Here is a 128,046-nt window from a genome sequence, read left to right on the forward strand (position 1 = left end):
TTTTTAATTGGGTTAATTAGCATTTTAAAGTCTAGTTTCTTGAGTTCTTTATATATTTTGGAGATCAGACCTTTGTCTGTTGTGGGTTTGTGAAGATCTCCCAGTCAGTGGGTTACCTTTTTGTCTTAGTAACAGTGTCCTTTGCTTTACAGAAGCTTCTCAGTTTCAGGAGGTCCCATTTATTCAATTTTGCCCTTAATGTCTGTGCTGCTGGGGTTGTATGTAAGAAGTGGTCTCCTGTGCCCATATGTTGTCGAGTACTTCCCACTTTCTCTTCTATCAGGTTCAGTGTGTTCAGACTGATTTGCAAAGAAGTTCCTGTTAAAAAAAATGATGGTATTTATCCTGAGATGCTGTTTAGGGAAGAAGGAAGAAGTTACATCCACTCTTCCTGGGAACACGTGGAGATGTGAACTCTTACATACATCAAGTGCAAAGACAAGAATGAGACGAAAAAGCTGATTTCTGATCATTTGATATAGTTTTTTTATTAATTTATTTAATTATTAAAGATTTCTGCCTCTTCCCCGCCACCACCTCCCATTCCCTCCCCCTCCCCCAATCAAGTCTTCCTTCCTCCTCAGCCCAAAGAGCAAGCAGGTTTCTCTGCCATGCATCTTAGACCATCACTCAGTAACTTTGACATTGTTTCTAGTGAAACCATGATAATTTCAAAAAGCAGTTCAAAAATGTTTAGCTAAAGCATGGTGTCATGCTGCTCTGTAATTTAGCACAATGAAACAAGAGCTGAGAAGCCCATCATTTGCACCATGGAAAGAGGAGGAAAAATAGTTTCAGTTTATTTTGCATGCAAATAGAAGGTTTCTTGCTTTAGGGTGATAAGTATGTCATGTCTATATTTAAATTTTGGCCCCAGAAGCAGTCTTACTGCTTATATGAATGTGCATAAATTTCCATTCAAAAGGGAAAAGATAATTTAAAAATACCCACCTCAGTGGAATGGCAATACAAATTAAGAACATTCATCCTTGTCAAAAGAAATTTATTAATTAAAAACTGACACTAAGTTTATTTTACAGGAGGCAATTATTTAATGTAACTGCGACTGAAATAAAATATTTGTATAATCTATTGTGGAATTCTAAAATGTTTAAACAGAATGTAAAATATCCTAACCCGTGAGTCAAAAGTGTTCAACCTAAGTTTAATTGTGAGGAAACAATTAGATGAACCCAAACAGAAGGGATGCAACAACCAAGACTAGAGACAATGTAGACACTCAATGATATAGTTGATTCTATAGTAGCCATGCTTTCTACACTCAAGGATTCGGCCTATTTCAGATTGTTTATTAGAAAAGAATTGCACCTGCATAGGATGAGGAACTTTCTTTTCTTGTTCTTATTTCTTAAGCAACACAGTGTAGTATTATTATTATGTTGTATTATTATGAAGCATTCATATTGCATTATCTATAGTACTGAAGTCTAAAACACATTGGAGCGTGTTACATGCTTCCTTCTATGTAAGGCACAAGAGTGTCCTTGACTGTGGTATCCACAGGCTTCTGGGAATAACCTCCCCACAGATATTAAAGATATACCACACATAAAGTAGTGATCCTTGATTGACACCTGGATTGAAAATGAAATGCAATGACTTCTCTGGACCAGAAAGGACATTGTTAAGACAGGGAAATTTGAATTGTATAGGTTTCTTAAAAGAATATATATTTTTAAACAAATATATAATTTAGACAATGAGTGGATTATTATTATTAATCTGAAATCCCTTCCCACTGGCAAAACTCCAGGAAAATGGTTGGAAGGTCTAAATTCAAGAACACATTTTTCTTTATGTGTTTGAGTGTTTTGTCATCAAGTATGTAAGTACCATGTGTGTGCCTGATACCCTTGAAGTGAGACCAGGAAAGGGCATGGACTCTCTGGAATTAGAGCTACAGACAGTTGTGAGCTACCACCTGTGTGCTGGGAACTGAACTTGGGTCCTCTGCAAGAGTGACAAGCGCTTTTAACTGTTGAGTCACCTCTCCAGCCCCATGTGCACATTTTCAAAGCAATTAAAAACCTGCTGGGTACGCATGCAAACGGTTAGAGCAAGCTTTTCAGCACAGCCCCGAGCATTCAGTTCCAGGGACCAGTGATTTCTCACAGCTTGGCACTCATGTCTTCCTTCCAGGGAGATGAAACTGTGCAGCTAATTCTCTGGGAGAGGCTCCTGGCCATTCCACATTCACCAACTTAAGTCCTTTGTTGTGTGTTCTCAGGTTGATATGCAGGATTTCAGCTCATAGGTAGCTGAAACTCTAATGACATCCTTTTTTGTTCTTTCTTGTATAGATCATCATCAGCAGCAGACCTGGATTGAGACAATCGCTTCACACATTTTTGGTATGTAATCAACAGCTCTCCAAATCTAGTTCTTTGAGTGATGTTTGTGACCTGAAAATCCCACTCTCCACTCTGTTATTCTGATTTATGAGCCAAGTCAGAATAAGCCAAGTATGCTTGTCCCCAAGCTAATATTATGAAAAGGAAAGATATTAGTATTGGTAAATTACCAACTGTTTACCTTTAATTTCCCTTGAAAATAGATTCTGGGTGGTGATTATTTTACAAGGAAAGAATTGTTTATATATTTATGGTTTAATTTGTTTTTATTTTCATTTCAGTCTGAGCAAAGCTTACTGTAGCAGACTAAGCACCACAGAATCATATTATGACAAGATTCTGCTTTGTAAACAACTGTGGGTTTAGATGTCCAGATATAAGTTAGATGTTCTACAAATGGGTATTGATTATTATAAGCTTATAATGAATTATAATATAAAGACATAACAGCCTTAAGATATTCCTATATTTAAAATTCAACTCTAATGACCTATCCAAGATTCTGTGATTTTAGATATAAATGTTTTTGCTATTCCTTTGATATGTGATTTATAAAATGACTTAAGAAAGATTATATATTTTGCTCGCAACTGTGTCATACAATTCCTTATTTGAAGATGAATGCTTAAGAGAAATCCCATACTAGCTCAGAATTGAGTGTAATAGAGGGTTATTTATTTAGGGACAGACTCACAGATTACAGTTCTCTGCTCAAACAGGTAACAGCAACTGAATCTCACAGCCAGAAGAGAGACCAGACATGCCCTTTACATTAGCACACAGTATAAGAGGCCACACTCAAGTGGGTAGGTAACTTAAAGGCTCCAGGCTGTAGGAATTCCTACAGCATCTCCCCCTTTTGTTTAAATAAGAAAGTTCTAAGCTGAATACAAAATTATATGCAATAAGAACATATATCAGGTATAAAAATTAGAATTACAGCCAGCATAAATAATATCAAGCAAGAAATGTGATAAATGTTTCAATAATTATCCTATCTTAATGAGTTTAAGTCTTGTATAATAAATAACTGGACCAAGTCATGAGATGAAAGTAACTACAACTATCTAGTCTTCAACCCAAATGAAGACCCAAGAAGGGAAATAATATTACTTGAATAAGCAGGAAGTGCAATCAAGCAACTTCCAAAATGTGCAAAAAATGGCAGAGACAACTGGCTACCTGAGCAATCACTCAAAGTCTCATTTGCAACATTGGAGCAACCAACTTTGGCTAAGGCCTAGAGTAACGGACAGACTATTTTCAGAGGCAGGAAAATTTTCAAAACTGTATTACAAGTCTTGGCAAGATTTGACAGTCTTTTTTCTTGTATCCTGCTTGTCCTGTCTGGACATCGTGAATTTTGTCAGTGCTTGATGTATGGGGAGTTCCTTGTTCAAAGGCCAGTTTTGCCAAGAAGAAAACAAGCTCCAAGTGGAGTGTTTTTGGTGCTCAACATTCTCTTGAGAATAGACTGGTGCTGCCAGGAGCAATTGTGTCTTACATCAAATTATTTAAAGGCCATATTCTATAGCTCTTTGGAGTGGTTGAAGATTCCCTATCTATGCAGAATATAATCTGTATGTATCTAAAAAACCTGATTAGTCTAACTATAAGTATGATAAAACATGGATGACTATTGACCTATAATTCTTAATAGTTATATAACATAAAGACTAAGATTTCATATTAAAATATTAAACAATCATTAAACAACTGTGCAACAAATGAAGACAGTGACCTCAAAATGTAAACAATGTATAAGTATCTTGATTAGAAGTAGAAATGTATACTGCAATATGCTAAAAATATCCTAAAATTGTATCAACATACAAAATGTCTTAAGCAGAGGTAGAAGCATGTTGGGTGTAGACTGCTTGTTTGTCCCGGCCACCCAGAACTAAAATAATCACACAGAAACTGTATTATTTAAGACACTGCTTGGCCTATTAGCTCTAGCTTCTTATTGGCTAAGTCTTACATCTTAATTTAACCCATTTCTATTAATCTGTGCACTGCCACATGGCTGTGGCTTACTGAGTAATGTTCCAGGCGTCTTTCTCTGGCAGGGCCACATGGCTTCTCCCTAACTCCACCTCCTTTCTCCCAGCATTCAGTTTAGTTTTCCCCATCTAGCTCTGTTCCCCTATAGCTCTGCTTTAGGCCCAAAGCAGTTTCTTTATAAAACCAATGTTATTCACAGCATACAGAGGGGAATACCACATCAGAAGCATGCATGCATACAATATGACAAAATAACTTTGCCTAGATATACAAATATTGTAGACTAAAATTGGAACATATTCAATATAATTTAAGTTTGTATCAATATACAAGAATCTACACCAATGTAAATAATAGCTCACAAGTATTCACCCTATTACTCACTTGTATTATTAGTTTGAGTAAGCTCACACTAATCTATTATCCCATCCAATTTCTCCCTTTTTTTTCCAAAGAGATCCCTGAGCTTACATAATTTCTCCCCAACCCTATAACAATTATAACCAATCCCTAAATTATGAGGATAAACTTTGTTGGGAGAGGGGATTTCGTCTTCTAGAATTACTTCCAGCTGTAATGGGTGCGATGTTCTTTCTATTGGAGCCTGTGAAAGTAAAATGTTGGTTAAGTTCCAAGATTAGGGTTTGGTATAATTGCAAATAGTCTCTGAGTATTTGTTAGGGTTTTTCTGAGGTTTCTATTTAGAGTTCTGGCCAGAACATTGTAAAAAAAATGCACCATTTCAGCTAACCAAGTTGGAACCATCTTGAGCAGTTGGTACCCAAAACAGGTCATACAGTAGCACTATCAGCATCATAATATCGTATAAACCAGGTGGAGTTGTTGTTGTGGGGCCCCATCTTCTTCCTGAAAACTTCAAAGATTACTGCAGGAAAATTCATTGTTCATTGTGGAAAACTTAAACATTATTTATATAGACATATATTCAATGAAAGGTACAATAGAGACAAAAATTATAAAGAAAAGAAAAATATTTTCTAAATTCTTCTTTCTATCCCATACCATGGCTCCTGACATGAGACAGAAACTCTGAATATTTTTTTTTATGTTACATATGGGATTTTTTTTATTAATTAATTTATTTAATTATTAAAGATTTCTGCCTCTTCCCCGCCACCACCTCCCATTCCCTCTCCCTCCCCCAATCAAGTCTTCCTTCCTCCTCAGCCCAAAGAGCAAGCAGGTTTCTCTGCCCTGTGGGAGGTCCAAGGACCACCCACCTCCATCCAGGTCTATTAAGGTGAGCATCCAAACTACCTGGGCTCCCACAAAGCCATTACGTGCAATAGGATCAAGAACCCATTGCCATTGTTCTTCAGTTCTCAGTAGTCCTCATTGTCCATGTTCAGCAAGACCGGTTTTGTCCCATGCTTTTTCAGACCCCGGCCAGCTGGCCTTGGTGAGTTCCCGATAGAACATCCCCATTGCCTCAGTGTGTGGGTGCACCCCTCGCAGTCCTGAGTTCCTTGCTCGTGCTCTCTCTCCTTCTGCTCCTCCTTTGGATCGTGAGACTTCAGTCCAGTGCTCCAATGTTGGTCTCTGTCTCTGTCTTCTTTCATCGCCTGATGAAGGTTAATATTCAGGAGGCTGCTTATATGTTTTTCTTTGGGTTCACCTTCTTATTTAGCTTCTCTAGAATCACGAATTATAGTCTCAATGTCGGAAACTCTGAATATTTATTTTAACAACATTCTCGGATTTAGAGAAGGATAGAGGCAGTGTCCAACTTCAAAGCCAGCTTTTATTTTTAAGTGAGTCATGATTATTATTTTATTTAGTATTCAGAGATTCTTACTCTCAGATGACAGGTCCTTAGAGTGATAATTCTCTTTGCTTGGTGACCCTTTTTGGATAATTAGTTTTTCCTCTTTAGGCATCTAGATGTCCAGAGTCTCTTGACTTTTTGAAGATAAGTATTTTCCTGCAAAGACAAGAACAGAACCCTGCCCCAACCCTTATGAGGTTTACTTACCACCCGATTGGTTGTCACCTCTGTGAATGAGCCATCATTTCTCTTTCTCAAGAGATTTTTCTTTTTCAAACCAAATCTTTATTAATTTTGATGGTATCCATAACTTTTCTTCTCCTGTTGAAACAAGAGCAAAACCCCTTCCCCAATGTAGCCCATCTCCTGGCTTCCATTGTGAGTTCAATACATCCTTGAAATACATTGGCTGATTTAATTCAGAAGACTTTTCTATTATCCAATGTCTCTCTGCTCCTGTTGTCCCTTTTTCATTAACGTTAAAAAAATTCAAGGTTAATAAAGCATTATGTAATCGATTTCTGGGGGTATTTTCCATCCCTTTCTGTTTGTTTAGAATATTATTTATAGTTCAATTTGATCTTTCTATAACTGCCTGACCTGTAGGATTATTTTGTATACCTGTAATATGCTTTATATTATAATAATCAAAAAACTGTTTAATTTTCTTAGAGACATATGCTGGCCCATTAACTGTCTTTATTTGTGCAGGTATACCCATGATGGCCATAACATCTAATAAATGTGTGATTACTGAATCAGCCTTAGCTGAGCTCAAAGAAGTTGCCCATTAAAAACTTGAATAAGTGTCAATGGTGCAGTGTACATATTACAATTTTCCAAATTCTGAAAAGTGGAACATATCCATCTGCCAGATTTCATTCCTTTGAGTACCCTTTGGGTTGGTCTCTACAGGTTGCAGTGTTTGGTTATAGAAAGAACAAGTAGGACATCTCTTTATAATTTCCTTATCTTGTTGCCATGTAATAGAAAACTTTTTCTTTAAGCCTTTGCTATTTCTATGATGTTTCTTATGGAATTCTGAGGCCTTACAACACACTTCCAATCAGTAATTGATCAATTTCTGCATTACCTTATGCTAGAGGACCTGGCAGACCTATATGGGATTGAGTGTGTTATGTATATGGGACAAAGCCTATTCCTGATAATATCTTGAACCTGTATGAATAATGAAGTCAATTTTGTATCGTCGGGTATAAATCCAGTGTTTTCAATATGCAAGACAACTCTTTATGCATATTGTTAATCAGTAACTGTTTTAAAAGGTTCTTTAAAATCCCCTAGCACCATGAGGATAGCATATAATTCTGCCTTTTGGACAGAATTATAAGGGCTTTTTTCAACCATATTTAATTTTCTCATTTGTAACCTGTATATCCTGATTTATTTGCATCAGCATAGAATGTATGGGCTCCAGTTATTGGTGTGTCCCATACAATGCGGTGAAGGATCCAAATAGTTCTCTTTATAAGGTTAATTCTATTACTTTTGGGATAATTGCTATTAATCTCTCCAAAAAATTAGCACAATCTCTTTGCCAAGGTTCAATATTTTCCTATATTTTTTAAATTTCATCAGTAGTGAAAGGCACTATAATCTCTGCTGGGTCTATACTGGCTAGTTGATGAAATCTCAATTTTTCTTTTATAATTAATTCGGAGACTTTTTCCACATAAGTTTTTATTTTTTTCTTGGTTTATGTGGTAAAATATCCATTCTAAGATACTATCTTCCCTATGCATTAAAATTCCTGTAGTGGAAATTCTGGAAGGCAATATGACAAAAATGCAATTCACCTTATCCACATGTGCCTCCTGTAATTTTTCTTCAACAACAATCAATTCCTTTTCCACTTCAACTGTTAATTCTCTGGGACTATTTAAGTCTTTGTTATCATCTAAGGTTCTGTTTAAATGAACTATTAGATCAGGTGTTATCCCAACAGCTGGTCATAGACTGGAACTGTCTCCTAACAATCTTTGAAAGTCATTCAGAGTCCGCAATCAGTCTCTCCTAATTTGTGCCTTTTGTGTTCTAATTTTTCTGTAAACTTACTGTATAACCTAGGTAATTGACAGAATCTCCTTTCTGTAATTTTTCAGGAGCAAGTTGTAGTCCCAGTTTTGGCAACAATTTTTATTTCTTCAAACTTCTTTCTAAAGTATCTATGTTTGAATCAGATAGCAAAATGTCATCCATGTAATGGTAAATTATAGATTTAAGATTTTTTTTATGTATTATTTCCAATGGCTGACTTACAATGCATTGGCATAGGGTGGAACTATTGAGCATTCTCTGTGAAAGGACAGTCTACTGGTATCTCCTAGTAGGTTGAGAATTATTATAAGTAGGCACTGTGAAAGCAAATTTTTTCTGTCCTTTTCTTGTAAAGGTATGATGAAGAAAGAATATTTCAAATCAATAACTATAAGAGGCCATCCTTTTGGTAATAGAGAAGGCAGAAAAATTATAGATGTGGAGGGCCCATAGGTTGAATTACTTTATTGACAGCTCTTAGATCTGTCACCATTCTCCATTTACCAAATTCTTTAAACAACAAATACAGGAGAATTCCAAGGGCTAGTTGATCCTTCAATATGGTGAGCATCTAGCTGCTCTTGTACCAGCTGTTATTAAGCCTGCAGTTTATCTTTTGTTAATGGCCATTGTTTAACCCATATTGGTTTCTCAGTTAACCATTTTAAAGGTAGGGCTGTTGGTACCTCTAAAGGTTTGCTAATTGCTTTGTGTTCTTCTATAGCCTGAATGGCTGGCGACCTTTATACATAGTATTTTATAATATCCTTCCCAAAACTATGAGTTTCTGGGACTGCAGTAATCTTAATCTGGGTATTCCATTGCTGTAGCTGGTCATGACCTCATAAATTCACTGCAATATTAGCCACAGATGGCCTCAAACTTCCTCCCTGTCCTTCTAGCCCTATGCATTCAACTCATCTCACACTTTGTTTCACTTGAGATAGGGTTCCAATTTCTAGTAAGTGAACATCTCCCTCTTGAAGAGGCCAATTTGGATGCCAAGATTCTGGGGTAATGATACTCATGTCCACACCCATGTTTATCAAACCCACAATTACAATGCCATTAATATGCACTCTTAGCTTTGGTCTTTGGCCATTTATAGAAGTCTGCCAGAATATACGTTTCCTATTTCCTATTGGAATTTTTGATGCATTCTCTATGTTTATTTCATCATCCAGAACAGTATAGTCTTTTACAGAAGGCTCTGGATTTTTTTTTTAAATTTTCCTAGTGAGACATGTTCTCCACAGTGACTGGGAACTACTGTACCATTTTTGACTTGGGGGCATACAAGAGACCCCCCAAGGAGTTTCCCAATGGTATTGGGTTGCCTTGTCTGTATTTTGTTGATCTGCATTCATTGGTCCAATATCAGCCTTTACCACACCTTGTACATATTCCTGAAAGTTGAATCCTCCTATTCTTGCCTTTCCCAGAGGAGATATTTTTCCTAGGAATTCATTGTCTACAGTCCCTTCTCAGATGTCCTATTCTACCACAATTAAAACATTTGTCATTTTGATGTCTCTCCATTCCTTTGGAAATAGTTTTTCCTACTCAAGACTCAGTATTATAGTCAAATGTCTCAATGTTCATTGTATGCAGGATCCATTCATCCATTGGTGCTGATCTAACCTTTAAAGGCCCAAGTATCTTTTTGCATTCTGAGTTGGCATTTTCAAAAGCTAGAGATTCAATAAGTACTCATCTAGCATCTGGGTCTGTTACTTCTATTTGTACAGCCTTAGTTAATCTTTATAAAAAGTCACTCAAGTGTTCTCTCTGGCCCTTTTTAACTCTGGTAAATAATTCAATTTATTTTCCTAATTATTGAATCCTATCCCAAACATTTAAGGCTGCTTTGTGGCATAGGGACAAGATGTGTTCATCATAAAGAGCTTGAGCCTATGGGTCAGTCAGCATTAAGTGCCCTCACCAAAATTTGATCTTGGGAAGTCTCAAGTCCTTTTGCTTTTCCCTGTTGTTCTAAACTTCTAAACCACTTAGGTAAAAGCAAGGCAAGTGGACAGGGGTGGGAGACTTTCTGGGCTGTGGACTGATTAGGCCTTTAAGCCAGTCTACCCTGTAGGTATGGAGTCCAGATCCATTGGGTGCCAGATGAAGACAGATGCATAAAAGAAATCCCATACTGGCTCAGAGCTGAGTATATTAGAGGGTTATTTATTTAGGGGTAGACTCACAGATTACAGTCCTCAGTTTGAACAGGAAACAGCAACTGAATCCCACAGCTGGAAGAGAGACCAAATGTGTGCTTTACATTGGCATATATAGTATGAGGCCACGCCCAAGTGGGTGGGTAACTTAAAGGCTACTGGTTGTAGGAATTCCTACAGCACTTATTGGTTTAGTTATTCTCTTAAAAAGATGGACATATTCTAAGTTTCAGGGGAATACATGGGGTATATTACTTTTAGAATTATCTATGAAAGGCAGCTCATTTTGTGACTCTTTGTGGATAATTATTCAGAAAGTATTACTGTATTAATGGAATTCTCTTTTCTCTAGGCCAGGAAATGATAATATTCATGAGTCTCTCTAGTATTCAGTTTCTACCAGTTCCAATTATTTGACTACTATCTTTGAAGCCTTGCTACACATGATTTTTTTTTTTTGTGGAAAGAGTCATTCCCTTTTTATTCTGTAGTAACCAAACCCCATGGTGCTAGGTGTCCAACTCAATGATGTGAAAGTCAATTTTGATGTGTACCTCAGGTGTTCATATGTCTTCAAACATATATTCTTATCATTCTGACAAGTGCATAGGAGGCATTTTAAAACCATTTATTTTATATGTATATGAGTATATGAAAGTTTGTATGGGAGTCATATACATGCAGGTAATTGTGAAGCCAGAAGAAGGTACCAGACCCCTAGGGACTGAAGTAGTTGTATGTTGCCTAATATGGATACTAAGAACCAAACCTAGGTCCTTTGCAAGAGAGTCAAGTATTCTTAACTATTGAGCTACCCCTTCAGCCCATCAGGTATTATTTTTGATGACATAGTTAATATGATTTAGATTTTGACTTCTTTGGTAAAGAATGCTTTATTATAAAGTTGAATGCTGTATTAAATAATTTAGAGGATACCTTTCATATTTATACTTTCCCTGAGGGTTTAAAAAAATTAGCTTCCTGAGGTATTGATGAAAATGAGAGTTCAATCATTTTCAAAAGTACTTTTGAAGGCGTAAGTCACAAAACAATCCCACACCAGTTTGGAATTATGATTAATAAAAGGGTTATTTATTTAAAGGAAAAACTTACAGATCACCGTCCCAGAGAACAGCCCTCTGCACGACCAGGAAAGGAGTCTAGTAGCTAGAAGTGGAGTCCAATACAGCAGAGACCACGCCCAAGTGGGCTGGTATCTTCAAGGCTATTAGCTGAAGGAGTGGAAAGAACTCCTGCAGCATACTTTTTGTAGTAAAACCTTGAGGCGAGAGACCTCTTCAGCATGAAAAACATCTAGTTAGAGCCTGACTCATCAGAGAAAGGCATCAGAGAAGGGCATCCAGAAAGCTGGATTAGAGGCGTCTAAAATCTCTTGGTAAAACCTTGTGTTGATGTAAAATAATGACTGACTCTCCCGTCAATGACCAGACTGGATGATTTAATTTTTAAAAGTATTATAAAAATGTTTATCTCAAAGAACAATCAGAAATGTTAGAAGGGTGAAGAGAGCAGGCTCCAGACACTGATGGCTGGGACTGAAGTTTGGCTCAGACGCATTGTTAGTTATGCAATCTTCGCCTTGACCCTTAACCTTTGCATGACTGATTTTCTTCTTTTTAGTTATTATTATTGTTGTGGGGGAGGGGAACATGCCCAGCTAAGTTCATGGAGGTCAGACACTTCTTTTCTTTTTAATGGAGGGCAGGGCTAGTGACTCTTAAGGCTGGAGCAGGTATCAATGAATTAGCGTGAACACAGTGTTTAGAAAAATGCCTGGTACTTAGCAGAGAGCTTAGAATGCTAATAGTGTTGGCTTCTGCATCAGCAGGGGGATGAGTGTCTCTTCCAGGCTGTTGTGCATTTGATGCTGATCCCTCAGGTTTAGGACTTTTCAGAGTAGAGTGAACCTTGTGATGATTTTCACGTTCCTAAAAGTTCTATCCTCGGGCATCATTATGGGCTGTCCTGGTTCCACCTGAAGCCAACAGGAACGCGACAAGCAGTGTATCCTCTGCTTCTTGCCTAAGCCGGCAGGAGCCTATCTTGGCTCTAGCTCTTACTATAACTTCCACCTCCCATCTTCCTCTCATGGCCTCCCCAGGATGTTCTGCATACATTGAAATACCTCTGGGACTCAGCTTAGGAAGAAGAGGTTTGAGTGATTTTTTTTTTAAACCAGTTGTTTCTAAGAGAAGGACTTGAGGCAGCCACTAAGCTTATGAAATGTCCTTCAGCCATTGCAAAAGTATTTTAGCAATTTTCATCCTTCGGGTGGTCATTGGGCAGTGGTGAAGGACGCTTTCTGTCACAAGCTTGGTTCCTAGTCTATGCCTGTGCAGTAGGAACCAGCAAGTCATACTCAGTTCTCACTCCCATGTATCTAAGTTTCTCAACCCATGGACATTTTCAGCCCTTCCCAGGTTTCCTAAGCATAAAATGCCTGTCTAATTATTTTGACATATTCCTGCTGGGCGGTGAATATTGTGAGTTTTGTGAGAATGCAATTACGAACACAGGGTTATGTTTTTCTTACTCTGTCTTTCTTGTTGTGTCTATCAGTGCTATGTTCTAATACCTACTTAATTTGATTTATGTTACCAAGTGATTCAGGGCGCCAGTGGATTTTTTTCCAGCACAGAATGTGTAAAGCCAAGTCTCATTCAAAAGTTTCTGATCTACTTTAAAATATTTTTTTTTTTTTGGTAAAAATCTTATGTGGTAAAAGGATAGATGACCACATATGTTTGTTTTTCTTGAAGATGCCTTTTTTTTTCCACAAAATGTGCCATTATGAACAGGAATGAGGACAATTGGGTTATAAGGCAAGACTTGGCAAACTGAACACATAGACTATCATGAAAAAACAGAATCTGCAAGCTGTTTTGGTTATCTAGAGTGCAGATTAACATTTGAGAAGTTTTTTTTTTCTAGTGAACAAATTTTTTTCCTTACTATATTTCAGTTCAAAAATATGGAAATAGCTTTCTAAGGGGCGGGATCCAGTTCTAAGAATGATGAGGTGTTAGTTGGAAATCTCAGATCTTTTGAAGTTAGTTCTGCAAATGAATAGAACATTTAAAATTTTTTTTTAATGTGAAAAAATTCTGCGCTACTTTGTACCAGAGAGAAATCAGTGAAGGAGGTAAAGGTTTCTTCTTCTCTAACATTTCCATTGTTGTTAAGCCTGTTGCCCTCTGTGGAGACATCACCATCGTTCTGGATAAAATCGCAAAAAGGGAACTAACTCTCCTGGGTGTCAGCTTACACAGGAAACATGCAAACAGCTCTCAGAGAAATCTCAGGGCCTTTGTTAATAATTGATAAACCACAAGGAGCTAGCTCTTGAGGTGCTATCGAGATTAACCCCTAGATCGCAGAAGCTCAACACGGCAGACCTTTATTTCGTATCCATACCGAATGAATAAGAAATCTGTGCGGTGTGCCAGTTGCTGAGGAGGGGAGGGATCCCGTCTATGGAGTCCATTAGAGATGCGGGTAAATGCAAACTCTGCCCCCTTGTGGCACCATCTTGTTAGTAAGTGACCTCCAGGGGTTGCCACCAAGTAGGAAGACAGCATGGCGCATGGTGTCTTTTTTTTTTTTTTTTTTTTTTTTGGTTTTTCGAGACAGGCTTTCTCTGTGGTTTTGGAGCGTGTCCTGGAACTAGCTCTTGTAGACCAGGCTGGCCTCGAACTCCCAGAGATTCGCCTGCCTCTGCCTCCCGAGTGCTGGGATTAAAGGTGTGCGCCACCACCGCCCGGCGAGCATGGTGTCTTTAAACTGTAAGAGACACCTATCACCTCTGCCCAGACTGTTGGCTGTAATTACTCACCCTGTCTCTCCCATTACACAGTGCATTCATGGAGGAAAGAACTAGTAGAGGCTTCAGGAGTCACCTATACTTTGGTGACATTTACTATAAAATTTTTGCATCTATATGCAGTATCTTTCTCTCCCAAATCCTTCACAATATCAGTTCTCATGCTTTACTAGGTAGATGAGCTATCTGAATATTTTAATAATAATTTCACATTAAATGGATATTTATTTGTATTACTTATGCCTACGGATGTGAGCACACATGAGTCTATGTGCACCACACGCGTGTGGGAGCCCGGGGAGGGTGGAAGAGGGCAGCAGATCATCTGGATGTAGAGTTGCAAGTAGTTGTGAACCCATGCTCTCTGCAAGAGCAACTAGTTCCAGCCCCTAATTTCACATTTTAAACTTACCAGCTTTAATAGGAACAGATTGAAAATAAAGATTATGGAGAAGGAAATTTTTTGTTTACTTCCACAAAATGTAAAAGTAAGAGGCTTTGCCTGTTGTGCCTTGTATGGCATCCTTCAGCCCCAAACATTGTGCTTGGCACATGGTTCATCATATTCTATGAATGAACGAATGAGGGATGAGTTCCAACCTAAGCCCCACGCTCATTCTTGTGTCAGATTGACTTATGATTGACAGCATCATGGAGATGGAAAGAGACACTTCTTGAAGTAAATGGAGCCGGTCTGAAAGGAAACTGGGTGTCCAAAACCAAGGCACTTCTGATGAGCATTAAGAGAGACAGGTTTGGGATTGGTAGTGGAAGAAGGCTGCAGGCTCTGAAACCTGATTGATTTTCCTATTTGCTTGATGCTGAGTTTTAAACATACAATTGCCTTTATGTGCTATCATAGTTTTAAGTGCTACACAATTATCCCTGGGAAGGTTACAGGGTCAAACATTTCTTTTGAAATACACACAGACACACACACACACGTTTCAGAATAGATTCTCAGATGGTAAACTTGTCGTCAGTGTGTCTATAGTAGGTTAAACAGTACACCTATTATTAGGTTTATCTTTACTTTTTTTTTCAAGACAAGGTTTCTCTGTGGCTTTGGAGCCTGTCCTGGAACTAGCTCTTGTAGACCAGGCTGGCCTCTAACTCACAGAGATCCACTTGCCTCTGCATTCCGAGTACTGGGATTAAAGGCATGTGCTACCACCACCTGGTGCTTTATCTTTACATTTATCCCACATCCAAATACACTTTTTGAAATTATGATTCTAGGTTGGATAATTGTATGAGTTGCAACTGGAAAATTTTTGTTTATATTTAATGTTCCCCTTTTAGTTTTGCTTGAGTTTTATTTTATTATTTTTCCTCAGAACAACAGCTTTTGTTGTTATTATTTTTTCTCCATAGCATTCTTTATTGATTTCTGTCTTTATTATAGACATTTTTTTGACTTGGGTTTGATGTTTTGCTATTAGTTTAATCTAATATACTGAATCATATTTGCCTTATTCTTTCTAGAGTTTTCATTAGATACTTAAAAAGCATAAACTGTCTACTAAAATATATTAATCATGTCTCAAATTTTTACATTTATTTCAGTGACGATAAGTTCTAAATATTTCCCATTTCAGTTACTTTTCAGTCCCAATGTTTATAGTATGTGAGATTGCTTCCAGGGACACAGGCACTCATACTATGGGGGCTCAAGGAGTTGGTTCAGTTTGTGAGGTGTCTGCTATGCAAACATGAGCACCCAAGTTCTATTTCCATATCTCATGTACAGGCATGGTGACATCCTGTAAACCCAGCACTAGGGATGGAGATGGTGCCGAGACAGGACAGTCATGGGGCTTTTCAGCCAGTCTAGCCAGATCAGAGCCCCAGGTCCAATGAGACATTCTATCTCAGAAAAGGAGGCAAGGACAAGCACATGCACAGGTGTATGTCCTGGCATACATATATGTACACACATGCATATACTCCATATAACATACAAATTAAGATGTATAAAACTAAGCTTTCATTATTACTTTATTATAATTAATGGATGTTAGAGAAAATATTCTGAGGTCAATGTGTTTAAAAACATACTCCTATGCTAGACAGGAGTATGTATTCTGCTTTATAACTGTGAAATTCTATCTTAAGGGTCTGAATTCACTAATTGCCATACACATCACTGGTCTTTATTTTCCTCTTTAGCTATTCATTTTTTAAAAATTTATTTATTATGTATACAATATTCTGTCTGCGTGTATGTCTGTAGGCCAGAAGAGGGCACCAGATCTTATTACAGATGGTTGTGAGCCACCATGTGATTGCCGGGAATTGAACTCAGGACCTTTGGAAGAGCAGGCAATGCTCTTAACCACTGAGCCATTTGAACAGTAGTTATGCTGTCATTATTGAGTTCTTTGAAGCACAATCAATAAAAACTTAGAGAGAGAAATTTGGCTTCAACCTAAAGATCCAAAAAGCAAAGTAGCCAGCTCTTACATTGACCTCAGTCTGAAATGGCGATCCTGCCTCCATGAATCTCAGAATGAGACTGAGTCTAAGAGATGTCTCCTCCCATTTTATAATCCTCTCTCGGCCTGGGAATAAAGGCATGCACCGTCCGGTTTCCATGGCAACTAGTCTGGCTACTGGATTAAAGGTGTGTGTTACCATTGTTTGGTCTGTAAGGCTGATCAGTGGGGCTGTTTTAATCTCTGATCTTCAGAAAAGCTTTATTTATTAAAATAAAAATGAAATGCCACTACAATTCTTTATATCTGTCTACAGTTCTGAGTCATGACTGCTTAACAGACTTTATTTTTGTGTGTGTGCATGTGTGGGGGAGGTGGAGGGCAGGATCTCACTGTGTAGCCCTGGCTTACGTTGGGTAGGTTGCAACATATCAATCTATAAATGATATTGGGATAATTATTACTAACTTCAAACATGAAGTTTGACTTTTATTTGAAACTAAGTTTGTAAATCAAGTGCTTTTTGATCATAGATATAAATATGGAAGGGTAAACAAAAAGGGTTCTAGAAGACAAGATAGACATCCTGGTGACATCAGGGTAAAGGATGTTTGCAGTAGTTATTGTTAATAGTCTCAGTTAATAGGTAGCCCTTTCATTTAGTTATGTATTCTTTAGTTGTTCCCAATGATGGTAGATAGAACAATAGATTTCGTTATAGAAATCTAATATATTTTCTCAGATATGTGTTTTCTTAGGCATTTTATTTTAATATTCCTTACATGAGGAACTGTTACTCAATTTAATATAATGGTCATGTATTTGGTAACTTTCTATGTTTGCATGTTAATTTTAATACTTCATGTATAAATTCTACATGTTAAATTCTATACTCTGAAAATATTTGAAGTCTTAATTTCTTTTTTAACCACCATATCTTTACTAACTCTTTTACCAGTGTCTCTGAAACTATGCCGTTGGACGGTAGTAATCAACACCTTTGGCTTATCCCTAATATCAAAGGAAAAGGTCCTGATGCTGCTCCATCATCTGTGACAAAGGGGAAATAGGAACCCCCTTCCTGAAAATGGCCCGTGTTAAGAATCCTGGGAAGGCCTGCTTGACAGTTAACTTCTGATCTCTCTCTGTGGTGAAGTTTGGCTAGGTGCCTGAATCTGGGAGGTTGACCAGAGATCATGACTTGAGATCACGTTTGCAGTTGTGTACCTGGAGCCCGGTGTCCCTGGGCTTCCTCCCTGCAGGGTGTTCCCACTTCCCAGATCCGTACTGAAGCTTGGGTCTGTCTGCAGAGCACTCCTAGAATGTGTGGACTTGGAAGGGAAGCTCAGCTTTCATTAGTGGACATGGTCTCTTTCAGATGTGAAATCTTATGAGTGTCACGAGGAAGGGAGCTTAGTGGTAGTTTTGAACCCAAGAATCGTACACACAAGCAAAGGGAGGAAGAAAACAAGGAAGTGAGAAGGAAAAACAGAAAAAAAAGTGAGCAAGAAATTAAGTCTTATGAGCCTAAAGGAAGTTCCATTACCTAAGCTGGGTGCAGTGGCCTTTACCTAAAGCCCAAAATACTGGAAAAGCTGACTTAGGAGAATTCCTTGAGGCTATGAGTTCGAGACCAGCCTGAACAATATACAGAGACTCTCAAATACATAAAGTCGGTAAAATAAAAATCCCACGACTTTGAACCTACAAGGTCACACAGCTATTTCATTTCAATCAATTAGTAATGTAAACTTTTGACAAAATCATACTTCAATATTATGGTCATAGAGTAAAAAAATTAATTTTTTAAAAAATACCTTATTATGGTAGACTTTTAATTTTGAGATTAAATGAAATTAAGGAGGGCACGGAAAAAGAGCGAGTTGTTATGTTAAAGGCTGGGGGTGGGCACAGCGAGAAAGTGAGGGTGGGGGCCAGTAAGTGATGGAGCAGAGACAGTGGGTGGACCACAGGAAGCTGCAGGGACCACAGGAAGCCAGGTGGAAAATAAGACCAGTCTTGGCTTTATCTAATTTTAAACCAGAATACAGCAACCCATAGACAAATGGAAAATCTCACACACCAAGTCTGTGAAGAGGTAAAAACAAAAATCAGCACGCACGCATACAGGAACGGGAGGGGAAGGCAGGCGTCCAGTTATTATCTGCTCTGAACTATCTGCACTGCAATGTCTCCATGACTCTGAGACTTGATTCAATAAGGTAGTCAAACTCAGAAGATAAAGGAACATACACTTTCTTCAGAAATAGACACAAAATGCACTTTTGTAAGACACATATTTTTGATCTATGGTTCTAATAGCTTGGAAGGTGCTGAACCCAAACGCATGTGGACTCACAGAACTCACCGGGAACTTCTCTTAGTTCAGTAATAAATTTAGTACTTACAAGTGTTTCCACTAGGTGTCTCTTTTCATACACCACACGACCGCAGAGAGAGCTGTTCCTGAAGGCTTAGCTTATGTACACCGTAGTTTTTTTAAGTATGAATTTTGAATGATGTGAAGAATGTCTTTAGTTTATTGGACTAGTTCATCTGGAAGAACAAAAACGGTCTCTAAACTCGTATTTTAGCACCTAGAAGGCACTAGCACACACTTGACAGCAAATACAAAAGTCGGGTCCCTGCACTCGTGATGGCGACGGAGTAGGGAAAGGGAAACATTAGACTTTGTAGCCCAGCTTAGGACTTCAGCTAGGACTTAAGGCCCACTGCTCTTAAATGAAGCCCCTGAAAGGATATGTGATATCAAAATAATCCATGTTCTCTTGACCAAATCCCCCATTCTCCCCTGTGATCCCACCTGTAGCCCTCTGGATGTCTACGTGATAACTGTGGGTCATGTTGGGTACCTTATCAATCAATTGCCTGTCCGCTTTTACATATTCCAAATTTGAGGTAAGGCCTATGTAAATCAACACATATTTATTCTCCTCCTGCTGTGTCTGGGCTGGCCCCGTGGTGGAGTCGCCTATTTTGAAGAGTCTAAGATTTACTGTTCTCAGAGAACTCAAGCGGGCTGTAAAGGAGAAAGAGCAGAGGCATCACAGCTGACAACTGATGGGCTCTGGGCCTGGAGTCGGGAGTCCTGAGTGTGAATTCTGGCTTTCTAACCTGTTAACTCTGAGAACTAGTTAGTGTACCATGTCCTCACTTCCATGGCATAGGGAATAACGCCATCCAGACTTGCTGTGAACTCTGGGAAAAGACTGTGAGAGCATGGTTGTCTATCACCCTAAGGACCTCCCAGACAAGTGGCCCCATTCTTGGCAAAGGCAACCATTTCCCTCACTGCGCACAGGTGTAGCTCTTCATGGGCTCCTCCTTTCCCACTAACAGGCCTTGGGCGCTGGCTTTGCATATCCACAGAACTCATTAAAGTGAGAAAAGAGCCAGACAAAGGAGGAATTTTGGTTCCAACTCCAGACCAATGTGTGCAAGATACTAGTAGATTTTATGTTGGTTTTCCTTCCGTTGTGCGGCGAACTCCCTGACCAGCAGGTGGAAGCAAGCCCCCCCCCCCCCCCCCCCCCCCCCCCCCCCCCCCCCCGCGCGCGCCAAGCGGCTGCTTATATAGGGGGTAAGGGAACGAGTCGTGCCTGGATTGGCTGATGCGCGCCTTCCGATGTTCCTGGCCACGGGATTGGCCCTAAGCACATGTGAGAGGCACGGTTCCACTGCATTGCCTAATATGGAGCTGTTCACCAAGCGAGGCCGGGGCCAAGTGCCATCTTGTAATGGCAGCCACTTGAATCGGCTCCCAGCACCGTTGCAGATGCCCCAGCTACACAGGAAATACCTATTCATGTGGTGAAAGACTGTAGAGTCAAATGATAGTAAGCGAGACTGAGCTAAAGTGATTGCTACCTCACACACTGTCCAGATTTCATCACAAAGAAAAATGAACTCCTCTATGGAGAGAAAATAGGACGATTATTCCTGTGGGGAGAGTGGGGAAGGGCTGTCAAGAGGTACAAAGAGAAGGGTCATTAAGCGCCATGCTTGGCTCACCTTATGGTCTGTCATGGGTTCTTGTCCCCAAGGCCTCAGTGAATGGGAGTCTGTCTTGGGCCTAAGAACTGGTCACTTGTCTGTGGACTAGCAATGCCTTCTGTGGACTCTGAACTTTATTTCTTATGTGATTCTGAGTATAGGCACAGTACAAACCTTTGAAGATACTCCTTGGGTTTCCAGCCCTTCATATTGGACTTAGGCAAACAGCAAGTTTGGATCTTAGTTCTGAGTCCCTTGAATTTGGAACCAGAGTAAGAGAGAGAACGAAGTTACCTACGGGGTGTATGCCTTGGTGAACAAGGGCTCCCCGTAGGGTATGTTTGTGTGCACTGGAGTGTGTATGATGGAGGAGGGTAATATATTTATGTATTAATTTCATTGGTTAATAAAGAAACTGCCTTGGCCCATTTGATAGGCCAACCCTTAGGTGGGCGGAGTAGACAGAACAGAATGCTGGGAGAAAGAAGTCGAGTCAGGCAGTCACCATGATTCTCCCACTCCAGACAGATGCAGGTTAAGATCCTCCCTGGTAAGCCACCAGCTCGTGGTGCTACCCAGATTATTAGAAATGGGTTAATCAAAGATGTGAGAATTAGCCAATAAGAGGCTAGAACTAATGGGCCAAGCAGTATTTAAAAGAATACAGTTTCTGTGTAATTATTTCGGGGCATAAGCTAGCCATGTGGGTGGCCGGGTGCAGGGGATGCAGCCCCACCGCTCGTATTGCAACATGTATATATGTGTGGCTCTAGGAGTGGAATATACATATACCTTGGAGGGATTCTATTCATGGAGCAAGTGTAGAATGGAGTCTTTATCCTCATAGAGACTGCCCCACGTACCATGAAGGGAGTGGTCAGGCTCCAGCTTTTGGGACTAGGAGAAGCTTCTTCTAAGGTGCAACCTGTGGTAGGCACCCTGTTGTACCAGCCTAATGGTGTGCTGTGGGGATAGACTTTACTCTTTTGAGTTTAGAGTTCTGAAAGTCTGAAGAAGAGCAAGGAACTCCAGAAGATGAGGAACTCAGAGAAGCCTCATACCTCTCAGAAGAGCATGGCCAAGTCATTGCTGCTTGGTGGTCCCTTTCAGGGTAAAATGGAGGAGGCTTGTATGGAATCCCTTGCAGCTACCTTGTTGTTACTCTGGTGATATGGTTTGCAGAGAGCAAAGTTTGACATTGAGTGCAAGGAGGGTTTTCTCTTAGTCAGATCAGATTGAATGAGATCTATATGCTTGAGCCTTGATTGTCAGGGCTCACGATGCCTGTGAGAGCACATGGGGAAGGCTGGAAGGAGCCTGGCTGTCTCCCTAGACGATGTTTCCAGGATTTTAATGGTGTTGAAAATAAAGTAATTTTAAGCATCACAGTTTTCCTGGTTTTATATATAAAAAAAATTGTGATTCTTATAGCCATCTGTCAATTCCGCACCACGGTGGAGAGAGCAGAAAGATATTCTGCAATGTGAGTGGAGAAAAGAAAGCCCCCAAAGGAGAATTTCCTGAAGTAAAAAAAAGGGGGTTGAAGTCAGTGTGGTAGAACTGAAATTAAAAGCCAAAACAGGGGAACTAATTTGTATAAAACCCCTTTCATTTCCAACAGTTTCCCAGGGAAACAATCTCCCCCTACAACCCGCACCCCTTGTCACCATTCATACCCTAGTGCAGGCCACTCCGCATTTGCTTTTTACACACCTGCTCTGCTGTGTGACAGGAGAAACTTCACATTAATTGCTAAAACGAATGGATTATTTCCTGTCTCATGCTTTTACACAAGAGTCAAGATAAGTGTCCTCTTTGCTTTCTATGGTGCCACTGGAATGGCCCATCAGCACCACATGCCTGCTGAACAAATGTTCCCCGTGTCAGTCAAGGTATGGGGGTGTTCTCTGTTCTATGTACTGCTTGGTTTTTATGACTGGGTCTTAGGCCGTGAGAAGGATGCACCACTGTCCTGTTTCCTTCGGTTTCCAGGTTAGCAAGGATGCCCAGCTTGCCCATGTTCCTGGGCTTTCTATAAGTCTCCTAGTTGCTCCTCTGATCCCCCATCAAATGCTAGCCACTGAGTTCAGAGAGTAAATGAGTCACAGGTTACTCTGTGCTTTCAGAAGTTTCATTTAGCATTCTAGTGTTTTCGCTTAAGGCTTGGGAAAAGGAGAATGAACCTAGCCCACATTGTATTTAAATTGGAAAATAATTTCTAAGTCACAGTTACGTTCTTTTTACAATTTATGTATTGTTGGTATTGTGTGTATGTGTGTGCACATGTGTGATTGTGTGTATGTGCAGATCGTATGTGTGTGCATACGGTGTGTGAGTATGGGCACTCAAGTGCAGCAGCGACCATGTGGAGATCCGAGAACAGCTTATAGGTGTCTGTTCTCTATTCCCATGGTGGGATATACTGGTTGAACTGTGTTACCAGGTTCATGCAGCTAATGATTTTTACCTGTTGAGCCATGTCACCAGCCTTACTCTCCTCTTTAAGACACTCTACAATTCTAGGCCTTTACATGTTAAACTTGATCATCATAAAGAGTATCGTGTCCAGAGGGTCCTAATCAAACAGCTGCTGCTAGGTCTCATGAGCCTACAAATGCATGTAGTGAAGCTTTCATCATTAGTTCTGAAAACATATTGAACATACCAGCCTTCTTTATTAATTGTTTGCTACACACTCATATTCTTGGTCTGTTTTCTGGTTTCAAAATGACATGGGACCAGAGTAGGCATTTCCGACTTAACTTGCCCAACAGTTTCTAAAGCAGCTAAAGTATGCTTGGTATAAGGAGGATGCCTGTATTTAAAGCAGAATGGGAGGAGTCTTCATCTGTCCATGTCAGTAAAGCCTCTTTGTGACTCAAGGATTCATTTGACAGTGACCTGTGTTTTCTATTCTCCAGGTGCAGACCTGTCAGGAAGCAACGTGTTTCATGTTGCAAACTTTTAAAAAAAAAAATGTAGATGACATCATCAGTTTGGCTATGCCACGTGTTGTTGGGTCTTAAGGTGTTCACTATTGAGATGACTGTCACGAGCAGAACTGAGAAAAGCGTACTCTGGAGATCAGAAATCAGGTTTCAATAGTGTTGTGGGGAGATCCCGCTGGGGGTTTTAATCAGCCTCGGAGTGTGAGAGCAGTTCTATTGGATGAAGCCCATTAGCACACCTGCCTAAACCTCCTAGGTGTGCACTCATTCCAATTGGAAGAGTGGTTTTGTATAACTAACCTATTTCTAGATAATTGCTCCCACCCACTGAGTAGTCACTGCCCCTGAGTGCTTACATAAACTGTTTCATTTGGTTTTCACAAATCCCCATGAGCTGGTTGTTGTTATTTCTGTTTAACTGTTGAGGTGTCCTCTGATCAGACACCTTAAGTGACAAGTTTGTGTCTGTAGCACGGGATGGAGTTGAGATTCGAACACAAATCTGTTTGCCTCTAATCCACATGCTTTAGTGGACTACATTAAGATTTAGATACAGTTTTACTTTTTCACCTATAAAATAACCTGGAAGACTTGTGGATACTCTGACATCTTATAATTGTTACACAAAGTTTATATCAAACATGTGAAATGTGGTTTTTAGATCACTGTAATTGCTACAATTGTTTATAAATAATAAATACCACAAAGATTTCATGAGTTCCATCATTTAAAAAATCTTCAGGACTTGTAAAATTTACTTTTTTCTTTTCTCCTGAAACTTAAGTTCCTAGTACATAATATGTTTAACTTGGTCATCTGTTGGTAGTTCTCACATCTGTGCTACAGCCTAAAAGTTGAAATAAATAAAAATTAATCAACATTTTTAGTGGAATAATTATTTATATAAACTAATTTTTAGTGAGATATTGTTCCAATTATTATAATATTACAACACATAACATAATATTAACATTTTATTAATAATTCATACATAATTTAGCAAGCAACTTGAACATATTACATACCTGCTCAATAGGCATAAGTTCAATGGATAAATATCTTTGTTGAGTGTAAGCTACTGAAAGACATAGATGCAACTTTTCCTCTCCAACTACAGAACACAACCTTGAATGAATGTTGTTTATTGCTAAGATAAAAGAATTCAAAACTAATTATAACTTATTGTTGGTCTTTATGTAAAAATTAAAAAAATTTTTTCACATAAATAAAATGCATTGAGTACTTTAAAAATATTGTATTAGCATGTATAATACTTATAATACTCAATTTCATTATGACATTTTCATACGTGTGTGATTGATTACATTCACTCATTACCCTATCTGTCCCCTTCCCTCTGTCACTTTCACTTGACCTTTTGGTTTCGTGTTGCACGAGGAAGGGTCCCTTTGTTTGTCCCAGCTGCCTGACTAGCTTACACCCGAAGTAATCACACAGAAACTGTATTAATTTAAACACGCCCTGGCCCATTAGCTCTAACTTCTTATTGGCTAACTCTTACATATTAGTTTAACCTATCTCCATTAATGTGTATCACCATGTGACTGTGGCTTACCGGCAAGATTCTAACCAGTGTCCGTCTCAGGCAGGAGAACCATGGCATCTGCCATTCTGCCCTTCTTTCCAGCATTCAGTTCTGTCTATTCTGTCTACCTAATTTCTGCTCTATCAAAAGGCCAAGGCAGTTTCTTTATTCAACCAATGGAAGCAACACATAAACAGAAGGACCTCCTACACCAGTTCCACTTCTACTTGTGTGTTTTTCTGGTTTGGAATTGGTAAACCACTGAGTTTAACTAGGGCTATTTGCAGGCACATGGATGAGAGTGATTACAGGAGGTTAGGCAACTTGCCAGTGCATACACCGCTCAAGAAACTCTCCCAATAACCATTAGTTGGCCATAGCTCCTCATGGAGAGGTAAAGGCTCTCTATAACAATTGGTAAATGGCTGTGAGACCTCAAAGAGAAGCTTGTCCATGTGAGCACCTTCCCTCTTCATGCTGGAAGATTGATGAGCCCAATCTTGTGCCTCTATTGTGCTGGGAATTCCAGCTATGGAGCTCAACCCTGTCCTGTCTAGAAGGCAACTCTCTGCAGTACTCTCTGCCTTCCTTGAACGCTTACATTCTCGGAGCTTTCTCTTAATAGGTTCTATTAATTACTTTTGAAATGTTGCCAGCCGTGTGCCAGCTATCATATGATGACTGGTCATGCTTACTTTTGATGGTCAGCAGACGACGCAAGTAGAGTCTTTATTTATTTTTGTTGAAAGAAAATAATTGAAAATATTTTAAAAGATTTATTCTTATATTTTAAGTTATGCTTTTTTTGTGGGGGTGAATTATATGTTTGTGTACAGGAGTTCAGGGATTTGCATAGGCCAGATAAGAGTGTCAGATCCCTTGAAACTGTAGTTACCGATGGTCGTGAACTGATTGATGTGGGTGCTGGGAACTGAACTCCTCTGAAATAGTAGAATGTGCTTTTACACCCTGAGAGACATCTCTCTACCTTTAAAATACTACTACTACTACTGCTAAACCTACAAAAGTGTCTTGTGACATTTTAATTAGGGTCTTAATCATTTTTAAAATATTTGATAATGTGGGATTTATTTATCAAGGCATACCAAATAAATAGTGTTTCTTCTTTTAACTCTTTTATCAAATAGTTTGTTTAGACTGCGTCCTTCACCAGGGTGGGCAATGGGGCACAAAGAAGACCGGGCCTTGGCCATTGAATTTAATAGTCTCTTGATCAACTCGGGGTACAGGTATACCCACAGAATGATGGTATAATATTGTGACCATTATGAGCAATGCTCTGTGGGGAACATGGAGTGCCTAGGATAAGTACAGGGCTTAGTGATGCAAGCCTCAGCTATTTGGGAGGCTGAGGTAGAAGGATCAAGGCTAGCATGGAATATAGAGTGAGTTTTAGAAAAACCTAGTAACTTAGTGAAGTTCTGTGTGGGGAGGGGAAGAAAGGGAAGAAGAGGAAGAAGAAGAAGAAGAAGAAGAAGAAGAAGAAGAAGAAGAAGAAGAAGAAGAAGAAGAAGAAGAAGAAGAAGAAGAAGAAGAAGAGAGAGAGAGAGAGAGAGAGAGAGAGAGAGAGAGAGAGAGAGAGAGAGAGAGAGACTGAGACTGACTGAACAAACAGGAAGTCTCGATTCAAGTTCAGACACAACTATTCTCATGAGCTAACTAAATTTCCTCATCTAAGAAGGGAGTAATAATAGTACTTTTAAAATAAGAAACTCTGATAATTATATAGAATGATACAGAAAAATTCCAGTAAGTTTGATACATAGCACATATTTAAGAAACAGAAAAAAGTAGGCCATTGTATTATGATAAAGAAGAGGCCAATTAGGACAGCTTTCAAAGGGCTGTATTATATATTATTAAACAATTTACACAGTTGGCCATCAATTCATTCTTCCCTGAGTAATGAATATATTTTACAATACAGGGTTTATGAGATTTTATTATGCATTAGGTCATGTCTTCAGCCTTATGGAAACCTGTCATAATCTAATTTTCATCCAACCCCAAGAAAGAAATACGAATTATGTAACTCCATCTCACAGATGGGTATTCTGAGGCCTCAAATCAGTTACTTACCCAAGATTTCATACAGTCAGCAAGTTGCCAAACTACATTTTCTTCTCTTTTAGCCTGGTTCAAAATATCCTCTTATTCTTCATTATTTTTGACTCTTTACCTAAAAGTGCTGCTGACTTCAAACTATCTTTAGCATATGATGCATTTTCTCAATCAATGGATGCTAAAAACGCATTGCCTTAATCAATAAAATATTCATAGGAGTCTCTTTCAGCATTATTATTTTACACATAAAAGCTTATTATAGAAAATAAATGAAAGTGATAAAAATAAATGATTGGTTATTACAGTTCCCATGGATAATCACTGCAGCCACATTTTTTTTTTCTGGGAATATAGTCAGACGACTACATTGATGTTTGGGTGGCTCTGCATAAAATTGTATACATGTCTTTACATATTTATTTTTATATTTTTATAAAATATATAAAATATATTATTTTTATATTATTTGTGTGTGGGGTGGTGGGTGGCCAATGTGTGTAGTTGATTGCAGAGGTCAGGGAGGGCTTCAGACTCCCTGGAGCTGGAGGTACAGGTGGTTGTGAATCCTCCCTACATGGGTGCTGGGAAATGAACTTGGGTCCTCTGAAAGAGCTGCAAGCATTCTAAATCACTGATCCATCTCTTTATGCTCTATGGTTATATTTTTCTTACATAAAATAACAGAATTATCATACACACATATTGTAAAGACACAATCTGACTATGTAGCCCAGACTATCCTTTAAATTGTAACCTTTTCATCTCAGTCCCCAGAGTGTTGGGTCTGCAGGTGTTCAAGTGTTACTAGTGATAAATAATTCTGTATGTAGTTCAACCCAGTGAGTGGGGGGGCGCATGGCTGTAATCCCAGAACTCAGAAGGTTGAGGCTGGGGCAGGTGGATCTCTGTGAGTTGGAGGCCAGCTGCTCTATAAGGCGAGTGTCAGGAACACTCAAGGGTACACAAAAAAGCCCTGTCTGGAAAAACCAAAACCCAACCAAATAGAAACCCAAATTTGTTTCAACCCATCTTTTAATTAGCAATATATTTGCAAAACTCTTTTCCTACTAGGTGTTGTAGTGCTGAGGATACTTCATGTCATGTGTCAAAGGCTCAGTTGTTACACAGTTACAATTATTACTGCTGGTCTCTCAAGTTGCTCTCCCGCACAGCTGCAATGGAAATCTTCTAGCCCCCTTCTTCCTCCAAAGCCGGCTTTCACTGCTTAATCTTCGATGGAATCGTATTGTTTTGTTTTATACTTATTTTAGTCATTTGACTTTTCCTTCACTCTTGTTTGTTATTTTCCTATTGGAGCGTGGTAAATGCATTGCAAATTTCTCTAGTTTGTGGCTTTTGATGTGAATAAATAAAAAATTAAGTGCTTAAAATGTCAGTCTTTTAATTGTGTTTCCTTTGTATTTTTATAAATAAATGCCTTATATGCATCAATATAGATGTGACAGTTTTTATATTAAAAAGTAATGTCATACTCCATCATGTATATAGTGTGTGACTATTTAAGACATGTGCATATCTGTGCCTAATTTTGGCTTTATTCACAGTAACTAAAAATTAGAACCAGTTTAGATATCTATCAGTAGATAAATGGATAAGGAAAGCTTGATTAATATACACAATGGAATTTTATTCAATTATAAGGAAAAATGAAACTATAGTATTTGTAGAAAACAATAAGTGCAGTTAAACCTGGGGAGAGAAAATGCTTGCCACAAAAATGTGATGACCCCAGTTCAAGCCTCAGAATATGTATGAATGTCCCAGGGGTGGTGGCATGTGCTTGTAATCCTTGTGCTGAAGAGGTAGAGACTGGGGGATCCCTGGGCCCAGGGAAAGCATTTAAAAAGCAAGTTATAATGGCATATTTACATGTAAAATGGCATATTTGCATAAACATACCCAAATGAAATCTATTACCTTGTTACCGAAAATTAAAAAATTCTAGGTAAAGGTTGCAAAAAAGGTGGTGTCTTCAGATTTGGGGGACCCATGTAGTGAGAGGTCAAGTCCATGGGATTGGATCTGTATTGGTGTCATTGGGCAGGGTAGGAAGTGGTCTGCTTCCAGGTCTTTAAGTGACTTCTGGGTCTTCAGAGGTCAGGTTCCCAGGTCCCCTTTTGTTTTTACTTGCTAGTCTTGTAGTCATGGAGTATCTTGTTTTTTAGGTAATCCACTACAAAGTAGGCAACATCCAAAGAAGGCTTCTCTTGGTATTGTAGCTGGGACTTTCCGAGGGGTTTGGTTGCATTTATGAGATATGATTATAGCAATAGTCAAATAATTCCATATCATCCACATGTCCATATTGATATTCACCAACAGCAAAATATGATGCTATCTCAAAAAAACCCAAACCCCCACATGCAACCAAGTGTGTAAGTCATGCGTATCATGTTTGTTACCTTGTAAATACTGATAATGTTTAAATAAAATGGGTTTATTTTATGAATTCAATTTTAAGACATCGATGTACTGAATTTGAGATAAAATGAATTAATAAGTTGTACTTATTATGAAATTTTTTCCATCATAATGTCAGTATCTTCTCCCTTTACATAAAGAGGGATTTTTTTCACTTAACTGAAGCTATATTTCTTTGCCATATTTTTCTTTTCTAGCTTTTGTTTCTGGCAGTCTGAATCCAGTTATGGCTACGGAAGGCAATGTAAGTACCAGTATGAGTTCCCCTCTGAACCCCAGGCTTTAGCTATTTCCAGCTTGATGAATGAGTAAAACAATAGACAAGTTGATGTTAAGTCCCTGTTTGTCCTCCATTTCATTAGCTTAAGTGGCATCAAATGACTCTATTGTCAGGTTTCAAGTCTTATGGCCTCTAAGTATTTAAAACCTCTGGCTATTCAGAGATCAAGGAATAGCAACAGGCCCTGAACAAAAATCCTCCTTGTGACTTGAGAAAAGACAGTCGCTATGATATTGTGAAACCTCTTGTCAACTCTTATGGGACAATGTCTATTAAAAATTGCATTGCACTTGTGGATTCCTTGAAAACATTAGAGCTGTGGGTTAGCCTGAAATGGGTGAGTATATCGAGCAAGTATATTATTGGTGTGGGTAAACTTACACACAGAAAAATGAGTAAGTTTATCATCGTGATGTGGTAGTGTAATAGGAGAGGATGTGGAGTGTCCAGGAGGTTGTGCATCCTTTGATGCATCGAATGACCTCTTGATAGATGCAGAAGTGATGTACAGAGACTGGATCCAAGTGAACTGTGTGTGGATTATAGATGTACACAATACCCAGTTTGCCTAGGTTCAAATCCAAATATCCTACAAACTGGGTATTGTGTACATCTATAATCCCAGCACTCATTAGGTGGGGGCAGGAGGATAAGAAACTTAAGTTAAATAGTGAATTCCAGGTGAGCCTGGACTCTGCCTTAAAAAAAAAAAAGAATTATCAGAAGAAGGGAGCATTAACTTGGTAACCAAACTGAGCATGTGAGTGTGGTTTCCTGATGCAAATTAGACAGCAGGTGTCAGGGCAAGTTGACATGGAGATAGGAGTTCCCGGGACAGCTCTTGGAAGGTGCATCTCCCTAAAAGGCAGGGCATCTGGTAAATCCTCTCTTTGGGCTTCTGAGCCCTTCATTTCCCAGGCATACAACAGTGAGCATACTTTAAATCTGATCTAATTTTAAATGATAGGAAAAGCTTGCTGGCCATAAGAAATAGCGCAAACTTTAACAGACAGGGCAGAAAACCAAAAATGAAAACACAGAGTATAGTCAAGGTACATACGGTCAAGTTTGTAGAGACACTGTTTAAAATGAAGGCCAGAGAGAGGCCGTCACTTGGGTGTAAGGATGGCGGTTTTTAATGTCAGAGATGTGAGCTGTTGCAGTGGAGGTAACAAGACAAGAAGGAAAGTAAGTAGAATTCTATTGGGAGGGAGGGTTTCTGCTGGAAGCCGAGAGAGCATGAGACGTACAGGGTAGAAACGCGTATCATAGGTGTGTAGAGGAACAATCAGGAGTCAGTGTGTGTGTGTGTCTATGTGCACATTTGTGTAGCTACACACACACCGGTGGGTCAGAGGACAACTTGAGGACATCAGTTCTTGCCTTTCATTTGTGGATTCTGGGGATAGAATACAGATCACCAGACCTTGTTGCAAGTATATTTACCAGCTGTTCCATCTATCAGCACTTAAATACTCTTCTACTCTTGAATGTATTTATTCATTTGTGTGTGTATGTGTGCACATGTGCACATGCACACTGAAACACTACTAAGGAGTGCGTGTGGAAGCCAGAAGATAGCTTGTTTGAGTTCGTTCTCTCCTTTGACCATGTGGGTCCAGGAGATTAGTGGTTAGGCTTACTGGCAACTGCCTGTAGTTGCCGAACCATCCTTCCAGTCCTTGAAGTTCAAAAAAATTATAAAAATGTGTGTACTTATAGGCATATGTGTATTGTTATATGGATAGAGAAATAGAAAACAGAATGAAACAATAGCGGTGTTGCTAGGTCCTCGAATGATAACATGACCCTTGTATTACTTCAATTTTTGCACTGAAAGGATATAATTTTCCAACTGGGAGAAATTAATTTTACGTGTGGACAGAAATGGAAAGCTAAGGTAATATAAGCCCATCTAACACTGAAATATTCGTGGAAGTCTAGAAAGAAGAAAAATAAAGATTACATGTTCTCTCTCATACATGAGCTTGCCTATGAGGTTTGTATGTATTTGTGGGTGTAAGTGTGGAGTGGATATGGGCTCTGAGACCAGAAATGAAATGAAAAGTGAAAAGGTATTGAAGTGGGGAGGGTGATAAGACACATGGGACATGAAAGCAGAAAGGAAGTTAGGTGAGAGAGGAAGAGTTCAAAGTAGGGAGGGGATGGGGAAGAGAGGGTAGACAGGAATGGCAACAAGAAACAAGTTTTGTTTGAAAATGCCATAATGAAACTTAATCGTGTATGCTAATTAAAAAAATAAAAACATTCATTTAATATGCATCCAGAATCTATTATCTGTTGGTGTTTGTCTTAGATAAGAACTAGAAATTTAACTGACTTCAGATAATATGATGGTTTGAATAAAAATGATCCGTATAGGTTTACAGAGAGCGGCATTATTTGAAAGGATTAGGACATGTGGCCTTGCTGTATTGAAGTGGCCTTTTTGGAGGAAGTGTGTCACTGGAGGTGGGCTTTGAGGTTTCAGAATCTCAAGCCCAGGCCCAGTGGCTCTCGCTCTCTTCCTGCTGCCTGCCAACCCAGATTTAGAACTCTCCGCTCCTTCTCCAGCACCATGTCTGCGTGCATGCTGCCATGCTTCCTGCTGGGATGATAATGGACTAAACCTCTGAGCTGTCAGCCAGCTCCAATGAAATATTTTTCTTTATAAGAGTTGCCATGGTCATGGTGCCTCTCCACAGCAACAGAAACCCTAAGTAAGACAGATCAATTAAGATGTTTACATCTTTAGAAAATAGGATTAGAAGAAAATGTGTGATGGGATTAACAGAGGTCTACTGGGTCATCTGTGTGACCCCTGACCTGGAGCGATCATCACTATGGCATGTGTCATACTTCCCTTGGTCCTGGACACCAGTGAATTCCACTTTTTAGTGGAAACTGACTATTTATGGAATTTCTCATTCTTTGAGCCCCCTTGTGCTACAGCCCAACTCAGCCCAGCTTCCTCTCTGGTTCTATTTTCCTCTCATTTCTCTCAGTGCCACAGGCACTGGGGAGCTCTATTAGCACTGCTCTTAAGCATTTTTCCCAGCAGCCTTGGCTTTTACCCTCCTTTATTCATTCAGAAAATTCGCTCAATTTTCCGCTGTCATTTGTTCCCAAAGTCAAAGGCGGCAGAGGCGACCTATTTTTGTCTCACTCATCTCACAAGGTTTATTTGATATGTTTGACCTAATCAGATCCCGGATTACTCTTCATTTCCCCTAAACTAATGTTTGCTGAGCATTCACGGGCTGAACACTCTGCCCGGGGCGGGAGTGCAAAGATGAACAACTCACCATCTCCTGGAGAAAAAGAAGACAGGTGCTCCTAGCCAGACAGTTCATCACTGGGACTTATACAATAAACGGTGCCCACAACTTAAAACTAGATTTAAGTGTTTGAAATTTAGTTATGTGTGTTACTCACTTTGGCTAAGCTGGGTTGTTTGTAACCTGACAGTATTCTGTTTCTTCTTCTGAACAAAAGAGTGGAATTTTAAAGCAAAAGCTGGGGTTAGAACCTGGAATAATAAACTCACCAAGTTCTAAGACTTCCCTCTTGGTGCCACTCCTTCTGTAGAGTGACCCTTGCTCTCCCTTCTTCTGATTGGGCTTTCCCCAGGGCCCCTCTTCCTCTCAGTCTACCAGTCACCTAAATACCAGAGTAGGTTTTCTTTTTTCTTTTTCTTCCCAATAATCTTTTTATTGATTGTTTGGTACTTTTCCATAATGCTCCCCGAACACATTCCCTTCCCAGTCTTTCCAGCTTCACCCCTCTTCCCTTGTGACATCCACCAAAGAAAAACAGGAGAAAATAAAAATTAAAAGAAAATACAAAGTTCAATTTGTGTTACCCATATACTCACTGGAGTATGATCAAACTCTCAGTGGCCAGCCCCTGAAAGAAAACTGAGGTCTTCCCTATCCCCTGCCCCTCCCCTGAAGCCATCAACTACATAGAGCTACACTTCAGAACCCCATCACAATTTTTAAGGTCCTCTTCAATGGCTTCCTTCCTAGACTGTTTCCTTTTGGGGATATGGAGGAGGTAGTGGTGGCTTATGCTGTCACCTGAGGCCATACTGATGTCTATGACCCCTACTGCTGCTAAGGGCCATGACGGTGTCCATGGTTCTTGCTGCAACCAAGGGCCATATTGATGTCTTTGGTCTGTACTTGATGCGGCGTAATAACCAGGCTAATATGAAATAGTAAACTTTAATGAAGAAAATAGCTTACAACACCAGGGATCCAGCGATGAAACCAGAAGTACAAAAGGGACCTGCGGGGCTCACGCCTGCCAGATTTATACGTAAACATTAGCCCGAGGCGAACACGCCCCCTTGGGCTGGGCTTCACATACATGTACTGATACCAAAGACCGTTCTGGGGTCCATGACTGATACCGGAGGTCATGTGGATGTCCGTGGTCCATACTGCCACCAGAGACCAAGTGGAACTCCATGATCCATGTTGTTACTGACTGTAGAGGGGCAAGGGAGCTTCTTTGGCAGTGGTATGGTGACTTCAGACTCACCGTGGAGAATGAGAGACAGAGTGGATTATCTTAAATGCAGTTCTCATGGTGCCTCCTACTAGTGTACACTTGACTGGTGGTGACCCATTGGACTTCCTGTAAGCCTGACAGTTTAGAACACGATTTACAAGGCCCCGTGATATGTCTTTGCCACTTACAGTGGACGTCTGTCACTCTGTGTTGATGCTCACTGGATCAGCCACGCCTATACTGTTGTTGTTTATCCTGTTAGGCCTGGTCTTTCTTTTTCCAAGCATTTGATGTGAGCTCACAGGCTGTCTTCCTTGATGGCATTCTTCTGGTGAATTCACCTCCATCTTTCTGCTGTGTCCTATTTGAATATTCTCCTGAAGACCTCGTTATCCTTGATTCATTGTAAATCCCCTGTTTCTTTCCATCTCTTGCTCTTTGCCCCCTCTGTGTGTGTAAGGGTGTGTGTGTATGAGTGATTGTGTATGTGTGTGTATGTATTTGTGAGTGTATGTGTGTGAATGTGTATGTGCACACACACACACACACATGTGCCTGTGCAGGCCAGAGGCTAAGATCAGTTGTCTTCCTCAATTGCACTATGTCTTCCTTTTTGAGACAGGATCTCTCATTGGAGACTCCTGATTTGGCTGGAGTGTCTAGTAAGCCCCAGAAGACCCTCCTATCTCCACCTCCCTTACCACACCTGACTTTCTTACATGGGTTCTGGGTATCAAACTCAGGTCCCTGTGCTTGTGTAGTGAGCACTTCATCAGCCGAGGCATTTTCCCATCTCTAATCATCTCCTTTTCATGTTAGACCAGCTATCTGAGAGCATCTTTGACAATGAGTATCTGGTCATAGGCAATGAATAATTCCCTAATAAGTAATTATTGAATAACGAAGAGCTGCAGTTTTAGATAGTTATCTGAGAAAAATAATTAAGGAGATGGGTCAATGCTTCTTGGGAGATGTTTGACATGTTTAAGAATCCATATATGTATTCCTTGGCATCAGTGCAGCATCAATCAACCAACCAACTAACCAACCAACAAATTGATCTGCATATATTATTCTTCAAGACTTAATTAGAAATTCTCTGGTCTTAGGTAATTTTAGTGGCATTTTTTTAATGTGCTAATGGAGAAAAGTCACACTCAGGTTCCTAGGGAATGGGCAGGCCCGATGCCTTTGCTGCTGCTTTACCTCAGACTCCAAAACAGTCTTGCTTTTGGAGCTGGTTGTCATGGAGAAGAAACACTAACATTAACTCAGTTCAAAGCTGTATGACTGTGTTTTTTTAAAGAATTATTAACTATCTTTCCTTCACTGAAGACTGCCAGAAGACAAAATGTCAGGTACTGTCGTGGTGGTGTTCCTTTGGTCCAGCGGTCATTGTATCTGACTCTGCGGTTGTGTTCCTTGATGCTGTCTGGACCGAGTGGTCTGGTGCGTGGGGAGCTCATCTCTTCTGCTACTTCCTGTGTTGACTTCATGGAAGGCTCTGTATTGGCCCGCGACGCATAAAGCATTTATTGCCTAGTTCTTACGTGATTATGACAGTCACTGTCTTAGACCCCTGTCTTTGAGAAGCCTATGTTACCTTTCCTTTCTCTGGGCTGTGAAATGAGCCCAGGGATGTGGTCATAGCTATGGTGAAGCGAGAAGCTTAGTTCTCATGTCAGATCACGTGAAAGGATGTGAAACCAAATTGGCAGTTTCGTGTTGTAGGTGACATCAGCACAAACCCAGACTGAAGCGATGGAGCCAGCACTGCTCTCTATGAGTCTGATACACAGACCAGGCCCTGGAGACTACGTCGCACATCTGCTCCCACAGGGCCTTAGTTAGGAAGACTCCATGGGCCACTAGAGATAGGTTAATGGGCAGGGTGGGAGGTGCTTGCTACTTACCGCTAGAAAACATCTGTTCCTTTGGCATCTGTCACAGGAGACCATCTCGGGTCCCAAATTCTCAGTACTTAGATGGGACAGTTGAGATGTGCTGAAAAGGGCACTGTGATTTTTGAGGAAAAATATGTTAGGTACAGCTGGAGGTGTGCCTAGAGCAAGCCCATTTTATATTCAAAAGAGAACTGAGGCCACTCTCTAGGTGGGCTGAAGTTTAGTGCCAGTTAATCTCAGGGGAGTTTTTACCCTACAAATGTACCAATTTCAGAGCAATAATTGCACTGGGGTAGCTTTTAGATTGCTTAGCATCACCAATCTCCTTTTCCAGTGGAAACATTTTGCAGTCCAGAGGAATCCAGCAGCAGGAGACCTTCCAGATGTTTGTCAGCTCACCCTTCTTACTACAACTATCACAAGAAGCAAAAATAGATATGCGACATAATGTTTTGATTGCTTTGTGCCAGACGTTAGGCTAGGTACTAGACTTTGAGCGTAATATGTCTACAAGAACACTGGTTCTGCCTTGAAGTCTTGGGCAGAGGCTCAGGCTGACTGCCGGGAGCCAATTATGAGGTGAAGTACTTTTAGTAGGGCCGTCATGGTTACTCAGGCTGTCCAGGTCTACGCTGTAGGTGGGGAGGTTGAGTGTGACGTACTGTTAGTTTCAGATAGAACAAAATGAGGCTTTGACAAAGGCAGCAGTAGTAGACTTGCATACAGATGGGAGGCTCAGCAGACCCTGGGAGGCAACCTGGCCAGGGCAGTGAGTAAGCACACGTGTGGGATGGAAGAAAGGCCGCAGAGGTGACTCACAGTTCTGGTTGAATCTTGGGTGGGCAGACTTACTATAACACACATCCTTGTGAGCCACACGGAGTGATAAACCTTTACATCATGATACCAATTTCAGAGGCCTCGGTAGCACATACCGACAAGATTGGAGACTTAAGCAAAGTAGCACACAGATGAACAAAAGACCTGGCCTGACCCACTAGTTCTAAGTGATCTGTGAGTTAGGCACAGAGGTGAGGTTCCTCATCTGTGAAACAGAGAGCAGAATAGGACATGCCAACAAGGATCTTGGGAGGTCGGATATAGCAACCATTCCAATGACGATAAAGAAAGAACACCGAACGAAGTTAAGATACGCACAAGAGCTTATTAACCGCCTTCTGAAGCCAGGGAAGTCTTCACGTAGAAGTGGTGCTTGACAGGGTCTCAAAGGATTAGCTTAACCAGGTGAGGCAGTGGAAGGAAAGGCATTTACAGAGCTGAGTTGTTAAAGTGCTTGAGATTCTTCAGGATATAGAAACAATTAAGGTTTTAGGACAGAAAGGAGGTATTTGGTGGTATGACCAGAAAAGTCACTAGGTTGGCGTTTCAATTGTAATTTAAAGATAGATTACTATAAATGAAATCTGTGACTTCCATCCAAGCACGTGGCTCTGAGTTCTCACTCAGCAACACTCTAGTTTCCTTCCGTAAAATATCAACGGTAGACAAGAGAAACAGAAAGACAAGGAGTTACTGTTAGAACCAAAGACTGGTTAATCAGCTCTGAAAATCAAACTCGAAAGGTAGTAGGTATTACTAAAGCCAAGGGCCTGATGAGTACCTGGGTGGTGATCTGAAAAGGGCTTATGTTCTGTGGCAGGTTCAAAAGGGACGAAAAACAGTCAGTAAGTGTGGGGCAAGTGGGGTTCACTCACTGGCGACAGTGGCAAACAGTGGCTCCCTCTGTATGGAAAGGGCTGTGGAAGGAGAAAAAAAAAAAGAGACCACATTTGGCCATCTTAGGGAGGAAGGAAATGCTCAAAACCAGGAACCAAAGAGGTTGGTCAACTGGATGAGTAGCTGGGTATGCAAGATTCCTAACCAGTATTTCAAGTGATTGTAGGGCTAGCTTTCATTAAGGAGAGGCAATCTGAAGTCACCTGGGAGGAAGGAGAGAGATGCAGACAGGAAGGAGGAGAAAGGGGAGGGGAATTTTACAAACATACATTTTTTTTAATGGATAATATGTGTATATCCTTTCTCTGCCACATTTTCATGCTAAAGTCCCAATCCAGTTCAAGATGGGATGGTGTTAAGAGATGTGTTGAAAGATTATAGGTCCTGAGGGTGGTGGCCTCATGAATGACAGTTGTGCCCTTATTAGCCCCTCTCTGAGAAAGATGAATTTCTTATTGGCCATGTGAGGATATATTAAAATCATGGTTGTCTGCAAGTCAGGAAGAAGTCATCATCGTTGTTAGCAACTGGACCTTACCTATCCCAGGTTCTAGAACCAAGATAACATTTTGTTTTATTTTTTTAAGTCAACCAGTCTGTGGTTTTCTGTTATAACAGTCTATGCTGAGTAAAGAAAAATTTCAAAACACATTTAAAATAATGCCAAGAAAGATAAGATCTGCAGTAAAAATAGGAGATATAATTTTGAATTAAGAATTCTTTCTTTCTTTTTTCCTTTTTGGATTTCTGAGACAGGGTTTCTCTGTGTAGCCTTGGCTTTCTTGGAATTTACTCTGTAGACCAGGCTGGCCTCAAACTCAGAGATCTGCCTGCCTCTGCCTCCCAAGTGCTGGGATTAAAGGTGTGTGCCACCACCACCCAGTGAGTTAGGAATTTTAAACTCTAATGAACAAATCAAGGATGGGGTACTAAGAATATTTTTTAAAGTTTTGTAGTCTTTCAAAATGTTGATCCAAATGGAAAAGTAAATGAATCTTGAAATTATTTAGTAATATTAAAAAAGAAGATAGAATTCCTGAAATAGAAAGCTTAATATATGAGATAAAAATCAATATTGAACTGTGTGTGTGTGTATGTGTGTGTTTTGTGTGTGCATGCGTGTGGAAGCCACCCTTGAGCATTCGACCTTACAAATTATCCAGGATCTTCCACTGGCCTGGAGCTCACCAAGTAGGCCTGCCTCATTATCAACAAGGCTCAGATACCTTTCTGTCTCCCTCTCCACAGGGCTGAGATTATAGGCACATGCTACCCATGCCAGAGTTTTACATGGGTGGTGGGAATCAAGCTGAGGGCCCCATGCTTAGTAAATACTTTTCATAGACTGAGTTCTTTCCTCAGCCAAGCATCAGACGCCACCAAACCCGACAATTGGAGTTTCACTCCTGGAACCCACATGGTGAAGAAGAAAACTGACTCCTGCAAGCTGTCCTCGTTTACACACACACACACACACACACACACACACACACACACACACACAATAAACATAATAAGAAGTTTAAAAAATTGTACGTTTCATTATAAATGGGCACCAAAAGCACTTTGAAAATAGCTAAACACTTGAAGAGACACCTGTCCTGTCACCATGCAATTCCAGTTCAGATTGATGCCAAGCCCAGAGTAACATGTATGTACACCAACAATGTTTATTTACACAGAGTTGTTAACTGCCTATTTATAGCTGATAGCACAAACTGTCAAAGCATAAACACTCATTATTAAACAATTGGATAAAGAAATCACAGAACATTTTTAATTGTCACACTGTAAATGAGTTATAGCTACATACATCAACATGGAAAAAGCATTAAAGAGAAGTAAGGGGAAATGTCCACACTAGTGCCATTGTGGAACTATCACAGTCACTAATATGTAACGTGAAAACATGCTCATGTTAGAGTAAGCTGGGGCGACAGAGAGAGAAATGGATTGGGGAGGAACTTGGAAAGACTGCAGTATTTATATTTTATTTTCTTCAAAATGGTTCAAAATAAGAAAAGGATAAAGAATAATATGACATTCAATACTTCAGGATATGGTGTAGCCAAAGCACCCTGCACTGTCCTGCCAATCTGCTGTCATCATCTGTGAGCATCATCCCCCAGCACAATGAGTTTAGCTAGAAAGCTTGCCTTGAGAGAAACCAGGTGGTTTTATCCATCATGGCCTTGAGCTTGCCTGGTACTGTCCTGTCTCCTCTTTCCAGTCTTCATCAATGTTGTATGTGTCCTTCCTTAGTTCCCACTCATCCCGGAACCTGCTGGAATGTGTCTCGTAGCTCCAAACAGTATTAGGACTATGTAGCCAAGATTTCCGTGCTGGTCTAAATCTGAAAAGTCCCACACAGACTTGTGTGCTTGAACACATGGTCCCCATCTGGTCACAGTTTGGTGAGGTTGTAGAATTCTTAAGGCCCAAGACCTACCCACTCTCAGTAGACTGCTAGGGGTTAACCCCGAGGGTGATGGGCTGCTTCCTGTTGCAGATCTTTGTTTCCTGGCCTGAAGTGACAGTCTTAAGCTCCTGTTGCCTAAGACTTAACTGTTGCACTGTATGTTCTCTATCATGATGTATTTCCTGAAACTGTGTGAACCCAAATAACCCCTCCCGGTTAAGTTCCTCTTATCAGATAGTGTGTCACGGTGGTGAGAAAAATAATAACACAGAAAAACCCCAACAAACCTTCCCCTTTAAAGCAACAGAATTTGGTGGCTTGGACCAACGTTTCTCTGGAGTTCCTCCCTCCTTTTCATGATACTCTTTTCTTGAGTTTGACCCTGGGTATTCCCATTCGGTTTTCTTCAGGGGGACCTTTTCATTGCTTTATCATTTATGTACTGGTCTTTCTCTGGGTTCTTTTTGGTTTTTTTGAGACAGGGTTTCACTGTAGCTTTTTGGAGTTTATCCTGAACTAGCTCTTGTAGACCAGGCTGACCTCAAACTCACAGAGATCCACCTGCCTCTGTCTCCCGAGTGCTGGGATTAAAGGCGTGCGCCACTGCCGCTTAGCTTCTCTGAGTTCTTATCTAACGTTAAGTCCTTTAGCAGTCTATAGCTTTTCCAAGAAATCATACCTAAGCTCAAACTCCCACTATCCGTCTCCATTGTTCACTACCAGAGAGAGATTTTCATCCATATTTTGCTATTGCATGATGTCTAAGTAGTTAGCGTTCTGAAAAAGCTAAGCACAGTTTTAAGTGTATTATCACAGGTAAGTTTTTGTTGATCAAGTGCCTTACAATTTCTTCTAAAACGTTGAGTTTAGTTTTCCAACAATATAGAAAAATACTTGTGGAAATGTCAAGTATTTGTGCAGAACCCCAAACTCTAAGGTTTTGGTCGCTTAGTTAGTAAGTAATGGTACTTTATATTGTAGAACAGGTAAGGAATATACCACCCAAACTGGCAGATGCTGAAAGCCAGTGTGCCTGCAAATGAAGAACCATGTGCCCACTTCCTTGCTTAGCTTTAACTGCCAACTTAATACAATCTGTAATTATCTGGGAAGACAGTCTCAATCAGGGATTGTCTACTTAGGGCTGATCTGGAGCATGTCTGTGGGGGATTGCCTTCAGTAAAGTGATGTGGAAAAACTCAGCCCACCATGGGCAGCACCGTTCTCTATGCTGGGTTCCTGATCTGTAGAAGAGTGTGTTGAGCACAAGGAAGCAAGTGAGCATGTCTGCACTTATTTCTTTCTACTCTTGGATGTAGATGTGATGTGACCAACTGCTTTATGCTCCTGCAACTGCGACCTCCTCCACGGTGATGGCTTACACTTGAATTACAAGTTCAAATACACCCCTCTCCCTGAAGCTCCTTTTGACCATGTTGTTTTTACCACAACAGCAGACATGAAACTAGAATATCAACATATCACTATATATTTTTTTTGCTAAAGACCAAGATCACTGAACATGCATGTGTGTGTATGCATGTATATGTGCATAGATGTGTAGCTAAAGGTCAGAGGTCAACCTCAGGTAGTATTCCTCCGGAAGAATACACCTTGTTATTTGTGTCATGCATTGGCCTGAAACTCGCTGAGTAGGCTTAACCTGGCTGCTTAGCAAGCTCCAGATATCTGCCTGTTTCTGCTTCCCTATAGCTGACATTATAAATACACCACCATACCTGGCTCTTTAACCTGGTTTCTGGGCATCTAACTGAGGTCCTTATGCTTGTACGGCAAGCACTTTATTGACTGAGACTTCTGCTTGGCCCTCAAATGAAACATTTGAGCCATCTTCCCAAAGCCAAAGTATACTTTTATTCAATAAAAACTACCTATGTATTTCCAATGAGAATCTCTCTGCCACCCCCACCCCCCAATTTTAGATCTATTCTAGAGAAAATTTAGAGTTTTAAAGTAAGTGGTCAGTTTTCTCTATAACATTCAAACAGGAAAAAAATAAGTTGGGAGGAATATGTTATTTAACTCTAAATGTCCGTGACGGTCGGAATCGTCCCATAAAACACTCAAGCGGCTGTTCATGTTTTCACCTACTCGGTGAGAAAGCCACATGAAGGTCTTGAAACTGACTAGTTCATGGGTTCCACTTCCTGTTGTGAGGAGGAAAATGTTTCTTAGACTCAGTAATCTTCTCAGAGGTTGTTTTTATTCCTTCTTGTAGAGCAGTTGGGGTTTCAAACGCACATCTATCAAGTGAAACCAAAACCCTTGGTAATTTGTTATTTCTCTAATGTGCAGCCTGCTCTGGCTAGGGGAAAACACTTGAATAGCCAGTTTGCTTTGTGGGGGGACTATCAGGGCAGGCTTGAATCACAAGGAGCTTGCTGGGAGGGATGGAACACTTTGCTGGGTGGAGGCTGATAGGATTCCTAACTTTCAACCCAGGCTAGGCGCAAGAATCCAGCTGGTCTTTGGAGAAATAAAGACACATTTTGACTTGGGGATTTATTTACCTGGAAGCCACTGTAGGCTTGATGGATTGATGGCAGAGACGAAAAGCTAGCAGTGTCACAGAGTGGAGGGGTTTAACAAGTTGCCAGTGGAGAGGCTCAGTTCTCTGTTCCATGGCTGAGGAGCCAAGGAATGAAAGTTGCTTCTGCCTTTCCCTTCTAGGACTGCATAGCTGATCCCGGGGCATTGGCTCCCATTTTGGCTTTTTTAAGAGCTGTTGTTGTTTGAAATGATGCAGTTTCATCTTGTTTACCTGGGGCTCCAGCCTTCTAGGAATAAGCTTGGACACCTCTGCTTTCTTCCCTCCCTGGTCCTCAGTTACAGCATTGCTCTTTGGTACCCTAGATTTCCCAAAGCTTACTATAAAACCTTTACTCTCTTTATCTTTAGCCCTAGCTCTCAATTTGACATGTATTACATAGCCAGTAGGTGCTAATTGAGTTTACTGATCTCGGGATTTTGGCATACAAAGAAAAGAAAGAAAGCCCAGAGGCCAAGGAGCAGCTGGGATCTTAGGCCAAGGAGCTGGCAGTGTGGAAAATATTTGGGAAATGGAGGGAGATGAGCTCCTTAATATGATAATACGTTTAGACTTAACTAGCGTGTCATGATTGACACAAATTGAGTTTGCTTAAACATTATCCTCAAAGAGATCAATCAATGATCCAAGGACAGAAAGGTTGATCATAAAATGAAATGCCAGGCCAGGATTTCATTGGTTTTGTATCCCTGAAGAAACACAATTTAACCTTCACTCTATCCTCCCCGCTGAGGGAAACACAGTCATGCTTACTCTACAATGGGGAGTTTTAATCATTGACTGTTTGCTTATCTTTGCATATCTCACGATGCACTGATATGTGATTATTCACAGAAACATGATTTTTTTCTCCCAAATAAATCTTGGCAGATCTCCTTGAGTCTTACGGGATTAGAATTCATACACACACACACGTATATATCCGCATATGTGCACACATGCACACACACATATTGCTCTATAGTCCATTCTGCCCTTAGTCAAGCGAGAATCCTCCTGTCTCAGCTTCCTGAGGATTTTCGGTAACTCTCTTGATTTTGCAAATTAAGAGGTAGGTCTAGAGTGATTTTCTTAGGTAATATAGCTCCTTGTTATTTCTGAACCTGTGGCTTTAAAAATTCTATCCTGCTGTAGATCATATTCTCTGACCAAACATACAGCAGAATTACATATGCATCAGTAGTTAGAGATGTGGACCACTAGCGAGCTGCATCTAGAGTACCATAGAATTCATGAGATTACCTACCCGCTTTTAGGGCTACTTTCATTGCATGTTCAAATGTTAAAGTCTCTGCTTGCTAACAATAAATGAAAATGATCTAAACCTTAGATGCTGTAGAGAAAAATAAAAATTTTAAAGCTAAAGTTCTCTGTAATATTTACAGCAGAGAGAGACAGATAGGAGAAAAAGAGAGAGACAGAGAAAGAGAGAGAGAGAGAAAAAGAGAGAGAGAAAAAAAGAGAGAGAAAAAGAGAGAGAGAAAGAGAGAGAGAGAGAAGAGAGAGGAGAGAAAACAGAGAGAGACATTTGTAAGCATATTTTTTCTTTGAGTTTTCCAGTTTTGTCTGGGAATCTGATTTTACATGACGGTGAAAATATGTTGTGAAAAATGTGTGTATTTTATATATATCATTATGTCTGATTTGAATATTTATTGTCTATAAAACATGAAAAATATTCAGAGATAAAGATAGAATGAGATATGTAAATTTGACTGCAAATAAGAAATTCCCCATCAGGAGGCTTAGAATCCCTGAGGTCACACAAGAAGAGATAAAGAATTTCTTTTCCCAGGCTAGTTTCGTGGTGTAGCTAGAACCCTCCATGAAATTAGTCTAATGTGAGCATTTAACAGCTCGAGATAGAAACAATTATTTAGAAATCAAGAGAGAAAAGAAATATTGTTTCTTCTTTCACAAAAATGTGTAGGTAAAATAATTCATGATTTTTTAAAACTTCATCAAGCACGGTGCCATGCCCTCACTAACCCAAGTAGTAGCGAGAGTTGCTTGTGGGAGGAAACAGGAAGCTTGACAGATAAATGCCCTGTTACCTTTTTCCAGGTTCACTCAATGCACATCGATTCTAATTAGCACATTCTGTGCCTCAGCTCGTAGCTCCCCTTGAGCTCTGCTTGGAGAGTTTCTTTCTTTCTTTTCTTTCTTTCTTTTTTTTTTAGAATCCACCCCGCTCATAAACACTGCCACCCCCTCCCTCCTTCTCTCTTTACAAATGTTACAACACAATCAGAAATTGCCTCTTTTCTTTCCTTCCTGCATCTCCAGCAGGTTCCCTTGCGACAGAAGCCGAGGAAGAAAACTCAAGGTAATTAGATCCCTTTTGTTCCTTTATCCCTTTCTCCTGCCTGTGAGTGTGAATTTTTAATTTTTTCTTCCTTTCTACTGGATGCCTTCTTCAGGGGGGTGGGTGATCAGAGTCTTGTCTGTTTGAATTTAATATCAGGAGATGGACGGCAGATTAAAATTTTGGCTGCTTTGGGATTGATTTTAAGAAAGAATGACATGCTGTTCATTTGGACCGGTCCCTCCTGCTTTGTCCTCAGAGCTTAGAGAAGCTGGCAGAGCCAGGAAGTCCCTGGTGTTCTAGGTGGGCTTTAACCCTTCTGTGTCTGTTGCATAACTGCTGCTGTTACTATGAGAAGGACCCGTGTGTCTGCCACAATGTGCCGGCCAGCCCGGAGAGTCTACCGTTTTCAACTTACTCTTTTTGACTAAGGTTTTCCGACCCATGCTTGCATAGAAGTCTCACGGCTTCTTTGCCTGGGTATTCTAGGCACCAAATGAATGTTTAAAAATAGAACAGATACATGGGAGTTTTTCTTTCTTTCTTTCTTTCTTTCTTTCTTTCTTTCTTTCTTTCTTTCTTCCTTCCTTCCTTCCTTCCTTCCTTCCTTCCTTCCTTCCTTCCTTCCTTTCTTCTTTTACACTTACTTTGCATGAATGTAAACACCCAACTATTGCTGTGCAAACAACTAACCATTGCCTTTTGTTTTGTCCCCTGAGTTCGGGGACAAACACTTACCTCTTCGTATCACTGTTGCAGGTTTTTTCACCATGAGTCGGAGGAGGATATCGTGTAAAGATCTGGGCCACGCTGACTGCCAGGGTTGGCTGTACAAGAAAAAGGAAAAGGGAACTTTTCTAAGCAACAAATGGAAAAAGTTCTGGGTGGTGCTGAAGGCCTCCTCGCTGTACTGGTACAGCAACCAAATGGTGAGTGGTCCCTCCTCCTGCCCCAGCCTCTTTACCAGAGTGGCCTCTAGAGCACAGAGCAGGCGATCCTCCTGGGGAAGTTGATCCTGATCTCCGGGAGTTGAAGCAGAGCAAACCAGCAGATTTGATTGAGGGCTCATTTCTGCTCCAGGAACTATGTAGGTTAGCGAGCTGTGCTGCTCGGAGAAGCAGCCATCTGGCTTTACTATTCTGATTGGAGAGGAAGAAAAGGGGCCCCAATTATATCCTTGCTTAAGGAAGAAGCCGTTTGGGTTCTTCTGATGTCATTTATTCTGTGAGATCCTAGTTGTTCCAGGATCTGTCTGGATAGCCCTCGCTGTGGGAACTTTGCCTAGCTAAGTCCTATAAAAAGTTGCCCTGTACTGAGGGCACAAATCCATCAATTCAGAGACATGCTATCCATCCCTTCTTCGCTGTCTCCTCTCCTCCTGAACTTTGCCAGGTGGGTTGGTTTGGGATTGCTAACCCCCTATACCAGCCTTGTGTAGGGACTGGTGACATTGTTCCATGATGACATTAAATAAACACCGTGGGGACAACACTCACTGAAGTAGTTGGTGGTTTTGTCCTTTGATGGCCACACTCTACTGTGGTTAGCTCCATGGTTTGACTGTGGAAAAAAGAGCTGGAAATTAAATTATCGTATTATTTTTTATGGCTGGAGATACTTTGAGAAGGACATCGGTGTTGTTGAAAATAATCTGCAGAGCTTTGCAGACAGATATTCTGTTGCTGACTCTGGGGAAATGGAAATCCACTGCGGGTTTGGGGAGAACTGGGGTCCCTTTGTGCTGGAAGAAGGACCAATAGAAACGATTTGTTTAATCATTTAAAGGAATAGTACTAAATTAAGCCAACCTGGGACTGGGTGGTTTCCCAAACAAACACAGCTTCCTTAAGGGGAGTTAATGCTAATTTAAGTACTTTGTGTTTTCTGTTATTTTATTTTTAATTATTGAATTACATTATTTATTCATTATGTGTGTGTGTGTGTGTGTGTGTGTGTGTGTGTGTGTGTGTTTGGGTATATATGTGACACCACTCATGTGTGGAAGTCAGAGGACAACTTACAAGAGGAATTGCTTCTTTCACTCCATCGTGTGGGTTCCTGGGTTCTAACTCAAGTGGTCAGCCATGGCAACAAGCACCTGACCAGCTGAGCCATCTCACCAGCTTCCATTTCCTAATGTTTTAGGCTATGGCATTTTGGCAGTTATCACTGGTAATTGTTACCTGTATCTTTCTTAAGGTGAGCTGGTCTGAGTTACCCTATAAACAGTCCTGAGGAATTTCTTGATCCTGTAGGATAGACTGGGTATTGTTGGACATAATACATCTATGGGATGCAACAGGGCTCACAATTAAGCAGTCACTCATCTCCTCATTCGGCCAGAAGGTGCTGTCCCTGTCTTGCGAAAGAAGTTCCTGGAGTCACATAATTGCCATTTGGCTCATTTGGCTTCTCCAACTTCTCTTTCCCTTAGGAGAATGGATCTGGTTACTTTTAGGCATCAGACCTTCCTAGTTTTAGACATCAGTAATCTCCCTCTTCTGCATGGAGCAGCTAGCCACATTGACTTGGCCTAGAGAGAGGAAAAGGTGGAGTCTTAGATGCTTGTAGGCTCCCCATCCCTGTGTGCTTTCACCAGAGACAGACAGTAAGCTTCAGGATGTATTTTAGAAGCAGTAAATTAGTAGCATCAGTCTGAGAATAAGCTTGGTTGGGCAGGGAAGGAGAGGATTACTTTTGTCCACAAAAGGAAAAGTCTCCCACAGACGACTTCTCATGTCCCTTTCTTTGCTTTCTCTTTCCCACCCTCATCCCTGACATCCTAATTGTATGTTTGTTGTGGGTAGACCTCAAGGAAGATTTATTTAGCAGTCATATTCCTGCTATCTGTGTTAATACCAACTGCAAAGTAACAGTCAAACACGCCCTCACAGAAAAATATGCACTTACTGTCTCTATTTCAAGAATTTAGATTTAAGAGCTAAGGCACCTAAGGGTTGACTGATTTCTTCTCCTTTCTCCATTCCTTGTTCTTCCTGATTTGTGTATAGCAGGATGGCCTATCTCATAGAACATTTGTTGTATGCCAAGGAATGTTCTAGGTACTCTACACACAGGTTCTTACCTATTCTTCAAAACAACCTCTAACTGGGTATGTTGGCACAGGGTTATAGTCTTAGCCACTCAGGAGGCTGAGGCCGAAAGATTGCAGTTTCAAAGCCCAGGAAGAGTGAGTTCAAAGACAGTCTTGTCAACTTAGTGAATCAGTGTCTCAAAATGAAAAAGTAATATAAAAAGTTGGAGGACATAGCTTGGTGGTAGAGTGCTTGCCTAGCATGTATGAGGTCCAGGATTCAATCTCTGGAGGGAGTTAGAGACAGAGACAGACAGAGACAATAGACAGAAATGGAGGGCCTCAGACCTTTGAAACATGCTTTAAAAGCTGGAAAGATTTAGACTCACAGTAAACTGCCCAAGTCACACATGAAAGAAGTGGACAAAAACTTCTTCATGCCCAGGCTGCTTTGATTCCTAAGTCCATACTGATTGACATGCCATCCTGAAACTTCCTGGGGATCAGATAAATGATACCATTATATTACATTGCTTCCAGAAGGAGACTGAGAGAACATCTCCAGAAGGGGCAATTCCTCTGTGAATGTACAATCTATCCTCTTAGACCCCTTTGCTCATCCCTGTTGCTGTCAGTATTACCCGAGGACTTTGCCATCCTCTCCTCTTTGCCTGCTGTTGTTGATACCTGGTAAATGGCTCACCTCATGTTGCTTCTCCCAGCACCACTACCCAGACTTCCTTAGGAAGTCATTTCTCACATAGCATTTCCTTGGTTTGGAAGGTTCCAGCACAAGCAGCGTCATGCCGCTTCTTACAGGACCATATATAAGCCACAAAATCTCAGTGAATGAAAAATCTGGATTTAGACATTACCCTCTCACTTTCTTGTGCCCTGAGGATAATGCTCAAACCCAGCCCCTGGCTCAGGACATCATCTTCTCTGGTACCCTCTCTTTCTTCTCACTACTCCCCATCTTAACCCAACTTAAGCTTGGCGACGGAGCTTTGATTCCTATTGATGTGTTCCAGCTCTCTGTACACCTTTGTCTAGACAGATTCCCTGCTCAGAAAGGCTGTCCCTGTTCCCAGGAGCCTTTCCTCCTGCCCATTGCAGCAAGCCTCCCCCTCTTCGTAAGGTCACATTTGAATTTGATAGCACATTTTCTGTGTGGACTTACCATATCCTCTGAGCTAAACTTACCTACTCAGTCTTCTTCCTTTTATATTATTTTATTTATTTATTTATTTATTTATTTATTTATTTATTTATTTTTTTCGAGACAGCGTTTCTCTGTGGTTTTGGAGCCTGTCCTGGAACTAGCTCTTGGAGACCAGGCTGGTCTCGAACTCACAGAGATTATATTATTTTATAATAGTTTGATTGTCACACAATCCTTCTTTTTGAATGTATGTCAAACTCCTGTCTTTCATAATTATCTCATCATTATGTCTACATAGCAAGATCATAGGTTTTTATTTTTAGTATTTTAGTGTCTGGTGTTTAATAAGTGCTTGATTAATATTTGTTGATTCCTCAAGTAAATGAGAAGGATGAATCATTGATACTTGCTATGCCTAGGGGATTCTGAGAATTGAGATCTTATTCAAGTATTTCTCTTGACAGGAAATAATTTCCCAGGAATGGGATTTCCACTTCTATGCTAAAAAATACAATTAAATTTGGGGTTTACTAGAAAGGATCCATATTCTGTAATATATCCCACACAACTGTTCCTAACTTTGCTTAGCACCTTCTTTGATGTTTTTGGGAGTAGAAGATGGGGGTTGGGTCAGCATCTGAGTCAGAGGTCAAATGTGAATGAAGGCTGGATAGTATGAATGAGCGGAACCAGCATGGTACTGTAGAGATGATGTCTAATTTTCATGTAACCACCCAACATTGATTTTATTCCTCCCATTCTTCAAGTGAGTTTACTGAAAACCAAGAGCTGAAGGAACAGGCTCAGAGCCTCTGAAGAAGTAAATGGCAGAGCTGGGATTAACCCTGAGATAGTCCAACACCAGAGCCGGGCTCTTTTCTGTAGACGATGTGACTCCTCCTTTGATAGGTGGTCTGGGCCCAGTAAATAGGGAACTCAGACACACTGTTCACAAATGGGTAGGACTAGCAGACAGGAGGGGACTAAAGAAGAATCTCAGGTTGGCAGGGAGATGGACGTGTGATGATATGAACATAGCAGCAATCGACTGTGAAGGAGTGTGTTGCTGAAGCTTGGTTAAGAGATGGTCAGAGAATGCAAGGGTTCACATGTGGCCCCTGGCAGGGAGAACTGGAACACATTACACTGATGAAGAGGAGCAGCACAAAGAGAATATGGGACATAGTAGTTGAGGCTAACGTGAGACTGACCTCCAAGTCTTAGTGCCTGGGTAAATACCATGAAAACTGAGAAAGAATTTGTGGGTAAAATGTAGAGTTTTGTATCGATTCTTCGTCAGCAACGTATTTGGTTTATTTTTGTGTTATCCATTATTTGTCTAAAATTACTAGAGACTCGAGGGGGTTTGCTATATAAATGAACCAATATTGATGCCATTTGTGTTGCTGCAGCAACAGTTCAGGAGAGCTGCGGGGCTGCTGGGTAAACCGTCTGACCTTGTTTCATGGAAATTTCAGGTCAGCTCATGCCTTCTGCAGGGCAGTGTCTGACTTAACAAGCACCTTGCAGAGTTCTCGGTCCTTTGAGGCTTCTCCTTATCTGTGCAAACGTGACTGTGTTTCCTTTCATTGTCAACACAGTTGCATGACAATGCCTCGTGGTAACTGTGTCACTTGTGAACAAAATGTGACTCTCAGAGGAGCTTAAACGTGGACTGTGATTTTCTTGGAAGCAGTTTGATGAGCATCTTTTCTATTTAAGCTTTAATCACTTGGTAGAACAGAATTGACCCTTCCAGAAAATCTTACTTGAAAGCCAGAATTTCTCTATTTATAAGAGAACTGTCTCGACTGTTTTGGCAAAAATGAGGAGCCTTTCTTTCAGCTAAAGAAAAATGAAGAGGGGTTAGCTTCTCACCGGAAAGAAGACGACTTCCTGGCCTTGAGTCCTGCACCTTTCATGAGCAATCGCTCTAAGCCTGAATTGTGAGAAAATAGCTTAGGGAATTTGCCATGGCTTGGGATTTTTTTTTCATTGACACACACTTTACTTATGTGGCTTGGTTTTTAAAAACAATATTTTTATTTGTTATTGTGTGCATATGAATGTGTGTGTGTTTATATGTGTGTATATGTGTGTGTGTGTGGTTTGGGTGCATGACACAGGGGACATGTGAAAGTTAGATGACAGCTGTGTGGAATTGGTTCTCTGCTTTTTTATAGGCTCCAGAGTTTGAACTCAAGTTGCCAGGATTTTGTGGCAAGCACCTTTACTGGATGAACCATCTTCTTTGTCCGTTTCTGTAATTTAAACTGTCTCGTTTCACTCTGATATAAGATACAGAGTAGATATCATTTTTTTTTTTGGTGGGGAGAAATCATTTAGTTTTAATTTTATGTCACTTATCAATGAGTCATAAATTTTTCTCACATCTTCACTGACAATGTTTCATTTCAAGGAGAATTATATGTGTCTCATCTAGCAGAATGCTGTATTTACTGTCTTAGCTGGAATCCCATTTCTGAGTGCATCTTAAAGAGAACTCCAGTGTATGGAAGCGTTTCTAAAGGAAAGTAAGCTAGTGACATGAACCTGGTGGATTTTAGGCCAGCCTAGAATTTGTGTTTGAGTAGAGAAGAAGTAATGTCCATGGTCCATGAAGGCAACATAGGACATGGTAGTGACCAGGTGACCTTACAATAATATATATGTATATATATATGACTTATATATACATGCAGTATACATATTTATAAATATTAATGTACATTATTGTATGCATCAGATTTATCAGCAGGGAGATCATTGAAGTAACTCTATGTTAATAACACTATCTGTACTTTGAGCTAATTGGGACCTTTGAATGCAGATAAAAAGCACTGCACATACAAAGAATGACACTTTCGTGCATTCCTTAGCAGAAATACACTTGCTTGGGGATGATGGGCATTGAAGAGGCTCCTTCTGGAGTTCGTTAGCCATTTGGGCAAGAAACTGCTCTTGCCTGGACTGCTTAGGTATGCTGTATGAACTGTATGCAGGACTCACAGAAAAATGACTGCTAAACTTGCCTAAAGATGAGATGGTCCTTCTAGGGGTTCCTAATTCATGAAAGAGTCTGGCAGACATTCTGCAGGACACAGAAAAGGGTAAACTGCCAATATAGGCAGAACTGTCTTTGAAATTTCCTGCTCATGAAAAAGTCTGCTGAATACTATGGGCCTGTAGGCTACAGATGGATGTCCCAATGTTACAAAAAAAACTTTGGGTGACTGTCCAGGCAACAAGATGTCTCTGTCAATTCTAGAGGTTTCAAAGTTGCTTACAATGCACTTCCAGTTTACTTAGGTAATATTATATCATTCTGGAGTCTTTAATGGAGTTAAAAATAGTTATAGATTTCCTTAGTTATAATAAAAGATGAAGTAGGTATAAATATTATAACTGTAATTCTTGCTTATAACCTGTTTTGTTATATGTAATTTTACTATAGTAATTTTACTATGTTAAAGTTAAAACCTTCCTTTTCAGACAGAGAGGAGAAATAGGGTGGGAAATCCTTCTGTATATGTGTTGCTTCTATTGGTTAATTAATAAAGCCTTTTCAGCCAGTGGCTTAGCAGGCTATAGCAAGGCAGGAATTCCAAACAGATAGAGAAGGAAAGAAGGCAGAGTCAGGGAGAAGCCATGTAGCCGCCACATGAGACAGGTGCACCGGAACCCTGCTGGTAAATCATGATTCTCATGGTGATGCACACATTTATAGAAATGGGTTAATTTAAGATATAAGAGCTAGCCAATAAAAAACTAGTGCTAATAAGCCAAGCAGTGATTTAATTAATACAGTTTCTGTGTGGTTATTTCAGGTCTGGGTGGCTGGGAATGAACGAACAGCCTCTGCCTACATAAAATAGTGGGTGTAAATCTTTAAAGTTACTGTTTTAAAATATTGACTATACATATATTTATATACATACAAACACAGACATAAAAGTTTCTTGAGCATTTTAAAGGGTGCATTTCTGTGGCATTAAATATATTCCCAGTATTGTACAGCTGTCCCTGCTTTTCACCTCCTGATCTCTTTTCATCTTTACCAAATTAAAACTCTCCCCCGCTACCCCTCTCTCTGAATCCTTTCTCTGATCGTCCCTTGCAGCTACCAAAGATTTTCTGTGTGTGTGAATTTGACTACTGCATGTCTACCTAGTAAGTATAGTCATATTATATTTATTTTTCTGTGGCTGGCTTGTTTCACAATGCACAACATCTTCAAGTTTCAATTTCCATTCTTCTTAGGGACATCCTGGTGTATCCACATGTTGCATTTGGTTATCCAGTTATGTCCATTGATGAACACTCATGTAATGTTCCTAGTGTAAGGACCTGCAAAGATGTCTTTGATGGTCTTCTTTGAATTCTGGGTATAGATGCAGAAGTGCAATTACAGGGTAACCATAGTTTTAGTTGTTTCAGGAATGGTTTCCTATAGCAACTGCTCTCTTCCCTTTTTCTTGACGGTGCACAGGGCTTACAGCTTTTCTAGAACTCTCTCAGGATTTGCTTTCTGGTTTATTTTTGGTACTCACCCTCTTAATGAGTGTGAGGCGATAAGCATCTCATTGTGGTTAGGTTCCATTTCCTTAATGCCCAGTGACTATGATCACCCTTCCCTTGCACTTATTGGCCATTTGTGTATTGTCTTTAAAAAATGTTTATTCTACTTTCATTTAAAGCAGAGCTATTGTTCCTGCTGCTTGGCCTCCAATAGTATCTTAATGATATCTTAATGATGATCATTCATAGAGCTCAGGGTAACAATCTAGAGAGATTAGAAAGCTACTTGAAGACTTAATATACATTGGATTATGGCAGATTATGTGTTATCTCCTAACTGTGCTATCTCAAGGATTACCATTTATTATTATTACTTAATTTTTATTTCTCCTAAATCTCTAGTATTGACATACGTCATTTAAATCTTATATGTTGTTCCTTTTCTTCTTCTGCTATTCTTTCAAATGTGAACATGAATTCATTTAAATTTTATCTTTAGGTAATATTTGGATTAATTATTTGAGAATTTCATATATGCAAACAATATATAGACCACATTTGCTATCACCCTTCTTCTAAATCCTTTCATCTCTCATGCTCCCTTTCCTAACTTTGTCTTAAATATATAATTTAATTGTACATATATTTATAATTTATAAATCTATAATGAATTAAATAAATTATAAATACATATATTATTAAATATATATGCCAATCTCACCAAGTCCAATTTATATTAGCCACAGACTCACCCATCAGAGGCCACACCCTTAAAGAAAGCAGATTCTCCCTCCCCTAGAAGCCACCAACTGTCAATAACTCCTTAGCTAGAAGTGAGGTCTTCTGCTTTCTCTCTTGCCCAAGCTGCCGTAGTGACTGGATTGCTCTCCTGTGGGCAACTATGTCTCTCTTCTTGCTTTAACTATGGATGGCACATCCAGTTTATTAGCTATCATGATCTATTATTCATTCTATAATAATGAAAGTCAATCAGATTTTTCTAAAACTTCCCTTTCATCTTTAATTTCTTTGCTTTTGTTGGGCTCTCCTGGTGAAGAAGTTGGGCAGCACTGATGAAAAGGAAAAGCCTCCCTGGGCTTAGAGGCTTTCAAGAGAGCGTGTGAGGCTGGCCGGGGGGTAACTCATGCCAGGACACATGTGCTGAGGTTGTTTTCATTGTAGAGAACGGTCACCAATCTTTTAAATAGTGAAGATTCCATCTTAATGGTTTTTGGGGATAATGTTTCAGAAATGAGTCTCTTTGTAAGAGTAACATAATTTCACTTATTACACTTCTCCATGGGAGAGAGTGTGTGAGTCAAAGACTGGCCAGGAAAGCTGACTTACAGATGTGGGACAGGACTCCAGCTGCCTTGTGGTCTCCTCTCCAGGAAGACCTACTGTGGCAGCGAGGTGTCTATATCCTTGAGTGTTTCTTAGGAGGTGATAATGAGGAGGGATTATAAGGATAATTGTGTTGTCACAATTGGTCACTATGAGTAGGAGTTTTTTTCTCCCAGTTTAAAGACAGATTGGCTTTGGTTTCTCAGAAGTAGACTCCCAGAAGAAGGTCTGTCTGTGAATGGTTTATTTGAGAAGGAATGCAGGAAATGGTTTGTGAGGTGATTAGGTCCAGGACTCCCATTTGAATGTAACCTATACACACCTTCCTTTATTCCTTAAATCATCTCTGCCTTACTTACAATACCCAATACAATATGAACATTAAGCAAATTATTGCTATTGCATTGTCTTGAGAACAATGACGTGAACGTTTTGTGTTTGCTTAGTAGAGCCACCTTTGTGTGCATTTATCATTGGTGCTCTGTTCAATCTGTGCATGTAGCCCTTCAGAACCAGAGCTGCAACTCTCTTGGAAAGATAATGACAGATGAGAAAGCAGAGAGAAGCCAAGGATAGCTGCAGGTAAACCAAGCTTAGGCAACCTGGGGAACTCAGTATTCTTGTAAAATAGAAAATCCAGAGTGAGTATGCCAAGGGTCAACGGCTGGATTATTTATGTACCAAACCCTCTCAGGTATGTGTGGGAGCCCATTCTAGGGGCTTGATTTGCGAATCTCTTGCAAGGCAGAAGTGTAGAATCAGGGCCCAGAAGACCTTCCCAGTGAAGAAATGCAGCTGCTGGCAGTAGGAAGTCTGGCTAGGGTTCCCTGAGTCACCAGCAGCACCAACTGCACATTATCTGCCCACCCCAGAGCCCTTAATCCTCTCTCTTGCTGGGGCCTCAGCATCCCAGGACTATGGAGGCTTTCTGGTACCATCTCAGTTCACATTTAAAATTATAATACATTGAGAATCTCTGGATTCTGTAAGAAATTGTGGCTTTTGTTTATTAGCCAAAACCTCTACCAATTGTTTTCTGTTTAGAATACATATTTCTAGGCACCTGTAAAAAGAAGTCCTCTAGGGATCAAAATCTAATTATATTTATAGGAGAATATCATATAAACCGAAATGCAATAATACTTTTAATAAAGCACACCCCAAATAATATACAGACAGATTATTAAGCTTGCAACCATAATTATGCTCTCAGTAATTTAATTTTTTCCTCACAGCCATTAATCTGATGCAAAAATGACAAGGGAAAACTGGGACAGTCACAGCTGCTCCAGGTATCAGCAAAGGAGATGGAGTCGAGAAGTTTGCTTGACATCAGTTTTCTCCTTCCAAGTTATTCTTTCTCCTTTCTTACGGATGGATAATAACAATCTCTTAACTCTCTATGTCCTATACTGTCTTACTGTATTAGACGTGCACGTTGATCTTATTTCACTTGAAGACACTGGGTCTGTCTCCATTTTCACTGGGAAATATTGGTTTCAGGGTACTCCTCTGCGCTGCCTATGATCAGTCAGTACGTGGCTTTCAGGCGGGTGTCCTATTCAAGTCGGTATTCTTTCTCCTGGGCCATGCATTAAGTGTAGATGTCTCCTCTTTCTTTTAGCTCTCTTTGCAAGGCAAAGGAAAACCATCTGTCTCCTGTTAGAATGACTCGCTTCTGAGTCCTGTTCTTTGTTCTGGAAATTTATGAATTTTGTGCAATTTCTTCATGAGGCAACAGCATCAGTTGGGTGATGTGGGTTAAAAATCACCTGCCTCATCAGTTCTGATACCGAGAATAGAATTAATTTTACCCAAAAGGTAGAGAATGGTACCCTTCTTATGCTCACTGCTCAGTCAATGTTAGCATTAGCTGTTTCTGTCAAGCACATTTCTGAGGTATCCCAGCCACACCCCCTGTGAGAACTGCTTCTTATAACTAGAAGAACAAGGAGGGAGGATAGGGAAGAAAGGATAAAGGGGGAGGAGGTAGAAAGAAGGATGACCAAGCCAAACACACTTTTTCTTGCATCCTGAAGTGCTTTCTGTCCCCCAAGACTGGTGGATGCAGCTCTCTGTTCACTGACCCAGGTGAGACTTGCAGAATGCAAGGTGCTTGGTGTGTCCATTTCTGTGTTCCTTTCTGAAAGAGAGGAGAGGATGAGTTACTCATCAGAACCAAACACTGTCATCAATTTCATTGCAGGGAGAGAGGAGGGGAGGCTATAGATTCTGTGCCATTTGCAGGCATGGGGACTATGTAAATACCTGAAATGTGACAGCCACATCATTGTGAAAAATGCTAGCAATGTCTCTTCTTAGACTAGATTTCACTATCAATAAATAAACTTCTGTGTTACAGGTTTGGGGTCCCAACCTTATCTTAGGCTTAATGGGTGATGGAGTGGAGCAGGAGCCAAGAGATAAGCAAAAGGAAGCAATCCTGAATGAAGCATGGTCTGCTCATCATTGTCCGCTCTGTCTGCATCTGTTTGTGGCCCCAAGAAGTCTTTATGACTGTCATAGTTGGGGAGGATTAATGTAGGTCTCAGGACATGGTCACCCATCATGGGGAGTCCTATTCATGGGAGAGGTGTGTGTGTGTGTCTGTCAGGGGGCAGATCTTTCCTGTAAAGATGTACTGTTTATGGTATCTGAAGTCCCTGAAACTTAGGTCAACTTTATCTCTGTGCCTTCAGCCTTGAAGGGGGATGAGATTAGGTTAGGTGGACACTCCTTCAGCGATGAATATTCCAACCTGAAGAGGTAAGCAAGTAGTCTATAATAAAGGAGGCAGCAGCAAAATGAAGGTAGTGATGCCAAGCTTTCAGTGCATTTTGGTTGTAGCTTAAGTGAGGAGTCAGTGCTTTGTGGAAAAGAAGCTTCCAGGTGTCTGTTCCATGTGTGTTCTTTAAAGTCATGTGTGAATATAAATTGTGCCACATGTTATCATATGAAGCCTCAGAGATGTATGTAGGACAGGCCCCACAACTGTGGTTTCTGGTGAGAGGACACACTTCTGTAGTTCTGTCCTTTGGTCTGAATTTGATTTCCACTTTTGCATGAGAAGCCTCTGCACAGCTTGAATGTGCCAGGACATCTTGTCTTGTCTCTCCTCCAATCTTCGTAGCCCTTTAGCTTATATTTTAGAAAAAGGGGTACTGGTCTCAAGTTGGTGTATTCTTTGAAATCCAGCCTCCATATGTGCAAGGAGAATTTAACCTCCATGTATGAGTGCTGTAGAAAAATCCAATCTCTGTGTGTGGTCTAGAATTCGGCCTTTGTGTGCTCTAGGAGAATCTGGCCTTCGGGTGTAGTGTAGGAGAATCAGCCTCCACGTGTGTGTACTCTAGGAGAATCCAGTCTCCATGTGCTCTCTAGGAGAATATAGCATCCATGTATGCTCTAGGGGAACCCAGCCTCGCTGTGTGTGTTTCTAGGAGAACCCAGCCTCCACGTGTGTGTGCTCTAGGAGAACACAGCCTCCATGTGTATTTACTTTAGGGGAACCCAGCCTCCACGTGTGTGTGCTCTAGGAGAACACAGCCTCCATGTGTATGTACTTTAGGGGAACCCAGCCTCCACGTGTGTGTGCTCTAGGAGAACCCAGCCTCCATGTGTATGTACTTTAGGGGAACCCAGCCTCCCCATGTGTGTTTCTCGGAGAAGCCAGCCTACATGTGTGTGTACTCTAGGGGAACCCAGCCTCCACATGTGTTCTAGGGGAACCCAGCCTCCACATGTGTTATAGGAGAATCCAGCCTCCACCTGTGTGTGCTCTAGGGGAACCCAGCCTCCACGTGTGTGTACTATAGGAGAATTCAGTCTCTGTTGTTCTGCACTGCCTGGGAAGGGACAACTGGCTTCCCATATTCAGCTTCATCCAGTGTGTGTGGGGGGATGTCAGGGCACAACTGAGAAAACAGAGGTGTTCTTGGAGAAATGGGGAGTTTCACAGTCTCTTTAGCCTGTGATGGGCACTGAGCAGCCTCATGTGCATGGCTTAAAGTGAGTCAGAGACTTAAAAATTCATATCTGCTCATGAACATGAATGCAGATTACAGAGAAATCTTTGCTTTCCTGAGCTATTTTCTTTAAAATCAGATTCTATTTAAGAGAACCATAATTTTTATTTTCCACTATGAAACTACACAATATCGCCCTGTATCCCCGTTCATTTTCTTCTTGTTTGCTCCGCCTTGACTTACGTAGTTGTAGAAGTTGGTTTTGCAGGTAGGTTTTCTATCTTTTTTAGTATTTCCTATTTTTGTTATTTTGTCTAATTTGGAAGGTGCCTGGCACTCATGTTTCCATTTAGAAACTAAAATTAGATGTCCTTAATTTTTGTTACTGGGAATTAAACATAGACAAGCACAGCACCACTAATCTGCACCCCATTCTTATCTTCTGCTTTGAAATAGGGTCTCACTATGTTTTCCAGGATGACCTTGAGCTCACTCTTGCCCAGCTACCTTTGAACTTACAATCCCTCTGCATCAGCTTCTCATTGTTTTAGTTACTTTCCAGGCTTCATTTTAAGAGAACTTAGAGTGTTCTCGTAAGAATGATTAGTGGGTTCACAGAGGTTTCCAGTTACTTCTGGCGTCTACACAGACACAGACACTCCTGCCCAGCCTTCCGCATCAACATCCTCAGTGGAGAGGCACGTTTGTTACAGTTGACAAACCTACCATGACATGTCATTAAGTGCATGGCCACAGAAGTTATAGTTAATATTAGTGTTGATTCTCAATAGTGTTGACCATATTGTGGATTAGAAATATGTTCTCCATTATTGTATAAATGTAAAGTATTTCACTGGCCCCCTCCCCAAAGCTTCTGTGGTCTTCAACTTCAATACCAGGATTTGATAACCTGTTTTGGTTAAATTTTAAAGTATGGCAAACTTTATGTAAAATACTTATATGTCAAATCCCTTCAATCCAAACTTGACTACATAGTTCACCTTTAATCCAGAGAGCATGGGCTCAGTGTTGTGATAATATTTGAGCCAGTCATACTCAGTCCCAGTGGGTCCTTGGGGACCTTGGATTGCACTTTCTGACTTTCATGATAACCACATTCGAGGGATTTTAGTCACAGTATTTAGACTCCAGACTTGTGCTCCATCTCATGTGTTCAGCTTATTTGAGATATGTTTATTCTATCATAATACCCACTCTATTTACATCCACTCACTGATGCAATGATTATCACAAACTGATTTTAGGTCAGTTGTTTAGAACCAGAGTGACTTCTTGTGTCCATTTACCCTTAACCCTATATTCCCACCTCAAGCCTTTGCTTTGCTTTCTACCTTCATGAACTTCATAAAAATGGAGACATAGTGTAACATATTGTCTCTTGTGTTGTCAGTAAGTGCATGCTGCCAAGGCTTATGTACAGTTTAGCAGAAGGTGCTTGTTCCTTTCTAATGTTGATAGTGTTCTATCATGTGAGCAGGAATACATTATGCTCTTTAGTTACCCGCCAATGGACATTTAGGTTGTTTCCTGCTTAAGATACTATGACTAATGTATCTATAAATATTTGCTTGCAACTCTTTTCATGGGTATGAGTTTTCAATGGCGGGGGTGGGTAGGTACCCAGGAGTGGAATTGCTGGGCTGTGCAGAAATTACATGCTTGTGATTTTCAGAAAATGCTGAAATATTTTTCAAAATAGTTTCCACATCTTATTTTAACATTTTCTTTATTGTCAAAGGGAAAAAATTTTCCATCACTCAGTCATTCATAACACATGTATAGCTTTTCCACACAGAATGGACAATTGCCTTATAAATCAAAAATATATTAAATGAAACAGTTGCTTCCTTCAAAATACTCTGGTCTGTAGGAGAGTTAGACCAACAACCAGGACACACCACCATGAGAGGACTATGAAGGTAGCCCACTTCTTGCTCTGAAGAGAAATAGGAGGGAACTTGTCCCAGACTTGTAGAAAGAGATTGCACCCATCATGACTCTTGGAAACTCACATAAGAGGGTCAGGGAGAGGGGTTTGGTGTCACCAGGGAGCAGCAGGCATCCTGCCCTGCTTGTATTCTCCAGCTCCATTATGGCGCTCTCCTACTCAGCCTCGCATTACACGTCCACAAGTCCACAAGATGCTGCCTAAGTCCATGGGTCATGTTGAGCTCATTGTCCCGTTTCTCTCAAGAGATGAGGTCTCCATCTCACTATGATATTCTCACACCTGGGACACAGTGAGGTCTTGACTGAATGTATAGAAGCTTTTAGTGAGAGAGAAAAGAGTTTAAGGGAGAGATGAACACAGATGATTGACACTGGAGGAGCGTCACTCCTGTCCTTGATGTTTGAACTTTGCCAGTTTTGACATAAGTAAGACTTTGGTTCTACCTAATGATAAGTTCTGCTGGGGGTGGGGGCAGGGAGTCGGGTGCCTGGGAAAGTGGGTGGGCTAACTTGAAAGGAAGTTTTTTTGTAGTTATAGAACACCCTATGGCTGAAGGCCCAGCTGTGTGCTGTGTGTTGCTGCACTTAAGATTGATAAGTTTGTACAGTGGCTGGAGGACACTTTTAAAGATCATGTTAGAGATCTGGGGAAATTATCAGGTCTCAATACATAACTGTCAAGTGACGTTTTAGAAAGTTAGGAATCCTTAAAGGGAAGGATACCGTTCGAGTCAGTTATTTTAGTTAATGGATCAGGCAGGGGCAGATATGAAAGGGTAGGAGGAGGAGAAAAAGAAAACTGTCATTCCATGAGAAGCTGCCCTTTGTGATTGCCACTTCTGTGGCTTTTTTTTGCAGGTTAAATAAGCAAGGGACATTTTTGACACAGCTGATGTGACTTTGAATACAGCTCAGACGTCTTTAGAATAATGACAAGAGTTGCTGTGTATGAGAAGGAGGGTTTCTACGGAAACTTTATGCAATGGCTCCACTCAGGTTTCTTTGGATCTCTAGTTGAAAGAGCTTCAGCCTTTTCAGTTTTGTGGAAAGGAAACCAGTGAAATAAACCCAGTGAACCAAAGATGTGTAATCTATCTTTCATTCGTTTAATAATCTGTATTGTTTATTGGGAGCATATCACAGTGTGCTTGTGGAGGTCAGAGGGCGATTTTCAGGCATCCATTCTTCCCTTGCACCACATTTTTTGGTCCTGGGGATAGAGTTCAGATTGTTAGTCTTGTTGGTAAGAACCTTTATCGGCTGAACCAGCTCACCAAATCAATATTTCTAAATGCATGCAAACACTAGTAAAAGCAACACTTGTATGTTTTGTTTTTGTGTGGTGATGGTGGTAGTGGTGGTGGTGGCACGTGCACGCACACGCACGTGTGTGTGTATGTGTGTGTGTGTATACATGCCTATGGAAGCTAGAGATCAATGCTGGGCATCCTCCTTAATTGCTCCCCATCTTACTTTTTCTGACAGCGTCTCCCAACAAACCTGGAATTCCCTGACCATGTTAGATATGCTGGTCTTCAAGGCTTTCCTGTCTCTGTTTTCCCAGTTCTTGGGTTATAGGTGTGGATCATTTTTGTCAGCTCTTTTCATGGGTTCTTGGGATTGAACTTGAATCCCTCTGCTTATGTGTCATGATTTTTACCAACTGAAACATTTTCTTGTTTTGTATATGTTTCATTTTCAATTAATTTTTATGTTATTGCCACCTAAATGAGATTATGATATTGCATAGAAGTGTAGGTCATGACATGAATTGGGTGTCTTACTTAGCTCCAGAAGAACATAGTTTTCTTTGTTTTACAATTTTTTTTCAGTTTGTTTTTGGTTGAACAGAAGACAGGGATACTGGAGAAGGTGAAATTGTGGAATTCATTAGGGCTCAGCCATGAAGGGTGTTCTGCTGAGGTACTAAAGCTTCATCTACTGAGCACCTGGGAACCAGGCAGGGTTTTAATTAGAGGAGTGCCATGAAACATGTTCATGATGGACAGAATTGCTATGGGATGTCATTTGGATGCTATATTGGGTTAAAGGAGAGAATTAGAAAGAAGGGAACTGGCTTTGGAGGATTTTTCAGTAATTTAACAAAAAGCTAATGGTGATGGACAGGACATGACATGGTAGGAATAGATGACTGAACCATCTGTTAAAGATGCAACCATAACACAACTTTGTGTTTACCTCTATGAATTTTGGGAACGGTTGTCTTAGTTCATTTTCTATAACAAAATACTGAAGGCTGGGTGGCTCAAAAAGAAGTGATGTTTATTTAGTTCAAATTCTGAAGGCTGCTGCTGGGACCTGCTTAGCTTTTAGTAAGAACCACATATGACTTATATAGTGGAGAAGCAGGAGGCATAGTGATTGTGTGCAAAGGGATCCCAGCATGTGAGGTGCCTTTTTGCAACAACCTATTCTCTCAGCAGGCAAATCAGCCTCCAGAAAATAAGAATTCACTCTCATGAGAAAAACCTTAGATTCCCACTGACCTATTTAACATATTCACTCAATTGTTCATCATGTGTTTGTGGTGTGTGGAGTCCCATATGAGTGCATGGAGACTGAAAGCATCATCTCTGCTGCCCTACTTAGTCATTCTCCACCGTATTCTCTTGAGTCAGGGTCTCTTCCAGAGCCTAGGGCTGGGCTGACTGCCAGATAGCCCCGGGGTACTAGTGTATAGGTATGCATGGCACTATGCCTGGCATTTTATGTGCATATTTGAGATTTGAAATTATGTGGTCATGTTTGCACAGCAAATGTTCTTATCTGTTAAGCCATCTCTCTAACCATGACATACTTAGCATTTACTTAAGTTTTTTTTTAAAAAGATCTGATTTTCTTTAAGAATACCATAAAATTTATTTTGATTATATTTACTTATACTCCTTCCCTATCTCCTCTAAGATTCATCCTCTATTTCACCATCCCCACACACTTCCTGTTCTCTTTTACTTATTCTTAATAATCCAACTTTTTACAGCGCATATACTCAGGGTGAGAGACCATTCTCTGGGGTAGTGGTTAACTGACTAGGGAGCACACCCTTAAAGAAGGCTGACTTTCCTTCCCAGAGAAGTCATCAGTTATAAAAACTTTCCCAGTTAGGAGTGGGGGCTCACAAGGCCATCTCATCTCCATGCTATAATGCTGACTGGCTTGATATTATACTGGTCTTGTGTAGGCAACCACAGCTCTGGGTGCATGAGTAAAGTTGCTCTGTCATGTTTGGAAGACACTTTTGCTGCAATCCATGACCTCTGACTCTTACAGTCTTTCTGTTCATTTTTTATGATGATTTCCCAGTCATCTGTGTATGTGTGCGTCTGTGTGTGTGTGTGTGTGTGTATGATATAGATGTTTCATTTGTGATGCTTATTCACTTACTCTAGCTTGCTCAATTGTAAATTTCTATTACACATAGAAGCTTCTCTGATGAGGTTTGAGGACTGTATTAGTCTATGGGTATAGAGGTTGTCTTAGTTAGGGTGTCTATTACTGTAACAGCATGACCAAAAACAACTTATAAAAGTAGACATTTGATTGGGCTTCCAATTTTAGAATCTATGATGGTGGAGTATAGTGGCAAGAACAGCTGAGCACTCACATCTTGAGTCACAAGCAGAAGGCAGAGGGAGAGAGAGCACCTGGTACAGGGAATGGAGTCTTTTAAAACTGCAAAGCCCACCCCCAGGGACACATCTATTCTAACAAGGCCACAAATTCCAATCCCTCCAAATAGGTCCAGCAGTTGGAAATCAAGCATTCAAAATGGTGAGTCTGTTTGGGCCATTTTCATCCAGGCCACCATAGAGGTATTAATTTAGAGGTAGATTTGACACTGTTCATTTAGCAGACCAATTCACTTAAGTTTTAAAGACTTCAGTCTTTCTCATCATAGACCAAGCCTCAACATGTATTTTTATGATGACAGACAGTATCTACACAGGGATAGTTGGAATGGGAGAGCTAGAAATGTCTCTTTTGTCCACAATTCTCTCTTTCTTTCTTCTTCTCTCTCTCCTTCTCTACCCTCCTTTTCTCTTATGAAGTCTTGATAGTGTCATTCACTGAAGAAGAGAACACAGAAGAGGAGAAGGCATGGAGTAAGATGATCTTGGTTCGGACCATTCTTTAGGAGCTCAGCATTTATCCATGTGAATAAAGATACTGGGCCATTATACATCTAGACAAGGAGCTCTCCAGGGATGAATCTCAATTCAAGTTGTGGATTTTGAATGTGTGTGTGTGTGTCTGTATGTGTGGTGATGATATGTGAATTCATGGAAATGTCACAAGTCAGTCGGCCATAGTGCTGAAATGGAGAGAGTAAAGGTTTATGGATTGAACTCTGAGGTACCCTGATGTCAGAGAGATAGCAGAAGACCTTGTGAAAACTTTAAAAGAGGAGGTAATTAGAAGGAAGGTGAGCAGTAGTGTTGCTAGGAGGCACAGGGGTGGATCGGATTGGGTTAATGTTCACTAGAGTCCAACTTAGGACATATGGAAGAGTTGGATGGGACTTCTCATTGGAAGTATTTAGGTTTCTTAGAATCTGGAACAGTTGGCATTGAAGTGGCAACAAATGCTTGATATAATGATAGTTTTCCTCAAAACTAGTTATGGGGATTTATATGAAAATGTCTTAATATAACAGTGATGTTACATATATATATATATAACATATATGTTATATAGCATGATCAATATAGCCATATTACATAAGATCAACCATTTTGAAGTGAGTACTTGAGTAAAAATCTCGTACATTTACAAAGATGTACACCCATCTCTATCTAGTTTCAAAACATTTCCAAGACAAAACTTCACTTCCTTCAAGTAGTTATGCCCAATTCTTTCCCCAGGGCCTGGAATGTATGTATGTATGTATATATGTGTGTGTGTTTTCTTTATATATTTTTTATTCTGAATATTTCATATACATGTAATCAAATAATGCATGATATTTTGTGACTAAAATCTTTCATTTAGCATAATATTTGCAAGGTTTATCTATTTAGCATATGCCAGTCTTTCATGGAGTTTGTGACTATACATAATATTTATCTGTATGGATTTATCACAGTTTGTTTGTTGATGATCAATTTGTGTTTTAGTCTGTTTCTGGTTGTGAACAGTGTGTACTGTTACCGTACAGATACACCTGAATATCTGTATTTGCTTTGGGTAGGTTTTTAGCAATGGACCTAGGTTTTCCAAAATTACATTTCTGCATATAATTGTAATTGAAAATCACAGGAAACATTGTGTGTTATATAAAATATCAACTCATGTTGTAGGAGGCTTCTTGTTCATTCCTGGCTGCCCAGACTCAAAATAACTACACAGAAACAGTATTGATTAAACCACTGCTTTGCCTATTAGTGCTAGCTTCTTATTGGCTAGCTCTTACATCTTAATTTAACCCATTTCTATTAATCTGTGTATCACCACATGACTGTGGCTTACTGGCAAGGTTCCATCCAGTGTCTGTCTCTATCTGGGCTCCATGGCTTCTCCCTGACTCCTCCTTCTTTCCCCCAGCATTCAGTCTAGTTTTCCCGCCTACCTCTATTCTGCCCTACCAGGCCCAAGACAGATTCTTTATTAACCAATGGTATTCACAGCATGCAGAAGAGAATCCCACATCAAACTCATGTATTATACATTCCTTGAATGTATACTTTATCTGTTTTTTTGTGTTTAAAGATGAGATTGATGAAGCCACTGTGTGGTAACTAAAAAGCCTATAAATAAATGAGTTATATATGTGTGTACTCAGTGTATACGTGTGTGTGTGTATGTATTTTAGAAGGAGAAGTTCTCACTAAAATTGAGTTTTAATTCTTCCAAGGGAGAGCATGCAGGCACATACTTGCATAAACAGAGATATCTAGGAGATAGAGGCTGGGAATGGAGTTGACTAATTTTTTCTGAAAAAAAAATGAGTTTCTCTTTCAATGATATGAAAAAGAGACAGAATAATGAAGTCAACTAAGATCATCCTGGAACAAATTTAACAGCTAGCTGATTTTAAAATTAAGATTGTGTTTTCAAAATCAAAATTTAATTCATCTTTTAATATCTGCCAATTCATTTACATTAGTGTTCCTGAAAGGAGATGTGAGCTCTGTTTATGACAAATGACCCAACTTCTCTGTAGATCATCTTAGCTTTTATTTATACGTTATAGATCAACTGGTTCATAGAGAGGGGGCTCCTTGATTCTATTTCTTGTGAAGCTTTTATTGATTTAAAGGAACACTCATCGTATGCTATCCACAGCATCATTCTTTCTTGGGGACTTTCTTCTACAAGAGTCAACCATGGCAGTAGGATTTTGCAAGATGTGACTCTGAGCAAACACTCCAAACACTTCCTACAGCCTCAGGAAAGAAGTGGTTCTTGCTGAGTGTCTATTAAAGGCTATGTTTATCTGGGCTCTCTCCAGTCCTAACAGACAGCAAGATGTGTATCTGTGAGTTTGCCAACTTCAAGGCCTGGGCTCTGTCTACCGTCTCTAGGCTGCTAATGAGGTTTTGTCTCCTGTGCTTGTGGCTTGCCACAGTTGTCGGGGGAGAATGATGATGAGCATGCCTCTGGGTTCAGCAGGAAGCAGAATATACATGGGTTAACTCTGTGGGTATCATGAGGACAGAAGGAGAGCAGGGGCAGGCCCAGAGCCTGCTGTATACTGATCATCCCTAAGCTGCATTATATCACTTCTCTTTCTGTTGGGGGAAGGGTCGTTTGTTAGTTCCCAACTACCTGGCTAGTTTAGACCCAAAATAATCACACAGAAACTGTGTTAATTAAATTACTCTTTGGCCCATTAACTCTAGCTTCTTATTGGCTGACTCTCACATATTAATTTAACCCATTTCTATTAATCTGTGGCTTACTAGTTACAGTCTCAGCGTCTGTCTCCAGCGGGGCTACATGGCATCTCTCTGAGTCTGCCTCCTTTCTTCCAGCATGCCATTTAGTTTTCCTTGCCTAGCTAAGCTCTGCCCTGCTATAAGTCCAAATCAGTTTCTTTATTCATTAATAGTAATCACAGCATACAGAGGTAAATCCCATATCGCCTCCCCTTTTCTGTTTAGATAAAAATAATGATGTGGGAGGTCCCTCTGACTATTTGTTTATTGGTTAATGAATAAAGAAAACTGTCTTGGCCTATAGCATGGAAGGAGGAGGTGGAGTTAGAGAGACACCATGGAACCCCTGTCAGAGTCAGACATGCCGAAACTTTGCCGGTAAGTCACTACCGCATAGTGATACACAGATTGGTAGAAATCGGTTAAATTAATATGTAAGAGATTAGCCAATAAGAAGCTAGAGCTAATGGGCCAACCAGTGATTTAACTGGTATGGTTTCTGTGTGATTATTTTGGGTCTAAGCTAGCTGGGCAGTCATAAACCAACAAGTGGCCCTTCTCCAACATCTTTCTTTTTCTTCCTTCCTTCCTTTCTTTCTTCTTTTCTTCTTTCCTTTCCTCCCTCTCTCCCTCCCTCCCTCCCTCCCTCCCTCCCTCCCTCCCTCCTTCCTTCCTTCCTTACTTCCTTCCTTCCTTTCTTTTTTAAGAAAGGGTTTCTCTGTGTAGCCCAGGCTGTCCTGGAACTCACTATATAGACCAGGCTGGCCTTGAACTCACAGAGGTTCTCCTGCCTATGGCCCCCAAGAGCTGGGGTTAAAGGCATGAGCCACCACCGCCACTCTGCTCTCATGTCACTCTTAAGAAATGTTTCTGTTTCTAAGAATACTAATATCTTTTAAAAACAGTGTATCTAAGTCCATGGCTAGTTAATGCTGCTTCATGGACATTCTTGTGGTTCTACCTCATTTAACTAATGTCCTCTCTAGTTCATGTTGTCAGTGTGTCAAAGCCTGGCAGCTGAGCGTTTATGACTATGTGTTTGTTTCAGGCAGAAAAAGCTGATGGATTTGTCAACCTGCCAGATTTCACAGTGGAAAGAGCCTCTGAATGCAAGAAAAAACAGTGAGTCTTTTTTCCATCCCCCAAATCCATTTTCAATGTTCACCTAGTAATGGGGTGATTTGGAAGTGGAGGAAGGTACGATTAAAATGTCTGGGAATTTTGAGTGTTGTGAGTTGGCACTGTACAAATATATACTCATAGGAAATGGACATAGAAATATTAACTTCTCATTTTCTGGTATGTCAACCCATGGGGTGGATGGGTGTATTAACTGCCCCATTCCTTGTGCCAAACACACACTAAGGCAAGGAAATCAATGTAAAGGTTTTGACCTTGCAAAGAATAAATAGCAAAGCAGGGGTCACCACACAGAGCTGTAGACCTAACAGCAAGACCAGGTCATCTTAGTTCATGGTATTATTAGTACTGGCCTTGCCATTCCATACTCTGATGTATTTCTGTTGGAATTGTATTATGCTATAGAATAAGAATGAACAGTGATGGGGGTGAAGTAGGTTCTTCTAAGAAGGACAGAGCCTGGAGGGTCTGGGAACAGTCAAGAGCTCCCTAGAGAGCTGCGTGTACACTCTGCTCACATGATCATTTCAAGAGAACACCCTACTGTGACTTACTTTTATGTCATCTTTGTTCTTTCTCTTATTCTTTCTTCAACATCTTTTCCTTTATTATTTGAAAGGAACAATTTTTCATTAATAAGCAATGAATTGCTTTCTTGGGAACCAGTGTTAGCTTTTGTTCTTTGCTATGCTGGTGTAATAGCTGTGTCTTGTTCTGTATTGATGCTTGTGGTTTTTGATTGGTTATTAAAAAATAACTCTGTCCTGTTCTGGTGTGAATGGTAAGTGGAAACATTTTACTTGCTATCACTGATGGACCATAAACTTCCTTTAACTAATATCTAATTTGTTCTTTTTCCTTTACCAATACAGAGCCCCTTATCTATGGTTTCTGAAGAGTTATGTGGTATTGAAGTGACATACCTGATTCTTTTCATATAACTAAAACTACTGTATAGTTGACTGAATTTAAATAATACCATTCTTGAATGAGTTGATCTGAATCCTGTAAAGTGACAACCCAGGGACTCTCAACTTGAATGTATTGTTTCTAAACCTTTAAATAGTTAGCAGGTGAAAAAGGTACACCTTTAGATATTTAAATGGAAGCTAAGGAGTGGCTAAGATGCAGTTCTTTTTTTCTTATTGAAAAAAAAATTTTCCTCCTCCTCCTCGCCTCCCAGTTCCCTCCCCCTCCTCCCGCCCCTCTCCCCCTCCCCCCACTCCTCTTCTCCCTCTCCAGCCCCAAGAGCAGTCAGGGTTCCCTGCCCTGTGGAAAGTCCAAGGTCCTCCCCACTCCATCCAGGTCTAGGAAGGTGAACATCCAAACTGTCTAGGCTCCCACAAAGCCAGAACATGAAGTAGGATCAAAACCCCGTGCCATTGTCCTTGGCCTCTTGTCAGCTCTCATTGTCCGCCGTGTTCAGAGAGTCCAGTTTTATCCCATGCTTTTTCAGTCACAGTCCAGCTGGCCTTGGTGAGCTCCCAAATAGATCAGACCCACTGTCTCAGTGGGTGGGTGCACCCCTCGTGGTCTTCCTTCCTTGCTCATGTTCTCCCTCCTTCTGCTCCTTGTTAGGACCTTGGGAGCTCAGTCTGGTGCTCCAGTGTGGGCCTCTGTCTCTATCTCCATCCATCGCTAGATGAAGGTTCTATGGTGATATGCAAGATATTCATCAGTATGGCTATAGGATAGGGTCATTTCAGGTTCCCTATCCTCAGCTGCCCAAGGAACTAACTGGGGACATTGCCCTGGCACCAGGTAGCCACTCCAGGTTCAAGTCTCTTGCCAACACTTAGGTGGCTCCCTTAACTAAGATATGTGCTTCCCTGCTCACCAAGATGCAGTTCTGATGGGATAAAACGACCCCTGCTAATTGGAATAGGGACCAGATAACAGGTGTTTAACAAAGTTTCTTTAAAAACTCTAACACATGTGCTTTTCTTCTTTCTAGTGCATTTAAGATCAACCACCCAGAGATCAAAACCTTCTATTTTGCAGCAGAGAATTTACAGGAAATGAACATGTAAGTAGAGACGGCTGCATCCAGTCCCTAAGAGAATGAACTTACTTCGGTCAGGCATCAGAGTTTTACGCCAGTGGTCATGTCTCTCATTGTCCTATTTATTTTTGTTGCTTGAGTTTGTTCTGTTAATTCCTCTAGCCATTATAAAAGCAGCTTGCTTTCTTCTCTAGCATGTGCAGTCATCTGTGGACATAAACTTGTCTTAATGACTGTTTTAGGGAGTAGTTGTAAGATTCTCCTGAAGGAGTCACTGAGAGGAGAGAGTAGACAGAAGGAGATGAGACATTATGAGAATTCACACCACAAAAGAAAGACCCATTGCCACTCAGGCTCTGCAGCCTCTAGTGTGTGATGTGTGATTATCACAAAGGCTCATGGATTTATCGCCTGCTTCTCCTTGTATCACCCTGAACATTTACTTCCAGTGCACCTGACTTTAAAATATATCCTAGCTCTGTTTCTGGCTTGCTCTGTTAGGTCAATGCACTCAATTCCCGCTTTGCTCCTGGTTTAGACAAAGATGCACAGTACTTGCTACAATTTGAATGGAGCAATCTGTGAGGTGCTGCCTTGAGGCACCAGAAGACAGGTTATTAACTTAAAAAGACTGTTCTTGATGTCTTTAAGACCATCATATAATAATTTAATGTTTATGGGACATCTATAGTATGCCCCATTGACAAAGATGGTGGGCAGTAACAATCAAACCCTCCCACCCCACCCCATAATTCTTCCATTCATAGAGCTTAACCTGAAATGCTGCTAACTATTGTACATGGTAAACATTTCATTGCTTATCTTCCATACATAATCCATCTTTGCCTTCTTGTTTCAGAAAACTAAATAAAATAGATGCTATCTTCCCTCATACACTTCCACCCCCCCTTCAAGTCACCTCTTCTGCAGCACAGTCTAGCTAGGAGCCTTCTCATTTGCTACACACACTTAGCTTACCCTCACCTCATCTCTCCAGATGAGGACAAATCACTCACAGGGAGTTGGGAAACCATGGGTTAGCTGTCAGGGAAGAACAGTGTCTCTCAAACATGTCTTTGATAGACAGGGTGTCGCTTCACACACTTTCTGATTGTAGCTTTTGCCCCCTCCCTTGCCTTTCTCAAGCACCTGAAGGGGAAATAAAGAACAGACACATCAGAAGACAGGGTGTATACCCTTCAAAGGTCAAAACTTGTCTCTGTATGGCACTGGTGACACAATCCAGCCCATCTGCAGTCACATGCTCTGCAAGTGTTCAGAAGAAGGTAGTGTTCTTGCCTAGAGGTAATTAGAACCCAGAGATGGTGACTGCCAGTCTGCTGCTGAGCCATCACTGAGGTTCACAGGGCTGCCTCTGGTCTATAGGGCACGGAGACAGGGTTGCCCAGCATCCCACTCTGATAGCTTCTCGAGCAGTATCGTGGGCATCACATGTCTTTGGCTTTATCCCTGTTAGCATCTTTCCCACCCATGTTGGGACTGATCCTTTCAAAACAGTTTTCATCTTCCCAACGAGGTCTTAGTGAAAGAAATAGTTCTCTTGAGTGCCATGTAACTTAGTGAGTGTCTTTCTCTGCCTACACCCTAGTGCTGAGGCTACAAATGAGTGTCACTGTCCACCTCTTTATGTGAGAATCCAAAATCATGTCCTCAGGATTGTATGGCAAGCTCTTTATCCACCTAACCATCTCCCCAACTTCCTACTATATACTTTAAATGTTAGTTAAGTACTATGTAAAACATCATGTAAAAATTAAATGACACAAAATATAGAAAACGCATGAGATTTCTGACTCTCTCCACCTTCCATTCAGCTCCCTAGGGATTATCCACATCCGACAGAATAGCGCCTCTCCTTCCTTATACTGTGGGCACTCCTTCATTCACAGATATGAATGTATCAGTTACACTATACATACATTATACATGCATTAGGACAGACAAAACCTATGGCTTTGTCCTTTTCTACTAACTGTAGGATTTTTCCCCCTGAGTCATTACAAATCTGCTTGTGAATATTTTTATTAGTTTTATTATAATATTGTATTCATATAATCTAGATTGTTATCGATCTGATTTCTTGTTAATGAACAATTACTAACTCAGGGTCTTTTTTTCTGCTGTTACAAGCGTTGTTGACAATATTTTTCTACACACTTTTTTCCCCCAAAATAGATAGTAACAATTGCAATTACTGAGCAAAGAAGGTGGGTATTTAAATTTTGAATAATTTAAGCAAATTGCTTGCTCAAAACTGACTATATCAATTTTAATGTGTGGTTCAACACTTGATTCAAATGCATATTTTTCTATTCTCACCACAGACACCAGTAGCATTTTCAGTGTTACCATGCATGGGTCTAGATGATACAGTTTCCGAATGGCCAGTATGCATGTTTGAAATTCGAGGCTTTTCCCCACATGTGCATTAGCTCTTGCGGATTCTGCCCCCATTCTTTTGACCCATTTGTCATGGTTCAGGTACTAGACGAACACTCCTGCTTCCTATAGCAGATACATCAATAGGAGAGAGAAACTCATTCATTTTTGCCTTTCATGAAGATTTTAGAAATTAAAAATTTCCACTTTTTAGGAATACCTTTTATGTTTTATTCAGGTCTTCTACTGAGTGGTGCAAATTTTTTTCTGGCTTAAAAATGAGTGGTATGGATTTTTTTCTGAACCAATTGATCTTATTAAAATGGTAGAGGATTAGAGAGGCTCAGTGGGGAAATAGCTTCTCAGGCAAGACTGATGGATCCCATTTGCAGGCACAAAGAGAGAGCTGTCTTCCCAAAGTTGTCTCCTGGCCTCCAAATGTATAATGCATGAGTATAAGGACAATAAATTAAAAAAAATTAAGAACGATAGTTTTGATGGTCAAGTGACTGAATTTGATATGCTCTGATGGTGGCTGAAGTTTTAAAATATTTAATTACTAAAGAAGACATATTTGTTCATCTAGTTAGAATATCTCGTTTAGCTTCTTACTTAGCCACTGGATAAAGCCTCCTTCTGGTCCTCTTAAAAGTGTAGACCCCTGGACAGCCAAGTATTGTGAAACCAGACATCTTAGGTCTCCATGTTTAGGAAATACTCAGGGTAAGTGAGGAGGTAGGACTGAACTTTATTGTAAAGCCTGAGACAGGAAGCAGGCTTAGGGTCTAAGGGGGAAAGTGAGTGGATGAGGGGCCCAGCTGTGTGGTCAGACAATGACTTTCCATTTGAATCTTAGGTGGTTAAGCAAACTTGGATTTGCAGTAATCCACCAGGAGTCCACTACAAAGGATGAAGGTATGTTCTGCTTTCCATTTCTGAAACTTTAGCAAGAACATTAGAACCGAATGAGTCAGGAGGAAGAAAGAGACATCTTCTATGTATAGGCTGATCCTGGGGAAACGTGGTTTGACATTTGAAATGATCTAAAAGGTACAGACAGCCATCTTCACACAGCCTCACCACGGAGCCGAGCCTCTCTGCCAACTGAAGCGATTTCACACTTCTCCCACACTTGAGCAGCTGCGGGCCCCACCGATACTCAAACAATTGCCAATGCAAATGTTTTAGTGCCCTCCTTACAGAATTCTTACTCACGGGCCTGAATGTGTCACAATCTAGACAGATAACTTACATCCCACCATTTCCTCTGACGGTTTCACCTCTCTGCCAGGTGTGTGTTGACATTAATTACCTTGAAATTGTTCTTGGAACCTGAAGATCGGGTTGGAGACACACCATGTTCCGGCCTCACAAAGTCATATTCATATCTTCATAATATTACTAGCCTTTAGAGTGGGGAGCAGAGAACTGAATCAGACTGGTGCTGCAATGCTTAGATTATAGGACGCTTGGGCATTGAAAGGAGAAAGTTATACATTTGATTTTAAAATCCTAAGGTTAGAAATGGAAAAGTGTCAAGTGTGAACCAATAAGGGAATTCATTACAATGCTATGAAGTCAGCATCTAGCTACCATGCTGGTCCTCCTTTCTGCAAGATAAGCATCCATTGGTTATCCACTGGGGAAGAGAAACATGTGTAGACAGACTTATCCTGGTGTTTAAGACCTTTTGTGATATTGCTCCTAAACTTCTAAAGCCCATCTTCCAGGATCTCCCTTGGGGACCTCCAGTTTTGTGGCTTGGCCCATTTGCTCAGCCTGGTTCCCTTCTTGTTGTTTTGGGGTACCAACCATGGCTGAGTTATCAGTCAGATGCAGCTCCCACAGCTCATTCTGATTCCCATCTCCACCGCTGATGGTGTCATAACTATCACACATTTTTAAGGAATTCTTTTCTTTTCTTATTTTTTTCCTGAGTCACAACAACCACCTTCTTGCATCTTGGATGCTCTCTGGCAGGAGAAACTGCCATGCGGGAACGCTTGTTTCTCCCATTCTTGAGTCTCTTTTCATCAGGTGGTGCCATAGGTTTCTTGTTGTCTAATTTCCCCCTTTTGGATGCTTCCTTTTTGAATGAGATTGAAATCACAATGCGCAGATGGAGAAAAACCTTTGCTCACACATTATGGAATAACTGATGAGAGCCTGGAAACCTGAAGCATCTTTTTCTTCCGGTTACAGAGTGTTACAGTGAGAGTGAGCAGGAAGATCCTGAAATAGCCTCGGAGACGCCACCCCCTCCGTATGCTTCCGCAACTTCCTCTCCTGTGGTACGTGTAGATGTGAGTAGTCTGTTGGTCACTAATCCTTTGTGAGTATGTCACTCCTGATTATACATAGACTACCACGGCTAATACATTTTTAGAATTGACCGAGTTAAGGTGCTTCCCAAAGAGCAAGTGAAATTCTCAGGGTACTGACTCAGAATGCTGACTTAGAGACTTCTCCATAGCAACCCACAGGGATGACAGTCTTGATGTGTTTGTTCATAACCCACAGATGGACTGTATCACCATCTAAGGTTGTCTGGAGATGCAAAGGCCTTTTGAGTGGCAGGCCAATGCCTGCAGAGGCTCATTTTGCAGTATGGCGTCTTATGCCCTACTTATTTTCTGAAGCAATGTCAAGTGCCTTGCCTAGGTGCATGTGATACAGCAACGCAAAATGAATTTAAAAACGATATAAAAAAGGGAGAATGAAAAGAGAAACAGAGACAGCAGCTGGGGGTCATCCCATCAAGATTGCATATGGGCCAGCGTGGTGTGTTCCCAAAGAAGGGTCCAAGTTGCATCCTAAGCTTTGGAAGTCCAGGTCTTCATGGATGCCAAAACTTTGGAGAATTACTTCACATTTGGATGTGGTCCCTAGCAAGAGTCACACTGGGGTCAGTGAGGATGCATTTTTTTAAAAATTAATAGATCATTATTATTATTATTGTTTTGGGGTATGTGGTTTAAACTCAAGACCTCCTACATGCTAACACATGACCCACGCTACTATCCAGATTTACAACTTTTATGTTTATCATGTTCCCAGGTGCTGTAAATGCATAATCAATTATCTTCCAACAACCCTGAAAAACAGTAGTATTTTATTTGCCCTTTACTGATCACACAAGGCCAAGCCCCTTTCTATGGTTAGAGCCCTTTGTATTTTCTCTTGTGTCTGTTGGAGGTGTTTAGCCTCTGCCCCCTTTCTATTCCTCTTCCTCATTCTTGTTGACTGATGGGATGTCTCAGCTTGTTCCACCCTATATTTGAAATAACATGTGTTTGTCGTGCGAGGCTGTCAGCTGTAAGTGAGCCATTCTCAGTTATAATTTTTTTAAACACTTTCATGGCTTCTTTTTATAAATGTCTGTGAGTTTAATGGCTCAGATTTATCCATCACTTTTATTGAACTTAGTGTCCTTTAATTTTTCTGGTTTTAAAAAATTGCTTCCTCTCCCAAGGCCATGAGCACAACTGAACAGCTGATCCAGCCCTTAAATATTTCTTAAGTAGTTGTAAATCAGGTGGCGGTGGTGGTGCGCGCCTTTAATGCCAGTACTCTAGAGACAGAAGCAGGAGGATCTCTGAGTTCAAGGCCAGCCTGGTCTACAAAGCTAGTTCCAGAATAGCAAGGGCTACATAGAGAAACACTATCCGGTAAAACAAAAACAAAACAAACAAAAAAAGTTATAACTCACTCACTTTTAATAGATATTTTCTAAAGTGATACAAGATAAAATTGTCAGATAAATGTCTTGTCAGTGTTTTGTCAATTTAAGACAAACTCCTCTTCTCTGAGAAGAGGATCCTTAAATCAGGAAAATACATCATATATCAGATTGTTTGAAGGCAATTTGGGGGGACATTTTGTTGATTAATGGTGATGTGGGAGGGTCCAGCCCACTGTGGGTGGCACCATCCCCAGGTAGGTAGTCTAGCTGGTATAAGCAGGCTGAGCAAGCCACAAGGAGAGCAAGCTAGTAAACAGTGCTCCTTTGTGGACTCTGCTTCAGTCGCCACGTCTAGGTCCTTGCCTTGAGTTTCTGCCTTGGCTTCCCCTGATGATGGGCTGACCTGTAAACCAAGCAACCCCCCACCCAGTTGTGTTTGTTCATGGTGTTCATTACAGCAATGAAAGCAAGCAAAGACAAATGTTGAATAGTTAGATTTTTTTCTTTTAGTAATAGAGTATGCTCCTTCTGCTCACATATTTCCCAGGCAGATTTTGTTTTTGTTTTCTCTTGTTTCTGGAAAAAAAGAAAAAATAATAACAGACATGTAAGACACTTGGTTAAAATAGCATTAGGCTTACTATTTTAACAGATGAAATGAAAGAAAAAAAATCTGGGTAACTTTTATCCAGGGCATGAATCAAATTATTGTTTCACTCAATACGAGATAGCCTAGCCATGAATCATATATTCAAGCCTAGGGTGAAAATAAATTTTTTCCTATTTTTTTTCTTTAGTAGTTGGGGGATGACTTCATTTCATGAAGCTGAACCCAAAAGAATAACATAATATTGTTCTGGAAAGTTGTCTTAAAAACTTTCAAGGTTTGGAATAACTAACTCAATGTCTAGCCTTTTTTTACTGCTGGAGAGTAGAAATAATCTCAGTTTTCATTGCTCGAGAATTTGGACTTCTGCTTCTAGTGGGCTGAATCCCACAAGAGAATGTAGTGTCCTGCAGGGTCTTGAGCCAGTGAAGGCAAGTTCCTGGTTCTGGAACCTCATATGAATGACAGCGGGGGGGCACTTGTCCCTTTGTGTGCATATGTGTAGCGCATGTCCATGTATATACTAAGGTCAACCCCAAATGCCATTCTTGAGGAGCCAACCTCAGGATCCCTCAAGGGAGTCTAGGACTCTCTGATACCCTAGAGTGGCTAACCCAGGGAGCACACCAGTCTCCCAGTGCTGGTGATATATGCGTTTCCCTGCCACTGTGCCCAGATTTTTATGTGGGTGCTAAATTTTGGATTCAGATCCTGGAACTTGAATGGCAAGCACGTTGTTCATCAAACCATCTCAGCAGCCCCAACATGACCTGATTCTTAAAGAAACGATAGAGAGTTTTGTTTTTTTCCAGGCTTATTATAAAAGTTTAAAATAGATGAGGGTTCGGTCCTTTTCATTTTGAAAGATAATTTGTAGTTCTCATTGTTCAGATTTTTTCAAAGAGTATAAAAGGAACCAACTTCTCAAGTCTCAGAATGTCCTGAGTTACTAAGTGTTTTTAAGAACTATTAATAGTACTAAAGCTTTCGCCACACATTTTCTTCTTCCAAGTTTAATTTTAAAGGCACTGTCTGCTAACCTGGTCTGTTATGCTGATTCACTTAAATTATAAACCCTCTTCTCGGAACCTGGGATCCGTTGATGAGTGGTTCATGTCCTTGCTTGGGGAAGTTTCCTGTTCGAAGAGATGAACGCAGATGACCATCCTAGGCAGGAGGTCTACTTTGGCAGAAGTAGAGAAGGATGGATGAGGAGACCAGGGGAGATGGGGATAGAGAGTGGGCTCTGGCAACCAATAGGCGTGGGTGGTCAGAATGGTCCTGCACAGCTTAGATCTGAGCTTAGGTCTGAGGAAGCACTATGAGTCAGCTGGGTGGCCCACTGCAAAGGAATTTCCCACCAGAGAAAACAGAGTCAAGGTCTCATTGGTGAGAAGTGATGCCAAAATGTCACTGGAGCGGGAGCTCATGAACCTGAATGAGATAGAATGTAAAGCCAGGATACCAGTAGCCATCCTATACGGGGCTTGTGGGCCAGCCAAGGCTTTCGATGCTCCATTCTGAGTGATTTGGGGAGCACTTGGAAGATATGAGCGGAAGGGTTGTGATGTCAATTTTGAATTTAGAAGGAGACCCAGGCTGGTATATGGAAGCAGCCCCGTGCATCAGGAAGAAGCTCATTTTCACAGAGGGCAGCCAAGTGTGCATTGTTCTCTGGTGTGATGTAGTGGTGGGTCTTCCTGGACCGCTCTCAGGCCCTTCAGGAAGGGAGAAGGCAGGGACTTGAGTGTACTTGAGCAGAGACCACCGAGAGCTGGATCAGGTAGGAGAAGGGGGATGAATATTTACAACCCCAGCTTCGTGCAGCTCAGCTCATCATTCAGAGGATTGTAACAGAAACGTTCAGGCATCCTCATATTTCAATGCGTTTTAGGAGAACACTTCCTTTTTGTCTCCGAGAGTGTTGAAACAAGCCTTCTAAAGCAAACCAAAGCAGCAGGAAGTAAAAATAAACCATGAAAAGAGGCCCACTGGCCAGGGATAGAGGAGGAAGTTGGAAACTGAAGAAACAAGGATAATTTTAGAAATATAGATTCATTTTAATAGGCTATGTCTTGAATAGCTGTCTCCCAAATGTCACTCGGTCATTCAATATCCATTCTACAAAGTGGTATGGATGCTTGCAAGTGGGTAATTGTAGGAAGACTTACCAGTGAACTTAGCACATGATTCTGAACCTAGAAAATATATACATGCAAGAAATAGAGATAAGAAAACTGCCTTTCTACTCAGGATATAAGAAATAATAAGCTTTATGTTTGGAAATTGAACTGATTTTCAAACTTTGCTATAACTTGATGTTATGTATTTTTGTCTCTTGATTTAACAGTTTCTTTCCACAGCCAGCTAGCATGGAGGCTGTTCCACCATCCCTTCCTGCCTTCTGCTTCCGCTGGCCAACTCCCACCCCCTCATTAATTCCTGCCTGAGTCATTGGAACAACAGGCTCTTTCTTTCCCTACTTCTAGTCTATCTTTCCTTTCAAAAGTCCCCCAAAAGGTACTTTTAATAAACCCGATTTGCCTAGAACTCACCATGCATACCAGGTTGGCCTTGAACTCAAAGAGCTCTGCCTACGTCTGCCTCCCCAGTGCTAAGATTAAAGACAGGCACCACCATACCTGGCCCTACTTTTTAGCCTTTTATTTAAGGCCGTTGAGATTTCACATTTGTTGCTACCTTCTTTTCACTAACCCCTCCTTTGTCATCAGCCCTGAAAAATGCCTGCTTTGCCCTGAGTCTTCCATGCTTGCCTTCTGCATCTGCAAGGAGTTTCTTAATCTGTAGGAAGCTCTAGTTCAGACACCACCCCAGTTCTCATTCATGGTGTCTTTTAGTCTGCTTCAAGCATAAATTCCTCTGCTGAAGCCATTCCCGGCCTTCTAAGCCAGGACAAATTTGTTCTTTTAGTTTTTTTTTTTTTTCTATTAATCCCTTTAGTTGGCATTCATGTATTCATAGTAATGGGTTTCACTGTTCCATTTTCTTTCTTTTATTAATATTTTATTTTTTAAATTAATTTTACATATGAACCACAATTTCCCCTCTCTCCCCTCTTTTCCTTTCTTTCCCCTTCCTTCAACCCAGCTCCATCCACTCCTCAGAAAGGGTAAGGACTCCCATGGGGAGTCAACAAAGTCTGGCACATTCAGTTGAGGGAGGACCAAGACCACAACCCCCTCCACTGTCAAGGCTGAGCAATGCCATTTCACCATATGGAATGGATTTCAAAGAGCCAGCTCATGCACTATGAATATAGATCCTGATCCCACTACCAGGGGGTCCCATCAACAGAGTAGGCTATAAAACTGTTACCCACATGCTGAGGGCTGGTTTGGTCTCATGGAAGATCCCCAGCTGTTGGTATAGAATCCGTAAACTCTTCCAAGTTTGGGTCAACTGTCTCTGTGAGTTTCCTTGTCATGATCTTGACTCCCCTTGCACATGTATTCCTTCCTTCTTCTCTTTGAGTGGATTCCCACAGCTTGGCCTGGTCTTGGATTTGGATCTCTGCATCTGCTTCCATCAGTTACTGGGTGAAGGTTCTATGATGACACTTAGGGCAGTCACCAATCTGATTACAGGGGAAAGCCAGTTTAGGCGTCCTCTTCACAGTTGCTAGGATCTCAGTTTGGGTCATTCTTGTGGGTTTCTGGGAAGTTTCCTCGTGTCAGGTTTCTCCCTAACCCCACAATGGCTCTCTTTATCAAGATATCTCTTTCTTTGCTGTCCCACCTCATCCCTCCCCCAACTTGATCCTGTTCCCTCATTTCCTCATCCCCATCCTTTCCCATTTACCGCCCCCACCATCAGTTTGCCCAGGAGATCTCACCTATTTCCCCTTCCCAGAGTGATCCCTGTGTCCCTCTAAGGGTCCTCCTTGTTAATCTATTCTGGTCTGGTTATCCTTTGCTTTACATCTAGTATCCACTTATGAGTGAGAACATACTGTGTTTGTCTTTCTGGGTCTGGGTAACCTCACTCAGAATGATTTTTTTCTAGTTCCATCCATTTGCCTGCAAATTTAATGATTTTTTTTTCAATCTGAGTAATATTGCATTGTTTAAATGTACCACATTTTCTTTATCTATTTTTTCAGGTGAGGGGCATCTAGGTTTTTTCCAGGTTCTGCCTATTATGAGTAATGCTGCTATGAACATAGCTTAGTAAGTGTTCTTGTGGTACAGTTGAGGATCTTTTGGGTATATGGGTATTGCTGGGTGTTGAGGTAGATTGATTCCCAATTTTCTGAGAAACCACCATACTGATTTCCAAAGTGGCTGAATAAGTTTGCACTCCCACCAGCAGTGGAGGAGTGTTCCCTTTACTCCACATCCTCTCCAAAATTAGCTGTCATCAGTGTTTTTGATCTTAGCCATTCTGACAGGTGTGGCTTAGGGTTAATATGATATCTTAGGGTTGTTTTGATTTGTGTTTACTTGATGACTAAGAATGCTGAGCAATTCCTTAAAAGTTGAGATTTAAGAAATGTGAGATTTGAGATTTCAGCCATTTGAGATTCTTTTGTTGATAATTATCTGTTTAGATTTGTAACCGCCCCCCCCATACTGGATTATTTGGTATTTTGATGTCTAGTTTCTTGAGTTCTTTATATATTTTGGAGGTCAACCCTATGTCAGATGTAGGGTTACTGAAGACTTTTTCCCATTCTGTAGGCTATTATTTTTGTCTTATTTACTGTGTACTGTGCTTTAGAGAAGCTATTCAGCTTCAGGAGGTCTCATTTATTAATTGTTGCTCTCAGTGTTTGTGCTGCTAGTGTTGATTTAGAAAGTGGTCTCCTATGCCTCATTGTGGTTTTTTCATACATGTATATCATTCTACTTTGTTCTTCTTCTGAATTCTCTCTGCATTTCTGGAACACTTCTTAAAATGCCTTTTCATGCTGTTACTGTAATTGACCTTGTACTTGGAACTTTATATGTCTGTGTTATTGATATAATTACCACATTCTTTTAAAAGTACATTTAAAATTTATGTGTATGTATGGTTGCCTGATTATGTGTATGCACAGCACATGTATGAAGTACCCTATAGAGGTCATATGGGTGCTCGCAACCAAACTTGGACTCTCTATAAAAATAGTTTAAACTCTCAACCTCTGAGCCATCTCTCTAGACCCCAATTACCAAATGATTTAAGTCAAAGGCCACATTCAATCTGTTTTTTGTTTATTGCTGATGTTTATAAGTGTTGAAGTCATGTTTTAGCTCGAGTGCATGGATAGATGGAAAAGTAGGTGGGTATTATGGCCTCATTGATACTCTCTGAGAATATTTCCTTAGGCACCCCTTTAGAAAGTTATGGGCCAGGCATGGTGGTGCACACCTTTAATCTCAGTACTTAGGAGGCAGAGGCAAGTGGATCTCTCTGAGTTCAAGGCCAGCCTGGTCTTCAGAGTGAGTTTCAGGACAGCCAGAGCTACATAACAAAGAAACTCTGTCCCAAGAAAAAAATTTTAAAAAGAGATTTAGTTGTATTTTTAATTATGTGTAGGTGGGTTTGTACACATGAGTGGATTACTTTTGCAGACCAGAAGAGGGCATCTGATCTCCTGGAACTGGAGTTACAAGAGGTTGTGAACCACCTGATCTGAGTGTTGGAAACCAAAGTCCATTCCTCTGCAAGACCAATGCCTTCTCTTTCCTGATGAGTCATTTCTCCAGCATGGGGAAGGGTGTTTCCTCCAGCACATGGAATGATCTCCCTCATGCACCATTCTACACATCCCTTAAGAAGGATAATTTCATCTGACTCTCAGAAAACCATTTTAGTTTCACAGATGAGGAAACCAGGTTCCAAAGAAGTAAACCTGACTATATTGTAGGTAGAAATGTTCAGATGTTTATATTTTACCAAGAATATTGGTTCAGTCTAAGCATGGTGTCTCATACCTGTAATCCCAGCTCTCAGCTACAGAGGCAAGAGGACTCCAAGATTGAGGCCAACTTAGGCTACACAGAGAGATCACATCTCAGAAAAGAAAAAAAAAATCAGCAGAAATATATTCCTTCATGTTGTATGGTTTGCTCCCATTGATGCTCCTGCCAGTTGGGTGGCTGATGACATAATGCTGTATACCTGCCACCTGCTAGGTCTTGTTGAGGACACTGTACTGCTTCTTTGATCACCAGTGTCATTAAGTGGTTTAAGAGGGACAGCAAATCAATAATTAAAACAATTGTATTCAAGTAGTGATAAATATCGTGAAGAAGATAAAACTGTGATGTGCCCAGGAAAGTTGATGAGATTGGGGTAGCTGGACATGGGTTCTGAACACATTCTTTTTTTACCCCAAAGGACTGTAGTGGCTTTAAAGTTTCTATCAATAAAAATATCCTACAAAGAAAATAAGAAAATCTATTTTAGTATTTGAATTTAGCATTTAGTATTTGAATTCAGTCATGTCAGTCAATTAAAACTATAATCATGTGGCCAGTGAAATATCTCAGTAGGTAAAGGTGCTTGTCACCAAGCTTGATAGCCTGAGCTTAATCCCAAAGATTCACATGGAAGGAAGATGGAGCCATTTCCCCCTGAGCGCTGCTCTCTAACCTCTTCGTGTGTGTGTGTGTGTGTGTGTGTGTGTGTGTACTTAGGCCCACAGAGACACAAATAGGTATGTGTAATAAGTAAAAGCTGCAATCATTAATATGATTTCAATTTTATCATGGAAAATATTTCCAACTCAAACATCTAGAAATGACTTAAATCAACTGCTGTCAAGAATTCTCTCACTAAAGGAAGCCATGTTGTTTGGGATTGTCCATGCTCCATGCTCCATGGGTCTATCCCTTCTCTAGTAATTCTTTTCTATCCTGAAGTTAGCAGTTCTAGCCAGCAAGTTGCTGGAGATCTGAGGAAGCTCCTCAATAAGAGACCAAACTATTGTGCTGAGATTTTCTTTCAGAGAGCTGGTTCTCTGCTCCATCTTTCCCTGGCAGTAATTTATTATCAACTCTGTGTTGGGCACAGATGCAAGAAAAAAATGGAAGTGTAAAAATGACTAAAAACAGCCTGTTCTCAAGTAGCTCACCAAAAAAGACTTAGCAGTCAATCAGCACTAGCAATATAAGTTGTCAAATAAAATGTTATTCATCTGGTATGGTAGAAGAAGGCACCAGGTATTGTACCCTCATAGCCTGATGCTATGGGGGAGACTTCACACAGAACCAGGCATGTGAACTGGCTTTGAAGGAGTGAGGCTTTAGTCAGACAGAGCTGGGGAGGAGAGAAGGGGGCCTATACCCTGCGACCTTCATTTCCTTTGCTGTTTTTTGAGTATATGATAAAGATAGTTCACAGAAAGCTAGGATTCTATAGCTACAGAATCTTAGAAATAATAAACCATGTTTCATTATTTGGCACTATGTCATTTACAAAAAATAGTCCCAGATGGAATCTTCTGTAATGAACCCCAGTTCAATTTGTTCCACATGACTCACTTTCTAGTTCATTGATCTCCAGCATCTAACACCCTTGCTTTTTTCCCCTCCTCATTTTTTCCACTTTCCCTAATTATTTTTATTTTTTTCCTTTCTACTTCATTAGTCACTTCCATTTTCTTTTTCTTTTTAAAATAAAGTCCAGGGCAGGAAAAATGGCTCTGTTGGTAAAGTGCTTGGTTTGTAAGCATAAGGGCCCGAGTCTGATCCTCAGAATCCATTTCAAAATCCTGGTGTAGCCATGGTGGCACATGCCTTTAATCCCAACACTCGGGAAGCAGACAGGCAGGTGTCCGTGAGTTCGAAGCCAGCCTGGTCTATAAATTGAGTTCCAGGACAGGCTCCAAAGCAAAGAAGAACCATGTTCTGAAAAACAAACAAACAAACAAAAAAAAACCAACAAAAATAAAACAAAACAAAACAAAAATAAAAATCCTGGTGTGGCAATGCGTTTATAATCCTGGCACTGGGAAGGCAGAGATGGGATTATCCGAGGGGCTCCTGGGCAGCCAGTCTAGCCTCATTAGCAAGTTATAGCTCCAGGACAATGGCAGATCTTATCCCTAAAAACAAGGTGGTCTGTGTTTGGGGGAAAGATACTAGAGGTCATCAGCCAGTGCCCACCAACACACACACACACACACACACACACACACACACACACGCATATACACAGAGGCACTGAAAAGAAAAAGATACGTAACAAATCAATTCTACAAATGTTATGTAGTGTCTTGAGAACATGGACTAAGAACATTTTTGCTAAATAACAACCAACAAGAAAATACACTTCACAGATAGGACAAGGGCTTAGTTAAGAAGCCCTTCCCTAGTCCGTTAAGAAGAGTTTGGAGGATCAATAAAATACAGGAGGTATAGCTCCTACTGAGTATACAGTCTTTTTCTCAAATATCCCATTTTCTCTAACCCAATTAAAGCCCCATGGCAGGAGGGACAGAACTCTGGTTCCGTCTCTGTAACAAAGGCAAGTTTCTCCGGAATAATTCACAATAGGAGACTGCGCTAGGATTGGAGCAGCACGCCTGTTTTTGTTAACAGTTATTTCGTAGATACGTCTAATGAATAAAATATCCACGCATTTATTTGCATACTGTGGAGCCTGTATACTCCTCTCCTGGAGAAGAACAACTTATAGCCCTTGGGTCTCTTAGTTGTTAGTTGGTCTAGGTGACTTAAAGTGTCAAGCTATTTGACAGTTTGCTGAATGAAAGGTTTTCATGCCTGGAGTTATTTCCCATCTTACTAGCATGTTCGTGTCATGCTAATAATATTCAAAGTAGGTTTGTTTCTGGGCTGAAGAGATGGATCCATGGCTAACATGTTTGCCATGAAAATATGAAAACAAGAGTTTAGATCCCAGATCCCGAGAAAATGCTGCGTGGTCCTGGTGACTTGCTTGTAATTCCAGCTTTAGAAGGTGGAGACTGGTCATGTAACAGGGACTGACTGAGAGACTCTGTCTCAAAGATAAGGTGGAGGAGTGATTGGGTAATAATTCCCAACATCACCCTCGGGCTCCCAGGAGGAGTACACGTGGAAACACACATTACACACATACACAACACATACATATGAAAATGGGATTCAGTAGATTTATTGATCATTTCACAGCCTATATTCACTGAGCATCTAAGAGACACATGTTAGTTAATTTCAGGTTTTCCGATTAAAAGTTCAGAGCACAGGGCCTTTACCATTCATAGTGATATATTGAGTTTGCACATAGGTAAGCATTCTGACTCGGGTTGCCATGTTTCTGAGGTTTTGAAGAGAATTCAAATGTTTTCTTCAGTTTTCTATTTTTAATAATCTCCATCATGCCACTTTTTTAATAAAAGGATGTTAAAAATGGAAGATGTTGCTAGATCTTTTATTTGATATAAACTGCATTCAAAATCTTAAACTCCCCTGAACTAAAGGCTTACATATTTTACCATTTGTTCAAATTCTCAAAATATTGTAACATTGAAATGTAACTCATATAAAATCTCAGCATAAATAATGTCTGCCTCAAAAAGTCTTTATTGCTGTTATGGCCTTGGACTATGTCTTTGGATTGATGAAGTGGCCTTCAAGGTCCAACTTGCCCTGGAGAACATGCTAGGAAGCTGCTGTCAGAGGATCCCAAAAAACCTGCCTGTTACCATCAGTGGGGCAGCCTTGGCTTCTCTCACAGAAATTCAGAGGCTATTAATATATTTTTTTCTTTATTTTTATTGATTTTATTGAGCTGTATATTTTTCTCTGCTCTCCTCCCTTCCTTTCCCTTCATTCCTCTACCATGATCTCCATGCTCCCAATTTACTCAGGAGATCTTGTCCTTTTCTACTTCCCATGTAGATTAGATCCATGTATGTCTCTCTTTGGGTCTTCATTGTTGTCTAGGTCCTCTGGGATTGTGAATTGTAGGCTGGTTTTCCTTGCTTTATGTCTAAAAGCCACTTTTGAGTGAGTACATATGATATTTGTCTTTCTGGATCTGGGTTACCTCACTTAATATGATGCTTTCTAGATCCATCCACTTGCCTGCAAATTTCAAGACTACATTTTTTGCTGCTATGTAGTACACCATTGTGTAAATTTACCACATATTCCTTATCCATTCTTTGGTCAAGGGGTATTTAGGTTGCTTCCAGGTTCTGACTATGACAAACAAAGCTGCTATGAATATAGTTGAGCACATGTCCTTGTGGCATGATTGAGCATCCTTTGGATATATATCCAAAAGTGGTATTGCTAGGTCTTGAGGAATGTTGTTTCCTAATTTTCTGAGAAATCGCCACACTGATATCCAAAAAGGCTGTACCAATTTGCATTCCCACCAGCAATGTAGGAGTATTCCCTTTACCCCACATCCTGTCCAGCATAAGTTGTCATCAGTGTTTTTGATCTTGGCCATTCTTACATGTGTAAGATGGAATCTCAGAGTTATTTTGATTTGCATTTTTCTGATGGCTAAGGATGTTGAACATTTCTTTAAGTGCCTTTCAGCCATTTTAGATTACCTTGTTGAGAGTTCTCTGTTTAGGTCTGTAGTCTACTTTTATTGGATTATTTGTTCTTTTGATGACCAATTTTTTTGAGTTCTTTGTATATTTTGGAGATCAGCTCTCTGTCCGATATGGGGTTGGTGAAAATCTTTTCCTATTTTGTAGCCTGCCGTTTTGTCTTGTTGACCATGTCCTTTGCTTTACAGAAGTTTTTCAGTTTCAGGAGGTCCCATTTGTTCATTGTTTCTCTCAGTGTTTGTGCTACTGGGGTTATATTTAGTAAGTGGTCTCCTATGCCAATGCGTTCAAGTGTACTTTCCACTTTCTCTTCTATGAGGCTCAGTGTGCTTGGCTTTATGTTGAGGTCTTTGATCCATTTGGACTTGAGTTTTGCACATGGTGATAGACATGGATCTATTTTCATTCTTCTACATGTTGATATCCAGTTATGCCAGCACAATTTGTTAAATGTGCTTTCTTTTTTCCATTTTATAGTTTTTGCTTCTTTGTCAAAAATCAGGTGTTCATAGGTGTGTGGATTAATATCTGCGTCTTCAATTTGGTTCCATTGGTCCTCCTGTCTGTTTCTATGCCAATGCCAGGCTGTTTTCAGTACTGTAGCTCTGTAGTAGAGTTTGAAGTCAGGGATTGTGATGAGAGGTATTAACATATTCTTGTCTCACTCAGTGAAACTATGGTAAAATTTGAAAGTGATTGGGCCTGGAAAGATGGCTCCATAGGTGAGGATGCTTGCTGGTAAGCCTGATGATCTGAGTTCCATACACGGAAGCCGCACGGTGAAAAGAGGGAATGGACCCACCTTTCTGACCTCTATCACACGCTGTGGCATCTGGTCTCCCCCTCAATCATAAAATAATAGCATGAAAAATTGTAATTAAAATGTTTTTATGCCATTTATGTGTAGGCTTTTTTAGCCTGGATAGTTATGGATGGGTAGCTGATTATGTGCTAAGGAATAGGTAGTGGTTACTCAGAGGTCTCATACCTTGTATGAAGTATTCTACTGGGCCACACCCCAGACCTCTGCTTTCTTTTATCAATTGCCTTCCTCAGTTGATTTTGCTCATTTCATTGTAAATTCAATAAGAGATGACAAGGTATCATTGAACCATAAGTATTCTAAAACAAATACTCTAAGAGAGTCTTTAAATGGTTGGAGAGGTTTAAGTTTTTGAGTTAAAATTTTTGATATGGAGATTTTTCAGATCTTATTTGGCAAAAGCAAAATTACCCAAATCCGTTCTAGAGAATGGTCCCTGGTGGCTGCCATACAATAATAAGTATCATATATTTGTCCTTATTTTTTTATTCCTGTTCAGTTTTTCAAATAATTCTGGGAGAATTTTAATAAAGACAAAGTGAAGAGAATGATTTATTTACAATGTTTCCCCTCCTCCTCTTCCTCCTGATTTTATTTGTGGAATACAGGTTACGCGGCGGGCGTCGTCTTCGTCACCTAAACTGAGAGGATCCTCATGTTCTTTCTCCTCTCTGGAGACTACAGGAAAGGCACCCAGCCGGGTTTCTTCCTCAGGATCTAAAGAAAGACAGTCCTGGCTCGACATAGTCAACAACGCGCCTGCTGCTGAAGATGCGGGGCATCCCCTGACACTCACTGTACAGATCCACACACCTTCAGAGGCAAGCCATTGCCCAGCCCCAGAGAACAGCTCCGTCACTTCAGAAAGTGGTTTGTTGAACTCTTTATCTAGCGATGACACTTCTTCCTTGAGCAACAATCAAAACCATCTGACAGTTCCAGACAGAGCTGCCGGCTCAAGGATGGTGGACAGAGGTAAACCAGGAAACTGCTTGCCCTTCTTTACATGGTGAATATGATATAAATTTGTAACTAAAATGTTTAAACACGTGAATGGCGATTTGATAATTAGTCACATGGAGCTTAGCCTCCAGCTCCTTTTGTAGAGTTTGCCTGTGGCAGCTCCTCTTGCTAGGTCATAATTACCTGCTATAAGGTCAGTAACCAAGTGCTTTAGACCAGTGGTTCTCAACCTCCCTAATGTTCCTATCCTATAATACAGTTCTGGATGTAGTGGAGATGTCAACCATAAAATTTTTCTTGTTGCTGCTCCACAACTGTAATTTTGCTACTGTTATAATCGTAATGGAAACATCTGTGTTTTCCAGTGAACCTGTGAAAGGGTCCTTTGACCCACAAAGGGGTCATGACCCATGGGTTGAGAACCATTGCTTTAGACTATGAGGCAGGTAGGTAAGTGACCATAATGTAACACTTTTCCATCAATTTGAGAATGACCTCCTCCTTTTCTGTTGATTCTGTAGTCTGTGCTCTGCGGGATCTGTGGGATAGATTTATACTGCTTGGATATTGTCAAATGGGTTTAGAGCAGCCATTGCAGAGGGCCAATGAGTTGTTTCCTAAGGGTATCTGTGTGGCTAATAGAAGGCAAAATCTTCACATGCATTTTGGAGGGCAGACCTTAATACAGAGGAGGCAGCAGCTTTTATTCCTGAATAGCAACTTTCTCTTAACAAAGGAAATGGCTGTGTGTAGAAATCAATAATGTTTCTTTAAATATTCTGTGATAATGCTCATATTTGATTCATGACATTCATGACAAGTCTTTTCTAATTATGCCTCATTCATTCTGACGTAAAACAAGCTTATCTGGTATGTCCGTGAGCCAGTGGAGAATGATGGATTTGCACCATAAGTTTTCAGTGTACTGCTGAAAGTTAACTTGCTAAATTCCAGCATGAACTTGCAAGAGTTGCCCGATGATATGAACGACAGCTCTTTCTCCCCTACTCTAAGGAGGGAGGTTGTCCTTAAGTTCTCAACTTTGGGGGCTGGAGCGATGGCTCAGTAGTTTAGAGCACTCCTTCTTTTGGAGCAAGAGTTCAGTTCCTAGCACCCATATTTGGTGGCTCATAATCACCTGCACCTCCAGTCCAAGGGGGTCTTATATTCTCCTCTGGCATCCCTGCACACACACACACACACACACGAGAGAGAGAGAGAGACAGAGAGAGACAGAGAGACACAGAGAGATGAATAGATAATAAAATTCATTCTTTAATGAAGTATCCATTTTTCAGATATACTTTACTAACTTAATTTTTCAAAGAGAATAATTTAGGCCAGAGATCACAGCTGTAGTCCAGGATGTAAGCGTGTAAGCATGTGTTATTTTAATATATGTGAATTCGAACATCCAGGCTAGTAACTCATTCTCAAAGTCACCCCAGTTGTCGTTGCTCTCTAGATCTTTTTCTGTGGGTGCTTTACATTAAATAATATTATATATTGATAACTCCAATCTCAGCCAACTACTCACTTTTCATTAGAAAACCTTCACTGAAGAATGAAGTGATTCTAGAGGTGGAAGAGTAGGTAGGATGGGTAAGAGACAGGAAGCATTACCATTGAAGAAGAAGGCAGAGATGAGGATTGTTCTGTGAGGAATGGAAGGAGTGTGATTTGTCTGGCCACAAATACATGATGGGATGGTGTGAAAACAAAGTATTGAGCTTGATGGTTTCTCCCCAAGCTTATACAACTGATGCCCGCAGTCTAATCAAATGGGAGGTGTAAACATGAGTTAAAAACATTTTTTTGAAGTTATGAGCTGTTCAAAGTTAAGGTGACTTGTACCTGTGTGTCCTCATCATTTGAAGATGGCCATTTTCATTGAGAGTAGAGTGTGTATTATGTAGTGATAGTACTTTTGTTCTTGTGACAACACAAGGAATTTCCAAGTGTTGATCTTAAGTGACCTTCGGTTTGGTGCTTACAAGGTGCAGATATGGCCTTGCACACAGCCAAGAATAAGTGGGCAGCACAAATTAAATGAAAGGTTTATTTGTTTGTTTTTAAAGGACATGAAGTTGGGAGGGTAGGGATGAGGATGTGGAGCTTGAAAGAGCTGTGGAAAGGGAAGTGAACATGATCAAAACACGGTAAAATGCTCTCATAAAAATAAACAAATGAAAATAATTGTAAAAAAGAAGATACTGATGGTGAGAATGGGGAAACCAAGGTAATTATTGTTTCCCCTTTAAGAACTTACTTATTTATTGGATTAGAAAAAGAAGTTTAAAAAAAGGGGGTTGACAAGATGGCTCAGCAGATAAAGCACTTGCTATATAAGCCTAAGAACCCAAGTTTGAGCCCCTGGCCAAACATAAAGGTAGAAGAAAAGAGTTGACTCTAAAAAGTTGTTCTTTTAATCCGCGCATATATTGTGGCACATATGTGCACACCCACACCTCCTACGTATGCAATAATAGTAAATAAATAAGTTTAAAAAGAGATAGAAATAACACTCTCCTCTTTGTGACAATAAAGACTTCCAAAACATCAGAGATGCTAAAATTCCATTTATGTTCTTTCCCAAGAGATAACCCTGCAGATTGAGTTTCCCTTTAGGATTAACAAACAGAGTCATGAGAAGATGCTTGTGTTTCTCTTCCCTGCCTAAGTGCCATCCTGGGAATTCATGTGCTGAGAAATCCAGCTGGGAGCCAACAGCTCTTTTAATCTAAGAATAAAGAGACCTAGTAGTAATCAGTTTTGAATTACACACAGAATGACCAACAAAATCTAGGTGATTTTTCAAACAGCTTGATGGAAAGGTATTTCTCCTGGTACAGAGGAAGAGAAAATGAAGGTATTTTCCCTCACTAGTTTGATGGCAGTTGCCATATGTTAGAGAATTCTTGCTGCTGATTTTCTCCTGCTGCTAGGGATTTGGTTTCATTCCCAGAAGAGCTGAACCACATCAAGTTGTCTCCATGGAAACGGCAGCCCAATCTTCCCTTGTGAGTGCTGTGACTTGATGTTGAGTAATCAAATTAGGTGTTGTGCATGTATGTGTTTGCCCCTTGGAGAAGAAGGTAGCTTTTTTGTGTGACTTCGAAAAATTGTTGTTTTAACTTTCCAAAGTGAGGAGAAGTCTCTGAAATTCCAGTGTCTAAAATACTATGCTGAGTAAAATGGTTTTTGATCAGTCTTGAAGTTTCAGTGTCATCCATGAGGGGAGTTAAAGCGTTAGAAGACTAAGATCTAGTCTCGAGACACATTTTCCGGGAAAGAGGCTTTTATCCTAGAAAAGAATCTTAAAGGTTAATAACTGAGTTCTGAAAAGAGCAGACAGCGTGTATTATAGCCTTTCTTTTATCTAGACAATGGAAGAAATATTTTGCAATTGGTATGCAATTAAAATTGTGGTTGCTAGAATTTTATTCTGAATTCAGATATCCTTTTAGACATGTCTCTCTGTAGTGTGAGCCATTAGAAACGGGAGGGGATGTTAGTGGCATGGCCTTGCCTTTCTCTACTGCAGCTTTCAGACTGCAATGACTCTAGGGATTCTCCACCAAGCCGTTCGACAAAGCATAGCTGGAGAAGAGGTGGTGGGGTTAGCGGCATGCTCATCTCATCTCTGTTTTCCTTTGGGCTCTTCCTTTCTTTGGGGGGTGACTTTCTGACCATTGCTGTGAAATGTAAGATTTACAAGTCAATTAAAAAGAAACTAAGTCTGCTACTGAACTCAACTGAATTTAACGTTGCCGTTATTATTATGAAGATGGTTCTAACATGTACTCACGTACTAACACAACTTGAAAGTGTAAAGACGAGTGTGCTAAAACTCCTTCACATCTAGTGGGGGTGAGTGGGAGGATAAGACATGATTAACAAAAGAAAGCCAGGCAGAACAGTATCACAGAGGAGATATACAAGGCTTTAGCAAAGTAGGTACAGAGAATACCATCCCACCCAAGGGAGTCCTGGGCATGGAAGTGGGACATGGGAAAGGAAGGTAGGAAGAAAATTGGGTCAATATTGAATGATGAGCAAGGCATCTTTATTCAACAGATAATACATTTGTAACTGAGACACAGGGACCTTGAGTTTCAAACACTCCTTTAGTCATAGACCACAGGCTTTCATAGGATAAAGGGAAGCCGGAAGTAAGGGGGTTAGGAAGCCTCTGAGGTACTCAGGGTAAAGGTAGAGACCGTAAACAAAGAAGAGATGGAGGAGTCTGTGTCCTGCCTCATCTCAGTCACTGTGTGCTCAGAATTTCATTTAGTTCAGAGAGTATTTCCCAGTAATCTTATTTTGGAGTAGAATGAGAAATGATTTTAACATGGTAATAAATATTTACTAATAGGAACATCTTGTGTATGTGACAGTGGGCTGTCATGGCTTAGATCTCAGGCATGGATGACTGACTCACTGTGTCTTTCATTGCTCTCCATTAAGTGCCAAAGATCTCTGTCAATTACCATAAAATAAACTGGCTATGTTGTCTGCAAACCCACCCGTACGCTATAACTAGGTCATTTGCGGAACTTATATTTTGATCGCCTTTTTTATCCCTTCTTAGTTCTATGCTTTCTACTGGGACTGAGGAAGTGGGAGTGGGAGGCTGTACCAACTCACTGGAGCAGGAGTTCTGGAGATGGTGACAAGTGGAACCTAGACTCCAGGAGTAGGAATGAGTGACAGCTGGAAAGAAGTAGAAGCCAGAGTTAGAGGTCGTAGCTCATGGTGGAAGATGGGTGTGCACAGGGAAAGCATGTATTGGCGAAGGTGCAGGAGAATTCTGTGTTGAGAAGGGCATCTTCAGGCGAAGGTTTATATGTAAACACATTCATGAATTGAAAAAGTGTGGTAAGAGAAGTCTGCTCTGGGGGTCAAATACACCAGATATACCCCTGCACAAGGCTGTGACTCCTCAGATTAGAACACCCAGTTTGTTCTCGAGAGAAGAGAGGCCCCTTATGTGTGTCATGTTGGAAACTCCTCTGAAGGCCCTGCTACCAGTATTGTGCTTTATCAACTAGTCTTGAGCATTTCCTGTTTTCTTTTATATGCTTAGAGTTTAGAAGAACACACTGAAAGGAAAGTTAGGGGACATTTTGCTATCTGATGGTAGAGTCATTTCTGAGTTCACCGTTAGACTATCAATTATGCAGAAGTTCATATTGACTCATTGTAAGGTATAGAGGGTATGGGTGGATTTAAGAATCACCACAGTGCTCTTCAGTCATTTCTGTTTCTTTCTTATAACTCCTTTCTGTTTATAGATACATGTTTGGTTTTTCTAGTTCTTTCCATGTCTGTCTGCACGTTTTGCTCTTTAGTCTTTCTTTACGGATGATAATTTGTTAGGGTGAAAAACATCATTTGCATGGAAAAACATCACATGCAGACACACACACACACACACACACAGTAGCCACCATCCTAGCTTTCCTCTCCATTGTTGCTGAAATTTGTTCCTTTCCATTGCTTTCTGGCACTCCATTGTTTGAAAACACCATGAGAAGCCTTATCTGTTGGTGAACACAGTTCTCATAGCTTTGGGCTACTGCGTGAAATGTTGATGGAAGCAAACACTTCAAATTCACAGGCTTAGCTTTTAAACAAAGCTGGACTTGTAGAGAGCCTGAGCAGTAAGCACACTCTCCTCCCTGTCCCATTGTCTAACATTTCACATGCGTGTGGTTCACTTCTCACAGCCCGAAACCGATATGGAGGTATTCCTTCTGAGGACCCTACACTCCATCTCAAATTCATGGCCTCTTCCCCTTTAGTTATTATTGTTGCACTTTATATATCCACACATATGTATATACACGGCATGTAAATACACACACACACACAAACACACACACACACATTTATATACAACCTACTGAGTCCCTGGAGAAAATAGATTCCTTTTACCTTAGCAGCTATTGACTGTCTTCATCTAGGGGTAGGGCCTTAAGACATCCATATTGGCATGTCAATTGGTGTCATCTGTGCAAGTCTTGTTTAGGCAACCATGTTAAGATCTCCTGGATGCAGTTCCCTCCCCTATGTAAAGGACACTGTCTCGCCATAGACATCTTGGATCTCTCATGCTTGCTATCTTTGTCTTCCTTTTCTGGAATGTGCTTTGGGCCACAGGCATGGGGGTTGCATTCATTGTAGATGTATCAACCGGGGCTGTGCACCCCACAGAAATACATATACGTTCTTATGAATTGAAGTCTATAGTTGAGAGTTCACTTTTTGCTGTGAAGCTTTGTGCATCTGGTTATATGTGATGTCGTGTTTCCCCACAACAGTCTCACAGAAGTCTGCCATATTAGGCGTCCCCTATGCTTCTTCTCTGCCTGCTCTTCTCCAAGCATCAGACAACTACTAATCTTTTGGGGGTTGCTTTTAGTTTTATGGAAACAGTATTTCACATTATAGCCCAGGCTTTTGTGAAACTCACTAGGTGATCCTGCTGTCTCAGCTTCCAGGAATGCTGGAATTACAGGCATGTGCCACAATTCCTGGTCAATCTTTTTACTATCTCTTTGGTGTTATCTTTTCTGATGTCATGTTTTTAAAGCTATAGAGATATAGCCTTTTCAGATGGACAATCTGGTATAGAAACAAGAATTTGCCTTGTCTTTCCATGGCTCGATGCATTTATTTTATTTTATTTTTTGGTTTTTTTGAGACAGAGTTTTCCTGTAGCTTTGGAACCTGTCCTGGAACTAGCTCTTATAGACAAGGTTGGCCTCAAACTCACAGAGATCTACCTGCCTCTGCCTCCCGAGTATTGGGATTAAAGGTGTGTGTGACCACCGCCCAGCACGATGCATATTTTTTAAACAATTACTGAACAATATTACATTGGGTAGATTGATCTCATTTTGTCTGTTCAACTATGAATGAACCTCAGAGCTATTTCTAAGTTTTAGAATGAGAGTTAAGCCTTCAGGTGACCCCTGTATGCAGCTGTGTATAGCTGCAAATTGCCAGCTCTTCTGGATAAACACTAAGGCAGGCCATAGTATAAGAATGCATTTGACTTTGTAGGAAATGCTAGGCTATTTTGCAGCATCTCTGATGTTCTACACTCCCATTAGCAATGGATTTGAGTTCCCATTGCTCCTCAGGCTCAGTACTGTTTGCTGTTGTCAGGCATCACGGTTTGGGATAATTTTTTTCCAGAAAACTATGTGCTAAAACTTAGTCTCCAGCTTGTGACAATACTGTGAGGTGTGGAACCTTGGAGATGAGGGCATCTGGTGGGAGGAAATTGCTTACTGGGGGCCTATAGCACCTTAAAGGGACTTTTGATTAATACCACTTTTACATCTTAAGTAAGAAACGCCTTCCCACACTGGTTAAGTGTTGGTGATATTTGTATGTGGTTTTATTATTCTCTCTCTCTCTCTCTCTCTCTCTCTCTCTCTCTCTCTGCACATGCATGAGGAAGCCAGAGTTTTACGTTCAGTCTCTCTTTTGAACTTTTGAAACAGAGCCCTTTCTTGAACCTGGATCTCTGCTTTCCTAGGCTGCCCCCTGACCAATGATCTTCAGAGATTTCCCCCTCTCTCCACCCCATGCTGGGGTTACAGATGCTTGTCTTGCACTGCAGACCTGGCTTTTCACGTGGGTTCTGCCAGCCTAAACTCAGGTCCTCATTCTTGCTCACTTGGCACTTTACCCACTCAACCATCTCCATGGCTCTTGCTCTGATCTTATGAGGTTATTGTTTCCTGTTGTATCAATGGTTTGAAGTTACTTCTCCATGCGCCATCGACAAGATGTAATCATGCCTGGCTTTATCCACAAGTGTAATCCCTTCCCCCGCCCCATATCTTCTATTTTAAGCACACTTTCTCCTAGATGTTCTCCTAAGTCCTCAGGGGCTTCTTATCAGTCTGTTTCTCTCATCAGTAGACATCCATCTAGTCAATGGTCTATTGTTTTTCTGCCCTGCCTCACACTATTCTTTTAGTTTTTATTGAAATCTTATCTAGGAAAGTATTTTTTTTTTTACCTTGCTCTTTTAAAAAGATGTTTGGTATGTTGTTGATCATTTTAATATCCAGATACTTTCTATTCTTGTTTGTGGTCTCCAACACACACACACACAGATACACAAACACACACATTCTTGGGTTTGGATTGCATCGTATCTTTAGAATCAACTGGAAGAAAGTATAAATAGTTATGACTTAATATTTTTTCAATTTATAAAATTATTCTTCTAATCTTTTATAGTTTATCTGTTTTTATTACATTTTGTAATAAAATTTTATGATTTCTAGTCTTCTTTATAGAAGATCTATTTTGTTAATTTCTGCAAGTTATATTTTAAATGCTATTTTAAATGCCTTAGGTGCTTGGTCAGAAGCACTTTTAGATTCAAATTAGCTGTCTAGATTTGTTTTTATTTGGGGAATTGAAGTCTGCATAATCCAAGCCTTGCTGTGTTGTCGGAGCCTTTTGATTTCTAGGCATCAGGTGTTATATATTAAATATTATTTTTTAGGATATGCAGTATGTACGTATCACCATTTCTTGTTGGCCTTGTTGGTGACAGGTATCTTCCGTGACTTTTTTTTCTTGAGCACTAGAACATTGCAGGTGAAATTTGTAGTGCTTTTTTTCTCCCTCGTACTTTCCAAATGTTTTCCATCTGAAGATTAAAATGATCTCCCTTAGGATATTATTTGGACTTTTCGACTCTCTAAGAGGTTTCTTTTTCAAACCTGGGTATAAAATCTGGTGCATGAATTTATCTCCTGTCTTCTGAAGCCAGCTTTTATGTTTTAAATAGAAAACAAACAGCTACATTCTAGAAAGCACAAGCAAGACCAAAAATAAGATAGTGGGGGAGGCAGAGTTGAAAATACAGCATTTCAAGAGATAATCTGCATACAGTGTTCTCGACAGGCAAATTCTGGGCCTCCGGGAGCTGTCCTGTCCTGCCAGAAGCAGACAATAGGATAGCACGTAGGAGGAGGAAGCCACACATTCACTCTGCATAGTCTTGGGAAGGAGAGAACTTCTAAGCATTAGTTAAAATGCTGGTATGTTTCCAATCTTGCTATAAGGGACCTGTGTTGTAGTTACCTTTCTTTAGATCTATATATTTCATTTCATATGTGTGAGTGTTTCGATGCACATATGTGTGTGTGCCACATGTGCCTCGTGCTGCAGAGATCAGAAGGTTTTCTGGTGCAAGAGAGCCTGTAACTGGAGTTACAGATGGCTGTGAGTCACCATGTGGGTGCTGGGAATTGAATCTCGGTCCTCTCTAAGAGCAACAAGTGCTCTTAACCACTGAGTGAACTCTCCAGCCCTGAGGACCTTGGGGATATGCATTCATCCCTTTTTGATTCGAACTGACTCAAATCTGGAGAAAGTTTACTAGTCTTTGACACATCCTGAGTTAGTCTAGCTGACATCTAATAACAACAGTTATTTCAGGTTCCTCTCTATTCACCCTGTGGTGTAGTGGTGCTTACCAGCCCTGATTTGAGGTATACTTCATTTGAACGAAGCTGGATTGTTTTTCTATTCTCTTTGATTAGGATATGCCCCAGAGACAGCCAGTGAGGCTTTGTGACTAGTCTCAGTTTTCTAGTTGTCATTGAGGTCCTTTTGTTCTCCTGAGAATCCAGTCCGGTTAATTTTACCAATAGGTGGTCCAACCCTGCTACTGAAAGTATAGTCAGTGGACCTATGAACTCACCAAAAATCAAGATGATCTAGAAGGGCTGGGGAAATAACTGTACAAGTACAAAGACATGGATTCGATCCCTAGTGTCCATGTGGACATCCATTTGTAGTGGTTTGTTTGTAGTACCGATGCTAAAGAGGTAGAGAGGCGTCCTGGAACTCACCAGCCACCCTAGGCTACCCCATGGGTCTCAGATCCCTATGAGAGACTTGGAATCCAAAACCAAAATGGATGTGGCCTGAGGAATGACAATCAAGATTGACACCTGGCCTCTATATGCAGGCATGTAAATGTGCACGTGCACCAGTTTATGCAGGAACACGTACATGTGCATGCACACACACATATACACATGCATTTGTCTACACACACGTGCACATCCACATCCACTCATTCATACACATACATAGGCACACACTCATGTCTCACACACACACACACACACACACACACTTAGATCAGCACCATCCCAGATGGACTGAAGCAGAACCTGCATTTTTCTAAGTTCCCCAGGAGACTGTTTCCCTGTTCAAATTTGTGAAAAATGGTCTCGAAACACATGGGCCTCCACATAATGGAGCTTTTATTTTTAGTGCCCACCACTAATTGGCAGCGGAGGGAAAAAAAAATCACTGACTGTTTTTCAAGACTATCTACTTTCCTTGTCTATAAGATAAGGCTTCCAACCTTGACAAACATCAGAGAGATGAAGGGCAATAGACCATCAGGTGCTCATGTGTCAGTGGGAATTGAAGTCCTACTGCCCCACAGGGAAGATGCGATACACGCTTGAGAGGGGACACTTCACTGTCAGACAAAATTCACTTGTTTTGTCTCGGGAGATAAGGGAGGTGGGAATAACTCACATTGCTTCCTTTCCAATGTGGGAGAGACGAGGGATTGCTGCTGCCAGCCCTCTCAATCTGGTAAGATGAGAAAGATAAATTCATGCTTTCTAGAATGAAAATATGATTCAGAAAAGAACTGCATGTATACAGAAAGGGATGTTAAATTTATTTCACTACAAGGCTAACCTAGAAAGGCAGAAAGATGCTGGGTAGTTCAGAGTACCCCTTGTTGCTTTTGCAGAGGACCTTGGTAGGCTTTCAGCGTCAACATGGGGGCTCACAACTGTCTGCAACTCCAGATCCAGAGGATCTGATGCCTCTTCTGACCTCTCCTGGCACCAGGCATACATGCACATGGTGCATATACAGACATGCAGGAAAAACACTTACACCCCCAGAATAAAATAAATATTAGGATGATATTAAAAGGCTAATTCAGAGAGGCTTACCTGGCAGGGCCTGAGTTCCTACAGCAACCCATCACGGTACATCCATGCTTGGAGAGGGTGGCCCAGCAGCACTAGAGCAGATACACCATACAGAGGACTCCTCTCTCCTCTACTTCATGGTCAGGGGCAAGCTGTATTGTCATACATGTGTAGTTTGGGATCCCCCTTTATCCAATGTTTCCATTATCACCTGCTTTTGTTATTACTAGATGTTCATTATATGGTCCCACAACGACCTAAGCACCAGCCACTAACAGCAGGAGAAACAATACATATCCCCTGTCTTGGTTTGGACGTGGGATAAGTCACAGACAGGTCCCCTGGGTGTCTGGTAACAAGCCACACCTCTCCTAGAACAGGACTCAGTAGAAAGTCACTGGACAGTACTGTCTGCTCTTTCATTTTCTATGAGTTTGTGGAGCATTTGAGAATTGTATTATTAGAGGTCTGACATTAGTCTTTCAGGTTCTAGTTTCTGCTGAGGGAGAAGAATCAGATGCCTGATTTGGTTTTGTTTGTCAGTGTGTCAGTTTAACTGGACACACCCAGTCCTTACTGGGATGAGATCTTGCTTCTGGATGGGCTGAAGCAAAAGTCCTTATCTTTCAGGCATTGCAGATGGCTTACAGAGAACTGAGTATTATTTTTTATGCACACACACAAGCACACACATACATACACATGTATGCACGTACATGCACACATCTCTGCGCTTGTACACACATGTGCACACATAGAGACATGCATGCATACATATGCACACTCACACACACATGCCCATGCACACACACGTACAACATGTGCACACACATGCACACAGGCATGCATACACACATGCACACTCAATACAAGCTCACACATGCACATGCATGCACACACACTCACACACATGCCCATTCTCACACACACACACAACACGTGTGCACACACATCCACACAGACATGCTTGCACACACAGGCTAATTAATATCTTCATGACTAACAACCCAAAGTTTAAACTAGGTAAAGAGGAAACTGTGTATGTGTCAGTGAGAAAGTGTGCAGATATAGCTTCTGATATTTTTAACATAAACATTATTTATTTTACATCAGTATAATAAACATAAAAATTATCCAAAAGAAGAAATCCTATTCATTTTTTTTTAATTTGGAGAACATTCTCTGTGCCTTCTCATCCCAAACCTCAAAGTTTATTTTTATCTTGACTGATTTATTATCTGTTAAGCCAGATGAATTATCTTGCTATAGTTTTACCCTGGCATAATTATACATGTAACGTATTAGTAAAAAACAAATTATGCTTTTATCTCTGTCTTTAGTAACTGCTGCTTGGTGAGCATGAGGTATCTCAGTGAAACAGTTCTTTATTTAGCTTTTTCATACATTTGCTTATTTCTTAAAGCTTGTTCTGTGAATGTTACTTATGAAATAAATACAGCGAGGGGTTTTTAGATAAAGTTACATGGTTGACTATGAAAAAGGGGGCATAGTGGGTTATGTGTCCTTATGCTTGTGAAAAGTTCTCAGTGCTAATGGGTCTTTATGAGCTGTTTGTCTTTCTTTGCCTCTGTTTCTGTGAAATAAGATCTGCCACAGAGCCCCTGCTGACCTTGAATTGGTTAGCTTCCTGTCTTTACTTCCCAACAGCTAGGATCACAGGGTCTGGCTCCATTTGTTGTTGCTTTTGAAAGACTTTATTCTAGGACTTGGGGTTTCTCTGTGAACATGGCACCTGCTATCATGATGCCTTCTAAGAGCCCACTTTAGCTTTTACCGCTATAGTGACACACTTCGCACAGCCTCAGGTTTATCGCTGGTGGGATGTAGTTTGCTCGCAGGGCTGGACAACTATCACCACAGCATGACTCGAGAACATTCAGCCCCACAGAAAGAGAACCCTATGCAGGCGTTCCTTACTCCTGTCTGTGCCCTCGGCTTCCCAGGAGCTTTCAGTCTCCATGAGTTGGCTTGTTTTGAATATTTCATATGACAGAACCTGTGGTCTTTTGTGAATGTCTTCTTTTTTATATAATTAGGATCCCGAGTTGAATCCAGGTTGCAACATAGTGGGAGATTTAACACTTCATTTTATTAAGTTGCTAGTGAGGGCTCTAGCGTGTGCACACCACATTCCCTTCATCTACTCAATCACTGATAAAACGTTATGTTCGTCTCCTTTTTTCTTCTGAATTATGTTGTTGTGAGTAGCTATGTACAACTGATGTGGGAACGTGTTTCTCTTTCTCTTTAATATAAATACAGAGTCGGAACTGCAGGGTGCTATTGTCATTGTAAAATTTTGAGTACCATCAACCTGCTTTCTACAATGGTGGCTCGCTTTCCATTTCTACTGGTGGTAAAGGAGAGCCTCCATCTCTCCTCATCCTTGACTACTCTTAATGACTGTCTGTCTTCTTTATATTAGCCATCCAGACAAGTATGGCCCAGCATCCCTCAGCGCTTTGGGTTTTCGTTTCCCTAGTGATTTTCTTGAGTTGATTGACCTAAGTTGACTTTTGGTGGTTGCATAATGTACGAGGTCAAAGGTCTATTTTCAGATCTATTTTACACAGTTTCCTCCCTTTTTGATGCCATTTGATTAGGAGACAAAGTAGTTGCTCTGGGTCAGGAGTGGTGGTGCACGCCTTTAATCTCAGTACTCAGAAGGTAGAAATCATCTGATCTCTGTGAGTTCTGGGACAGCCTGGTTGATGTTGACATCGCCAGTTCCAGCTTGCTGAGGCTATACAGTGAGACATTGTTTCAAACAAAAGAAAAAAATGCTGTTCTGGCTAACACTTTAAGCCAGTTGTTAGAAAGATTTTGTTTTGTATTGAGGATAATTCATAATGACTGCCTGAGGTAAATGAGCAGAAACTCATTTTTAAGGATTTCTAATCACAGAAGAGTAACTGATGTGAGCAGAGTCCCTGGGTTCTGGTATTCCTCCGCTGTCCTATGTATCTGTCTCAGAGCCCATTTTGTTCAGTGCCCCTGTGTGATCAGACTGTCCACACAGCTCTCTCTGAATCTTCTTTCTTAGCACAAGAGGGGAGACCTAAACACTGAGGGCTTCGTGAGGGAAAGAAACCTCATTATGTTTATTTCCCAAGATTGTTTTCAGGAAACAAAGGAACAAGGAATTGAAATGCTCTGTGATAAATAGAAGCCATGCAGAGTCAATATATCCTTCAGGTGCTGCTGCTGTCATTTAAGGTCCCCATGGTTACCTATGATTGAAAGCCATACCCACTGTAGCCTCACAAGAGGAATACACTGGCTCCTTAGGTCTAGAGGCTTTTAGATGACACGGGCTCCATTCTGATTCTTGGGATGACTCCTGGAAACTTTTAGCTCATATATTTGCTTTTTTTTTTAAAGTAGAAAGCATCCCTGACACCCCCAAACAAATGTTCCAGGACTGAGTCTTTGTGGTGCCCACTGGCCTACCTGGGCTATGTGTCTATCCCTTAGTGGTCTGCAGAGGCACATTGCTCCGTAGACTCTGGTGGGCTGAGGCCAGATAGGTGTAGTTAAAAGGGGGGGGGATAATATAGTGTGGGGTAGGGTGAGAAATGCTGTCTTCTACCACCAGTGAATAGGGAGACTTCTTCCTCAGAAAACACTGGGAGGCACCAGGAAATAGGTGTTCAGACTTTGTGTTAAACGTTAGCTTGCAGGGCTTGCCTGTCGGATAACTAACCTGAAGTATCACAGGTTCAGAAATAGACAGGGATTTTGAACCCAGATGAATTATCTCCTAGCCTAACTCCTAGCCTGATTTGGATGTGAGATGGATCTTAGAGTCACTATTGAAATGATTTAAGATTTTAGGAGGTATTGAAATGAGAAGTGTGGGATTTGTGTGAGAGAAAAATGTAAATTTTAAGGGACTAGAAGTGGATTGAAATGTCTCCCACAAAATCTTGTAAAATTGAAGTACTATACCGTACTCTCAAAGTCTCCAAGCAATAGGTCAGTGTGTGGCCTTACGAGGAAATGCTACAGTTATGCATTAATAAGTGGTTCGTGGTTTCCTGAGTAGCAAAATAGCGTGGTATGAGTAGCCTGACAACAAAACATCACTGCTTTGCATGCTGGAGACCGGCAGTCTGAGAGGAAGGTGTGAACAGTACTGCTTGAGGAACACATTATCCGATGTCCGTGCTTTGGTTTTCACTGGATTTGTGGACACTGTTCTTCTTTAAACAGAAGAAACAAAAGTATCCGAAGATGATGAGATGGAGAAACTCTATAAATCGTTGGAGCAAGCTAGCCTATCTCCTCTCGGGGACCGACGGCCTTCCACCAAGAAGGAACTGAGAAAGTCTTTTGTCAAGCGGTGCAAAAACCCATCCGTAAATGAGAAACTCCACAAGATCAGAACCTTGAATAGCACATTAAAGGTAAGGCAGCCTCGAACTGTGAAACCTGTGGGGCGTGAGGGAAGGCAGGCAGAGAATGGCTGGCTGCAGAGAGATTCATGCCAGCTCAGAGTGCTTCTGTGGGAGGAGGAAAGAGCAGATCGGGTAGCATCCTCATAGTGGGATGACTCTGGCTTTTGAGAAGCTCTGGATCGCTCACACAGCAGTATCCATACATAACAGGCTTCAATTTTACATACAGTCTGTTCAGAGTTTGGATTCCCAGATCTCAAGGACTGTGTGTAATTTGCTTCTGTAATTTTGTGTCTAGCACAATACTTGGCTCTAAAAACTCTTTATTGTTTGAGAATTTTGAGAATTTCAATATGCATGTAATATATTTTGATCAAAATCCACCCCATTTCCTTCCCTTCTTCCTCTCCCACCACCACTTTCCCTACTCAACTTTGTGTGCTTTTTCTATCCCTTGTTTTACAACCCACTAAGTGTCTTTAGTGCTGCCCGTATGTGCATGGGCAGGACTGGAGCACGGGTAGCTGCTCAGGGCCCATATCCCTGAAGTAAACTTACTCTCCCTCCCGGCTCAGCAATCAGTCTTTTCAGCTAGGGATGGAATGTATGAGCCCCCTTCTGGGTCCATAATGGGATCTGATCTGAGCTTGATCTTGTTTGGGTATTATGCATAGAGTTCAGTCACTGTTAGCTTATGTGTTTATGTCCAGAAAGTACTGTTCCTCTGCAGACATCCACCATCACTGGCTCTTATGATCTTTTTTTTTTCTTATTTTTTATTTATTTATTTATTTATTTATTTTCTTATGATCTTTTGCTGTTTAGCAACATAGAACATCCTTTGACAAAAATACACAGTAATAGAAATAAGAGTTTCCCCTAACTCCATGTGTGCTACTAGATCAGGAGAATATTTTTTCCTTTTCTCCCCCCCCCCCCCCGCTTTTGTGACAGGAACAGGGTTTCTCTGTGTAGCCCTGACTCCTGGTACTCATTCTATAAGACCATACTGGCCTTGAACTCAGAGATTTGCCTGCCTCTGCCACCCCCGCCCCCAGTTCTGGGATTAAAGGTATATCCCACTGCTGCTTGGCCACGGGACTATTTACTAATTGCCAGCTGTAGGCACTACAGCCAAGAAGCATGGTGAGAACCAGGCAGTGGAAGGCACACATTCTGTGTACTAAACCCACAGATGTAGTCACATGGGAATAGGGGACAGAATGCAAGATTGCACTGAAGCTGTTTCCAGAGCTTCCCCTAACAAAGGCTTGCTCACAATAGGAGCATCTTACTTTTACATTTAGACTGTAACACCAGCAGGCAGAGGGCAGGGCACTCTGTCGTCATCTTAAATTATCAGAAGATTCATAGGCTCTGAAAAGCCTCACTGGAGCCTGCGATTTAATTCTGAAGTGTGCATGTCTTTTCATGTTAAAAATTTTGAGTCCCCTTTCCAGGAAAAAATGTCACCAATCACGAGTATAATACTGAGATAGCTGAGTGGGTTATCGGTAGTCAGATGTCCCAGTTAGTCAAGAGAAAAACCAAGCACCACAAAAGGCTGCAAAGCATGATGTTGGAAAGGACAAGGAGAAGAATGTTTCAGTTCTACAAAGGAACACCTCGTTCAGAACAATTCTCTAATAGTTAATGATGAAAAGCCTTCACTAGCACTCACTTCATGGTGTGTGCAGAGCTAATGAATGTGCTGGGTTCTTCAGTGCAATCTGCGAGAGAAAGTTGGGATTTTACCATCTTGTAGGATGAATGACTTCATTATTGGAGAGAAATATTTCCTGAATTTTACTGTGTACCAGGTACTAGCTTAGGTCACTGTGACCATGGAGTGGGATGCTCAGGACAATGGAGACAGGAAAACAGATGGCTAAAATACAGCACAATAAATAGCATTGTGGGTACAAGCTTTGAGGGTCTTAATGGCCCAGAGGACAGAATTGACTGAGCATCTAAGCTCATTATGTTTAGCAGGCAGCTGGGCAATCAGTAAAAAGTTTAGAATATGGGGAAAATAAGGGAAAGACCTTCAGGGAGGTGACCATCTACTGAGGGATGATCTGTTTGGTTCAGGTTGGGACCAGCAGGAAGCAGAAGCCAGTGGGGATATGGGTAGCTCAGGACATGATGGAAAAATACTGCAACTCCAGATTTCATAGAGCAGCAGACTGAAGATTCTAGACTTTGACAACACACTCTGTGCTCTAACAGAAGGATCAAAGCCATTTGCCAACCTCTCTGGTTTCCTATGAATTCTTGTTCTTCATAGTTAGGCCATGTGATGAATGACCTCAGTGACTTCTTTTCTCACAGTAGATTAGGCTTCATGGTTAACGAATGGCCCTGAAGCTTGAGACCTTCAAGCAAAATGCATTTATTCTACTAGAATTTCTGTTTATCTATGGTCTGGGCATGGCTTGGGTATGGGATTCTATCATTAACTCTTGTGTAAATGTGTGATTAAGGTGTCCTCTAGGCTGCTCATTTCTCCACTGGGGGATGTCTGCTTCTCAGTCCCCGTGTTAGAATTGGCAGCTTCCAGTTCCTTACAGCTTATGGCTCTGAGCATGTCTGCAACTGTCTGTCAGATGAGTGGAGGCTGACCTCAGGTTCTTGTTAAGTAGACTATGTGGGGCAGCTCACAGCTGAGAAGCTGACCTATCCCAGCAAGTGTGAAGACAGTGACAGCGAGTGAGCAAAGCGAGCACTAACCCAGTCCCCATTGCTAAACCACCTTACTTCTGCAATGTTTTCTTTCACAGAAACAGGCTAGCAGGTCAGCCAATAATGTGGAAGAGGATTCCATAGACAGATGAATCTCAGGAAGCAGGGACTGGTAGGGGCCTTCTCAAGGGTCATCTCATGCCCAATCTAATTGTTCTCTGTTCTGTAGAAAATATTCCTTTCCACGGATCACCTAGGCCTCACAGAAGTACAGTGCTGGAGACCCATGAACTGTAGCTCATGGTATGATGCCCAGAGATCATCAACAGGTGGCAAGCCTCTGTTATGTGTAAACTGACCATGTTAAAGAATGACAACAAGGGCTAGGTAAATAACTCTATGGTAGAGTGTTTGTATAGCATGCAACAAAATGCTGAGTTTAAGCCCCTAGTATTACAAAACAAACAAAAATGACAACAATAGCAACAACAAAAATACCACAACTCCCTACAACAAGAAACAAAAATAAGTCATAAATTATTGAGTGGATCAGTGTGTATATGTTTAGTCATGAGCAAAGCTATCATAATTATTTCTTAGCTATTGGGAAGGCACACAAGAGGATCTTACAGGTGGGTACTGGACAAGAGTCTTTTCTTGACTTTGGAGTTGGTTATGAAAGTGTGTTCATTATGGGATAATTTCTCGAGAACAAACATTTTTGTTTGTGAAATTTTCTTTACATATGCTGTACTTTGATGAAATGTTTACTTAGAAACACTTGAAATCTGGAGAGTGAAGACATCAGGCAGTAAAATGACCTCAAAGTTTACACCTGTTGTATTTGACTTGACAATTAGCTATTTAAGCAAAGCTAATGGTAAATTTAAATGAACAGCTATGAAGTTGCAGGAGGTATAAGTCTGGGATCATAAGCTCACAGGGGTATGGAAGTAGAAGAGATTATAGCAGGCCACCAAGAGAGATAATATACAGAGAACATAGGCACAGACAAAGACAGGTACTTGAACACTGCAGTTTCAAGAGTTTGGGCAATGAGGAACCAAAGACAAGGGACAAGGAAAGTCAAGAAAGTGTCTTATAGAAGCAATCAGGTATACATGTCCAAGGTGGAACAGTGGCCAGGAGTTTTAGATATATTAATGCATATGAAGATGGATGGTTAACCTTTGGATGAGCCGATATGGAGGTTACTGATGAGCATCCCTGGTTTGATAGAGTGGTAGAGATGAGCACCTGGCAGACCAGAAGTAAGACTGTGAAGGGATGGTCTCTGGGGACAAGGAAGAGAGTGGAACCTGAGCTAGATAGAGGTGGGATCAGAGAGGACTTGCAACGTAGAAGAAATAACATGGTGCATGAGCATCAGCGAGGATGCCCCGGTGGAGAGGGGAGATTGCTGAGTCATAGGAGAGTGTCCTGAGTATGAGAGCAGAAGTCACGGTGCCCGAGGGGAGAGGGCAGCCTGTGCCCAGAGCACAGGTCTTTCATCTGCACAAATAGGAAGGAAGGCAGTATGTGTTCTTGCTGGTATGGGCAGTGGGAACGAGAAGCTTGGATATGTTTTTTTGGTTGTTTTCATTTCTTCCAAAAGTGCAGAACAAAGTTATTGGCAATGAGTGATGATGAGGAGGTTTGAAATACAATAAGAAGAGCTTTTTCTTGTTGTATGTGAGAACATGTTTGTGTGTTTGAGTGTGGGAGTGTGTGTTCAACAGTGTCTATGTAGAGGCCAGAGAACCTCATTTTTGTCTCTTCTAGCTAGCTGGCCTGCTGGCTTCCAGGGACTCTCCCGCCTTTATTCCCATCTCACTGTAGGAACACCAGTATTATGGCTACATGCTCCCATATCTGACTTTATATGGGTCTCAGGGTCCAAACTCAGGTCTTTATGCTTTTGTAGTTGGCACTTCTTTACACAGTGAGCCTTCTTCCAACCCAAGGGAGTTTTAAATATTCCTTTAGAAAGGTGGAAAGAGAAAGAAAGTGGAGTGTGATTACTGGTTGGCTCTTGGTGACCATCCTTTCAATCCTTCTCTCCTTGGAGATTAGCAGTAGAGGTCTGGAGGACAGCTTTGTTATTATTAACACATATTAATCAACACCTCATGATTCTGTACTATGTTATATTTTTTACATCTATACACTATGCATTCACCATGGACATCACCTTTCTGCTCTTGTTTCCTGATGGTCCTTCTGTTCCCAGTCCTTAGCAATTGCTCACTTACTTTCATGTTGGTTTCTTAAAGGTTTTTCCATCTGAGGGAGATCATAGGATGGTTGTGTTAATTTGGTTTGTTTTCATTTAACCCAATGCCTTCTAGTCCTATGCCTCAAATGACAGCATTCCATTCTTCACTATGGCTGGACATAGTCAGGCATTCAATAAATATTAAGAGAGTGTGTAATGTGTGTCAGTCATTCTCTGAGGCATGGGAGGCCGGTTGGTCCTCATGGGGCTTTCAGTTCAGAAGAAGAAGACAGAAGTATGACCCCACTGACATTTTAGGATGAAAATGATGATTGGTGGTCTTGAATTTGAGATGAGAGCAGTGAGCATGACTGTGAGTGACATTTGAGCTGTGCATATGCTTCCATGGGGGTGGGCAGAGATGGGTCCAATGGTGGAAAGGTACTTACTGTCAACACTTGGCATTGTGTTATGAGCCAAGACTATAAGAAGGGAGGAAATGTATTTTCTTTTTTAGGCTTTGTTAGTGAATTAACCAATTGTGTGTGTGTGTGTGTGTGTGTGTGTGTGTGTGTGTGCATGGTTCATGCATTGAATATGTCGCCACTCATGCATACACATGTGGAGGCCAGAGGAAGAGGTGAGATGTTCTCACCTACCTGTTTCCAACTTTTCCCCCTGAGTCGAGGCCATTCATTGAATCAGAAGGGACCTTTCTGTGACACTGACTGTTCCAGGAGCCCTCTGAATCCTCTTGTCTCTGCTCCCACTGCAGTTCTGAAATTACAGGCACATGCAACTATCCTGGCCTTTTATGTGGGTGCTAGTGGTTCAAACTCAGAGTGTCTTAGATACGGTTACTATCACTGTGTTGAAACACTATGATATCAATTGATGCTCCCTCCTTTTCTGATAACTCTGCTTTGTATCAAATTGTCATAAAACTAGCTAGTGCACAAACACTCAAGATTGCACAGCAATCTCTTAGGCTTTGGCGGCAGATGTCTAGGGGACAGTGAATTCTGAGCTCTGCATTGGATGGCAGGAGAGCATGAACATAAGACTGTGTGGTTCAAGCTGGGGGCTCCCAGTTTTCCACTGAACAGGCTAGCTGGCACTAAGTCTAAGCTAGGAAGGTGCTCCGGAGAGCTGAGCCTTCTGGAGGTGTGAACCAGCATTGTGTGGGTGAACAAATTCAGGGCAGGCACTGGGCCTGTGTGACTTATTGGACTCTACATGCCCAATTAGCACCATGGTTGCAGAGATGGAAAAAAAGCCATTTGGGATCAAATTATTCTAAGAATGCAGCATTAGGCCAAATCCCCTGCTCAGGCTTTTTCTTGCAGATACCGACAGACACTACCTGGACATTGTGAGACCCTGGGTAACAGACAGAATATCTTACCTGAGAAATGAATTAACATTGAAGCAGGCGTTAGCAATATTGAGGGTATTGGTGCCGTACACATGCTGTTCGCTCCCCCTCACTGCCTTCTGCCTGGGATTTAGACCTGCAGCCTCCTGCTGAGAACTCCCCTGTCCCCTGGGAGCTATAAAAAGAGAATTTCACTTCTTCCTTGTAGGCTCTGGTTCTCTTCAGTGAATACTCCAAACTGTCTCTCTGGTGATGCCAGAATCCCTACCATGCAGTTGCTCCGTCTGTCTGTCTGTCCATGGTGTTGTAAGTCTCCTAATAAACTCCTTAGTCTCTAGTAACCTGTCCCAATGTCATCCTGAAACACCCAGACCCCGAGCAAACCCAACAATTGTCAGGGATGAATGATCCACCTTTTTGTTGATCCTGATCATAATTTTACTCTATTGTCTTACTTAAAATGTGAATGACTGATTGTCAGTGAAAGGAGGACACAGCACTGATCTTTTATCTTGGCACACATACTATTGTGGTGGAGGTTAGGCATCTCATCTTTGAATAAAAAAGGAAACCATATTTTCATATATAAATATGCATGTTAATAGAATATGACTTACTAAAATAATTTTAAAAATCTACAAAATTTAAAAACATATTTTGTGAGCTTATGCCTCAGGTAAACTGCTATGTTTCAGTTTTACTTAGTGAAGTGAGGATGATCAGTGAAGAACCTGTGTGTACAACTAACTAAACTTCAGGGTGTGCCAGCACCTGGTGACACATTCAGATGGAGTCACCTTAAGTGTGGAGTAATAGATGGATCAGGGCGGACCAGCCTAGAAGACAGACTGTCTGGCTCTTTCACTAACTTGGGGGTGAATATATACTGCTTCTTGGTGGCTCCCATGTGCGAAGAGGTATTGTGTCAGACCTCAGTCGTGTTGAGAGATTAGAATATTAATGGGCAAAACCACTTCAGTTGTGCTGCGGCGGATAGGGCCATGTCTCTGTGAAAGGGCTGAGGAAGTTAACTCACCGAGGTTCAGATACGCATGTCCTCACTGATGCCCCTTTCCTTCCTGTTTTCTTCTTGGCCAGTGCAAAGAACATGATCTGGCCATGATTAACCAACTGCTGGATGATCCGAAGCTGACAGCCAGGAAGTACAGGGAGTGGAAGGTCATGAACACACTGCTGATCCAGGATATCTATCAGCAGCAGCAGGTACCTCAGGACCCGGAAGACACCCCCCAGGAACTCAAGACCCCCAGCTCTTCTGACTGTGTTGAAAAGTCTCTTTGAGCAGAAGCCAGGACTGCTTCCTTCCTTGATCCTGTGCCATTCTCCAAGACACTGCCAGGGCAGACATTTTGCTTACAAGGAAACCCCAAACCCAGTTCCCGAGGCATCGTCCCTCCCTTCTGAGGATGCGACCATGGTGAAGCCAGTTCTGATGCAGTGGGAGTCCTGGCTTCCCTGTGTTGCATTCATCGATACTGGAGTTATGGAGTTCATCTGAGCAGGCATATCTTCTGGGCTCCTTCTGGGAGCTGCTAGGAATGCTAGGCTCTAGGGGACATGTGGAAGGGGTAACCCCTCTTTTGCTTTCAAGAGAATTGCAACCTACCATAGACAAGAGGCCCGATTTTACTATGGATAATAACTCATTGGGACATTCCGTTTACAAAGAAACATGGAGACCCCCTTTGGTGGGCAGAAGAGTTTGAGTGGAGGGGTCTCTTCTGCAGTAGCTGCTGTAACTGGACATGTGTTGGCATTTGCGGAACACAAGGCTCTTCTTACCTTTGGTACAGAGAGCAGTGCCTTTTGGATTTGTTGAGTGCTTATTTGAAGAGTATGGCCTGGTGGGGTGGAGAGTGGGGAGCCCACGGAGGAGGCAAGCTTTCTGTTCCACTCGGAGGACAATTTCAAATGCTCATGCTTTGCCTAGGGTGTGCGTGTGGGATCTGATTAAGGTATCCATTCCTCCCAAAGTCTAGGGGACAGGCCATCACAAGACATTTGGAGACCTTTGTCCTCCACCCCCAGCTTCTTGGAACAGTGGTAGGAGACTGTAATACCCATTGCCAGGAATGTTATACTGTGCTCATCCCAGGCTGTGGTATGAATTTATATCCAGCTTTCCTGGGATCCAAATTCGCAAGGTTATTTCTGAATTGTCCTGAACTTGGAGAAGAACCTAGACCCACAAAACAACAAGAAGACAGTTAAGCAGGATTGCTTTATTTTTGTAAGTTTGTGTGTCATATAGTGTGAGATGTGAATAGCTATCTATGTTTCTTATTTAAATATATTTATAGAAGTGCAAGTCATAGTGTTTTAAAAGACTACTATTATGTGTTGTTCAATATATATATATATATATATATATATATATATATATTCCAGAGGCATATCATTTTTGCTTGAGAAAAATAGGCATACTAGTGACTTACTGAACTTGTGTTGCACTATGATTCGTGAGGAATGCTCAGGAAATCTCATGAGAAAACTATGGGAGCATGTACTGATATTCATTTCTGAATAATGAATATCATTTTCTGGATGCTTTCTTTCTATTATTGTCCCCCAGCCAGCTCCAGAGCTCTTAAATTACAATGTTTCTTGCACATCATTTTCTTAACTTGCACCTTAGACTAGCTCATCTCCTCATAAAGTTCAAGGTTTATGACATTTATGCCATACATTGTAGACCCAAAGGAACATATCTCATGAAATCTTGACCCAAATGAAATATAAGCAATACAATTCCCAACTAAATATTAATAGAAATTAAGGTTTGTTGTTAAAGAAATATCATGGAGAAACAATATATTAGTCACAATGACATCTTCTCCTCATAAAAATAACCATTATTTGAGTCCAGATATAAAATAAATTACATAACGTAACCACAGTTCACTAAGAAACCATCCAAGTCTCACCTGCCTTTTGCAAATTGTTGAAAAACACATTCCTGTCATAGCATCAAATGTGGCTTGACAGATTCAAATAGAAGTAGTCACCCAATCTATATCTACAAATTAAATGTAAAGAATCATTTCGTATTTCCCTGTACATTATCAAGACTTTTTGTACACCAGAATAAAAAAATAATCCTTGCCTCAAGGAAGGAAAAGTTAGTCAAGAAGCAAAGAAGAACTGGAAGATTCACTAAGTTGTGAGATAAAGTCTAAGGATGAGATGGAAAGGGACACCCTGGGTCCTCCACCTGGATAATGTGCAGAGAGGCTAATGCCTCAACCTCAGGACATGACTGTTGATTCTTCCTGTGGCTAGCAGCTGTTAGGAGGGCAGTGCTTTGGGACTCACAGTGTAAGGAATCATCGAAGAAAGGCGAACTAACAATGGAGCAAATGTTAACCTGGGAAAAATATTCACCCACGTCTTCTATTTACAATATGAATCTACACACTTCCATCCACCCCTGACCCTCCCCACAAGTTGAAGCTCCAAACACTTCTTTTTTTTTAATCAGGGCTGATTGTCATATTAAATGCTTTACTTTGGCTTCTCATCAATATGCATTTAACTGACCTTTGAATGCAAATTCCTTTAGTAACATTCAGATCTAAAGGCAAAATTAGTCCATGAAATCCCTTGCCTAATCTGTAGGGTTAGTTTTCAAAGTAACTTCAGAAAAGCCAGAGGAGAAATTTCTGCTTTGATAGTTAACCCCAACCTGTAGAATGTTTCCCAGCCACTCTCAATTGTGTCCCGGTCTCCCAGACATGAATCAACCACTCCCTGTTTCTAATTTTGTAAATAAATACCTTTTCACTTTGTGCTGGGTTCAGTTAGGAAGTAGGGAATGTGTGCATCTGTGGGTACACAGTCTCAGCTGTGATCACGAGAGGAGGGCGAGGACAGAGGGGAGGACGTAGAAGAGCCATGAATGACGCTTCTAGAGACCCCCAGTGCAGAAGAAACCATAATGAGCTCTCCCTTGGCCTCAAATCTCTTCTCTGGTTCAAGAGATTTGGGAAAAGCAGATTTCCTTCAGTTAACTGCTGGGAAATGGATTATAGATAGTTAATGGGGCCCCAGTGGAGGCTGTTGGCCTGTGTCCGTGGAATGTACCAGAACCATGGCTGCTCAGGACCCCAGTGGCGGATCTTCGAGTACAAGTCTTTCCAAACCTGCGACACTGGTTAAGGGTTAAGTTTCTCCAGAGGAGGAGGATTTTTCTCAGTCCTTTTCTGAAGATCCAGGCAAGAGCCTGGGGGGAGACCCTCACTAGTTGAGAGGTTGCTAACATACATGGATCCCATATTTTCCCAGCATTTGGAAGATGCCTGTTGTTTAGAATAGTTCTTAGTTTTGCCAGTAGCTTTAATCTGAGACTGGAATCAGAGTCCCAGAAAGATCCCAGAGCTAACAATTGCTAGGATTCCAACGCGTTAGTTGAGAGAGAGGTCAGATTCGGAGTCAGATTCGGTGTGAACCCAAGCCTTATGTTTACATAGCATTTTGTGGTTTGTAAATTGTGTGATCCAGACCCCCTTCCCTGCATCCCACCACCCCATAGGCTCATCAGAATGACTGTGAACTATGGGTAGAGTGAAATGCCTGCCTCAAAGCCTCAAGTGGTACAGCCAGACTCTGAGTTGGAATTCTGGCTCTGTCAGTCTTCACTGTTGAGAAAATCATTGTCAGAGCACAGCCTGCTGGGGAACAAGAGGTCTGATGAGGCTCCTGTGTTCATCACAACAAACTAGGTATACCTGGCTGTGATGGCAATGGCTTTTGCTGAATCCCCAGGGACTCTGTTGTGAGCACTCCCTCCCAAAAGGTCCTGTTGCCTTGCCTCTGGGTTCTCCAAGGATTGGGAGTGACCTGACGGTTGTGTTTCTTTTCTTCCCATTGACACTAGGTTACTACTGTGAGAACTTTAGAGCCGGAGGAAAGGGGACTCTTTAAAGAGATAAAAAGGGCTTAATTATTATTATTATTTTTTTCTTTTGAGCCCAATCGTGTCAGCTATCAAGGAGTTAGTGTTCAGGACTATGTCCCCTGTTTTCAGTTCTCACTTTCTTTTCAGCTCTTGTATTATAGGGATGCTTGTTTCCTCAGGGAGTCTTCAGGTCATATTGTCATAGAGATGAAACAAATTAAAAGAAAAATATTTTTAAGTCTTTTGAGGAGAGGCAATCTACCAGTGAAAGCCATAGTTAATTTTATGGACGCAGACTTCTTTGTAAAAAAAAAAAAAAAAGAAAATATTTTGATATAGCAATACAAATAATTTAGTCACAGAGGGTGGCTGTCCAAATGTCACATTATATTGAAGAGCTGCTGTGTCCAAATGCAGTTTTAGAATGTATTTTTGTTTCCGGCTAACAGAATGGAATACATGAAGGAGATTTCCAATTTATTTCCCCTCAAACACTTCTGTATATTCACCCCCAAGAGAAATTCAGTCCTAGATATACGAACTGGCTACCTGCCTAAAGGTTTGTGACACATAGTAAAAGCCCCTTATACTAGATTTTTTTTTTTTTAGTCTCTGTGAAATGGGTGGGGGAGGGAATTCACAGAAAGCCAGGTCACACAAGGTCATGTGGTAGAGCACATTAAAATGGATTTTGCATTTAAAAAAATTTTCCATATCTCTCATTGTGAAGAAACATAATTGCGCTGTGCTGTTGTCTCTTTAGCTTTAGTCCAAAGGGAAGCATGCCCCGTGGAGACATTTAACATCCTGTAATAAAAACCATGGTTGAGGTAACCACATGTGTTCTGATGTTTGCATGGTGGGGATGGGGTTCAACAGTGCATGGTTCTGGGGCCAGATGTTGATGTGGGATTGCTATCTTAACTGTCATTGTGCTTTTGGTCCTTGTTGTCAATCTGTTTCGACTAAACTGAAAACACAGGCATGCCTCATTTCTCCTGTCCCCCGGTTCCAGGGATAACTTGTAAGATAATGATAAAAGCAAACCGTCTAGTAAAATGGTATGGATCAAGACAAGCTGCACGACTGTTGTTGATTTTCTGCCGAGCATTATCGCCTCCTCTTTGAAAACTAAAAGAAAGTAAACAATCCCAAACCCACCAGACACACTAACAGCAACGCAGAATGCTACCCTGAAGATGGGTTTTGCTCTTCAACAAAGGTAATTGCGCCCTCTGGTGACCATGATAAAGATAACAGATTCTGGAGTTGATGGGATTTTTAAACGAAAGATAATTTTATATTGGGGACTTATTTCTACATGAACTTTTGTGGTCTTTGTCAATGCCTTTCATTTACAGGCCTATCAGTATAACTATTTAAAAAGTTGTCACTGCCCATGAAATTTGGCTTGTCTATTTGATAACATTATTGACCATCAACATTATTTAGAGAATTTTTTAAAACACAGATTTACAAGACTTACAAGCTTATTAAAATACGAACAAAGAACATATTGAAAATAGGGCAGACTGAGTTCCACTTTTCCCCACCGACCCCAGGAAGCTGGCCTGCATTTCTGCCTGTCCCGCACATCTACACATCCGGGGTTGCACTGTCCACAGATGGTGTCTTTTCCGGTTTCTCTTCCTCTCCTGCAGTTCTTTCCTTCTCCGGTTGAGTTCCATTCTTCCTCAGCTCCATCCTAAGTATCTCTAAGCATTCCTCCCCCAGTTCCTCACAACCAGAAGCAGTAAAGTTATTTTAGCTCAAAAGGATCTCGACTGGGGATGTAGCTCACAAGTAGAGTGCTTGCCCAGTGGGTGTGAAGGCCTGGGTCTGATTTCCCTGCATAAAGTGTGCAATGGGGGGGGGGGGGACGGACAAATGATGATGGGAGGCTCAGGAGTTCATTTGTTATCCTCTGCTTTGGAATAGAACCTGCATCACACGAGACCCCGGCCCCACGAAAAGAAAAAAAAATGTATTAGCAAAAGGCGTAGGAAAAGGATTAGCCAATGGCGAAGTTACACTGATGTTTCTAGAACAACCTCTGAGTTTCTGAGTGCCGCTGTAGCAGAGCTCGTTCCCTTACAGTTCTGAGGTTGGGAAGCTACCACGGGCATTCTGGGTTAACGTCAGGCACTGGAAGGGTGGCACGTTTTATGGAGGCTGGCAGGAGTTATTCCAGACAGCCTTCAGAAGACACCCATGTCTGTTGCCTCTCTGTGTGCTTTCCCTGTCTTCAAAGTCAGCACTGTCCTATTTCTTTGTGCCTTTTAAACCACATCTGCCTCAGCCTGACATTTCTCAGTTGCCTTGTGGTCTCAGTGGATCTTTTGGAATAACCCAGGACAGCCTGTCTATACTTTTAATACTTATTTGTCTTCAGTTTCTCTGTATAGCCTGTTCACAGGTTCCAGATCATCACGCTTACCACAAATGTTCATTTCAAATATACTGTGGAGTACCTGTACGTCATCAATATCTGCCAGAAAGTCTAGAGTTTCAAAGCTGTTAACAGGCTCGAAAGTCCTTTACTAGGACCTGAATTTGATTCCATCAGAATGTGTTCCTGGCTGGGAACACCCCTGGCTTTTACCATCACAGTTATACAGATACAAAGGCAAAACCCTGTTCAGTAACCATATCAGCTGTTCACAGTGTCTGCCTGCAAGGACAGGAAGGTCAGCATGTCTGGCATTTGACAGGTGTGAATGGGGAGTTTTGAGTTCCCCTGGGTGCCCCTGATGCACTGCAGAGAGAAACAGGCCCACGTTTATTTACAGTTTACGTGAAGCCTGAGAGTGAGGTTGTTTGGCAGTCTTCAAGGAAGCAGAGGGTAGGAGGAGTTGAAAGCCAGGCTCAGGACTATTGGAAGCATGTCAGAACTTCAAAGAAGACAAAAATCTTCCCAGAGAAGGAATAAGATCCCACAACTTGAGGTAAGGATGCCCAAGGTTTTCAGAAGCATAGAGCTCTGCAGGAAGTGCCTGACCCCTTGGTGGTTGGTAGAAACCCCAAGCCCTTTACAGCAAAGACTTTTCAGATTATGTTTTTACATGAGGCAGGTGCCACATAGGGCAATGTTGTCCTTTCCAGGAAGGAGATGGCAAGGGAATTGCTAGGCCCTTTGAAAAGCTGCTGAAGGTTGGAATTGTCCCCAGAGGTTGCCACAAAGCAAATGCACTGTTTTGTAGCAATGTGGATGATAGGCCTCCAGAATAGTAGGGGATTTAACAATGTAAGCAATAAGTCAGAATTGCCGTAATGGCAGCCAGGTTGGAAACGGTGGCCAGGGTCAAGGTTGTCATCGATTGTGGTCTTGTGAAATTGCCAGTACAATAGGAGATGGTGGGACACAAGGGACTCTAGCCATTAGGTTGAGAATTAGAGACTAAGATTAGGTACCTCACTTTAGAGAATGAGAATTAAGTGCTGTGAAAATTCAGGAGTTCATTAATTATGTGAAACATTTGAGTCCAGTGGTATGGGGCAAGTCAGGATCTATCACTCCAAGTAAGGGTCAAATTTTACTGCACCTTGCATTTCTGCTAGGAAGAATGAAGCATGATGCTTGTTGAAACCTGTCAAAGCTTTCACAAAAGCATTTTTCATATTGGAGAGCTTTCTGACTTTATTAGATGGTATGAAAAGATTCTACTTCTGTACAGGAATGAGCTGTGCGGCAGGAGCAAGCCATGGATGTCTCAGATCATCTAGTAGGGTGATGCGGGACAATTCTATGTTCTGTCAATTATATTTTAAATAAACGCTGATTGGCCAATAGCCAGGCAAGAAGAATAGGTGGGAAAACCAGACAGGAAGTAGGGGTGGGGAAATGAGAACAGGAGTATTCTGGGAAGAAGGAAGCTCTTTCCCCAGTCCTGCCCAGATCATGGAAGAAGCAAGATATGATCTGCCCTGCTGAGAAAGATACTGAGCCATGTGGTTAACATAGATAAGAATAATGGGCTCATTTAAATTACAAGAGTAAATAAGAAGCCTGAGCTAATGGGCCAATCAGTTTATAACTTATGGAGACCTCTGTGTGATTTTCTTTGGGGCTAAACGGCTGCAGGAAGTGGGCAGGACAGAAACCCCAAGAAGCAGGCCCTCATGTTACAGTAGGGGAGATGTACACAATATAGGAAGCCACAACACACATAGCAAAGGTTCTTGAGTGAGACGACATCATCAAGAAAGAAAGGGCAACCGCTAAAAACTATTTCTGGCCTGTTACTTAGTCCTGGTACAGTGTCCAGTCATGGGTGCCAGTCACTTTGCAGCCAGAAATATCAAGCTCTAGGCGCTATTCAACAGCAATTTGAGGTAGCCCAGAAGCAATTCATTGCAAAGTGAAAATGGTCCATTCAGTATTGGCTTAGGTATCTAAGAGGGCACAAGGAAAATGAGTGAACATGTGGCCCAGGCATCTCTGTGACTCACCACTCCTGCACACTCACCTCTAACTCAGTTTACGTATATGACCTCATAGGGCACTTCTCGGAAGTACTTTCTTGTCAGGACTGCCAGCATACAAATAATGACATGAAATCTTTTTATTAATTATGAAAACCTGGCATTTAGCTTAGCCTTATTTCCAACTAGCTCTTATAACTTAATCAACCCATGTTCATAAGTCTACATTCTGCCACGTGGCTTGGCTACCTCTTCTCATTATGGAACATATGACTTGCTCTGTGTCTGCTGGCAAACAAATCCCCACCCCGTTTCTTCCCAGGGCTCTCTGCCTCTCTCTGGAAATCCTGCCTATTCTCTCTGTATAGCTATCGGCCATTCAGCTCTTTCTTAAGCCAATCACAGCGACACATCTTCACACAGAGTAAACAAATATTCTGCAACATTTCTCAGTGTTTGGCAGCTGAAGAAAATGCTAAAGCTTGATTCTCTAATGGTGCGGGAGAATTGTCAATCATGTTATAAATAAATGCTGATTGGCCAGGCAGGAAATACAGGTGGGAAAACCAGACAGAAAGTAGAAATGATGTAATGAGAACAGGAGAATTCTGGGAAGAAGGAAGTTGATTCCTCCTACTCCTGCCCAGATCATTGAAGCAGCAGGATGTGATCTGCCCCATTAAAAAAAGGTACTGAGCTACATGGCTAACATAGACCAGAAAAATGGGTTAATCAAGATGTGAGAGTTAGCCAGTGAGATGCTAGAGCTGATGGGCCAATCAGCTTATAATTTATGGAGACCTATGTGTGATTTTCTTTGGGGTTAAACAGTTGTGGGGTACCGGGTGGGTCAGAAACCCCCAGCAAGCCAGCCCCCATGTTACACTCTAATGGCTGGCTTGCTGTATGATGGGTGAGTATTGCCTTACAGAATTCTCTAGTGAAGTTGAAAGTCAGTGGTAGAAGAAAACCTCCCAGGGGTAGTAGAGCCTGGAATACCGCATCTGACCATCCTTTCTGTGTGACGAAAGAAGTTGGTCAAGGGACATGGCATTCTAAGAGGAGAGACTTAAGCATGAATCTGTGTCCATGGTACCGTGCATAAGGAATCGATCTGTGTGCTTTGATTTTAATGCCCAGCAGACAGTGTGCATTCCAGAAGAAGTGCTCAGCAGTCAAGTGCTCAGAAGGAGTGAGTCTAGGAAGGTCTCTTAGCTTGAGTAGATGACCACCTCAGGCCTGTGCATCATGCTCATGAACAGAGGGTCCTCAGCAGTAGAAAGAGAGGCTCCCATGCATGTCCTCAAGCATGCACATGCCAGTGGGGACTGAAAAGTCCTGTAACTGCTGCACCTCGTCTGCATGGAACAATTACAAAATGTCTGAGTTCCAGTAGTGTATTTTATTTGCAGAAAAAAAAATCTGCCATTTGCCCCAAGTTGATTAGAAAGGTACCTTTTATCTAAAAAAAAAAAAAAAAAAAAAAAAAAAAAAAGGTGGCATTTTACTTGACAAGTAGAATCCCAACTTTGTGTAAGTCCTTCCTTTGAGTAGTCAATACCACTGTTCAAAGGCTGACAGGACTTCTGGTTCACACACAGAATTCCATGCAGTGTCAGTTTGGACCAGCAGCCTAGAGTAGGACAAGAAAGTGAGGCTAGAGTACACGCCTGTCCGTGAGAAACAGGCACATTCTCTACTATCTTGGAATTGCTGGCCTGGAAGAGTCTGGCAAAGGTCTCTTAAGGTGCAGCTGAAGGACTTTCACTGGACGTTCTGTAATGCTGATGGAGATCCATCCTTCAAGACAGATTTTATTTTTAAAATTGCTATTTGCTTTTTACTTCTTCTTTCTTATGTGTATGGGAATGTCTGTTCAAGTGGTTTGGGCAAGCATGTGATTGTGGGAGCATGTGCAAAAATGATTTTGAGCTCAGAGGTCAGCTGTGGATAGCTGTCTTCAGGAGCTGTTTGCTTTGTTTCTTTGAGAGTGTCTTTCATTGGTTCAGTACTCAGTGATTTGGCTAGGCTACCTGGCCAGTAAGCTCCGAGGATCCGCCTGTGGGATTATACGCATGTGCCACACCTGGGTACTGGGGTTGAACTCAGGTCCTTGGTCTTGCACAGAAAGCAGTTTATTGATTGAGATGCCTCTTCAACCCCAAATAGATGACTTTTAACAAGTGGCCACTATAGGCTATCCTGTTCACAAAGGTTGACTTGCACAGTTTAGGGAACTGAAAGGTGCACATAGGACTAGCTCAGTTTGCCAGTACTCCACAAAATCCACTTAAGGATTTATGACTTCTCTCCTCAAAAATTTAGGCCCTATGAACTCATAGATCCTGCTTCTACCACAGGATACGGTAAGAATCTTTATTAATCTAAAGTGAAGTCTACTATCTAGGCAGTTGGGTTCCTCAAACTAGGAGAACAGGAGACACCCAAAGTAGGTACCAATGACATTGATGCTAATGGTAGCAAGAAGGGAGTATGGCTGCTTCCTTGCAGAAGAATAGCCAATGTGACAAATTTGCTTATCCAGTTGTAGAGAAGCACAGTCACCAGGCTGGTAAGTAATGATTACTAGGGGCTTAGTTGTGCCGGGGTGAAGGTCTGAGACCCAAAGGGAATCCAGCGTGTGTGGAAGTAGAGGGCGACGATGTGTCTTCAATGCCTTAAGATCAGTTAAACAGCAAGGGTGCCCTGTTCACCTCTCACTTGCCCCTTGTGGTTATTGCATGCAGGGGATCCTTTCTGTCCCATGTTTTATGAATGTGCCTCGGGAATCATGGCACAATGAAGGTAACGTCACATTTCTTCTTGTTCCGTAGTTTGTCAGCCCTGAAAATGAAATCATGGTGCAGGCTCTCCCTTTCTCCAGATTATCCTGTGAATGATCCTGTAAGTGAATTTCAGAGTCTCTGCCTAACAATTAGATGTACACTGTAGATATCGTACAAAATGCTAGATTAAGCACTCAGAGGCTTTTGTCGGAATTAAAGACGCTCAAGTTAAGCAAACACCTCTCCAAAGGGTCGCTGCCTTGCAGGAATGCTGCTTTTCATAGTTAACTGGACGCAAGTAAGGGTTGTCTGTGAAGAAGGAACCTTAATTGAGGGATTGCTTCCATCTGTTTGACCTGTAGGTGTGTCTGTGCAGTCATTTTCTTTATTAATGATTATGTGGGAGGTCCCAGGCCGTGATGGGCGGTGCCACTCCTGGAAAGGTGGTCTTAGGTGGTATGAGAAAACAGACCGAGCAGGCTGGGCAAGCCACATGGAGCCAGGCTGTAAGCAGTGTTTCTCAGCACTCTCTACTTCGGCTCCTGCCTCCCAGTTGGTTCTTGCCCTGAGCTCCTGTCCCGACTTCTGACTTCCGGCAACTCAAATGAGGTTTTTTCTTTCACTAAGTTGGTTTTGGTCAGAGCTTATTACAGCAAGCTAGGACCCCGAGAGGAGGGGATTTCATTTGAGGAGAACAGTTGAGCAAGCCTGAGGAAGCGAGTCTTTCTCCATGCTCTCTGCTTCAGTTTCTGTCTTGGCCTCCGTCCAAGATCGACTAACACCAGTAAGATGAAAAAAGAAAAGCACCCTCCCTTCCCTCTAAGCTGCTTCTGGTCAATGTGTTGTAATGGTAACAGAGAAACAAACAAGAGCACCTGTCCTAACAGTGTCTTGGAATAGGTGATTTTATCAAGGGAGGTGCAATGTTCCATATAAGGTGTGAGGCTCCTGGCTATTATGAGGCATGGTTGTAAGGTGTGACACTCCTGGCTATTACGAGTCATGGTTCTTGTTCTTATCACGTGAATGTCCAGTCACTCCAATGCCGTTTGTTGACAATGCTCACCTTTCTCATGGAGTCTCCTTTGAGCCTTTTTCAAAATCAAGGCCGGCTTGCTGGTAAGTCTCTTTCTGGTTTTCTATTCCAGTCATTTGATCCGCAGTGCTATTTACTTGTTTGTCACTACCAGAATCTTTGATGGTTGAAGCTATTTAGATAAATAATTATCAAAATAAGTCAATTGCTTCCTCTCACTTTTTTCTTCCTTTTCAAAAGGCTTTAGCTATTTCACTCCCTTGTGTTTAAATGCAAAGTTTAGAAAAATCTCTTCTATATCTATTTATAAAGCAGACATTGCTGAGAGTTTGACAGGAACAACATAACAACTATTTTAGGGAGATCTGACATCTTCAATATATTGGGTCTATAAACAAATATGTCTTTCAAGTTATTCAGGGCTCTTTGACTTTTGTCATCAATGATTTATATTTTAAGCATATATGGTCTATGTATTTTTGGTATATTAATGCTAAAACATATTTTTGAGCTGCTAAAAATAGAATTGTGTATTTAACTTTGGTATCTACATGTCCATTGCAAATATCTAGAAATACAATCATCTGGGGAATATTTTATCTAGAGTCAGTCCTTGATTTTTTAAAAAAGTCTCTTATCAATGATAGGATATTATTTTTTTATTATAAAAATTTTCTACACAGCTGTCTAATTTACAAATAGGGGAGTTAATTTTTTTTTCTTACCTAAGCTGAATGCCTTTTAGACCTATCCACTTATTTTTGTCTTGCTGCACTGGCTATCATTTCCAACACCTTGTGTAGTCAGAGTGTTTAGAGTGGATTTCTGCTGCTCCCAGTCTTAGAAATAAAACGTTCAGCTTTTCACCAGTAAGTGAAAAGGCAAGGATGGACATTTGGTGGATATTTCTTGTCAAGTTGAACAAATTTCCTCTTTTCTTATTATTTTGAACATTCTAGTTATGAATAGATATTGCATTAGGTAAAATGAAATTTTAGTATCAAAAGGTATAGTCATAATTTTTCTTTGGCTGCTGATATGATGGAATTTTTTTAGAATTTGGTTTTGAATATCAAACTTACTTTGGTCTTGGTGTAATGATTGTGTTATGTATCGCTTATCGAATTGGCTGATGTGTTGTTAAAAATTTTAACTTCTACATTCATGAGAGATGTTGGTTGATGATTTTATTTTGTCTATGTTTGTCTAGTTTTGTCATTGGTATAACAGTTACTTTATCAAATTGAGGTCTCTTCTCTCAGTTCTTGGAAAGACTGTGTAGAATTGATTTGATTCCTTAACTATGTGGTAGAATTCCATAGCAAAAAATCTGGTGTGATAATACCTGTTCTGGAAAAGATTTAAACAAGAAATCTTACTTATTTAGGATATTTGTATTATCTATTTCATATTTTCTAATTTGTGATACTTTATGATTTTTTATAGTCAGTGATAGTTTTAATACAAAAACAAGAAAGCAAAGATTAATGATATACAATACGTAATACGAATGAAAGCTGAATTGATGGAGGAAGGTCATTGGTTAATTAATAAAGAAACTGCTTGGCCCTCATAGGTTAGAACATAGGTGGGTGGAGTAAACAGAACAGAATGCTGGGAGGAAAAGGAAGTGAGCTCAGATGCAGGGCAGCTCCTCTCAGAGACAGACGTTCTGCTTCTGCTCTCCAGGGCAGACGTGATGAAGCAAGCTGCCAGGTCAGACATGCTGAATCTTTCCTGGTAAGACTGGTGCTACACAGATTATTAGAGATGGGTTGATCGGGATATGAGAATTAGCCAGTAAGGGCTAGAGCTAATGGGCCAAGCAGTGTTTATATGAATACAGTTTGTGTGTTGTTATTTCGGGGCATAAGGTAGCCAGGCAACCAGGAGCTGGGGTGGCAGGAACACAGCCTACAGCTCCTACTACACTGAATAAGTGCAAAACAAAAAACATATGAGACCGTCATGACATTTTGTCAAATATTAATACTCATAAATACGTAGTACTCAGATCCTATCACTTCATTTTCTTCTGAGATATCAGAATTTAATTCAATAATCAAAAAGATGACTGCATATTAAAATCAGAATGACTTTCACTTACAGTTTAAAATGAGTTTTCATTTGGAATAATTTGGAAGGATTTCTTTTTCTTGACAATTTCAAAGCTATTGGTACTTTTACATACACAGATGTCGTGAACCATTCCCAGATCCAGCCCATGACCCTTGTCACCATGACAGTTAGTTTTGGTAACATGTAAATCAAGAAATTGAGAGGCTTCAAAATGAGACATGTGTGAAAAAGACATTTGAGAGCAGGAAACACATGGCATGTAAGAAAAATAACAAGTGATTTTTGTGGCCAAAGCAAACAGTCTGTGTTGAAGGTAAGATGATAAGGAGTGGGTTTGTGGCATTAATCAGGGACCAGACAACGAAAAACACCACAGGTCATGTGAAAGAGTCTAAATTCAAGGCCCAAAGTGGGAACCACCGAGCTTTTGAGCTGGAGAACAGCAGATTTGATTGTCACAGCCTTGAAGCAGGGAAGCAGTTTAAAGGTCTTGGTAATGATCTCATAAACATAGTGATGGGCGTGTGGCAGAGATGATGGGGTGGACAGTGCTGGGTAGATTTAAGCACCTCAAAGGCATGGGAGACGTACTGGGTGAGTTTGTGTGACAACTTGACACAAGCTAGAGTCATCAGAGGAAGGAGCCTCACCT

General features: G+C 41.0%; 1 protein-coding gene across 2 annotated transcripts; it reads left to right on the forward strand.

The window, feature by feature from the left end:
* Nucleotides 1–2,332: 2,332 nt before the first annotated feature.
* Nucleotides 2,333–118,106, forward strand: Ipcef1 (interaction protein for cytohesin exchange factors 1). 2 transcript variants are annotated; one of them, XM_057761641.1, is made up of 11 exons: nucleotides 2,333–2,372; nucleotides 29,909–29,955; nucleotides 45,422–45,461; nucleotides 46,200–46,369; nucleotides 69,379–69,452; nucleotides 71,425–71,496; nucleotides 74,729–74,787; nucleotides 76,075–76,175; nucleotides 90,109–90,475; nucleotides 105,700–105,893; nucleotides 113,255–118,106. In XM_057761641.1, exons 2-11 carry the CDS (start codon nucleotides 29,938–29,940, stop codon nucleotides 113,456–113,458), a joined length of 1,299 nt encoding a protein of 432 aa, XP_057617624.1. In that variant the 5' UTR covers nucleotides 2,333–2,372; nucleotides 29,909–29,937; the 3' UTR covers nucleotides 113,459–118,106. The 2 variants fall into 2 exon arrangements, with proteins under 2 accessions (XP_057617624.1, XP_057617625.1); XM_057761642.1 differs by lacking the exons at nucleotides 2,333–2,372; nucleotides 29,909–29,955; nucleotides 45,422–45,461 and adding an exon at nucleotides 45,821–45,920.
* Nucleotides 118,107–128,046: the final 9,940 nt, after the last annotated feature.

The sequence above is a fragment of the Chionomys nivalis genome, chromosome 2 (assembly GCF_950005125.1).
Source record: "Chionomys nivalis chromosome 2, mChiNiv1.1, whole genome shotgun sequence".
Classification (NCBI taxonomy): domain Eukaryota; kingdom Metazoa; phylum Chordata; class Mammalia; order Rodentia; family Cricetidae; genus Chionomys; species Chionomys nivalis.

Excerpts from the sequence above, each read along its gene's own strand:
- Ipcef1 (XM_057761641.1), top strand. Across the intron at positions 76,176-90,108 it reads CTCCTGTGGTACGTGTAGAT|GTTACGCGGCGGGCGTCGTC; the intron begins GTGAGTAGTCTG and ends TGTGGAATACAG. Across the intron at positions 105,894-113,254 it reads CCTTGAATAGCACATTAAAG|TGCAAAGAACATGATCTGGC; the intron begins GTAAGGCAGCCT and ends CTTCTTGGCCAG.